Source organism: Camponotus floridanus, unplaced genomic scaffold (genome assembly GCF_003227725.1).
Source record: "Camponotus floridanus strain SB8 unplaced genomic scaffold, Cflo_v7.5 scaffold39, whole genome shotgun sequence".
Classification (NCBI taxonomy): domain Eukaryota; kingdom Metazoa; phylum Arthropoda; class Insecta; order Hymenoptera; family Formicidae; genus Camponotus; species Camponotus floridanus.
In genome coordinates, this window is record NW_020229536.1 from 1,448,286 (window position 1) to 1,592,464 (window position 144,179).

The following is a 144,179-nucleotide window of genomic DNA, read 5'->3' on the forward strand; positions in this document are numbered from 1 at the left end:
CATTTTTTATAGAGTGTTATTCATGCCTTTTATTAATTTTAAGACAAATATAATTTCAGCTATAATTTGTAGAAGCCAGAAAACATTTTCAGGACGTAATGTTTCTCGGAGAGATGCAGCACCGATGTTTCAACACGAATATCATCAGCACAATAGAAGAGCAAAGAACATGATTGTTAATCTTTTTCTATTCTTTTTCTTTGCAATGCAATAAAGAGTGTATATTTGTATGTTTGTTTGTATGAATCATATATAAAGATAGACATATAAAGATAAACTTAGCATGTGCTATATAATAATTGTCTCTCTCCAGAAAGAAAAAGAAAATTGCAGGATAATTTTCTTTCCTTTGTCTGCGCAGATCAGATGCACAATTATCTCTTGTCTGTCATTATAAATGACACGTGATGTGACGTGAATTATAACAATAGCCAGAATAAAATTATTCTTTAATTTGAAAACCAAATTAAAGAATAGTTTTACACATACATAAAATATTTTTTTACTTAATATTTTCATTTAATATTTCATTTAACTTTGACTTTTATATATTTTTATATAAAAAAAAATATTCATGTGACACGTTGATATCGATACCGCAGTTGAAGACAATATTGTAAAGGACAGAAAATATCCTTCCTGTCTCTCTCTTTCTTTCTCTCTCTTTCATGCAAAGTTGATCCAGCATCTACTATAAAATATGCTGGATCTATCTTTATATATCTTTATATATCTATTTGAATAGGAGTGGAGGAAAAATAGCGGATCAATTAAAAGTGGTCCTGATGGCCAGTCTCTTATTAGAAGATTTCTAACATGAACCACAAACTTTTACATATTAAACATACATGTCTAGATGGAGATAAAAAGTTTTATTCTTGGCATTGATTTAATCTTGAGGCTGGAGTTTTGCATTGTTACTTCGCGAAATCTCAAAGATCAATTCGGAGTTTGCACATAATTCTCTCGTGTCGACCCTTAATAAAAATACTTAAAAATAAAAAATCAATTTATCGTTTTTGATCATGTGAAATTCGATGGTTTCTTCTCTTTTTCTCTGTGTAAGTGTGTGTGTGTGTGTGTGCGCGCGTGTGATGTATGTGCGTATGTAATAACAAGATGGCAAAAATGTTTATTCTGATTGTTTGCAGGAGAAATTTTTCATTTCCCTACTCATTCGTCAAAATTACATTATTATTACGCATACGTTGTAATAGTACGTTGTAATAGAGAATGTACGAATGTTGTAGAAAGATTCGCTATATTAATGAAGAAAATCAGAAAACGCGTTTGAATTTTCGCGATTATCCGAGTAAATTATTTATTTATCCGAAGTATTTAATTTTTAATTTCGCAATATATAAACCCACTCGTTGCATTGCGATTTGTGTCTCGCAGTGAATAAGCCCCATTCATCTCGATGGTGTTTACATCATTTCTTTCGTTATGCTGTTCAAGTAACTTGATAAATATATATATATATATATATATATATATATATATATATATATAACATTAATAATGCAAAAGGAGAGAGAGATAGAAAAGAGGAAAGAAAAGAGAGAGATAGAGAGAAAGAGAGAGAAAGAGAGGGAGAAAGAGAGAGAGAGCGAGAGCACGTAAATTATGAATGCATTTTTATCGATTTTTCGAGTTTTTCTCTTTTATCCGTTTTTTTTATTGTTGACTTTGAGAAAAGATTTTATTTTATAGCATTTCATCATTAATCGTGTTATCTACGTATATTTTGAGACGTAGTATCAGATAATAATGTAAAATGACGAGAGATTTGATTAAAAAAAAACAAGGTAAAAAGAATCGATTATATTTATATGATATATGTGTATATGTATTTTTGTGTTCGCCCATCATACGAGCGCTTATTTTTCAACATAGCTAAATGTGTGAATACATCAATCACTAAATTTTTACCAATTTGACAATGAGATAAAAATATTAAACACACGATCGCTCTCTCTAGACAATTGCGCGCTATGTATTTTTGCAATTGATATTAGCGCATCGATATGTGTGTATGTGTGTGTGTCTACGTGTGTGCGTGCGCGCGCGCGTGGCGGAAGAATATTTCCCGCAGCGAGATATACTTTATTATATATCGCATAAATTTATTATTTACGGTTAGTAATGTGGTTAATAATACTCGCTATTCCAAAGCAACATTATGAAAGATTTGATCATATCAAATTGTAGTTACTTGTAATGGTGGTATATATATATATATATATATATATATATAATATCACGAATGTTGCTAATCTCGTGACAAAAATGTAGAATTAATCATAGAAGCTTATATATATCTCAAACTTATACTACATAGATTAAATACGAAGTTCGAAGGTCTCTCTTGCGTATCATTAGGTAAAATTTTCCTATAAGAGATATTAAATTTACTCACGTGGCCGATATTTTTTCTTACTCGCTACATCTTTCCTTTTTTCTCTTTCTGAATTGTGTCGCAACTTCAACATTTTATTATATAAAATGCTTTTGTATTCGAAATATTTGCTTGAAAAGTATAGAAAACATGGAAAGTATATGCCACAGAAACGTAACTGTCGAAAAATTTAACTCAAGTCTTATCGTGTGAAAATTAAAAATTAAATTTTAACGATAAAAACAAGATAACGCCCCAAGATTAATTGATGTTTTCTATCTCGCTGCAGGACCGATGATATTTTTTTCTTGTACGTAAGCATGTGCATAGATGTAACTCGTTGCTCTCGCTATGAAAGACAAAAGTGAAAATTGAAAAAAAAAATTACTTGGAAGAATCTTTTGCTGCGTTGCGTCTACACGTCAACTCAGCGCGGTGCCACGATGACACCTTTATTTCTGCTCGTTTGTCGCGAACTTCTTAACCGCGATTCCATTCTGCTGTCTTTATATACCATGTTTCCCCCCTTTTCCTTTTTCATTTTCTCTTTTGCATCGACACATCGATGCCTTTTCTCTATTTTCCTATCCTTTTCTCATTCTGTCATGGCTGTCGTTAAATTCATCAATATCAATATCGATCCAAATTAATCCTCTCTTTGTTATTTCCTATTTTCTCTTGCTATGCCCTTCGTTTACAATTTATTTCTATAACTTTCCTATTACAGCAATAAATACTGTATGATATTTCATTTTCTTCTGGATAGTCTTTCCGAAAATATTTCCCTTATGACTTGACCACGGAATATATAAACGTGTTCGATGATTTTTTTTCGTTTTAATTTTGCTTATTAAAATAGTGTCACGACTTAATATTACATTTTTCTACGTCAATGTATAATTTCGTGACTTTCATTTCGTGTTTTCATTCTTATATGCATTCCGTTTTGTTAGCTATGTATAGTCGGTCTCTGTCGATTCGATGTACGACGTCGTCATTTGATGTGCATTATCGATGCAAATGCTTGATTGTATTCGTTCTTTCATTACCTCTACATCAGTGGCGTTTTCACACCTCATTTAAAATCTATTTGCTTTTTCAATACTTATCATCGATGTATGTTCAATGACCATCGAATTTTGTTCAATCTCCATAAAACAATCTTCGAGAATTAAAGAAAAATTCGTTGTTACAAAAAAAAAACAGATAATAAGGTGTCGCGATATAAACGATCGGATATACGCACATGTACAACGAAATTTTTTTTTTTCTTTCTTCTCTCTCTCTCTCTTTCTCTTTTTCTCTCTCTCTTTTTCTCTATCTGCCGCGAGTTCTGTTAACCAACAGCCGAAAAGCATGTCTATTTACCTTATGATCTCATTAGATAATCGATCGATTCCGCTCTTTTTCGCGTTTTTTTTTTTTTAATGATCTCACTTTTGCGTGTAGTTTTTCTCAAGGCTTTGAGGCACACGTAGCGCAGTGCACGCATAAATGTAGGTAAGTAGATAATAAGTACGCTGAGCAGGTACTGGAGCGAGTAATACATGTCGGCAGTTACGACATATATTGCGGCTTCGGTTTTCGTCGCGCTTAGTACTACCTTTAAATATGTGTGTATATGTATGTTCTTATATGCATATTATTTCCTTTCCTCAGATGTTACATCGTTGTTTGTTATGTAACTCTCTTCCATATACACGTCTCTCTTTGTGTATACGTATGCACGTGTGTATCTATATGCGTGCGCGCGCGCGCGCGCGTGTTTATATGTGTGTATGAGAACGCTCGAATATGTGTGTGCTCCGTATTCCTAACGTTTAATTTCGCTTTCTATGGTGACAAAAAGCGTCCACCGAGAGCGGCAGCAGGGATAGTTCTCTTAGCCGATTTATTTGTGGTTGAAGGAAAACGGCGATGGACCCGTCACTGCGCTTCGGTGAAAATGCACATTCTGCCACTTGCTGTCTCTCTTGTGCCATACACGACTTTCTTCGCTTTGCTGAGTATGTGCTACACCTTGTCTGCGGGCGAAAGTAGAGAAAATGTGCAAATTAATTATTAGTACAACGCTTCGACCGAATAGTAAAAATATTTTAGAATAATGCGTAGGACATTGCAAGACGTATCGAATGGATAGATTGTTCCAGAGTAAAGAAATGAAATTTTGGTATTGTTTTTTATTTAGAGAAAATTAATTGTAAAAATTTTATATAGCAGTTGAAACTAATACACTAAAAAATGATTTTGTGGAATAGTAAATGAAGAATTCAAAGAAAAAAAGAGCAAATTTATACAAAAAGAGTGTAATATATATATTTATGTTTATGTAACTCACACACACAATGTATATTATATATAAATGTGATAAATATATATACAGAGTACTTCAAAGATATATAATAAATTGTAGAAGCCATGTTAATTAGACTTCTATTTCTTGTTTTGTTATTTTAATATTATCTACTCTCAAAATATGTGATTCCTTTTTTTTTAAATATCTTGCATATATATTAGATTTTTTTATTATTTATGTTCATACGAAAAAACAAGAGTCACATGGCTAAATTTTTTGTTGTCGTGCATCATTTGACATATCCAAAGCACATATCCTCCTCGTGCAAAACACGAACTTATTCGTCAATTCTCTTTAATTAATATTTCAATAATTATTGCGAAAATTGTAAAATGTTACAGGACTTTTTGTTCAGTTTATTGAGTCCTATCCGCTCAGAACCATTAATACAATCTTTATAAAATACTCTGTATAGATACATATTACATTTTTTAATTATTTACATTTTTAAATGCATCTTACTTGGACGCATCATACATTATATAATTATGTTCGTTTTTATAATTTCTACTCACTTATCCATGTATTGCGTCAGCCTGACATATGCGATACAAGCGGCATCTTCGCCCAGTAGATGGACATGAGGATTCAAGATGGTCGTGTTGACAGCTTTACAGTTTTTCCCCAGAACTGCTTAAGATGGTTATAAAAAAAAAATTTAATGTTACTTGAATATTATATAAACTTCATAGAATGTAAGTTTTTTACAATATTTTTTTTAACAATATTAAAAATGTTTGAAAGAAATGAAAGAAAAAGAAAGAGAAAAGAATTTCATTCTCTCTCTTTTTCTTTCTTTCAAAATGATATTGAAAGAGAATGTAGATTAATGATTGGTAAAATTAATATTTTATAAAAAAAATTTATAACATTTCAACAGAAATAATATTTATAATATTGTTTTATATAATTATTTCAAATAGGAGCACAGCAAAGCAGATAGGAGATCATTGAGACACTGCTGACAATCTAAATTGATGAAACAATCTCTGCCAAATTGGATTAAAGAACTTTTGGCAAAAAGCAATGAATAGAAAGATTGAATAAACATCGGTTTCCTTGACACATCTATATAATCTCAAATTGGTTAAGCAGAAAGAATGTTGATGAGAAAAGGACAAAGAAGAATTCAGTACATATGATATATCTCTGTTCGTCCCTTGTTTGCAAAAGATATAAACTCTTGGACCTGGTATTCTCTAAGCCCAGTAATTTGGGAAACATGAGGATAAACAGTCTATCTTTGTTAGATTGTTAAGAATTATAGATTAAGACTGCTATTTTAACTGCAAATTATCAGCAAGAAATTAATAAAATTCAAGGAATATTTTCGATTGGGAACTGTCTTCTTCACTTACTTCTCTTTACTATTCTTACTAAATTATTTATCAAGAAATGTATAATTAAAATTGCACATTTTAGTAAATTAATTAAATCTTTAAAAGGAATTTTTGGAATTTTTTTAACATCAAAATTTTACTAAATATTGATGATATGATTAAGAACATGAAAATTTGTAATAAAATGTAGAAAACAAAGCAAGAAGTTTTCGATCTATATCAATAATTCATTACAAATGTTAGCCTATGAAAATTATAACTAGGAATTCATTTTTATTACATGGTTGAAAAATATATTTTAGTTGCTGAAAATAATTCAAAAAAGAAAACGAAACAATTTGGATAATTAATTAATAAATCTCATTTGAAAGCTGCTATTTAATAAATTGCTTTTGAATAAATTAATTTTCTACTAATTAATTCTCTCATTACTTTGCTTATCTTGTATTTATCTTACCTTAATAAAATTATTGAGGAAAGATAGTCGAAAAATAAATATTTTATAATTTATGTAAAATTATATCAAATTAAAATTTATGTACAAAGTGTCTTAATCGCCATACTTTTCATGTGCAGGAAGAACGGGTTAAATCAAATAGAAAAGTTTTTTATAGTTTTGCGATTTTTACAATAATTAATCAAAAAAATTCGGCCATCCGTGCGGGTACAAGCGCGTAATGAGAGCCGTTAATTTCTCATTAATTATTGTAAAAATCGCACTGTAGAGAATTTTCTTACTCAGTTTAACCTGCACACGAAAAGTTCAGCGATTATTACCGGACACACTATATATATATATACTATACTGATCATACCTTATTATACTGTTATTACTATTATTATATCGTTTAGAAAATACATATGTTGGCATATTAAGTAGGTCATGCAAAGCTATTGTGTGCATTGTGTGTTCAAAACATGTGTTTAAAACATCTTTCATAGTCAATTTAGATAAATTTGCATAATAATAAAAGTACAAATAACATTGCAAATATGTCGAAATATTTTATAAATAATATTCGACTTGTATTCTATGTTATATATTATATATATTTTTATCAGATAATAAAATAAGTTTATAATTTGATCGCGAAGAGATACTCCGTTTATATATTATATGAAATGCACGTAAAACTTTAATACATCCTCGTCGATAAGTTATAAACTGTAACTCAAAGTTACAAAAGTATAAATAAATAACGTTTATTTAATTTTACAAATTTAACTTTATCGACAGAGTAAGATAGTTTCTCTTAACGAACAAAAAGTTAAAAGTTATTTTTTTAAAGCTTGCTTAAGTATAACATGCACAATACTTTTATACCGTTATTGACTGAACAACGTTTTTGGTTCATAAATCAAAAACGTAATTCTCAGCTACTAATATATATCACTATAAAATAAATAATGAGTAATAAATAATGAGTAACAAACGTACGCAATAATGGTGAACAATGTGGTGAAAATAAGTTATAATTACCATTATCAAAATAAAATTTGTGGAAATCCATTCCCTCGACTAAATTACCTAGAGCTTCTGGTTCGAATGCAGTCAGGTGTGGATCACAGATTTTCCTGAAATAATCAAAAAGATTAGCGCGTTCTCTTTGCACGTATAAAGATAATTATATATCCTAATTTCATTATAATTTAACATTAGTTTCCCTCTACTAGCGATAAATAAATTCGAATTGTAAAATTGAATGTTAATTAGGTGTTAAAATTTGGAATTATGTATATGTATATGTAAATTGTTATGTAGAAAATATTAGATTTATTTTGGAGTGGAGAGTGCTGATTTAACATTAAGCTATTTCTTATATAAAAAATCAAATATACAATATGAAGATTAGAAAACGAAGATCTACGAATTAAAATAAAATGAATTAAAATGAATTGAATATTTTAAGAAATATGTATATTGATTACATTATCAACCTCGTTAATCTATAGTCTTGAGTACGCTGAATAATGTTTTTTGTACAATAACTTTTTGGATGGAAGCATGACTTAACGCTATGTTTTGAAAAGATTCTTAAAATACCTAAAAATATTTTTTTAATTTCTAAAGAAATATTTTTAGGAAACCGTAAATAATTTCATAAATCCATATATTATAGTTTATATTTCTGTATTAGTATAAATTGCTAACAGTAGTACTAAAACTAATGCAAGAAGGATAGAATATATCTATCCAGAGAGCAAAATGTCAGTAGCATGTAGGCAACATCTCAGACAGCACATTGATATTCATTCGAAATCTACTCAATAATTCATTATTTATTTTTTCTTAATAGCACTGAAATAATGTTTTATTAACTTTCGTAAGCTTGTAGCTACGAAACGGCTCCATCAACCAATATCGTGCTTTTGATTGAACACTATATAAATTATTTATTTCCAAAATTGAATGAGCTATTTCGGATTAATTGTTAATTATTGTAAATCTAGTTTACAGTACAATATGAATATAATAATAAAAATTTAATAAATAAAACAGACGTTAAATTATCAAATATACTTATGAAAAATTTTATTAAATGATATTCTTTTAACTAAAATTTTGTATAAGATATTCTAAATTTATATTTTTGTATAAGATATTCTAATATCATATTTTTTAAATTTATCATTTTTTTAAATTAATAAGGATATGCATATTTTTAGTTAAATTCTTCTTAGTTAATATAAAAAATATTTGATTATCCTATATATGCTATTAAACAATTCGGCATTTTTTTATATTATTTATCAGCTTGACAAAACAGTTTTTATTTGACAGATATCTCGTTACTTACGTGTACGCTTCGAAATCCCCGGTGTTGATGCTCTCAATTAACTGTTCAGTCATCTTGATGATTTCCTGTCGGCGCGCTGGAATTGTTAACAGATCAATGAATTAATCAATTCGCATCCAAGTGCCCGGTTTCGATTATTGGGCTATATCGACACATTTTACAGCACAAACACATTTGCATGCACTTTTTTTTATCAACTCTACTAAACTCTACACCATTGTAGCCTCCGGTTGTGCAGAGGAGTGATGAGCCAGACTCGCGTGAATAATTAGTTTCCAATATCGGATGCAAGCGCGAGCCAATCTCTTATCCTTATCCTCAAAGATCAATTAAATCTTCATAGATCCTAATATAGAGGACGAATAGTTTTGAACATTTCAGTCGTCAATTAAAGCAACGGAAATTTTTAAAAAATTGAGCATTTGATTAAAATTTCGGTTTATGATAATTAACAATTGTATTTGCTTGACTATGACGTCATATTATACACAAAATATCATATATAAATTTAATAAATAATTAATTCGATCACTATTTTCAGAAAAACAAATAGTCAATATTAAAAAGAAACTTCAAAAATTATTTATATAAATCGATGTTAAATTTTTAGAAAGACATTCTTTATAATAAGATGAAAGAATTGTACAGAAATAAGGAAAAACTTATTCTTGTCCCTTTAATATATGTAGAATAAAAATATATAAAACTTAAAAGTCGTTTGATATGTATGATCCTTTTTCATTTAATTGACATTAATATTTAATAATTTGATAATTATTTGACTCAGCGATTGCTTTAATATCGACTGAATAATAAGATTCGAAAATATAATTCAAATTGCCAATTGGCGACTGAATACTCGCATTTCTTCACGATTATTTTTTTTATTCGCTTACTAAATCATTTCATTCAGTTTGGTGGCGCATTCGCTCATATATTCATTAACGCATGTTTTATACGGCAAACCTGATATTTCGATCACATTTGTGTTTTCTTCAACAAGGTGTTTTATATCATATAAATTATATAGAGAAATGGGTTTGTCTTTATGAATGAACAATTGATCGTTGAATTATCAAATAACTATTTCAATAATTATTAAGACACTTCTTTCTTATATATATATATATATATATATATATATATATATATATACATATATATTATTTTAATATATTTCATTTTATTTATTATAATTTATTTTTTATATTATAATGTTTTGGAGCTGTTCTTTGCTACGTACAAATTATTTTATCTTTAAACAGATTGATATTTGTAACTGTATTGTTTAATTCAACGACCATGACGCGTTTGTCGATATTACTTACGTTATAAGCCAGTAATTGTGTACACGGAAATTGTGATCATTTCCTTCGGACCAAAGTTTCGCGACAAGATTTCGAGAGTGTCTGGATCGCGAAATAATACACTTCATTATTTCGCATCTTTAATTATCGAATTGTATTTGTTGTGTATATATTTTTATTTAGTTGATTAATATTCAAAATATGTTTCTTCGAATAATTCGAAGATCGAGAGTTCGCATCAAAATAAAAAAGAAGGTATCGATATATCCTTCAGATATTTTTAAAATTAGTGCTAAATTAATATAAACTTATTAAAACAATTACGTGCCCAAAACAGCAATAATAAATTCATGAGTAATTTTATAATCGAAATGGTTTGAGAGAAAAAAAATGTCATTTTAGCAATGAATTGCTATGATAACACTACCACTATCACAACCGCCAGCTTTCCTACGCTACTGTATCCATCTTTCCTCTTATTAATTGTTATTATTACTAATTAAATTCCATTGCATTTCTATCACAGAACCAACGATCCCTTCGATCGATTTGTCTCTGAAATATGTTTATGGTTGTTTAAATGTGTAACATTCTCCGCAATTATGTATATTCTTATTATATGACAATTAGAATCATATGATGAAATTACCGCAAACTTTCATTTGACAGATAAATATTTAGACCTTGTAACATAATTATCGGATTGAAATTTACTAAATAGAAATGTGTTAAATATTCCAAAAAGTTTTTCAATTACTATTTTTAATATGTGCATGATAATGTGATTTAATTAATTGAAATAGTCAAATGTGTGATTTAATTAATTTAATTAATTAGAATGTTTTAGTTAATGATTTAGTTAATTAAAATTATGAGAAACTTGTTTAGTAATTGAATATTGAAAAAATAATCATACTAAATTTTCAGAAGAGTAATTACATTGTGCATCATATGTTTAATAATCATTATATATTGATATAATTGTATAAATCATTGCAGTAACTATACACATATACATTAAAGATTGTATTATGTGTGAATTATATACTGCGAATTACGTATAAGAAAAAATGAGATTTTTGGAAAGAAGAAAACAGATTGCGATATAAAAGTTATTATAAAATATCTAGAAGAAACACTATAAAAATTAATAAAATTAAATTTTTGTACATCTTCATTTTATATTGTGAAAATGTATGATACAGAAAAAGTGCCCAAAAATAATTAATTTAATTTGATTTCAGTTCTCTTTCACTCGCAATGTGCTTCCTTTTATGAATTTTGTAAATAAAAAAAATTGCGAATCGAAAATAATATTTTCTCGCTATTTTTTTAAATTTTTCTTCATTCTTTCTCATCGGTTTCCTGCTCTTACTGATGTAATTTCGCACTTTACCTGAGCACTGGGAGTTCGTTGAGAGCTGGCTGCAAGTCTTGATAGGACACACGATTCTTATGTCTACAAGCAATATATATTCCTTTCATATTAAAAAATGAACCAAGACGGAAATAATTTTCAAGGCAATACTCAAGCTGCTATATGAACACAAAGAAGATTAAGCTTTATGTATATTAAATTGCTTCGAAATTTAAAGTGTATCTAAGAAGCGATAATGCAGATAAAAAATTTTTATTAATTAAATGTAAGTATATTTACTTATATCAACGTATAATTTAATGTAACGTATAATTATATTATATGACATAATTATGTTGCATTGTTAGTCATATTATTTATTATCTTCATTACTTTAACTCTAAAAAAAATAAACATTGTAAACACGTAATATAAAAGAAATGAGAATATATATATTAGGCTTTCGATATTATAATATAAAATAAACAGGAAATCGAAGCAATTAAAAGCTAGGTGAAATGATGAAGGCTTCACAGCAATAGTAAAAGTTGTGAAAGTATTATCCTCGTATATTTCGAATGTCATTCACGTTAAGAAGCAAGATAATGAAGAACCAATATCAAAACGCAATCATCACAATAGATCACTAGACCCTTCATTAATTCGTTCCTAAGTTCCTCCTGCGAGAACGTAGAAGTATAGCCATAATGCCATCAGCCGGCAGTGACTGACTGGCATTGACTTATCGATCTAATTATCGATCGCCGCAAAAATACACACTATTTTAAATAAAATATTAAATTTTCTGTATATTAATATCAAAAAGATTAATCTATCTCAACCAGTGTCCTAGTGTAGTCTCATTTTGCATGGTTCCACATGAGTTTGCAATTTTCTTTGCGAAAGAAGATAATATTCTTTTTTTTCTAAATTTCAAGGTTAATTTATAAAAATCAATTGTTGCATTAGAATCCTTGAAGACCACTCTCCCTCTCCCCATTTCCAAGAAATTATTATTATTCCACAAATATTTAAATTCATTTGCTAAAATTCATTTGCAAGCTTAGTACTTGAAACATTTAAAGATAATGTTTTGAAATTTTTCATCATTCAAAAATTTAGAAATTTCATATCTTTTGAATTTTTAAATAATTTTAAGTGGTAACTTCTATTCTTAAATTTATATAATTATAATAATTTTCCAAAAAATAACGCTTTATATAATAAAAATGCATAATAAGAATTATTGAGGACTTATAGATATCGAATTGATTTTCGTGATAAATAATAAGTGATAAATAATTAGAAACATTTTGCTCATTTTCAAAATATAATTTAAAAATGAAATTAATATAAACTCCAAGATATTTCCTTTAATATAAATTCCAAAATATCATTAAAATTGCTTAGAATTTATCATGATTGCATATTAGATCTGCTATTCGGAATTCTAACTTAATATTTAAGTTTAGCATAACTGAAAAAATAAAATATAGCATGATTAAAAATTTTTAGTTATCCTAATTAAAAAAATAATAAAATATTATTAAACATGGGAGATGTTTACATACTAAAAAATCTATTTTCAAAAGAAGATGAAGATTTTTATATTCATATTGAAGAGACGGTTTATTGAAAAAAATGATCTATTGTTATGATCAATCCTTTCCTTATGATCAAGTCCTTTCAGATTTGTAAAAGTTATTTTGAAATATAAACATATATACAATGTTACAAAAATATGCAGGATGAGCAAAATTCATCAAGCTGAATAAAACGCTCTTAATAAACATATATCCATAACTTACTTTCGGCGATTTTTTTAGGTCAAAAGATCTCATTAGCTTTTAAAAAATCACAAGCAGATTAAAGACACAAGCTTATTATATCAGCGAATTGAAAATGCGTGTCATAATTTGGGAAAAGCTGGGAATATTTAGAAAAAGTAAGCAATTCTATTACATAGAGAGGTCAATTATGTATGAAAATACAAAAAGGAATATCTTTTATAATACTTATTTCAACGCGAATCTAACACGATAATAATTTATATTATTATTTTTACGTTGCATGTGATTTAACTGTGTATACGATATTTTATTTTAATCGATTATCCTCAAACATTTTTTTATTTTTGATTTTAGAAAAATGTTCAGACAAAAGTTGCAGAATTTTAAATGGGACATAACGAACAACGGATCAAATAAAATTTTTCTGAATAAAGACGTTTCGCAAATTTGGAGAACAATTAAATTTTTTTAATAAACTTAATCTATCCTACTTGTTTTATGTAAATAGATTCTTTATAACATTCTCTATAGAAAGTTATGAGAATAAAATAGGGAAAAATTAAACGAGATATTTTATATCTTAATCTAACATTTTTTATATAAAATATCAAAATATTAGATTAAAATATAAAATACCTCGTAAAGTAGTGAAGAATAAACAATATGAATAACATATAATAATACGACAAACACGTAATATTCGTGAAAGTAGTCTAGCTTATAATGACTTTTGGTTTCAATTCAATCAAAATGTAAACATTATAGCTTAATCTTCACGTGTGGCATTAAAAGGATTAACCGTCTCTCCAAAGAGTTTTTATTGTCATCTATCTTCTCATCTTGCTTCTGATTTGTTGACTGAATTTTCTGATTTCTATTTACCAAGTTTGTAATATTGTATATGTCTATTTAAATTTTCAGGTCGATGTAGTAGTATTTTTTCATTGCAAACACACACACGCACACACTGCAAACTTTAATCGCTTATAACTCAAAAATTATTATAGTCTCAATATTTTCGTATTAGAATTTTTTCTATTTTATTTCTAGAATCGTTATTAAAATATTATACAAAGGTTGTGAGATATCCTGCATATACAGGGTGTCCGATAACTGTGTCACCTTTCGTGTGCAAGTAGAGTGGGTTAAATTGAGTAGAAAAATCTTCTATTATTTTGCAATTTCTGTAATAATTAATGAGAAATTAATTAAAGAAGATTGATTAAAACTTTTTAGTTTAATCCATTTTATTTGCACACGCGAGGTAATATTATTATTAACAACATATATATATATATATATATATATATATATATATATATATATTGTATAAACGCATGTAAATATGCTTTCTATATTCTAATAATATTTTTATTGTTTTAGATGTGATACAGCATATGAATTCGAATAGATCCTCCTGCCCCCTCCATTATTTTCATCTTGCCATCGGGACATGTTCAATTTAAATGTACACGTATGTGAATGTAAGTTATACAAGAGATCATTATGAAATATTTGCGTTGAAATAGATTAATAAAATTTTCATTGTTTATTATACATGTTAATCGAATGACAAGGGTTCTAATTAGTTTGCGGATTATTTGATATTCATTCAAATTTCTGTGGTACATTAGAGCAGCATTAATTTTACATTTCTTTTATGTTGCTCTTGCTGATGCGCATTTATGAGATCGTCATTATTTCAGATTATGTATTATTTATACAACCATTTTTGATAAGATTATAATCAATAAACAAATATGTAAATATTTTACAGCTTGACTATTGATATAGATAGTGTATATTTATTTAAAATAAAATTTATTTAAAATATTGCGAAAAACACCCAGTAAGAAGATAAGGAATTGATCAAAGTAAAAAAAGGAAGTCAATACTTACTCTTACTTTTCACAAAATTTGTGTCGAATGCAGAGAATATTTTTTAATAGTTGAATTATAATATTATACATACATTATATATACAGGAGGTTTGGTAAAGATTGCACACTCGTGAAAGGGTAGAGAGCAGTAGAGTCACACGACTCGACTCTAAGATGTGTGCTCTAAATATATCAGCAGTGAATATCACATGGCAACAAAAAAAAGTTTGATTATGTATTCTTTGACTCTTGTCTTTTCATTGTCGTGTGACACTCGATATGTCTAATTACAATTAAATTCTAGCACTGCTTTACAAAATTTAATTTTTATAAAACATTTGATTAATGGTTTAGTTATGCTCCTTGCTGTATGTGTGTGCATATACACAGAGAAAAAGAGAAAGAGAGAGGAGAGAGGAAGGGAGGAAAAGGAGAAGAAGAGAGGAGAGGAGAGAGAGAATAGTTATAAATATACCATTTCAAATTTTAATAAATAAACGTATCAATGAATTTGTTAATACTATAATTATTCACGATAATGTACATAATAAACACGCATATAAGAAACGACAAAATAAAATCAGCTGTGCATGTAAAATTAATATCATCTGATATGAAAAAATCAATAACAGATGACAGACATCGGTTACACAGATGTGTAAATGTAGTTACGGACTTGAATGCGCGATATCATTGGAAAATTTTGATCACTTATAACTCAAAAACTATTATAGCATCAACATTTTTGTATTAGAATTTTTGTCTCAGTTTGTTTAGGAATGTGTTAGGAATATCATTAAAATTTTGATTGCGAATGGAATATCCTGTATATGATTAAGCTTACTTACAATTAGATATTTGGTATTGATTTCATTTACATTTTTAAATTTAATTTCTGAATAATGTTTAATAGTTGCTTATCTAGTTTTATTAGATTTTTTTATTTTGTATGAATTGTACACATGTTTGAATATATTTGTATTAATTGTATGCATGTTTGAATATATTTGGCGTTTTTTATCTCTTTTTAAAAAGCGGAAAGATAACGGGATAATAAGAGCCAAGCACAGAAAACAAAGTGCAAATAATTATTTGCATAAAAAATTTTAAACAATTCGGTTTCTTTTCGGATCATCTTCAATAAAGTTTTATACATTGCATCGTTTATTTAAGATTAAATACAGGATTTATTAAAAGTTGTAGATTAAATCATTAAGAATTTGCTAGATAGTTTTTAATTATGTTTATTCAAACTTGAAGATTTTAGATAGCTGAATTGTTAATGTCAAAATTGAGAAATTAAAATGTATAAATTTAAAGAAATTAAGTTGACTTTATCTGAAATATTTCATTTATAAAAATGTAGATGTATTATGTAGTTATTTCCTTGAAATTTGCAACTTTTATATGTAATAATTTTTCATAAAACATTTACAATTTATAAGTTATTTAGATATTCTATTTTAATTAACTTTCCTTGTATATGAAGACCTTTTCATACAATCTATAGAAAACAATTTACTATTTTTATAAGAATTTTAAGTTATATAATTTCTACTACATCATGCAAATTTTAAGCCTGCATAAAACGGATTTAAAGTATAAAAACTTGGCGTCATATGAAGACACATTATTACTTTATACGTATGTATGTATTGCGCCCCTGTATTTTATCTTTTTATTATATACCCTGTATTTTATCTTTTTATTTATTAATACTGTCTTTGCCAATATATTTGAAAATTATCTCCTAACATATTGTCAAAAGAATTTTTTCCGATTCATTTTTATGAATATATGTATAATTCGAGTGCGCAAATTATGATAGATCTTGTGTATGTGTACGTATGTGTATGCGTGCGTTGTGCTTGCGTGCGCGTATCTTTATGTAAAAGATATAATAATATAGATTACTTGGTAATTATCTACATTAACGGATATCTCGCCCTTGACTTTTACATATGTTGTAAGGATGAGGATTAATATGAGGTGATGATTAATTTTTCTCTGTGTTTTATTTGACGATCTCTAATAATTTTTGATAGAGATATTTAACAAAAAAGGTTTAGTGATTAAAATGTAATTTTAACGTAATTTTTTGACACCAGGTGTCCATTAATCTAAATAATTACCAAACTCTTTTTTGAATATAAATTTATGAAAATAAAGAAATTCTAATCTCTTATGCATAAAATATCTAAATATTATATTATTGTGAAGCAGTTGATAAAATATGGCTCTACATAAAAGTACTAATTAATACGAGAATATTTTGTTATAGATATTTTAGTATATTAAAATAAAAGACTATTTTATATACATATATGTTATACTAATTAAATTATATTAATTATAATTTATATGTGATAATTATATGTGATAATTATATATATGATAATTATATATGTTATACTAATGTAATTTATATATGTTATACTAATATAATTTAAAAATTTAAATAATTTAGATAATTTAGAATGAGAGAGGGGGGGGGGAGAGAGAGAGAATGAAAAAAGGACAAGTATATAATATGATATATATAATATGATCTGAATATAAAATATTTCGGCAATGAATAGAGAATAACGTTTAGCCTTGACCCCGTATGACGCGCTGTGTTTACATGGCCTTGATACATGCCGGAATGCCCACGCTAGCAACCGTGAGTAGAGGGGGTAACGAGCGATTCATGTATCCTTCCCCCTTCATTCACAGTTGCGTGTTGTTAGCGTGGGCATTCTAACATCATTGCGTTGATATTATTCGCACGGTAACATTCGAGGAGTAAGTTGCGTAATATTTCGCGTATTGTCAAATTTTCTCTCTAATAATAAAACGTAATCGCAGCAAGTATCCAAACCTAATTCGCTATGATAATTATAATTAACACTTGATAAACTTTTAATTGTAAATATTACGCGATCGGGAGTGTCGTGCTAAGTGTCTCACGATCGTTGCGTATATAATTAATTTAATTAATCTTGTTTTCGAAAGTGAATATGAGTGCAACGAAGAAATAGCAAAGGAGAGGAAAAGCAAATCTGGAAAAGCACTGGGCAATGTACGGAACAACAATATGCGATAAGTAATTTATATATTATTTATCATTTATATTCAGACTATATTATATATGCATATCATTTACATTCAGATCATACTATATATTGCTTGTCCTTTAATCATTTTCTCGATAACGATTCTCTCTCTCTCTCTCTCTTTCATTCTAAATTATCTAAATTATTTAAATTTTTAAATTATATTATAACACATATATAAATTACATTAGTATAACATATATATAAAATAGTCTGAATTTTATTTTAATATACTTAAAATATCAATAACAAAACGTTCTTGTATTAATTAATACTTTTATGCAGATAGTAATATTTTATAAACTGCTTCACAGTAATATATTATTTGGATATTTTATGTATAAAAAATTAAAATTTTTTTATTTTAATAAGTTTAAATTCAAAAAAGAATTTGGTAATTATTTACATTAACGGACATCTGATGTCACAAAATTACCTTTTAATCACTAAAATTACCTTTTAATCACTAAAATTACCTTTTAATCACAAAATTACCTTTTAGTCACTTTTTTGTTAAATATCTCAAAAATTATTAGAGACCCAATAAAAGAGACACCCAATAAAACAAAGAGAAAAATTAATCAGAATCCTCATCCCTACAATATATATATAAAGATCAAGGTTATTGGCGAAGTGTCCGTTAATGTAAATAATTACCGATTATTTTTCTTATTTTAGATAAAATATTTTATTTTAAATGTTAGTATTATTAATATCACCAATAATCATCAGCAGTGTTCGCAAATATATCTCTTATGTATTATTAAAAGAAAAATAAAACTGTTAAAAAATTTTTTAAATATTTTTTCAATGTAAACTTAACAGAATAAAGTAGTAATAAGAGTAGTAATATGAAACAAACATGAAGTTAAAAGCAGAAATCATATTTTTCCGTTATTATAAAGAATATATAGTTTTTTACTATTAAAATAACTTTTTTATCGAAAGATTTTTTTTATCGAATTTGTTTTAAAATTGTTTTAAAAATAAATATAAAAATTGTTTTCAGAAATTACGAAAAATAGCTTACATAATTTAATTCAAATTATGTTGAAGAGCTTCATGAACAAATAAAATTATTAGAATTAACTTTTGATAGCACTGATAATAAGATGAAAATTACAATCAAATTCTTTAGGTAAATAAAAACTAAACACAGATGGTAATGCATAAGTTTCATAGAAAATTAATTTTTTTCTTGAAACTAAATAGGCAAAATTAATTTTCTATAAAATTTACTTATTATCATCTCCTTTTGGCTCTTTTATTCGAAGAATTTACATTGTAATTTGCATTTTAGAATCATATTGTAATTCTATTACTATATAAATTACTATTAAATTCTAATATAAATATATAGTTTTACATTTTTTATTTACAGTTTAAAGAAAAATGTACATTAATATACATATGTAGGCATATTAAAAAGTATTGTGGTGTGAAGTTTGATTAGCTCATTGTCAATAATTTAAAGTGGTCTTACAGAAAATCGAAAAACTTGAGTTGTTTTACCGAGTCAATTGCGAGTTGCGAGTTCTATATTTTTCTATTCTTGCGCATTTTTAAGAATATACGAGGTTTATCAAAGTAAATCTTAAATTGAAGATTATTTTAAATCCTTAATATCAACAAAAAAAATTGTGTTTTGTGCATAACTATTTTAGTTTCAAGAAAAAAAAAATTAATTTTCTTTGAAACTTACGCATTATCATCCGCGTTTGGCTCTTATTTGCCCGGGAAATTTATATTGTAAAAACATCAGGCTCACATCCACTGTAAATAACCATAGTAATATATATTAGTGTATGTATGTACATATATTAGTGTAACCTTATGGTTATAGTTACCGATAGATTGTATCAGATGTTTTAAAAATTATATTGTTCTGTTCCATATTACTACTCTGTTTTATATTTCTCTCTATATGTTTTTTTCATAATATTAAAATTATTTATCTCAACCAAATAATATATAAAAGATAATATACGAATATACAAAAGAGAGATATTTATGATGACTTACTAATCTAAAAAAAAAAATTTCTACATATTAAAATTTAATTTACGCGTAGGTATATATATTTTTATATTGTTATTTATATAACATTTTATTTAAAATATTCACAATTAAGATTTGTTAACTATTATTTGGAAATATCAAAATAATCTAAAGATGTGTAAGTGTCTTTTAATGTGCTTCACTAAATACGCTAAATATTCTGTGTTATGCAATTTATAATTTGCATAATTAATACGTGTTGAACTATAGATTGTATAAAATAGTTCATATGAATAAAAAAGGCCTTAAATTGCTTATAGTGCTAATTATAAATTGAGGCTTAATAATTAAATATTTTCTGTATAATATACTATATGTAGTATAAGTATACTATGCATGGATTTGCGCGATAGTATTCAGAAAAATAATAAATCAAGATTGAGAAATTGACATATATAAGGTTTAATTAAATAAACTAGAATAAAAAGATGTAAATGTATAGACCACTTTTCAACAATTTTAGACCTTGATATATATTGCCAAGATCATAATCCTGAGTAAATTTAAAAAGATTTAGCCCTACTTATTGTTTATTATAAAAAAATTATTAATATTTAAGATATGTGTGTATGCATAAGAATAAGTATTAAAAATAATAATCTGCCCAAGTACGAATTCTATATTAGTTATATTTAATAAATTATTGATTTATATATAATGAATTAGATAGCAATATGTTATCCTTTATAGGGTAAATTTGTTTCACAATTTGAAAAAAAAACGTTTTAATTCTTTTTTCAAAAGAGATTGTTTTTAAACAAGAATTATTTCGTATCAAAATAATCAGGCGATGGGAAAGAGATCTTATATGTGTAGTGTAAGTAGTATCACAGAAACTCTCATATAAACTATGTTTAATATTAAATATTTCGTTGTCAGTCTATACTCAAAATTTTTTTAATGGATTTATAATGTTAATAACATTTTAATAAACGATGGCTAAAATTTTTTGCATATTACTCACAATCAGAATCATGATTTTGACAATATACGTCAAGGTTATTAAAGAAGCTCCATACATTTACATATTTAGCAATATTATTTGAACAAGGTATTATTGTTGCAGATTTAAAAGAATTTGCGAATTTTAATTGTATGATTTATAATTTCAATTGTATAATTAATTTTAGGTATGAAGCCGTTCGCTTTAAGCAAATTCATTACGCAAATTACATAAGAAATTTAATTATAATTTCAGGATAATTATTATTTCAATTATTATTGTGTGTGATGTTGTGTATAATATGTATGCGTGAGTGCGTGTGTGCGTGCATGCGCGCATGCGTGCAGTGCGTATGCGTATGTGTATATGTGTGTGTAATGTGTGCGTCTGTAGCGTTGCTCTCTCTCTTTCATGCTATTAGATTACTATAATGTAGTTGTAATTAATTCAGCGTAGATACTTTATTAAATGATTTCATTATGTGTGTATGTACACATTTGATTATGCAAAGAATTGATTAATATCATAGTTCATTATTTTATTATCTTTGAATTCATTTGCGATTATGAAAATTAACGATATAACGTTCATCACTTCAAGCGAAATTAAGGATATTATCGCTTCTTGTTAAAGAATTAAATGTTTATAGTTCAGAGATGTGTAAAAACAATTCGAATAAAATTTGATATAGATGTCGTATTTTTTAATCTTTTATCTACAAGTTTTTTTATCTTGTATGTATATGGTTTACATAATTTTAAAATTATCAAATTATTATTTTAAAAAATTATTTCTTTAAAGAAAATAATTTTATTCGTTAAATCTAATCATTTTTGAATATTAATTCGTAGAAGATGATATAAGTTAGATGTATTATCCAAGAGCTTTTCAAATTTATGTATAAAAAGTTAACAACTTATTAAAAAGATTAATGGTTTTCATTACCTTCAAAGTAGTCCCTTATGAAATTTATGCAACGATCGGAATGCAATTTTAATATTAAATACTCCTGGAAATTATTCTTTGTCAGTATCTTTATCATATTCTGCAATACGGCCTGGATCTCTTCCATCATATCAAATCTTTTTTAAAATTACATTTTCATTTTTAGAAACATGAAAGAATTGCAGGATATAATGAAGAATATTCATAAATGCCACAGAGATCACTTCGAGAGTTTTTTTAATAAGTTATAATTTTTTCTACATAAATTTCGGATAATTTTGAGTAGCATCTCATATAAGATATTAAAAAAATGATTTCTATTACAATACAAATATTAACTGTCGTGTTAATAATGGAATAAATTAATAGTTATTGCGATTTAATTAGAGAATTTAAATATATAGTAGTTCAAAATCATCCTGATATAATATGGTTAGAAAATTTAAGGGTCAGTTTAATGTCAATCACAATAATTCGTCAGAGAATGTAATATATAGCTGCTTCAAATAGCCGATATTATATTCGTCAGAAAATATAATATCGGCTATTTGATGCGATTTTGCAATCACGCAACGTAGAGAGGGCATAAGAGGATCCTTCTTCCAAGTGGGATTAATATCAAATCGATTCAGAGCAAGATTAACGTACAGAAGAAAAAAGAGAAAGAGAAAAAAAGTGCACAAAGTTCTCTTTGAAATGTTAATCGATGAAATAAGAGGAGAAACGGTAAATCCGTGTAATTTCGCAAAAGCAGCAATAAAAAATCGAAAATTGGCACATAGCCTCTTGCAAAATTGACCTCTCCCATTCGCGACAATCTTTTTTGTGATTATTATTTTATTTTTAATATTAATGTGTCATATGAATAATATCTGAAATTGGATATTTAATTAGGATTGACAAATGATATGTATCGTATACACCTTTCAGATATATTGAAAATGATATCGTATTCCAGATGCACATGAGAAACGGCGAATAACTTACAAAAAAAAATTCGTAAATGCATTAAACAATTTTACAATATTGTACATTTAAGAAGTCGATGTAAATTGTTTTAATTAAAAAATTCGGAGCTATAATGCAATTCTCGTCAAAACTTAACAATCATACTAATCGTTGTTTCTAAATTTTAAAGTTTAATAATTATTCAAAGAATATATTTTTTATAAGTAATTAATCTCATGTTTGATATTTAAATGATGTACATGTGATATATATTGTCTAAATTTCACTCTTTGCAATTTTTTATAATTTTAAAAATTTGCATTAATCGCGGTATATTATCATGACTAGCTCTTGATTGTTTGTGATAAAAAAATGCATTCAATTTATATTAATTAAATATAGTTTCATAAGTCAAATTTATATAATTTTAGGTTTATATGAATTCATTATTAGTTTGCACTCAAGGATAATTTGTTCATATATGGACTTCGGCAAAGTAAACTATATCATTTCGATAATATTTATAAAATATTATGAGAAAACGAATTTAAAAAAGAAATAAGTACAAAGTATACTTATATTTTATTATTTATTACTTATAAATAATTCGTACACTGAATGTGTATTCATATTTTCGATGCATATAATAATAATAAGCTAAATATGTCTAATCTTTATTGTCGTCATTTAATTGCAACTTCTAGCTAGATTTCGTGACTTACTCTCACTATCCCATTCTTACTATCCGGCGATTTGTTATTATCACGCAAACGATAAGAAAAGGAAGAGTGGATGTGAGCAACGATATCAGAGATCTTCTTCTATATACGAATACTTTCATGTGTGATTCATATTTGAATAAATATTATTTTTATTCATAAAATTGTTCGTACATGCTAAAAAATTAAAACTCTAACTGAAAAAAGTTGCGATTAAATCCCAGCACTGTTTTATTTAAAGACATAAAAAGTTATACGTAAAATAATTTTAATGCAAATGATGATAAAATTAAAACGTATTAATAATTATAATTAAATAATAATAATATCAATGATAATTGTGTGTTTAATAAATTTGTAATCACACAAGTATTTTTTTGTACAATTCTATCAAACTTTAAATTTTTGCAAAATAGTTATATTGTCTAGTTTTTTCTTATTATATTATCTAGTTTTTTCACATTTAATGATGTTTAATTAATTTTCTATTTAAATAATTTCCTATTTAAAAGCGCAGATGGGAGAAGTCAGTGCCGATTGCGACACATTCAAAAAGTAATGCAAAATATATACATGTACATATATACATGTTCATGTACATATATATATACACATATACATGCAGGATTTATTATAATTTGCGTCCAGAAAGTAGCGTTACTTCTGAATAAAAAATGAATTGGACAATCCTGAATTATTTTTTTTGTAATGCTTAATAAAAGATAAATTATTAAATAAATTATTAAATAAAGGTTAATGAATTAATGCCGTTTATTTAAATATTTATAAGTCGTGCAAATAGTAGGCGTATCTATATTGAATTTAGCTCGTCATTTATAAACCTACATCTGTATGCAAAACGGCGATGCAATACTATTTTTAAATAATATTTATTTAATAATTTCTCTTTCGCTAAACATTGTAGAAAAAATAGTTCAGGACTTATCAATTAATTTAAAAAAAAAACAACGTTATGTAATTTGTAGACACAGATTATAATATATCTTGTATATTATGTATAGTTATATATATATGTACGTATGTATGTATGTGTATGTGTGTACACACACACACACACATAAATACATGGTGGGCTATGTAAAGTATTATAAACCATTATCTTTAAAAATATGCATTATAACAAAAAATGTTTTGGATGAAAGTTGTTCCAAAAAAAAAGGAAAAAAATAAAGCATGTTAATCTGATTTAGATGTGCCAAGGTTATGTAAAAATTAATTTAGTGCTTTAAATAGAATCACCTTAATTTTTTTACATCAATCGATATCTCGTAATATTTGATATTAAAAAAATTATAAAGATATGACCAAAAATTAAATATTTTATGACATATTTTATGTATGTTTTAATTTTATATAAACTAGAAAATGTATTTTAATACTATTAATTAATTTTACATAAATTATGAATTATTTTTCGATTATCTTATCTCTAATATTTATATGCATAGTAAGAGGAATCAATTAATGTAAAGGAAACAGTTGTTTTAAAAAAAAAAAATGAATTTGCAATGACCAACTCTATTTTTTCTTATATAAACAGCTATGTATTTTCTTTACATCAATTGATTTATTTCATTACTTTGTGCCTAAAATAGTGGAATAAGATAATCGAAACGTGAATATTTTATAAATATTTGGTATCATAAAAACTTATGTAAAAAATTATAAATTATATAAAATTATATAAATTATATAAAATTGAAATATATGTAAAATATCTCATAAACTATTCAATTTTTGACCATATCTTATTGTAAGATATTTTTTTATAATTTATATTTTAAAATTAAATGATCATATAAAAATTATATATATAATATTTCATAAATTATTTATAATGTTTGGCCATCTTTATCTTATAGCTTTTTATACCAAATATTGTGAGGAATCGATTGATATAAAAAAAGGGGCGTTTCCCTAAAAAAAAAGAAGCTTGATTTTATGTGGTACCTGCATCTGAAATCATACAAACTAATATCTCTATCTTTTCTCGTCTCCATTCGTATCAAATAACTTATCTAGAACACTTTTTGTTATAAAGCATATTTTTAACATATTTTCAGGGATAACAGCTTGTAATACTACATTATCATCTTGAATGTATTTACACACATACACACATACATACTCATATTCACGCACGCAAATATACACATACATAGACACGCGCGCGCGCGCGCGTGCTCTAATTACGTATGTAATATACAGAAAAAGAGACGTCGAAACGCCGAAACATTTCTGAGTCTCAAGACTTTACCTTCGGGTTCTTTGGCAATGACCGTGCTGCTCCGGTCGACGCCGCCCTTCTTATCCTCTGTGCAACATACATACATACATCACGTATACGAATATATAATAATATATCATTATATACATGTATATAACGGCCTAGTATAATTATAATAACAAAATATGAATAAAGCTAGGAATGAGAAGCTATGCTTGTTCTCGCCCTATAATACTGATTAGAATAATATTAGTTGAATAATATTAGAAATAATATTAGATATATATTATTGATAATATTTTTGATAATATCGCTGTTTTATCAAAGAAACAGTAAATATTGCAGAAAAGTGCAGTTTCGTGGAACCAAATATCTATCTATAAAGTTTATACAAATTTTATTTGTGAATGTCATAAACCCTACAAATTTCATGATAAATTTCATTTAAAAAATTTTTATCTCTAATTAATATAATATTTGTAATTTTAAGATATATATAATCTATATAGATATATATATGGTTTAGAGATAAGTCATTAAGAGATAAGTCATAATTGATATCAATAACGCATATTAATGAATAAATATTTGACAAATAAAGTTATAACAGATAAATAAACAAATAAATTATGATATAGATATGTACATTGATGAAATAAATTTAATATGTAGATTAACTTTACTCCCACTTTGCTTCGTGACATAAATAAATTTTCCTTTAATAATTTCATTAATTAAATCTGAATTTCGATGTAGTGACGACTGGATTTTGCGATATCGATATACATTCTTCATTCATTATTCATTTAATATTGCTAATAATAAATAATAATGATTAAGCAACATTTAAATAGGTATAAGATAATATTGCTATTTAATATAACATAATCGCAGAATATTAACAATATAATTTCGAATCTTATAATGTTATTTATATTCTATAAATATTTTTTCTTTAATAAAAGTAAGAGTCATTCTCATTGTTAATACAATTGGCAAACGACGTTTCTGAAAATGTTTTTATTCAAGCTTACTTAATTTCTTTTTCTAATAATGTTTTATGTTTTCATAAGATTTTCATCACGAAATGGATATTTTTAGTGCGAATTTAGCTTTACATTTTAACAACATATCTAACATGAATTTAAAGTAGAATATATCACTATTTACTATATTTTTCGTTATTTTTTATAAGCAATATAGAGTGAGAATTATGAAACTAAATAGTTTCATAATTACTTACACGATTATCGATTTACATATTTAATAATTTGCATAAAAAATTGCCATAGAAATGTTGATAGAAAAAGTTTATAAAAATATAAGTTATTGCTTTGTGTAAAATATTAAGATAATTTTGAATTTCAATGTAAAAATCATCTAAATATAACTAAAAAAGTGTCGATATATTATTTTATATTTTTTGACTTATATATGTATCATTTTGAACACCGGAACCGAGGATATATATATGGCTGAGAATAAAGTTTTATTTTCAATGTTTTGAATATAAAATAAAAATATCTCATATAGTTTCATATAATGTTCAGAAAGATGTTAGAATATGTAGATAGATAAACAATATACATAGATACACACACAAAATATATATACCTAGTTATTTATTCGGTTAAGAATTATATATTATAAAAATATTGATTTAATCAAAAGCTTTACTAATATATAAAAAAATTGATACATTTCTTTAATTTACATACATACATAATCCTACACGTATATACTGCATATATATATAATATAAATATTCAATTACTAAAATATGAGGCATTTTTTACGCAGATTTTAAACTTTTATATTATCAAAGATTTAAATCTCTCTAGTTTTGCGAAATACTTTGATAATCACATAAATAAATATGATATATTTCAACGTAAAGATAGATTTTATGTTTTTTTGAAAAAAAGTATTTCTACTAAATATTTTCAAAATCTATATATTTTATAATTATATAAAATTATTTATTAATTATATAATCCTTATTTATAATTATATAAATATTAATAATGAACACAAAGTAAATATATGTTATTTCATCATTTATAACATAAAAATTATCATACAAAATTGTCATACAAGAGTCATACTCTTATTTTTAAATATGAAAATAAACTGCTTAAAATAAGAAAAAAACAATTAAATAAGAAATAGGCTAATAAGAGACAAGCGCAGTAAGTTGGCGCAACTAAGTTATCTAGAAATCTTTCTTATAGTTTGGCAGTCTATAAGTTCAAATTTCCAAGGTTCATAGTTATATTAACAATAATTTCGAATTGATCGAAAAAGAAAGAACGGAATATTAACATGTTTTCCAATATGCCACATGTTTTTTCAGAGCAGTTTAGATATTTATAATTTGTAGCCAAAATATAATGTGATATTTGAGGCTTTCGTAATATATATGAATATTAGAATTAGCTTTCATGTAGGTTTGAGTCGTATGGATTCTTTATTTTATTCCAATGTTTCGTGAACGATTTAGTTGACTTTATCAGAAAATAACATTTCATTAAACAAGATTTTGTCCGCTTTCTAAATTGTGTTCTGCTATAATAGTGCTAATTGTATTTATGTATTTTAGTTTAACTTCATTCTTTTACTGTGTTCTTATTATCCTGTCGATTACTTCTATATAGTTTTTGCCACATAAAAGCAAGGAATCTTGTATATCTCGGAGTGTCTAATGAGGATCTTTTGTCTTTTAGATTGTCTAGATTTTAGTTGAATTTATCAGAAAACAACTTAAGTTGTTTCTATTTTTATTGGTTTGTAGAAGCGTTGAAAACAAATAAAGAACATGTGGCTCAGAGAGAGAAAAGCCAATTCTAATATTTATGGAATAATATTTTACACCGATCTAAATAAATTACGCTTTTTCATTAAAATACAGCAAGATCCTCTTCTGAAAGAAAGTCACATAAAAATCTGGTGTATAAAATATCATGTAAAGATTGTGATGCGTGACAATATTTTCTTTACTAATATAAATTTTTTAAAGATTTTATAATATTTTTCCAGATTTCCTCGATTTTATATTTTTTATTTATTTAGTATCCGACCATATTTCGGAAATGTCATTTCTTAATGGCCACAACTGATAGACTTACCAAAAAAGGAGTAAATTAAGACGCATGAATTTTTTTGTTATTTGGATTTGCTGAAGATGTGTGGCTCAAAGAAAAAAGTGAGATCTTCAATGCAACTTAAGAATATTTCTAGATAATTTAATTGCTCGTACTAATTACGCTTAGCTCATTAGTTTACTTCCTATAATATTTTGTTTTAATATTTAATATGTGTATTAAAATTTTTTCGTTTTGTAATTTAAAATAACAAAATATATGCAAAAGAATTTTTCATCGCGATTATATTTCGTTTATATATTAAAATATGACACTTCTCCTCATTTATTCTTATTATATTGTAATCTCTTTATTTAATGCGTTTAAATCTTTATGAAAGGCGATATATCATAAATCAGCAAATAAGCGTGCAATAGTTTGGGAGATTGCGAGAAGCGCATTATGACAAAATAAAAAACTAACAAGAAAAGACAAGCATGATCTTATCTTCATTTGGTTGTCATAATAATTATTTTGCATAATAATTATTTTTCAGAGAGAGAGAAAAAGAAGGAAAGAGAGAGGGAGGGAGGTAAGGAGGGACTGGGAAACAGGAGAGAGAGAAAGAGAGAGAGAAAAGTAATATTAAAAAAGTGCCATAAAGCAAAAAAAAATTACAATGAGCTGGTGTTCATAAATCCATAACACTGGGTTAAACATCAAGAGTTGAGACTGTAATAAAAACTGAAAGCAATATATATGTGTGTATATATGGTTTGTAATTTTGAATCTGCTAATAATAGTGACCTAAATGTTTAAAGACATGTTCATGCGACAATGCCAGGAAGCTCGAAAAGCTCAAAGAAGATGGAAAAATCGTTTGAGAAATATAATACAGTCACGGCGCGATTGTATTTCTCAAATGGTATACATGAAAGAGTCACGCAGAGAAAAGTACATGATAAGACGATGTCTCAAAATTAATTAATCTTTGTTATTTATTTTGTTACGTAATATCGGCAACTTGAAAAGTGAAATTTATTTCACTCCGACCTATTAAGATCAATAGAATCAGTTTTTCTATGAACGCAACGATGGCAATACGAAGATTTAAATTCTTTAAATTGCTTGGAATAACATAAAGGATAATAGAGGAATTCAGAGCTTTAAGTGAGACACAATGCAATTTATTAATTATATGTAGTAAAAAAAAATTATTAATTATATTATAGAAAAATTTCTCCTTTTTTGTTCATTTATCTTATTTTTTTATACATCCGTAATTTTTATTATTCCATTCATATGCAGCAGTTGTTTTATTTAAGTACTTCTCTCTGTGGAACGCAATATTAGCGATGAAAATAATGACAATTTTTATTATTGTCACTGTCATATAAATTTTTGATAGTATTTTTCGCCATCGATTTTCAGAAATTCCGAAGTTCAAACTTAATGGCACTTATATACAGTGGGACAATAACTATTACTACCTTAAATATCTTGGAATTTATAAGATCCAGAGGAAAATTTGTGCAACCAAAATTGCACGATACAAAAAGGTTATAATATGGATAATAATTTTTTAAGGTATTTAAAGTGGTAATAGTTAATGCCCAATATGTTTTGTCTCTAAATAACACTATTCTTTTTTTTCCATTTACAGTCAAACGTTCAAACAATAAAAAGTAATTAATTTATCAATCTTTTAATTATTTATTTATTATATTTTGTCTCATCGCTCTGGTTCACATAATAAAATTAGGAGAAAAATCAGGCTCAATAAATCAAAGAGTTTTATGTAGCTCAAAAATATGTAGCAGCAAAAAAAAGAGGGATATAAAATATTTAACATTCCAGAAAATCGTGTGCAGGCGTGAAGGAATATAAATATTTATATGAGATAGGATTTAAACATGCGGAACTTAATAAGCATGATATATCTAAGAAGTTTACAGCTTTCAACCAAATTCTTTTCGTTTATTCGATGCTTGGAATAAGTTCACAATTATAAAGTACGCTAAGAATATTGCGCAATTAAAAAATTAAAATACATATACCAATAAAATATATAGATAAATCGAGAAAAACTGTTGAATTCCTAAATAAAGCCGCTTGCATTGTCGATAATATAATCGAACTTGAGGATCTTTCGTTTGGTCGAATCAAAATGCGATTATAAGCCATGAAAAAAATGTAAAGGCAAAAAAGTGAAACTTTTTCCTGTGCTAACTGCAATTTTAAGAAGCAAAAGGTTAATATGTTGAAACAGAAAATGTAAGTAAAAGCAGCGTAATTCAAAGCGACTGCGATTGATTAAAAAATGGATATAAAATAGAAAATTAAAGTAAAGTTGAAGAGAATAAAGAAAATATCAAGATTAATATTAGAAAAGTACATGTGATAATGTACCAGATGATCATTATAATCGTGCGCACATACACAAGCTTAATTTATGAGAAATTACAATCTTTTCAACTCGTCCACAGCATGAAAAAATTCTCTATACAATTCTATCTACATTTTAACTTTCACATAAGATTTAAGACAATAATAATACTAATCATTAATTTCCTACATTTCGTTCTTAATGTTGAAATATTATTACTATTATTTATAATATTAATCTTGAAAGGCTTCTCTCGCAAACGTGTTCTTCTGTGAAATACAATATTTGCATATTTTAAAAATAAAATTTAAATAAGATGTGAAAATAACGCTACGTTGCAGCAGATTACTCGAAAAAGTCGATAAATAAAATTTAGCCATTCAAGATTAATGTATCGCAACTACTTCTACTTGAGAGCTATTCTATGAATCTAATTTTTTCAATATTATTATTATATTAATAACAAGACAAAATACAGAATAAATAGAAAAAATAGAAAATTAGATTTAGATTTGTAAAACTACTCTACTAAATTACATATTCGTAATCGTCAATTATCCCTTTATGTTAGATCGTATTACAAAGCGTTCTCTAATTACAAATCTTACTCATCTTACTTAATGATCAATTATCATTCAATAATCATTAAAAAGGGATGCATTATGTTAATAAGAAAACTATATGATAATGGTTGCAGATAGTGGTAGATTTTTATATCGGGGCACGCTTATGTATACTTATATATTTGATTCATTGCACATCACCAATGAATTACTCTCAAAGAGAAAATGTAAGCAAACAAGAATTACATGGCAATAACAAAAGCTTCAAATCGATGCGAAAGCTCGATGGAAAAGTGATCGTAGATACGTAGAATTCAATGAACTTTAGACTCAGTTTATGAATGAGCGAAAACATAAGATCTGTCATAAACCAGAGCGATTTTTTTCTTCTTTTACAAGGTAATATTTGTATACTCAATATGATAAAATGTATAATGAATAAATGATAAATATAGGCTCTGATAATCTTTATAATATAAATTATATAACACACATCAAATATTTCCATGTAACTTTTTTTGAAGTGTCTATAATAGAATTTTCATCTGATGCACACAACACATAAATTAAAAATGTATATGTGTGTGTACGTATACGTGTACGTATCTTTTAATTTTATTATTCGAAAAACCGACATTAAATTGTGGATCCTATATGTCTGTAGAAAAATTATAAAAAGAGACATATGTATGTGTTTCGCGGATATATGTAGAGGAATTATTCTCTGATAAAAAGTACGGCCTAAAGAGAGATGTATGTATATGTATGTACATATGTATATATGTGTGTATGCATATATATATGCATATGTATATATGTGTGTGTGTGTGTGTGTGTGTGTGTGTGTGTGTGTGTGTGTGTGTGTGTATTTGAAATCTATTTATGTATGTCTATAAATGTATGTATTTTATTCTCAATTTTTCAATTTTTCATTAAATTTTGTTATCAACCTCTTATAGAAAAAAATTGCGGAAAAATTTACATTTATTTTAAGTGGAATGTAAATGAAAGGCAATATATGCTGTGTTCGAGTCATTCAATAAATGAATGTTGATTAATTATCGAATATATTTCAAATGCGCAGTCTTTACATTACAAAGTAATTATTCGTGCTTTATTCATCATTTATTTGTTTATGAAAAATATTTTGTGTATACACATGGGCTTCATTTCTAAATGTTCAAGTATTATATAATTGTTAGTTATTTTAGGAAAGGCAATGCTGTCCAAAATAGAATGAAAATATCAAGAAGATTATTCTCTGTTATTAACTTTTTTATTAATTATTAATTATTAGTATAAATTTATTTTGTGTTTCTCACAAATAACTAACAGTCATGATGTATAAATATTTAGAAGCAAATTATGCGTGCTGAATATATTCCATACGCGTGCAAATTCGTATATTAAGGCATTAGTGACCCCATGTGTATATTTCAAGATTAATCATATAATCAAAAAAATAATTAAACAAAAATAAAAAAGGAAGACCTTTTGCATTTATAATATATATCATCGTCATGAATGTATTTGTATCTGAAAATAGATTACTTTCAGTTGAATGCATTGCGTCTAGATATTCAAGCATCACTATTGGTTTTTTGAGAATTGGCAATGTTATTATCAAATGACAGATAAAAAAATATATTAAATCTTCTTAATTATTGTATATTATAATTTTCTTATATCTTATCATGCAATAAATGAAACAGTTAACAAATTAATGATTAAAAATTGTCAAATTCATAATTATGAATATCTAGACGTGATACATTTGATCTGAAAGTAATTATAATCGAATATAAAGAGGTATTCCTGATGTTGATATATATTATAAACATAAAAGCATTTTTCTCGTAATGATCACATTTCCGGTTGAATAATATGATAAATATGTTTCGAAAAGAATTGTGCACAGTTTATGGTCTGATTATAATTCACTCGTCTTGTTTAATGTCACATTATCCACAATAATGTTTATAGTTTTTATATATGCATATGTGTGTTATGGATTTGTGAGCAACGCTAGAGGGGTACAAAACAACAGTATACTATTATTTCTCACATAATTGTTTAATATATATTTAGTGCTTTGTTTTTACAATATCCGATTATGGAAAACAGATACGAAACAGAGCCAGGCTCTGGTTTTTTTTTAACGAATTAATTTTCCATGAAACTGATGCGCTATCATCTCAGTATTTGATTCTTAATAACTGCAAAATTTAAAATTATGATTTATATAGAGCTATTTAATCTCTTTCTTTTGATAAAAATAAAGTTCAATTAATATATTTTATCTTTATGAAAAAAAACATTATTAATGCAATATCACGTTAGTTACACATATGTGTAAATTATGCATTCGCGTGATGCTGATGCATAAGTTTCTTTATATCATGTAAAATGTTGCATAAAGTATTTTAAATTCGAAAATCAATATTATTCTTGGATTTTCGGTAAATATTATATGTTGTATAAAATATATGTACGTTTAAACGAATGTTTCCATATAAGTACTTGCCTGATAATAAATCCGCCTACTTATAAACTTCAAACATGTGCATATCATTACATAAACGAGAATTAATTACTTGTTTTAATCCGATATTCATATGTCCATACGATATTATACGCTTTATTGTGATATTCGCATATAAAGAAACAACATAATTATGATATAATCAATAAAATTTGGACATTCTTAATATTTTTATTAAGTATAATATGAATAAAAATCTTTAAGATTTTTATTAAAATATGTTAAATTCGATTTTTTATAAAGATAATTGAAAATTTAAATAAAATAAAATATTATTTTCTCATTTTTAATTCTCACAAGCTTTTAAATTTAAAATTATTAAATAAATATAGTAACATTAGGTAATATTATTATAAAGTTTCAAAAATAAATAAAAATTTTAATGTTAAATTGTAAAAATTGATACACAAATACAATATATTGTCAATTGTGTTTGTTAGAAATCAATTATTAACGATTAAATTTTTGCTTGAGAAATATAAACAGATGGGAAAGAAATAACATATAAAAGAGACTGATATATAAATGCACATCTTATCTATTAGGCTAAATCAAAATTAAAAGAACTTTTTTATTTCCTCAAATAGGCTAGCAATACTGACTCTTTTGTATATGATTTATTATAACTTCAAAGTTCATGTCTTCAAAGCAGTAGTTTGTGTTGTATAAGTTTCTTTTATTGTGATTTAAAATTAATTTAAAATAAGCGCTCTGTATTACCTAATTGCATTAAAGAAGAAATGCGAGCAATTACACTTTTTTTTATTTAAAGAGAGGATGAAATCTGCAGAGATTATTCAGAATGCAGCAGCAGTATGGTGAGAATTGTTTATAACAGAATGAATGTATATGAGAATAGAGTGTTTTAAAAATAGTCGGATTTCTCTGTCTATTTGAACGTTCTTCAGACAGAATCTGACTATTTTTAAAATGATCTATTTATTCATTTTGCTATGACAACTCTCACCATACTATTACTTTGCAAATAATCTTTGCAGATTTCACTCTCTCTTTCCTTCTCTTTCTTTCTTCCTCCCATCCTCCTCTCTCTTGTTCTCTGAATAAAGAAAATGTGTCACTGTTTGCATTTCTTCCTTAATTAATTGAACGGAGAACACATTTTGAATTAAGATAAAATTACAATAAAAGGAAATTAAATTATTTTTGAACACATAAAAATACTTTAAAATTATGATAAATCATAAAAGAGTCAATGTTGCTAGCCATGTTCAGAGAAACAAAAATGTTTCTTTTTTACTTGGCTTAACAGAAAAAGATTAAGATAAGATCGATTTTTTTCTAAATCTGAAATTTCATTCAAATTTTGCGACCAAAAGTATATTTCAGAATTTTTACAAATCAAAATATACTTGGTGTTATTCTTACAAATTTAAAGTATCAATTTGAGAAGAAACATTCAATATAAATCTGAGGTAAAATTTTGTAACGAAATAACTAAATATTTTCTATATAATGATATAAATTAATATATTTAATTAGTTATTTTTTTATTTTAAATCAGTTTTTATATCAAGTGAGAATAAATTTTGATTGTTTTTTTGTTGTAGTATGTATTTCGATTAGTATACTAGATTAGTATACTAGATCGGAGGACACACAAATGATAGAACGCAGAATAGAAATAGCAGGATCGGAAAATAAGCAATGATATACTTATATTCTAAATATTAATCAATGATGGACGTGAGATTCAAAGGAATCCTTATAATTTTTATTTAATCTTCATCTCATCTTTAACGAAGAATAAATATGCGCGTGCTTTTTTTATTTATATGCGATAAAAATGAATTTATTTCTTGAAATTGTTGCAATAAATATCTATATGTGGCAATAAATAATATATAAGTTATATTATTTATTGTTTATATAAGTTATAATAAATAAAAAAAATAAAAAAAATAGTTGATTCAGTTGAATCGAGTACTTTTTGTGCAGATATGCAAGAAGCTTGATGCACTATGATTTTTTATATTTAATTAAAATTATGATTCTTAATTTAATTCGTTAATATCAGAATTCGATGTCTTAATATATTTTTTAGTAGTTTTAATTTTGTAAAATTTTAATAAATTAATAAATTAATTATTTTAATACTATCTTATAAAAATTGAATTAAACATTTTACCAAATATAAACAATAACATCTAAAAGTAATCAAACGCAGCTTTATTTTCGCGAAGATTCAACTATGACATAAAGATTCAGATTTAAAAAACTTTATACATTATTTATGCATTATTATGTAGATATCGAGCTGTCTGTTCAGCTACTCGAGTTTCTTATTAAATCTTTTTAACGAATTTGTAGTAAAGAGGCCACAGGTATAGCGAATCGTTAAGAGCTAAGAACTTGTTTCCTAGATTATCATTTTGCGTGGTGATAATTCTGTCGCGGCAGCGACAACATTCATATAATCATTATCATAAATTCAATCTGAATTTTTGAACACGAAGATCACGTATTTTAATAGTAAATGTCTCAGTCTTCTAGACAAGTGCTCGTTACGGCAACCGAAATTGGGAAACGTCAACGATATTATGTAGAAAATAATTCGCCTAATCTGTATAAACGTTTCCAAATATCTCCACGTAAAAAGATTTTATTCATTTATTCGATACGAAAGTCGGCTCATCCGTTTTCTAATAACACTTCAAGTTTGCACGAATGCAATTTTTCGATTAATATATTCATGTTTTCCGCACTGCCAAATTATAATTAATCGATTAATAATTACAGCTGAATAATTATCGCTAAGGAAACTCGGCGCAATTTTTAATCATAAAGACAAAGAGAAGGAGAAAGAAAAAAGAGAAAAATAGAAAATCAAAGAGATACACAAACACGCATAAAAAAGAACGGGATTTCCCTACCTTTAACGTCATCGTCTTCAATCGTTGTACTGCTATCAGTAGATTCCTTTACTTGAGAACCATCGCCTTTCTTCGTGATGATGCTTCGACCTGGAGTGCGCAGAGCGTTTCAGTAAATCAGCATCGGAAAAATAAAAATGAAAGAAAGATGTTGATATATGTGTGTATGTATATATGTATTTTTTTCTTTTTTTTTTCTCTTTAGTACTTACTTTAGCCACCTCTTGGACCATTGTTCTATTATATACACTACGCGTGTGCACACTTTAGTGTATCCGTATAGAACAATGATCAGGTAGGAATTGGAGAGAAAAAAAAGACAAAGCGAGATAAAAAGAAAAAAGAGAGCACAGTGTAAAACAGATTGATTTGAAGGATACGGGTTAAAACGGACGAAAGATGGGTTAGGTAAATCCATACAGATCATTTTTGGATTTTTATTTAAATCCGTTTTTGAATAGCTTTCCATTGAAATGATTTTTAAAATATTTTTTGATTCGGAAGAGCTATCTGCTTATTATCTCTGGTTTAAGTGTTAGGAAAAATATTTTAATCGATATTCCTTTCTTAATGCGATAAAAAGCAAATTCGTAAAAAGTAAAAAGGTAAATTTATTTTAGCTTCCCTCCTGCAAATATTAATTTAAAACTACATAGTTTTTAAAAGAAAAAAAATATAGAAAGAAAAGAAAAATTTGAAAAAGATCTTTTTTACAAAAAAGAGAAAGATAATGAATAAATTAAAGAAAGATAGAAAAAATGAAAAAGAGAAAAAGAAGAAGAAAGAGAAGGAGGGAGGGAGAAGGAGAGGGAAAGAAAGAAGGGGAGAGAGAGAGAGAGAGAGAAAGGAAGGAAAGATAAGGTAAGAGAGGCGAGAAATAGAAATAAAGAGAAATAAGGAAATGGAAAGGAAAACAATAAAAGGAAAAATGTGATTTTTTCGTTACTTTATATATAATCTTGATCGCATGAGATTTTATCGCGTTCAATGGAACTTCAAAATAGTGCATTGTATGACATGCTATAACGAGGTTTATCCTCACTTCCATTTAATTCATATCATATGCACGAACATGTCCTTTCAAGTACACTGAAAGAGAGAACATTATTCCCATAGATCTACTTCGTCTAAGGTAGACTAACATAAATTTTTTAGTAAGAATCCTATACTCCTCTTGCGCACGTGCGATTCAGAGTCCAGGAGTGAAGGTTTTCTCACATAAAAAAAATTGAGGTGTCCAACCAAAGAAACACAAGTAGATCTCGTTAAACTGAACTAAAAAGTCCTATACCATATTGCTTTTTTTAATTAATTTCTCATTAACTACTGTAGAGATCGCAAAATGGTGAAGGACTTTCCTACTCAGTTTAAGCTCTACCTGCACACGAGAGGTTCGGCAATTATTACCGGACACCCTGTATATTTTTAATATATATATTTATATTTATATTTATATTTGATTATGTATGGACTTTCTCTGGAATTTTTTGGATATTATTTAGGATCAATCATGACAACACATATTAAGATCAAGATGCAGAGATGTTATACTAAAATAAATTCACCGAAAAAAGATAGGATCACTATATTAAAAAAAATCTAATAAAAATTAGTTGAAATATAAATAGCATTTTTATCTGACACCGCGCTTCTTTGCCGAAACACAGTTTTATTTTAGTCAGAAAATGTACCACGAATCGATATTTTTTTATAATTAATATCCTCGATTGCATCATGTGTCGTTTCTTGTAATCGAAGCTTTGTGAACACGCGATATATCGTTCATTATACAGCTTCTGCTTTATTATCGAATTGTATAAAAGTGAAAAATCATTGTGGAATGAAGTACGTTAAGTTTGCACCTCCGACCCACTATAAGTGCTGCGGCCTTCCTTTGTCAAAAAAAAGAAAAATTGGTCAGACAGTAGATTAATGTAAAAAAAAGGAATATATATATATATATATATATATATACAAGCGCGCGTGCGCGCACTAGAGGGAGAGAGGAAAGGGAAGAGAAAAAGAGAAAAAGATGGAAAATATGAAAAAGAATGAGATAATATTAAAATGATTGAAATAGGTTAAAAGATAAATAGATAGAAAAAGATTTATTCGTCGATGACAATTGCTCGTGTTCTCTCAAGGGAAAGCATTGGCAGATGGAAATGATGGCTAGCTCAGAATTTATAGATTCATGAATTTCTCGGAAGTCCTCGAAGTTATATATGCGGTTTGGGATTTATAAATCCATAAGTAATTCGCACGATTTAGGATTTATAAGCCCATATGATTCATACGATTCTGTTATTTACAACAGAAATATGCATAGTCTAAAATACATAAATTTATACATTGCTAAGAAGATTCATGGCCGCAAGAAAAATGCAACGCATATAAATTTTGATTTAGGCATTTGTGCAATAGTCCCAAAAAGTATGAAATATAGATTGATAGCATAAACTTGTATTTTTTTTCTTTATCAATATTTCTCAATTATATTCTTGAATAAGAGTCAAAGTAATTTGATGTGATATATTGATACTCAAATTTTTAGTGTTACTTGTTAAAATTTAAACATTTAATTTAATTATTTATTTGTTAACATGTTATTCAATTAAAAATTATGAGAAAGATAATCACATAATTTTTTTATTTTTCCTTTACTTTGAAAAATTACGAGAAAGATAATCACAGAATTTTTAATTTTTCCTTCACTTTGTTAACATTAACATTTAATTTAATTATTTGTTTGTTAACATGTTTTTCAATTAAAAATTACGAGAAAGATAATCATAAAATTTTTTTATTTTTCCTTAACTTTGTGTGTAACTCTACAAAAAAGCATTTCCGGATTTATATTCATAGAAACTTTTGTCTTTAAAGTCGTCCAAGGAATTGCTTCCTGAAGTTGTGGACATCATTTAGGAAACACTCGGTATATCATTTCATAGTATGTTACGAATATAGATAATTATATCGCTATTAAAATATTTCTTTTAAGTTCAAGCAAGAGATATTAACACATGTACCTTGTAATATAGTTTTTGAGAGAACATGAGCAACTAGGATGTATAGATATGTAATCGGATAACAATGAATGAACCTGCGAATTTCTCTAGACTCTAGACGATAGAGATATTACGCATATGTAACATGTAATATGCATCGTTTTCGAGAGAACATGAGCAACTAGGATGTATAGGTATTTAATAATCGGATAATGAATGAACCTGCGATTTTCACTAGATAATCATTTGCGAAGAGGAATTGTAATTTTCGCCTGACTATACGAGATCCAATTATAAAATGTGATTATTGCTAACTATCATAAAACTAATAGTAATATATATCAATGTATGAGCTTATGAGCATAATTTTTAGAAAAAATTATCGATAATTATTAATCTTAATTGATTTTTAAGAATTTCCAGTCAAGCAGAAACAACAGAGCAAACGTGTAATAAATAATTAATATGAATTATAATGAATTTAATCAAAATATAATGATGCAAATAAAATAAAGTCTTTAGACATAAATATTCTGCAAGTAATAAATTAATAAAAATAATAAGAATATAATAAGTAACCCAGTAAACATTGTTATAAAATTACATATTCTTACATTGTCTTTACGATATTATATTGCAACTTGCACACAAAATTATAACACTGCAATAACTAAAATATTCAGTGTTATATGGATAGTTTTACATTATATATGTAATTTGTATAACATTATTACTTCCATGTTATATTATTGCAACAAACAATATTTACTGGGAATTAATACATATCTTAACAGTATAATAAAAAAACTACAAAAGTCGGATTTTATTAAAATTTCATAAACATCTCTGTAGTCTCATACTCTGCAATTTTAGGTATTTCATTACGTGCTTCGCTAGATACTATTATGATGAAAAAATGAGAAAATCTTTTTCAGATTCATGATCACATATGAAGGCGGGAAAATATATCGAATCAATCTGTAATAATTCATTTTGGGAATGTTGTATGTCAGTTTCGTATATATCATATGTTTGTTTTAAATTACAATAGATGTAAGCGTATTACACACATTTTATAGTTCAATATTTTTCTGTTTTTAATTTTATTTAATTTCCAGGTTATTAAAATATAACTGCAAGTTTTTTTATGCCATTATCGTTATTGTTTTATTAACGTAAGGTGGAATATTATTTTTCAAAATATTAAATATTAAATATTTTTGAAAGTTGTTAATTTTTTTGTGAGATTTTTTCAATCAAAATAGAACAAAAATTAAGTCTGGTTAAATAAATCATCAATGTTCTTGATTTTGCTCAAAATCCGTTGCAAGCTTTGAAAAAAATTTTTTCCATAATATAACAATGTACTAATAAATTTCAAAAATATTAACTATTTCCTCGAAAATAAAAAGTGAATTTAAGGCAGAGAGTGGAGTCGTGGCGAGGAAGAAAAGTTGAAAGAGCTTCAAGTTCGAGAGTCAACTGAAGACAATGAAGAAAATCTAATTAAAATCAAAGTCCTCGAGCTTTGACGAAAAAGAGAAAGGAGAAGAGCAGGAAAATATAAGAATGAAAAATTAATTGTTTTTTGATTTTGTTCGAATAAAGGATTCCGACAGAATATACAAAATATGCGAAAAGAAATAGTCGTTATATGAATAAAACCAATTCATCGAGAATAATTTTCTATCGTGAGATTAGAATTGAATATTGAGAAAATTTGATAAAAGCATGATAAAAAGACTTGGAGTATAAAAAAACTATGTATACAAAACGCGAATGATAAAGATTCGTTAAATTGTTATCATGAATATAATTATTTTATATAATTATATAACGCATGCATTAATTAATAATTGAATTATATATATCTTCAAAAAAATTCTGTAAATATTGTTTCTGTTAAGAAGATTAAAAGATACATATGTATAGTGTTGTTAAAAAATAACTGAATCTGAAAATATCAAGGTTTTAATCAATATGAATAAATTTCATAATTAAAGTTTAACAAAAATCAATAAAATGTATACACACTTTCTTTATTTTCAATCGTAACAAAATAAAAAAATATTTTAGAAATATTCTGTAGAGAATAATTGAATTAATTTTATTTTTATCCCGTTTTCAATTCGTTTCTTCGACAAAAACAAAAATCAATTTCCTTTAAAAAGAAATAAGAATTTTACATTTACATTCTTTATGTAGATGTTGCGGCAATAAATCTGTAAATCTATTATTCAGAAATCGCACCAAAATGAATTATTCAAAGTAAGAAACCTTAAAAATGTATGGGTATATTCTTGCGATATAATAAAAATAAATAGAAATATATATAGGTGATTTAACACTGATTATATTAAAAGGTAAAACACACATGTTATATAAATACATATTACATGTGTAGCATTGAATCTACAAAATGCAAGATGCTCTCAGCTATTTGTTAATCTAAACAGGGGAGGGAGCGAAAGACGGAATCAACGTATATATTCTAAACATATCATCTTAGATAATAATATCATATACATATAAAATATATATGTGTAGATGCATATGCCGTACAATGTGGCACATCAACAACACATGTCAAACATCTATTATGAGTGTATTACAAACCCGTATTTACTTTACAAGTCGAGCAAATAAGAGCGAGATGTGTGCACGTGTGTATAATAATTCATATTCGCATTTAGTAAAATGACCATTTTATTTTAAAAGAATTCTAAAATAAATGTGCTGTACAAATTGCTATTCTCTTATTTTATTATTTTATAATAATTTAACAATTCTTTGGTAATAATATATCAAATTTTTTTATATAATAAATAAATTTTTAATGCAATTTTTATAGAATAAATTAAATTTTTATATTTGTTTCGTATAAAAATATAAAATAAATAATATAAGTAATAATTTTATTATTGATATTCTTCTATTAATATTGATATTCTTCTATTAATTTTTATTGATATATTAAGTAATAATTAATTTGTTGAAATATTATATCCTTAGCATGAAAAAGTCAGAAAGTGTAATTTTCTTTAAATTTAGAGTTGCGCTTAATTTGTCAATCGATAATTCTAAACTGTAATATAGCAAAAATATAACTGAATGTTTATTTTAATCTTTTAAAGATTTTCACGTCTTTCTTATTTTAGGATTATTCATTTAATAAATCTAATTTTCGAAAATTAGATTCTTGCATATAACATATTTTTCATGATAATAAAATAAAATATTATAATAATATAAAATATTTATTTTTATACACATAATATGATTCAGAATACTTCCAGTTGATAAAAATATGTAGTCAAGGCCATAATTCTAAGTAATCTTTAAAAGATTGTAATCGTTTATTGTTTATTAAAAAGTGATTGTCAAATTCATGTAGAGTGAGATTCGAAAGTAGACTGATAATAAAAAATTCATAATTAAAACAAAAAGTTTGCTGAAATAATAACAATAATGAAATGGTAAAATTAGTAAATAAGAGCCAAAATTAATGCGCAAGAAAGAGAAACACCTTTTTCCTTTTATTTCCCAATATGTTTCAAAACACTCGCTTTCAATACATGCATTAAATACGAATATTTCATATCAGTTTTTGGTTCATCTTCAGCGTAACATTAATACCGAACGTTAGAGAATATCAAACAATAACACATGAAATTACATTAATTATTCCACAATCAATATGCAGATAAACTGCAATGTTGTATTTCGTAGTATTTCAATCTGGCAAACACATTCTCTCGAATGTTCAATATTAATGTCGCGTTGAAACTGGATTAAAAAAATGGTCTGAAATATTCATATGTAATGAATGCATTTCGTAACGAAAGCGAATATTTTGAAATATACCAATAAATAAAAGATTAAGAAGGTTTTTTTCTTCTTTCTTGCGTCTACTGCGCTCTTACTTGCCAATTTTATTTTTTATTTATGAAAAATTTAATATACAAATTCAAATATTATGAGCTAGCATAGTTGGACATAGATGGTCCTGCGTCAATTTCACAGATAGTAATTTTTTTATGAAATTGCTTAGTGTGCACAAGGCACAAATTTTTCTTGGTTCTATAGCAAGTAAATATATATATTTCAATTTGAGACTCTTAATTTTAATATCCTTTTTATCCCCTCAAAGAAATGTAAGCAAGGAAAATATTGGGATGAGAAAGCTGAATCCGGAATCAAATCCGAAGTTTTTTACCGGGCGACTGCTCTTATTGAGTTATTCAAACATCCCACATCTCAATATTTAAACTACACTTCTTCAAAGGAGCAAGAGGCGTAATAAAATTAAGAGAATCTTGAGTTGCGATTTATTTATTTTATTTTTACTTGGTATACAATCGAGAAAAATTTGTGCCCCGTGAACACTAATCAGTTTTATAGATAAATTAATTTTTCGCATGATTATCTGCGTATGATTTTTGTTAATCCGTGATATTTGATTTTACATGTTTCACATTTACAGTTTTATTAATCTTCTTATAAAATTTAATATCTTGAGCATAGTTTGTGGGTATTGCTATTTATACTGTAGATATACAATTAAACAAATGTACAATTCTTTTTATATACATTTATATATTTAAAACTAAAAAATTATAATAAAATGTGTGTGTGTGTGTGTGTGAATATATGTATATATAGATAAGGAAGAGGATTCACACATAAAGTTGCTATTTTGCGTGCAAAACAAAGTCTATTCCACATCGTCTGATGTGCAATAAAGTGTGTATCGAAGATTATTTATTAAAAAATGAGAGAAATAAAATATACAAGATTTTTAAATTATATCCAATATAATTAAAATTGTGTTAATCGTGAACATACAAATATAAATATGGAGTGTCTTCACATGTTTACGTTTTATTTTTAATAAGTACTTAATGTTCAGTTAAATCATAACTAAATCTATATTATTAGAAACATTTAACTATCCAAACTTTTATTTGCTTTTAAATAAACAATAAGCTACAGCTAAAACCTTTTGAAAATTTTTTTATTATCAGAAATCTCGATAATATATGTTGGTTAAAAGTGTTTTAACTTCCTATGTAAAAATAAGATTTATCTAAATAATTATTATTGTATATGTGTGTCATATTATTGTTTAATTAATTTTTTAAATTCTTGGTGCTTATTTCTTTAATTTTAATTATTGTAAATTTTACATAACATAACAAATAATATAAAAAGATAAATCTATTAATAAAAAATTATTGTTAATTGTTGTAGCGTGTTTTATGATGAGCACATCGAATTGATTAGATTGATTTCTACGCTGGTATTGATAGGTCAAATATATATGTTTCATGAGACTACAAACCATATGATATCCGATGCAATCTATCAACTGTGATTAATTTATAAAAATTTAATTTTTGGGTATTGGTTACAACATATTTATATTTAAGAATAATAATAATAAATTTAAAATTTCTCTCAGAATATTAAAATTCTAATATGTCAATAATCTTGTTTTTTAACTTAATAAATAATCATAAAACCAATTTTTGTTAAAAATAAATATAACATATTTAAATGATATAGAAATTTAATTTATCTGAGATGTTATTATTAAGAGCTTAAAAAATATATATTTATTTATATAATTAAATAAACTTATAAAAAATAAATAATAATTTCTTGAAAAATCAGTAAAATTGATTATTGATAAATATATGTAGATATGTGCACTAATTTCGCAATGATGAATATTATTAAGTTCTCAGAAATTTATCAATATTATTATAATTTTTACAATATCCACGATATGAAGACTAATCATACGGCGATTAAGATAATATTTCGAAGGCGATGATAATTTATCTAATTTGTACCAAATGATTATTTACCTGATTTATATCAAGTGGCATGATAATTAAATGAAAGCAATGATAGTTAAATGAAAGGCAAAACTGTTTGAGTAAAATTTGAATTATCCAGAACCTCCATCTTGCAATAAATATGCAAAGAAAAAATTCCGAAATACTTTTTCTCAATTGCATAATATATTTTTTTATCTTTTCGCTGTTCTAGAATAGAAATATATATAAATTAAGAAGCGAGAATTTATAAAACATTTATTTTCTTATTATTTTGTAATATTGCTATTTTGTACTACTTTACATAAACATAAAAAATATTTGATATGTCATAATTATAACATTACTTTTACTTTATTTATATCAGTAACTTTAAAAGATTTAGTACGATAAAAGGATTCAAAATAACCATTTATCTTTAGCGAGAAACTTACATGTCTATTTAATATAAACTAAAACCCTGTTTTCTGGATAATGTGTGGTCTTTGCAAGACATGAAATGCGTGCCATATGCATCGACTATATGGGGTAGATGGGAGCTACATGAAGTAGATGGGAAACATATCGTGTCATGATAACCAATGTGCCGAATGAGCGAAGATGAAATGCGATTATTGCTTGATAAGCGCCTAATTAATATCAACGATGATTTTCGGAGAATCGATCATTGACGCCCTATTATGATATAATTTTCTGATTTCCTGTTCAACCTCGCTCCTTCGATTATCTAATATAAGAGAATGATTATCAACATAAGAACTCTAATATACCTCTGCATGAGCAAAAATATATACAAGTGCTCCATTCTGCAATCGTTTCACAGAAATATTGATGAGACATAATTTGATATAAAAAATTATTTAATTTTTGTAAAAATCAAAATAAAATAACTTTTTTAATTTTTTATGATGAAATTACAAATTTAACAATAACAATATTGCACATACGATTGCACGAAGGATCTTTTTTTAAAAAAAAAGCGAAAAGGCAGATAAATATATCCTCTACATGACGAAAATGCAAGATGAATTAGGAATAGGAGGAAGTTGCATGACTCGGATTGTTAAAGAAATGAATTCATATATAAATACACAGGGAGACGTCAAGTTTATAGGAGATATAAAAGTACTATCTGTCGTGGACCGTATAGAGCGCTGAAGAGGGCCGGAGGTACTTACCCTGTGCATCATACTTACTGGAAAAATTTCGCGTTGCCAGCATGGTCGTCAATATAGCGCCCTGCAAATGCAAAAGAAATATTATTATTATTAGCCATGCCAAATAAAAAAAGTAATAAGTCCGTTGACGAAATAAACTTGTTTCCTCTTGTCAACAAATATCAAATATTAAAGAAATATAATATATATTAATAATATAAAAAGAATAAATAAATAAATAATAAGAAATATAAAATAAGAGAATTTTTTTTACTGAATTTCTCTCATAATAACATTGTCTCTGAATCATTAAATCTGATAATCTAAAATAAATAATATATGTTATTTTTAATAATTTTCTCTTAATAAATTGCTATTATATGAAACATTTAAAATTTGCTGAATTCATTATTGATTATATATTATACATGCTATTTAACATAGTAAATTTACTATGTATTACACGATGTATTATAAATAATCAATTCCTTAATAATGCCATATAATGGTTAGCGTTTTATAACAGAACAGGAAATGTATTATTAATTGTATTATTAATTTTTCAAATTAATTCCGGTGAGAAATACCGATTGAAAATACGTCTATTAGACGTCTATAGACATCTAATAGCCATTTTTCCGACTTATTATTTCTCACTGGGACGTAAGATATAATACTAAAAATATAGAATATTTCTACTATATCATTACTACTATAAATATATAATTCATGAACTTCTTATATATATATTATCATTGCACAATGTTAGAATGAAAATATATAAGTTATTATTATATATGAACATAATGCATACGTTTTTGAAATTTACTACAATTGTATTAATTTTGAATTTATTACAATAATTATGAGTATTAAAATATTACAAAACTATGTTACGATGATTTTACAACATTGATAAACGTAAATAATTACTGGATTAATTATTGGATCTGTATAAAAATTAAGAAAGTGAGATATTGTTCGGAATAATATCCTATGCAAGGATTCTTGTTGCGATATCTATAGAGCTCTCGTTAAGAACTATAGATAATTACGTTGCGTGACGCACATTCCGTGTACGCGTCATATATATATCCTTTATAAAATACATTATTTATATTTTCTATGGTCACGATGTTTTTACATTATTCGATTATTCCCGCATCTCTCCGCGGCATTTGCGCTTCAAGAGATATTTTTATTATCTATAGAAGAAAATTCTCTACGATATTATTATCATTATCATTATCATTATCATTATCATTATCATTATCATTATCATTATCATTATGTATTATTATTATTAATTATTATTATTATCAAAGAACCTATATTGATTGACGAAATCAATATTATTGATTTTGTCATTTAATATAAGTTCTTTGTTAATCAAAATTAAAAAAATAGATGGATTATTATTAAATTATATTCTATGAATGTGTTCATTATTCTGCTCATAATAAATTAAGCTATAGAAACAAATCAAATTATTTTTAGGATTTGCAAACAATTTCTCGGAGCTTGCTGCCTTCCTGCTCGTTCATCTTATTATCAAAGGGTCGTGTTATAATTAGTATACAATAGTACAGTTGAGTAGACCTCGTACAAAAAACAATATTTAATTTACCTTGTAATACGATATCCCAATAGAAGAACAAATGTCAATTATTCAAATTTCATTGTAATACAAATTACAATTGTGTCGCATTGATAAGCGTGCTTAATTGATTTCGCATATACACTATCATCGAATATTGTTACAATAATTTATCGAGTTGGTTGAGAAAAGCGAATTTCGATGTCAATAATTGATGCAAATTTTGAAACATGACATACATCTTAACTTAAGAATATTACCTATTTAAAACATTATACATCTTTCAACGATGTAACATTAAAGAAATTAATTTTTAATATTAAAAATTTAATTTTTTTTTTTAAATTATGCAGTCTCTGCGTTAATATTTTTTTATTACGCTTATTTAAGAAATCATATTTTCATAACTAATCATACTTTTTTTACACGAAAAAATGTTAACTTTAAATCTTTTAAAATTATATATATATATATATATATATATATATATATATATATTATACTGACATTTCTATAATATTAATATATCAATCTCATTTTTATCTTCTTTGTAATAACAGAAAAGAAAGAGAAAAAAAGAGGAGAAAAAAAGGACTAACTCTCGATGTATTTCAACGACAAATGAATGTATGCACACATGTAGCACCAATAAAATTATAGAAAATAGCACTCTCTGGCTTTCTTATATTGCATACGAGAATAGCGATTGCAACAACAAGTGGAGTCATACTACTTCGATGCTATTGTTTAATCATCGGTGACTCTTGATAGAGTCGTACGTAAAATTATGCCTATAGATAAAGAGACGTTATCGGTCCCTACTAAGGCATTATTACTAACTAAAGTTGTAAAAATTTATTTGCTAGAAAATCGAATTATAATAATTGTTTAAAAACAAATTACTTGATAACTTTTATAAAAATTATTCATATTTTTTCTAAATTTTTCAGAATTTCTGCAATCTTTTAAATAGACAGTAAAGACCCAAAATAAATGTTGATTGCTTAACATTAATATGATCATACTTTTTGACTTGATAAACTTGTACTTATAAACTTAAAAACTTAAACTATTGAACTTAAACTTAAACTATTAAAAATGGCATATTTTCTTTCATAAAAATTATTTAAAAAATTATTAAAATAAATATACACACATTTTTTATTTAAAATATTTTTTTACTTAAACATATTAATGAAAAATGTGGATTTTACATTTCTTTTAAAATATTATATATGTTAATGTGTATATTTTATATATGTATGTTTTATATATATAGAAATTAATTGCTTTTATTCGATAATGACTTTTAAGAAAGAATCGATAAATAAAATTTAATGTAGTTACTGCTAGTTACCACACGTTGTATCGTTCTAATTTTATAGATGTTCGTAACACATGCAGATTACCATACGAACGATATCTAGACCGCAAAGTGAATTAAGTAGTATGTGATAAGAGCGAATAATGTTTTGCATCAGTAAATAGGCAAACATAATATAAAAGATTTTGCGGTCAGAGTTAGCATAAGAATTTGCGATTACAATCATATATTTCTATATAATTGCTCTCTAAAGTTAGCAGTTAATAATGCGATTCATATAAATTCGATTTCTTACTATTCTTATAAAAACTGTATCATGTATTTTTAAAATGAATCTCTCAATATCAAATTCCATTTATGTTGTAATTAAAACCAATGTAAAATGGCAAAAAGTGTTCAGTTCTTGTTGTAAACAGTTTTTAAAATAAATATTCAAAATTATTGTCATTCGCAAATAAACACACACACACACATACAATATTGGCTTCGATATTAAACAATCGCAAGAAGATAAGAATTTTATATTTTGTTTCAAAAGTATTAACTTGTAACACCTCTAGTGATTCATCTTGTATATATTGTATATATATTTTTAGGATTACATAATAGTTATTTATTGTATAGCAATAGGTTTGAATATTAATTATTTAAATAATAAATCGCAAATTTATAATGAGGAATCGGAAAATTTGTAACTGTTAAATAACGTAATTTAAGATAAAAAAAGATATGCAAATGCAAAAGTTATAAACTGATATATAATAGAATAAAATTTTAACAAGAAGAGAAAAACTCACCTTTAACTTGCGCCTTGCATTGAATTTCTTCAAGCAGTCCACGGTCTCTTGTCTGTGTACTACAGATGCAACACGCTCACGTTGCTAAAACACAAAATAAATGGGAAATATATTAAACATTGTTAAAAAATTGGATTAAATCACTTGAAAAAGATCACTAATTGGATTAAATCACTTGAAAAAGATTAGATCTTGTACTTTAAAAATGTTCATTTTATTAAGAATGCAATTTTATTAATTCGAAGAAGATATCATGAAAAAGAGGCAATAAAATTTACATATTAATTCAAGACAAAAGTCAAGCTCTAAATTTGTAAATAAATCAATTATTTAAAACGATAATATGATTCGCTTTCTGATTAACACATATTAATATCCACAGAAATATATAAAAATCGAAATTAAAAAACATTTCATTTTTATTTTTATTTTTGTAATTCAATATAATTCTATAATGTTTCGTTATTTTATGAATTAATATTTATTTTTATTTTATTTGATTTAAAATAACTTATATTTCATTGACATATTTTTGCATATTAAAAATATTACATGTATATATCTATATATACATGTATTATATATATAAATTATATATGTATAATATTTCTAATATATATAAAAATATTAATATTTCTAATATATATAAAATTATGAAATATTTAATCGTTTTAGAATAATTTATATTTATATAAAATGTTCCATTTTAATTGTCCTAGATAAATATCTCGAAAAATATGGAAGATGTGGAAAAATATTTTTTAATTATCCTATCTTTATAACATTTTATGCCGCATATTGTAAAGATTCTGAAATGATTTATTTGAAATGTTTTTCCGGATAGGAGAGAATAACGTTATTTTTAAAATTATTTATCCATATGATATATAAAAATCTATGTTATATTGATTAAAATAGACTTACGCAAATCCATGGATGCTTCAATGCTTCACTGGCAGTAATCCTTTTTCCTGGATTTACTGTCAGCATCTGATTGATGAGATTTTTTGCTTCTGGCGTGACGGTGTCCCATTCTGGACTCGGATACTGTATTAAATAAGCAATAAGTAAAACAATATTAGGAAAGTTTTATATAATTAAACAAATAAAATTACAGGAACACTATTTTATCAATGAATTTCATACATTGGATTTCTTTCAAAGAACATATTCTTTCTATTATTTCTCTTAACTTTTTATTAAGCTTTCAAATAAAATGTTTTAAAAAAATATTTGAAAAAATGATATGTAAAAATAATGAGAAATGATAAAATATAACACATACATCGTAGGATCCGGCCTTGATCTGCCCATAGAGTCGATGCTGGTCTTCGTCCCAGAATGGCGGGTAACCAACAAGAAGAATGTACAGAATAACACCGCACGCCCATATATCGACTGCTTTCCCATATGGTTCCTTCTTTAGCACTTCCGGACTGAGGTAACCAGGTGTTCCAGCAAAACCTTTTTATCAATTGTTCGGATTCATTTACTTTCCGAAAACACACTGCGATTGAAAAGTTCAAGATATATGCACGAGATTACGTTTTGAATATCATTTCTTGTCTGAACTAATACTTTCTTTGAAAGACAAACGTTATAATACCGTCCGAAAATTTTTATCATGTTTAAAATATTTGAAAATTAATAATAAACTTCATTTATTAATAAAATTAATTGTATTGAGAAGTTGATGGAATTGATATTATTGTAATTTTAATTCGAGATAACTTAATTTATAGATAAAATTCGATAAAGCGCGTTGTATTATATTTTTTATTTATTTATTTTTTTATTTAGTTTGATCAAAATATGTATAGTTTAGATTTATAACTGCATTTATGAAAAAATATTATTTTGTCAATTACATCTAATTGATATGTGATAAAAGTCAAATAAATATTATTTTCGCAATTCGCAAAATCTTTATTCCATAATTTTTGTAAATTAACGTACATGAAAAATACACAAATGCGGTAAACTTTAGTATCCATTTTTACTTTTTTAGCGCAGAAAAAACATTAATTATTTTATAATTATTTTATATTTTATTAAAATTAATTGTTTCATAAAAGATGAATAAGTGTTGTCAAAATATGTAAAGTTTCGGAAAAACTGATTTTAATTTTAATTAAATTCTCTCTTTAATCAATTTAAAATAAATTTAGAGTGTTTAAAAAAATATCAAGGAATAATTTGAATGCAATTAATTAATATAATTATTAATATAAACTTAGAGCTTAAATATCTAAAAGATTTAATATTATGAATATATAAGACTAAATATGATAAATCAATCACATTATATTTAAAATTTTAGAAAAAAAAGATTATTTTTAAATTTATCCTAAAAGATCTAAAATTAAGCTCGGAGTTTTTGAGATTTTCTATATGTGTGAAAAATTCGTAACGTTATCAAAACGGATAACTTTCTGCATTTTTGTATAGGAAAACGGAAAAGTTGCCACTAACTGTTCAATATTGTTTCAATGAATTTATCTGCATTCAAATGCCAGTTCATATAAAGTCATCTATAAATGTGAATATACGTGACTTAAGCGAAAAAGACGCAAAATAGAGGGAAAATTTCAAATTCACAGCTTGCATCGCAGATGATATCAGCAACAATAAAATAATTCATATTATAGCAAACTTGTGTGTGTGTGTGTGTGTGTGTGTGTGTGTGTGTGTGTGTGTGTGAGATTTCAAAATAAAATATAGTAAAACTTTATGAAATAATATAAAATTTAAATTTCAAGATAAAGCATTACTTCAATAAATCAATATTATATTTTATTTTAAATATGAACTGGCATATTTGATATGTTTTCTAAATTTAAGATAAAAATATCTTTTTTATATCTTGTCTTTTTTATATTTTCTTTTATTATTTAAAATGTTAAATATTTATTTCATATAATATTTAACATTTTAAATAATAAAAGTTTGTAATTTAAATCATGATATTCTTTTATTTTCATCGATATTAAAAAAATGTCAGTTGCAAATTTAAGTCGTTGAAAGTTTTATAATGTGATATTTTTCATATTTTTATTACAGCTGCATAAAATTGATAATCTTTCACAATTTAATTAATGTCCACATTTCTAAATGGCATTTCTTTAATAAATAATATAAAATTTTCTGCTGCATATAAATTGTTATTAAAAAAAATTCTGTAAATTTAAAAAGTAATATATTAAATATTTTAAGTACGAATATATTTTTAATTATAAAGACAGAATCATTATTTTTATTTTTGAATAATAAATAAATATAATGGTATTAAAGAAAAGAGATTCTTTTTAAATTTAGAATATGTGATTTATAACATATATCATATTCACTGACAAATAAATTTAAGTATATAAAATAATAAAACGTTTTTCATTATATAAAATAAAAAAATTGATATTTTAATATACAAATATCTATGAAAATTTAATTAATTATTAAATTTAACTAATTAATGCAAAGAATTTGAAATATTTGACATTTTTATGTCTTAAGAAATCTCTAACACGAAACACTAACAATTTGAAGTTGATATAGAGATTGTTCAATCATATAAATAGTCAATTGATAACAATAATCAACCATAATAATTAATCCCTCATCCCTCATCCCTCATGCTTCATCAAAAGGGATGATTAAACATTTATAATATCAATTAGGGTTCTTGTATCATGTATCAAAGGACACATATAATGCACGCTCTTTTATTTATAAAAATTATCAGCAATAGCGTTACCATAAAAAAAATTGAAATCTTGACGGATTAATTGATTGGAAAAATCTTATAGTCCTACTTACCATACCATGCTTGTGCTTCACCCTGCACCTCAATCGCCAGACCGAAATCTGCTAATTTCACAGCCGCCCCTTTCGCCTTGCTCGCGAGAAGTAAATTTTCGGGCTGCGATAAAAAATGATAGATTTATCGCCATGTCGAATGCAGTTTTCCTCTCTTTTAATATATATGAGCTTTTTGCATCTCCTCTTACACAGATTAAAATCTCAGTTATAATTAAAATTAAATATGAGATTTTTAGCATCCTACGTGATTTTATTGGCACTAAAATTAAATGTAATGTTTTATGCAACTTTTTTTGCAATTAAAAATGCGACACTTTGAATTATCAAATTATTTAATATCAAAAATAGAGATTATTAATATATTTTAAATTTTGATCGAGAATGCTCGATAAGGAATCGTTTTAGATTATTATTTAAGTTTTTCGAACGTGAAACGCTCTATAAAAATCATACAAAATAAACAAAATATCAGACTATAGTGTGCTATAGAAATGCTACATGGAAATTAGATTACGCGGATATGCTTTTTCGATTTATTTCAACGTTGCAAGCGTACAGTTTGTGCTCAGCAAAAATCCTTTTTCTTTACATACTTTTAGATCTCGGTGCACGACTCCGTGATAATGGCAGTGGTGAACGCTTTCCAAGATTTGTTGAATACAGTGCGAAGCATCGGCCTCGCTGTAGAATTCTCGGGCGACAATGTCCTCGAATAGTTCCCCGCCGGTGACTCTGCAAATGTTTTACGTTTCAAGTCTATTTTGCGAACGTGTCGCGAGATCGCATGGAAATCTGCGAAACAGCAAAACGTTTATAACTTTGGAAATAAAAACAAAATACATAAAACTTTACATAAATAGTGATATAAGTTTGTTTTTAGAAAACCGCTTATATATTCGAGTTTCTTATTTTAAAAAAGTCAAGATCTTTCATAATAATATATGTAAGCAAAAATAGTAATATAGCATCTGATTATGACACACATAAAGATAATTCTTATATTAAAATACGACAGAAATATTATGCAACTAAATTATAAGCAAATATAAAAATATTGCCAATATAGATATAAGTTATAAAGAAAAATGTTTCACGAATTTCTCTCTCTCTTTCTCTCTCTCTTGTAACGATTTTAATATACTTACAGATCAAAGACAAGATAATGGAAATTCTCTTCTTGTATACTATCGTGCAATCTCACTGTAACAGAAAAAATGATAAGACATAAAGTTACTTGTAATAGCTATTGTAAATAATTCTATATTTGGATTTTAAAAAAGACTACATATGTATTATAAAGCATTACATATTACAGTATTACATATCATTAAAAGAATATTGTTTACTATTTCATTTTTTAAATTGTTTTATATTTTATATGTTCTTTAGAAATTCTTTCTTTTCTCCAATAAAATCAAACAATATCCAATGTAGATTTCATACAGAAGTTATTAAGACATAAGATTTATTTAAATCAAATTAAAAAATGTAAAGTAAAGGAATAAATCGGTATTAATATTATTTACAAATATTTTTAAATTAAAAATGACTTTTATTAAATACTGATGTATATATTTATAAGTTTGTATTTATCATTTATTAAAATGTTAATTAATAATTTTGATATTTAATTCATTTTAATGCATGTAATTTAAATAACCTTTATTTTAAACTTCATTCGGTTTATTTCTTAAACTTTATAGATTTTATAATTGTAGTATAGTATTGAGAAAAGAATCATAGAGTCTGTAGAATATAACATATAAGTAATTTCATTGTTAAAATTTACCATACTTTAATTTAATTAATTTACTAACAAATATCTAAAATTTGTTTCTAAAGATAAAATTTTAATTATTATTTTATTATTTTCTTAGTAGAAAATTTCAAGCGGAGTTTCAGAAATCGCAGATGATCGCTAAGCATTCGCGGAATAAATGCATGAAAATACAATTAATTTGCGTTGATTAAGCAAACTAATTTTAATTTTATTTATCATAAACATTACTATTAATAATATTTCTTATAAAATAATAATATTAATATTAATGTTAAAATAACAATGGTAAATACAGAATACAATTTTTCCTTCATTTCGATAGTTGTTCCTCTCCTGAACATCTCCTCTGAGAACTTTTCATTTTAAAGTTTCTGTTATTTCTAAGTAATTCTTCTTTTCTTCGCGAGGTCGCCTTCCACTATTATCTTCAGTTTATCTTCGATTTCTCCCTTCCTTCTCCTTTTCCTCAACTATCTTAAGTTGCACAATCTCGAAGAAAGATTGTACGATTTTGAAAAAGCAATTGCATGACTTCGCGGGATCATACAGTCTCGAAGAAACATTATTTCGAAGAGAGATCGTATAATTTTGAAAGAGGAAGAGATTTCGAAAATAAGTCGAACGAAAAGAAATCTAGCGATCGCGAGAGAGTTAAATGAAGAGTCGCAGGGAACAATCAAATAAAAATCGTTTACTAACAGAAAGAACGATTCTTCCAGTTGTTGACCTGTTTTGGGCTACAGCTGTACTGTTCGACTTCAGTGCACATACCATAAGGCATTTGTTTCGAGACAAATATGTTACGTCCTTCCACTGATCCATTTCTTCAGATCTGATGTAACATATTTTAATATAATCAAATCAACATAATGTATTTTTTAATGAAGAATTTCTTAAAACGTAATATATATAAAAAAATATAATAAAAATTATAAATAATATAATACAATTAAATAAGATGATAATTACTACAATTAAAGTAATTGAAAATTAAAAATTTAATTAAAAAAACTTGCGTAGAGAAGATATAACATTTCGATTGATCTTGATAAAAAATTTTTATTAATATTTTTAAATATATAGAAACAAGATTGAATTCCGAATATCCTAGTTAACTGAACTGAACTCTAATCCTGAATAAATGAACTCCGAAAATATGCAAATAGAAAAAAAGATTAAATAGAAAAAAAATTTTAAATACAAAAGTTGTAAGATTTTAAATGATATTACATAATAATATTAATATAACCTTGTCTTGAAGCTGTCAAGATTACGTGAAGATTAAAGTAGTTTCAATTTAATAACATTATGTAATTAATACTTTGTGAAGTTTCTTTGTAAATCATCAACTAATCAAAGTCATGTATGAAAAGTCGCTGGAAAAAACAACATGCGTAGTCACAATTCAGGGAATCTTAAGTTAATATTAGACTCATCAATTAACGACTATTAAATATTAAAATACATAAAATAAGAGGAAGATAGGAATGTATGTGAGAGAGAAGGTCAGACGTGTCTATGTTTATTCAATCAACAAGCGACAGAATAACAACTCTATCCGCAGCTACGATGTATATCTGTGTGTTCCATTCGCACACTTTTGAACTCGAGCAATAATTGAATTAGAAACAATATTTACGGACTAAAAAAATATGTGAGGCGCAAGTTTCTGAATCGGATAGTCCGCCGAATATAAATATTGGACAGTTCTAATATGTTAAGTTTTGGAATATTCCCTTTAAAAATTGATACAAGAGGGATATAAGAGATGTAACCGAAAAATTTGCAAAGAATAAATATAATAGAGAGAGATTGTTACAGATACAATTAATTATACATTTTTACTGTTATATTTTACTGTATAATCTTCAATATGTAGCTTTTTCTCGCGCTTCATTCTGCTCTGTACAATTCAGTACTCACAGTATCAAAATAGTATTTCATCTTATATGTGTTTGCGCGAATCAAACCAGAACATCTCATCTTACTATATCACCAATATATTAAAAGAATCAACTTAATCCTCTTGTTACTTTTCTTCACTAGAATTAAGTAATTTTTTATAAATTAACGCAGTAATTAATATTCATATCGACTTTTCTGTTTCTTTACTTATTTTTTTAATTCATCTATTTTTTCTATCTATAATAAATAAATCTCTTAATTTTATTCACTTTCCTCGTACATGTACACTCTTATTCATTTGGTTTATTAAATATAACTTTTTTAACTAAAAGAGAAAAGAAAAATTAAAAAACACATAATTGTCAGACAGTTTTAAGATTTAACGTTAGAATTATTCTCATATCTCTTTGCACAAGTGTACTCGTGGAATAAACACATACATGCACATGTTTGTATATGTACTAAGAAATTAATAGCCACTATGTTAAATATGTATATCAATAAATATTTTTATTTTTTTCAAATTAATAAAATTAATAAATAGAATTAAATTTTTTATAAAATTAATATTAACTAATTAATCCGTTTTCTATCCTCCAAAGATTTAAATTGAAGAAATTGTTGTACAAAATAGTTTTGTTTATTTCATCAAAATGTATAAAATTAACATATAAATGCGATAATAAGACAGCTTCTTGTCATCTTTAATATATTATGAAACAGTCACAATATTATTAATATATTATTGAAACAATCAAAATATTATATATAAAAAGTTGATAAAAAATTAACTTACCAATATTTGGATGTTGCAGTTTTCTACATATTCGCGCCTCACGCTCAAGTTTTTGAAAATCTGCACAATAAAAAAACATTTGGTTAAACATTTAAAATAGTATATTAATAATTTAAAGGCAATCGAACATATCTATATATATAGAAAGTACCTTCTTCTTTCTATATGTATAGAAAGATTACAAACATATTGCAGAATATTTTTATTAAGTTAATAAAGGCTTATAGGAAGCTAAATACGATTATCAGTGCGTATAATTTGATAAAAATTAATAAAAAAATTATAATATATAGGATATCCGGTAATAATCCGCCGAATCTCTCGTGTGGCGGTTAAACTGAGTAAGAAAGATTCGGGGATTATTAATTGACGTCCTGTATTCCGCTTCTTATTTATATTCTTCAGTATGGTATGAGATAGAATTAGGAAATTAAAAATTAAACCGAGAAACCAAAAACCTGGATAAGTCATAGGCAGTCGTAGATGATTAGTTGCAGACAATAAATTAGAAGTAGTCCAAGTGAAGGAAATCTTCCTGGTTCGTCATATCAATGTAATATTGATTTCAAAGTTTTTCATCACTACGTTGTTTTTCCAAGAACATGTTGGAAGCAGAGACAGACCTTAGAAGCTTTTCATCTTCGGCCTGTAATATGTACGTTGGTAGAAACGGTAAAAAGATAAAAAAGTAAATGAAAATTATCCAAACTCACCAGCTGGCTCATCAATAAGAAGGGTCAACGCAAATAATTATATTAACAAAAATTTAAATTATGTTTGTTTAATACGATTTTGATGCTGATTACAAGACTCGTTTATGTAATGGAACAATGAGAAATGATGTAACCAAAATATTGGAAGTCATAAATATCAAAATGTAGACAGACTATTCGATAGATACATAGAAAATGCGAATTTGGTATTTACTTTTACATAGTCACATAGCTTCAACGATTTCCGGTTTACTTAGACTAAAGAAAGCCATTGACTTTTTCCAGCGTTCATTGTTTATTAAAATGTTATTAATCAAGAAAGTAAACATAAATAAAATATATCTTTTTGATAGTGAAAACATCAAGGGAAGTGTACGATCGATCTCGCTTTGTATGAAAAATTAAAAATGTAGAATGATATGGTAATAGACCGCATTTCGTACTAAAGGCTCCGAGATGTGGAGTGTATCTCACTTGGTGTGGAAAGTTGAAAATCTATGGGACCGTACGATAATAGACCTCGTTTCACACTGAAAGCGCTGAGAAGTGTAAGGCGAACCTCGATTTGTGTGATAAGTTGGAAACCCATGTGGAATCGTACGATAATGGATCTCTTTTTGCACTGAAAGCACCGAAAGAAGCGGGGTAGTTCTTGTTTTATGCGAAAGTTCATGCATGGAAATCCATGTAAAACCACATTCATCAATTTATTATATTTTCAACTTTCCATGCGAAACGAGGTCCATCTCGTATTTCCCGGTGCTTTCAATGCGAAACAAGGTTTACTATCGTACGATTACATATAGGTTTGCAACTCCACTCAAAGCGAGGTCCATTCCACATCATCCCTGCAGCCAGTGCGAAACGAGGTCTATTATTGTACGGTTCCACATGGATTTGTAACTTTCCAACCGAAGCGAGGTTTAACCCACACCGTTCTGTGCTTTCGGTGTGATAGAAGGTCTATTTTATTGTACATGGTGTCCGCAAATGATGTATAATTCGTAAAAAATTTTTTTGAACTTATCATTTTTTAATAAACGACAAGCAATGGTCAACCGAAAGTCATTTGAGGACTCTGTAAAAGTAAATATTTTTTATTTTTTTAATTTTTTATATAATTTGGTTTGCATTGATTATTGGATTCTGTTCTGACTGTTCTAGAAGATTGAAAGGTTCTAGAAAAATCTTTTTATGGAATAGTATATTTGGATATTATATCATTACTTCTTGGATATTTTCTAGAGTTGAAAGATCTCTTTTATTAGCATTTTTACTTCGAAGAAAAGGAAAAATCTGTAGGTATAAAATCTGACGGAAGGTAATTTTGTGAGACTTTAATTCATTGTTCTTTTTGTTCTAATGTTAAAAAATGTAGAACAAAGCGCTTAAAATTTCATTTTACTTAATGTTTGAATCAGAATTTAATATACACTTGGTTTTGCTATATTCAATTCATCTGCTATCATTTGGCACATTAATCGTCGATCTATTGTAGCAAGAAAACAAATAATACATAGATATAATATCTTTTGATTTCAATGTTAATAGGCATCCATTTCTCGAATTATTTTATAATAATTCTCAATTCTCACTGAGATGTTTAAATTACTCATGAGCAATTATTTGATATAACATACATTGTTTTCATTATTTCAAATATTATTTTCCCTTTTGCAATTTTACTTAAAATAAAATACATAATTATATCAATTGCTTCATTATGAAAAAAATAATGCGTTATAAACAATCGTTTATAAGACAAAACAGAGAGAAGTAAAACAGAAAAATTTCTATCAACTTAATAGTTTATAGTAAATAGTATAATGTTATCCATATAATAATCACTGTCGATATGCATAAAAAATGATTCCGAAAACTTTTCCGACAGATTGTGTAATTCAACTATTTGACTTCAAAAATAAAAAAAATTATGTAAATTGCATATAGCTTAATATATGATTACATATATAATTGATTTATAAGATCAATATATAGTAGCATTAATTAATCATAACCAATTACATTAACAGTGTGGATCAATGCAATAATCTATAATTTGCATGTCAATTCGTCATCTTATATCACATTATCATATATATATATATTTATTTATTTATTTATCCATCTAAAATGTTATAATATAAAAATTGAGAAATATTAATATGTTATTATATGTTATTATATGTTTCCAGCTATATACATGCCATGATTTCATAAAGATAGTGAAAGTATTTACTACAATATAATTATATAATTTCTTATAAATAAACATTAAATGTATGTACATAAAAAATTAATGTACACTTACAATATGTATATATCTATAGCACATTTTTTATTTAATTATATGTAAATACATATATATCTACAGAGCATATACTTTATTACATTATCTATTTTCATTTACAAATTAAAATCGAACTATAAGAAATTATTCATTATTATCAAAAGCCTCTAATAAGTAATCGTAAGCTCGTTATTTGTTATTATTTAAATAAAAATAGCAAGCTTTTTATCTACTTTGTATCATCTCATCTCCTTTCCCTTATTATTTTTTATGATGTGATTCCTGTGGTTTGATTGTGAGATGCGAGTTTTTAAAAATTTGATTGACAAGAAGGCTTAAGCAGTTGCGGCAATTGATTTTATAAATTATTATTTATTTTGAAAAGATAAAGGGTTACTTTATGTATTTTTATAAATTTTAGTTTGTTAATATCAATATGGACCAAACAATAGGTATTCTTGATTAGATTAAATTTATCAGAAATAGATTTAATATAAGAAATTTAAAAAAACACTCACATACACATATATATTTTGAAATTCTAAGAATCGGAAGTCTTAAAAATTTTGAATAAGTGTTCTTATTTTTTTATAATGAAGAAGAACCTTTAATCTTTTGTTAATTGTTTCAAATATTAAATTAAGATATTCATTTTTTAATAAAATATCAATAATGAACTCAAGACTATTTTGATAATATTTTAAGAAACAAGAGAAAGATTCCTCTTCCCGTCAACTAAACGTATGATGATACATTTGTTTTGACAAGTGAAATATTGTTGGAAAAAAAATCAAATATCTGTCGGAAAAAGTTGAGGAAACAAGTGCATAAAAGATTATAGAATTTTAAAATATTACAATTATAAAATATCATAAAAGGTATCAGATTAATATAGTTTAAACAAACCTCATATATATGCAATGTTCTTAATATCAGTCTATAATGCCTAAAGAAAATAAAAATTGTCAAACTTTAACTTGTTAATCTTTTAAATTAATCCCGTCCTCCATTTATTTTCTGCGGGGAATTATTCAGGACAGCCTTTTTCATGACATATTCAAACGGCGATAAAATCGGTGTAATCTTTTATGCATTTTTACCAAAGTTGATTTATGATACCAATCAAATTTTAAATATCCATCTCATGGTATAATAATAAGATCTAAAAACTTTAGATGTTTGTCAGAGCTTATCTCCACCGTGAATTGACCTCTAGGAAAGAATTAAAAATATTCAAGACTAAAGAGAGTATATAGAAGGAGAAGCTACTAAGGCCATATAATATCTGACGTGAAAGGGTGAAAAAGGTAGCCTTTTAATTGTTTTAGAGCGTAAGTCTTGCAGAACGACATCAGCAATAAAAGAGAGGGGTGAACCCAATGAGAGTGTCGAAGGATTGTTTATAAATTTTTTAATTAAAAATTGGAAAGTTCAATTTAAAACTAATTTTATAGTTTCTATAAATTTATCATATAAAATTTTAATGTTTTTTGAGAAATCAAAAATTTATTTTTTATAACTTTGATAGTTATATATATATATATATATATATATATATATATATTAGATCATTGGATAAATATAAGTTAGATATTGGTAAAAAAATGACATCCAAGAAAATTAATTTTAAATGGTCAGCAATGTGCAAATAGTGGATAATTTTTCAATGAGTTAGAAACTATTGAAGCTTGAGAATATAAATATTGTTCATACTTTTGTCGATGATTATATGAAGAAAAATTACTAATTAAAAAGGAAGACGATTTAAAAGGAAAGCTATAATTTTAACAATAAGTTTGATTTATAAATCTTAATGAAGAGAGCCCGTAGGCTTCTGGAAGTATTGGTAAATTAGAAGAAATAATTGTAAGTAGAATTTTTGGAAATAAAATCCTCAAATAAAAATAATTTCATTAAAAAATTGCATATTGCAAATCTATAGTAAAACATTGATACGCTATTGCTGTAAGATTACAGCAATATTAAGACGTTCTCTTTCTCTCTTTCATTGAAATATAATCTATTTTCATGTTATAACATGTGAAATTTATTAACAGCAGATTAATCAAAATACGAAGCAAGTGTTCACGAGAATAATTCGAAAAATTCTCCTGATAAAAAAACACATACACATGATTGGCAAATTTTTTTTAAACATAATGCCCTTTCAGCTCAAACTTCTGTACTTATTAAAATAATTTTTTAGATTTTTTATACCATCTGTATAATATGATTTCTCTAAACTTTTAAAATAAACATTAGTTCCATTAATTACTACAGTATTTAAGTCAAATCTTTTTTCAGCGAACTGTTTCTTCATGTTTGGAAACAGAAAAAATCATTGGTAGCTAAATCTGATGCGGAAGTTAAATCTGAATACGATATGTGCGGAATTAATTTAAAGCACAATTATTCACATGCAATTTTGCGATTGCAATTGAAGAAATGTCAGCGGATGCATTGTTCTAACAGAAAATTTTTTTCCAAATGCCAAATGAGAATGTTTGATCTTAATAGCATCGTCCAATTGATCCAATAATTCTGCATAATAAATCCCTCCGTTAATGGTTTTTCTTTTTGTTTTAAATAATTGATGAGCATAATACCATAAAAATTTTAGAAAACAGTCGCCACTTCGGTTGATGGAGCTGTTTTTAATGTTTTGAAGCATTTCCATCCGTTTCTATCAATTATTTCGATTATTTTGTTTCTAGTGCATAACAGTGTATCCATATTTAATCAACAGTGAGTCAAACACTCCCCAAATTGGTTGGATTGCGTTTAAATATATTCAAACACTTCTTAGAACGTTTATTCGAATGCAGCTTTGATTGACTGTTAGCAAACTCATCGTGCTGAAAGCTTTTTCATATACAAATGCTCATGTAAGATGTTATGAATACGATCATTTCAAATATTTGCAATGTCAGCAAGTTTACGCATTTTCACTTGTCGATCATTCAATGGTATTTCACGGTATTATGAATTTTTTCAATAATTTCTTCAGTTGTAGAGATTTTTGGGTGACTTGAACGTTCATCATCATTTATAGATTATGTTTAAATTCAGCCAATTTTTTAACAGTTGAAATCTTTTATGCATATATGTCCTTTATTTTATTTTGTATTATTTTGTATTAAATGCAATGAATTCTATTAAATAATCTATTGTGAAGCCTTCCACGTATTTATCGAATTTTATTACTTATTGAAATTTGTCATTTTTCGAAATTTACTGCACTAGACATAATATTGCACGCGATACGCGATTTATCCTTCAAAATATTAAATATAATATAAATAAAATAGAAAATGCAATTAATTAAAAAAAATGTTAAGCCTCACATAAAAATCCTTCAATAGCATAAATATAACGGACAACACGAAGAGACAACCAATTAGCATCAGCGAAAAAGAAACAACAATGTCAATATCATGCCTTTTTTAGAGAGTGAAATAAAATTGTATGAAATTTATTTTTAATAAAATTAGTTTTCAATAAATTTCTATGACACTTTTTGTAACAAGTATGAAATTGCAATAAAAAAGGATCAATTGATGAGAATTTTTGTATTATTTTTACAATATTTTTATTATTTTCGCAAAACATTTCGATTAAGGAATGCTTCGTTGTTAGAATAAATTAAGATATTAAGTTTACGAACTAAATTTATTTTACAAGATATCTTTTATAATTGTCACATTTTAAGAATTTTACATTAGTTTTTTCTCTCTTTTGCAAGCAAATATAGATCTAAAATAGAACAATGATATGATTAAAATAGACCACGAAATAAAACAACGAATTATCTTATGCATTTTATAAAGGTGTATTTCTGTAACTGCATTTATCGATAACATCATTAATTTTCACTCATGATAATATATAAAAGATCATTCCAGTTTAATAAATTAATAGAGAACAAATTAATTTATTTTTGCGTATAAATGATTTATGATATTTCCTAAATAGTGGCAGTCGATAAAATCGTGTTGGAATCACAGTTCTTACAAACATCTTTATTCATTTATTAATATTTATAATTATAACGTGATCTGCAAAAATATATATCTATAAAAGGATAAAAATACAAGAGGAAAATTGCATGATACACATACACACACGTGTGTACGCACGCATACGCATACACGTATATGCAGGTATATATGCGTACACGCACATGAATATGTATTCGTGCTGTTCAAGCAGATTATCTCCGATAGATTATGCAGCAAACAGGTTTAGAAAAAAGTATTTTCTTATTTTTATCTCACTATAGAGCACTTTGTAACATGTCTTCAAGCATATGTATTTAAATAATTTTTATAAGAGTTATGCATACAATAATATGTAATTTTTTTATATTTATATTTGACGCGACGTTATTATTCATTTAAAAAATTTGAAAATGTGAGCAATTTATCATCAAATATACATATTATTATAATTGTGAATGTAATAATTAATTATTAATTAGTATTGTAAATCTTATTCACTTTAGCTTGCGTGAAAGAATTTATTACTTAAGAAAAACATATATAATGTTCGAATTATGAGACATTTGTGTGATGTAATATCTTGAAAAAAATCGCATTTCGGCAAAAAGAACGCAATCAATTTCGCTTATCCGGCAAACATATATCAAAGATTCTATCGGAAAAATGAATACCAGGACGCGTCCTTCGAATGCTCGTATAAACGCCTTATCGTCGGAAGGTTGATCTGTTCCGTCGCAAAGTCGATCCTTGGGAAGCGTTCATGCGATGTTACACGCTTCTCATCCGATGAAGCACGAATGTCACGGAAGCGTCAGTAATAAAAATTGCCGTTCGTCGTGCTTGTTAATGCAAGATCCCGATATGGCCGTGCCGTTACGAAGAAAGCGCGAAGCCATCCTTGATTAGTCGTGCATGATAATAGTATCGGGGGGAGTAACAATATATTATTTTATCGAAGACAATAAAGGTATCCTATTTTATTTAAGGTTTCCTTCATAAGCATATGTTTGTTCGTTTCAATTCAAAATATATTCAAAATGTATTCGCAAAAAAATTTATTTTTAAAATAAATTTGTACGTTAAATTCATGAAAAAATAACATATTTAAAAAAAATTTTAAATAAGCTTTGTCACAAATGATATTTGTAAAAGTTAGCAATTAATATTATAAACTAAAAATTAAAAATGATTTGTTATCCATAGTTTGTTAATTATTTTTATTAGTTGTACATTTTTAATTATCTGACATTTTTTCATATTTAATCGTGCATTAATGCTTTATGCACTAATTTATGCATTAATAGATGCTTGATCAAATCAAGCATCTATTGTTCATTATGAAAATAAAACGTTGCGTAAATAAATAAATATAAAAACAAAAAATGATCTTTTTTGTTTTCGCAGAATTATACTTAAATAGTTTGAAAATATGAAGAATGACTCTGAATACATGTGTCATAATTTGGATCACAAAAAAGAAACAAAAAAATTCCAATAGTGAGAGACAACGATCAAGATTATATGTCACATAAGAATGCGCAGTGTCAAAACCGAAAATAAAAAGAAATTATAGTGAAAGGAGCTTGAATCATGAAGAAATCGAAGAATTTTTCCTATTCCCAACTATTGACTTGTTTCATTTATTTATACTTCTCGCTCTATCTTGGATACGAGGTTTATTTGCGCGTACCATATTACAGAGGCTGTGGCCTCCATTAGGTCAAAAGGTCACTGGAGCAAGGTCATAATCTGAATTGAATCACACAAGTGAACGGTTCATAACCGAAAGGGCAAAAGATAATAAAAAAGAAGTGTAAGAGGAAAGGAAGAAGAATCAAGAAGAAAAAAGTAAAATGAAATAGAGAAAAGATTTCTCTCTTATCCTTCTGCTATTTTGTCTTTTGCAACAAACTAGAATCCCGATATGTTACTTTAAGTTTTCACTGTATTTTCGATTTTTTTATGCTAAGAGTTAATTATCTTATCGAGAGTATTAATATCTTTTCTCTAAAAATCTTGAACAAGTTCTAAACATTTTCCTCATTTCTAACGCAGCGTAATTAAAGATGAATTTCATGATGAATTTCTCATCACATACCCAATATATAGGTATAAATTAAATGGAAGAAAGGAAGGAACAGAAGCAAATGCACCTGCTTTGCGGCAGGAAATTATGCAATCCCGAATAATTGGGTTGGTTAATGAAAGGCTAAGATGAGATGCACTTTTTTCTTAATGATATTGTATGCATACATACGCGAAATGTACATAAATTAGATCAGTAAACTCCACATATTGAAAAGAAGGTCTTGCCAAATATTCATGGATTAATAAATAAAAGAATTTTTAACTTGTAACGATCGTTTTTAAAACGGTTGAATGTCAGTTTTACAAGAATATACAATAAAAAATAGGAATGCCATATCTATTTCTTAATAGAATTGAAAGTCACTAAAAAGGGACACCTTATGCATATGTATAAAATTCCAAAACATTTCCTTTGTCATGATTCTATCCAGATAATAAAATGCCAATAGCATATCAGTTGTATGACAGCAAACCCAATTATAATCAAATTTTGCAGCAAATTCTTATTCACTGTGTGCAATCGCTTACTTTTTAGCAGCATAAATTGTGGGCACAGTATGAAAGCAAAAATACAATAAAAATCGACTTGTGACATTATTTGTTAAGATGTAGTAGCAAATATGCAGCAAATATCGAGTAAAATTCTTATTAAGAAACAAATAAATTTTAAATTTAATAAAGTATTTGAAAAAAATGACTTTATATAACTACTTCGCTTACGTTGAAGAATCATTAAAATATGCAAACAAAATAGAGCATTTATTTATTAAGAAAAGTTATTTATCTAATTGTAAAATTAATGAAAGCAAACTAAAATATCATGCAATTTGTTTAAAAAAATTACACTATCTATATATTTTACACTTATGTTTACAATTTATGCATTAGGATAAATAATTATTTGTCTAAAGATTTGCATCTTTAAGTTAATAATTATAAGTATAAAATGAACAAACATAAAGTTAAAGAAAATAAATGGAAGAGAGATAAAAAATTTATTTCTAGTATCAAAATATGTGTATAATTATTTGAGATTTTTGAAATTTAAACTATTACATATCTTTTAATAACCTATTGCCAGAAATAATAGATCTTTAAATAAATTTCGAACAAAATTAAACAAAATGTATGTACAAAATAAAATAAAAAGGCTAAGAAAGCATGGCGCAAGGTGTTAGAGCGAAAAAGTAATAATAAAAGACTCTAAATAAAAGACATGATATATTAAAAATCAGTTAGATGTAAAATACATATGTACGTTTCGATCTATTCAAAATGTATGTATCTTACTAAACACTTGTTGCAGTAATATAATGTGGAAATAACAAATAAAGATGCAAGTTACCTATATGATATAAAATTGCAATATATCATATGTATTATTTTGCAACATTACAACAGTAATGTAGCAGAAAGAGAATTATTGCAATATAATATTGTTATACGTATTTCTCTCTGCACTTGCTGCTATCAGGCAAAATCAGATTTAACTAACTCGTATTTAATTTCTCATCTCGAATTGGATACAAAACGTACAAAGGACGGGTACTAATATATTCAAAATCTCTATCTTTTTTGTCATTATAATACAATCCCAACAAAAGACTCGAAATATAAACAGATTATTTGAAATTGGATAGGTAAATGGGAAATAGTTTTACTACCTATTTAAAATTTTAAAAATCGAAATTTCTACATAAATCCTGAATTTTTTACAAATTAAATACACACATATAATTTATTTTATTTATTCATTTAACAATTCTATATATGATCAATATTTTATATGAATAAATTTTATATGGGGAATACAACTACGATATAATAACACAATATATTATATGTTGTATTTAGGAGTAGGAAATTAACCAAATTTACCGATAATATTTATGATGAAAATATTATTATAATATTTTACTGCTTTTATATAACATTAATATAATAGTGTTTACTGAGTATCTCAAAATTTTGTTTAAAATTAATTCAGAAACTTGTTATGTCTGGAATTCACATTGTTAAAAGATATTTATTTAATAAAATTACGTAACTTTAATAACAAATAAAATGACAATTTGGTAACAGAAATATAACATTTCGGTAATGATTTTATCATGATATAAAATTATAACTTTTTCAATGAGCAGGAAATTGCAACTAATTGCACTTTGCACGTAATGTACATGTTATATTACGTGTTTGTTATATTATAATAATATAATAGTATAATTAGTAAATTATATCTGTATTTGTTGAATAGTTTGCGTGTCACACTTAAGCTGTAAATTCTGAAATTACATATCTCAAGATTTAATATTCCATATATCTAGCCAATATTACATAATATTATGCATAATCATGTGCACATTATATATAATATCCGATAACAATCATCGTACCTGTCGTGTGCAAGTAAAGCAGGTTCGAGTAGGAAAAATCTCTGCCGTTTTATAATCTTAGCAATAATTAATGAGAAATTAATTACAAAAGATTAGCCAATCCTTGCGAGTACAAGCGCGACGAGAAGAGATAGCTTATTATTAAGTCGCTCAGTTACTAGGATCCAGTCTTACGCACAATTCGTATACGTAGTTGTCATTTGTACTCGCGCGGAATGGCTGATTTTCTTTAATTAATTTCTCATTAATTATTGCAAAGATAGGAATGCAATAAAGGACTCTCCTACTCGGTTTAATCTGCTCTGCACGAAAAATGCGGTTACCGAACATCCTGTATACAAATATATATATTATTTCAAAATATCTATCTATATCATATTAACTCGATACGCATTAATGCTGCGAATTTTAGGCTGATTATATTATGGAACATTAAATCATTTCAAAGAAACTAGTAATCGATATTATTAATAAAGCGATCGATATTATTAATAATATGATAAATTGTAACTGCGATATTTGATTCAATTTAAAATGACATCCGATTTAATTGACATTTTTTAGCATTTGATTATCACTTACCTCTGTTCGAGAGCTTTTTAGTGTTTATGATTTTTGCAGCAAATTCTTGACCGGTGCTCTTTTGCACGCATCGTCGAACCACGGAAAAGGCTCCTCTGAAACAGTCGTAAAGATAAACATTCATTATTGTGTTGCAGTATTGTTAATTATTATTTCGAAGAATGAGAGATACAATATACATAGCAATTCAAATATTGAAGTTAAGAATAAGAGAAGAAAGTGAAGAATCGTTTGTACGTAAAAGGAAGGATTGTATATAAAAGAAGACCTAAAAAAAATTTTTTTAAATAACCAAATGGCTGGATGGAGGCGATGAAGAAGTGATAAACGATGATAATAGGGAAGATTTTAATGTCAGAATAAAAAGTTAACTGAAAAAAATTAACTGAGGGAGAGCAATAATTAATTTGCAATCTGAAAATATAAGTACAAGATCTTTTTCTTAGAATTCATAATCATAGAATTCATGTCTGCCTCCAGTTATTCAAAAACCAAATTTTGTCGACTGTTGTCTTCTCTCGATTCCTCTTGTGACACACTCTAGTTATCTCTATATGGAAAACCGCATGTACAGCGTCGGAGAAACTTCGGCCTGTTAAAGTTCCATCAAGAGTATTATACAGCCCCGTCGATCAAAGCTGCAGATCAATGACTACAAATTGCTTATTAAGCGAGCATTTGTTGAGAAATTTAAATTGGCTCTATCAAGCGACGTTCGCAATCCAGATTATCTTATTAAAAAAAGTTAAAAAAGTGCTATTCCCCAAACAATACAAACTACATAAAAAATTATAACAAAATAAATAAAGAAATTATATAAAAAATAAATTATAAAAAAGATATTATTTTAATATACATTTTATGTACAAAAATATTTTATTTAAAAGATGCTGTTTTAATACTTTATTACTTAAAATTATTTGTGCTATAAAAAAAATTGCACTAATTGAGAATAAAAATTATAAACACAATATAAAATGTAATTCTTTTATATGCCATGATCTAGTATATCAAAATTCTTACAATTAATAATATATCTGTAATAATTTATAATATATCTGTGTTACTTAAGCAATTATATACATATATATATATATAGGGTATTCGATAAAGATTAGACTCATAAGGAGATAGAGCGCAGTAAACTGAAGATTTTTTTCCTAGAAAAAAATCCTTGCATTTTGCAATTTATGTAATATTAAAATATTAATTAAAGTTGGTTGGCGAATGAGTACACGTTTCGTACATCGAAACTCGTACATCGAATCACTGTGTGCTCCAGATACATTAACGGTGAGTGTCACAAGACAACGAAAAGTTTGGTCGTGCATTCTCCGACTCTTATCTTTTCATTGTCGTATGACACTCGTTGCTGACGTCTATTAAGCTGACACAACCACTTCAGCACAATCGAATAAAACTTATATATAAATTTAGTACTCTTTTGTTGCTAATTTGTTGCTCTAGCCTATTTGGAGAAAATAGTGAGTTTATTGCCTCACGTTTGCCTTAAAAAAAATCGACCCGAATGACTGTGCCAGCTTAATAAACGGTTCTTTGCCAGATACTGTATTTTTACTTATCTTCTTTATTTTTTTGTCTACTTATGTTGTTACACTCATTTTCTTTTTATTTTTTTTGTCCTGTATTTTTATCCATCTTTTCTATTTCTTTGCCTACAGTTATATTTTTTCCGACTGAATCGGAAAAAAAGAATAAATATCTATAAAATTTATTTTAATAAAATACATATACAAATATATTTAATATCATTTTAAATGCTAATTCCATAATATTATAATATGTATGTACATTTCATTATTTTTGATTGCACATTTACAGACAAATTGGAGTACTTGTTTATACATAAGTAGAAAAAAGATATTAAGAAAAAAAGCTTGAGGAGCTGGCTTCACATTCAAAGATGTTCAAATTTTGCCAAAATTTTTTCGTAAGAAGCTACTCACGAACGCTGACTCAATTTTTTTCAAACATCCTGTATACAAGGTGTTCGCTAATAGTCGTATCATCTTTTATGTGCAAGCAAAATTAAATTGAATAGTAAATTTCTTTTTTCCTACCGTTGCAATTTTTAAAAAGAAATTAATTGAAAAAGATTGATTCACACGAATATTAACGTGCAACGAGAAGAGGCAATTCGCTATTACGTTATTAGGTCGAAAGGATGACGTTAGGAAGAACGCTTTACAAATGATAATGATTACATACGAGTTGTGCTGGATTCTCATGTTTTAGCGATCACTCGAATTGATCGGTCCTTTTTAATTCTCATTAATTATTAGGAAGATTGCAAAACGATAAACTTACTCGATTTAACCGGTTCTAGCTATACATGATAGGTGAAGCGATTATTATACTCTATGTATATGAGTGATCCAAATGCCAAGTGGTACGAGTCCACTCAAATTCGATTTCGAATTATTAATAGATTTGAGGTGCAAATAATGCGATCTATCATTAACTAATATAATCACACTAAAATTATCTGTTTCTAAAATCAATCCTAGTATAATCATTTATATATACTTATAATAAAAGCAAACGCAGAAACCTGTATTTTTCAAACTTTTATTTTTTGGACTTATTTTTCTTGGCATGCGAACTTCTCATTTAGAACACATTAATGAATGATTAATGAATACTTCCATACATGTATATATAGAAATATTCATTATAAAATATATTGTGCGAATGCACTATATATTTTATGGGTTATTTGCTAAAATAAAATAAAAATTATAAAAGAATATTATTAAAATTGGAAAAAACTATACAAAATTGTGCCTTTTAAAGAGGCAAATATTATTATGATGTTCTTTGTATAACTTTTTTAAACATTTGTTAATTTATCATATTTTATTATCTATCTCGTCTTTCTTGTTAGTATTACATATTCGTTTGAGAATATTCGCTTTTGTGAAAATATATTTTCATCTAAAATGATGAATATAATATTTAACTATTCATTTTTATTGTTATTTTCGAGTTGCATTATTTAATGCCAGTCGACGAATATAGTGCATACAATAGAATAGAAAACAACGACGGCTTGCAATATTTTTGCATAGAGTTTCATGATATTCAGCTGCACTATATCGTTTTCGTCTTCTATGGTGTCAGAAAGAAATAAAAATACAGCAAAAAAATGAAGTTTACAGCCTCTGTGTCAGTTTCTCTGTGTGAGATAGACGCAATTTATCTAGAAATGCAATTTATTAACAAAAAAATTTGCAAATTATTTCACTTTAATTTTGATAACTTATAAGAACTTATAGAATCAAAAATTTTATTAAAATTGTATACTAACTTTTAAAAAATTATTTTTTGGGAAAAATTATTTTCGTATAATTTTTATCATTGCATAATTTAAATGTTTCGAGATTAATAATTAATTTTTGAAATCCATTTAACTTAAACATTCCGAGAGTGAGAATTATAGATTTAATTTTATAATCATATGATACTAATATATATTATTAATTTTAAGCATTTCCAAGCATATTGATAAAGTCATTTCTGCTCTATGATCCAACGATATTCCGATTGCTCGGAATATTTTACGAGCTACCTTTGACATCCGACGCGATGAATTTCTGAGCTGATTGACATCGAGATGACGATATTGCGTCAATCCAATAAAAGCATCGTGAAATTCGATGACAAACAGAAATGCATTTTATTCGATGCCTGTGATACAGAACCTTTTTTTGTTCGTCGTTCAAACCTTTTTTTCAAAATATTTTACTATATTTTGATTATATAAATTATATGAGTTTAAAGCGGGATGAATTATAGTTTTCAGATAAATAGAACAAAATATAAATTCATATACATATTTTTTCAACGTTGTTCCAACATAAAAAATTATATCATATTAATTCTTGTAATAATTTTTTTAAATTTTTGGACAATATATACAATTTATATAACTTTTTGTGTTTGTATAATTATATATTTTACATCATAAAGTTATATTTCATTGATGCTCGATTATACACTATTTACATATTATATATTATTCATATTACATATTACATATTACATATTACATATTATATATTATATATTATATATTATATATCTTTATATATTATTTATATTATTAATAAGATGATAAGCTATGACAAACTAACATCTTTTTTGCTGAAATTTTTTAAGATATTGACAGCCTGCTAATTGCTATTGACGTATTATTATTATATTAATAGTTTTATCGTTTGACACGTAACAATCAATAAATTTTTTTATAATATTTGTGTCAAGATAAAGTAATAATTTTCTAAGAGTAGAAAAATTAAATAGCAAATAAGAGTTGTAAATCAATATTTACAATTAGTTTTCTCTAGCTAACGATAGATATTACGTGATTCGTTTGCACAAACTTGTGATTATAGCGAATTAAATAATTGTTTAATAGTTATATATTATTATATATAAATATATTATAATATATATATGATATACATACACATTTATTAGAAACATATTATAGAGGATATATTGTCATAAATAAAAATATTTTATCTTTCATTCAAAAGTTAGATTACAAAGAGTAATTTTCAAAAAATTTTAATATACGATTATTAAAATCGATTACAAAATTAGTCTCTTTAAGAATCTTAACCAAAAACACAGATCTTATATTCACAGATATTATATCGTATTCTTACGACGTTATTTGAAAGGTATTATATTCAACCTCCAAGAAGTAACTTTTGAAAATAATTATTATGCAATAAATTAGAAGTCTTAATTAATAGTCGCATAATATTATGGCGCACCATTTTCAAGATATTAAATTTCACTTTTAAGAGATTTTCCCTTGCTTGATTCTATAATTAATCTCAGTCATATTAAAATAAAATTATTTGCTATTTCTTTTTTCAGGAAATTTTTTATACCAAAGTTGTCGCGAATGTGCGAATGAATACCAAAAATAAGAAGTAAACAGATATCATTCTAATACAATATCGGATTTAGACATTTCTACATGTTTAAATATTTATACCATTTGCATTTAAATATTTATATGATTTGCTAAGCTTTAAAATAGACGGTTTTGTCAACAATAGAATCAATATTCTATTTAATCTTTCGATATAATTTAATCTTTCGGTATTATTTCTGGTAGTATTACAAACAACAATCGCTCAATATTCCCAATTGATAATATTTTTGAAATTCTTTCCATGTGCAATGGGGAGTTTTTCGAAATTATTCTTTTCGAATTTCAGGAGAGATTTTTATAATTGATTTTTTATATTATCCAGAATTTTCACAATGTTAATGATCACATACAATCATGCAAATTAGAAAAAAACGTGATGGCAGAAATTTAAACAGAGCTATACTTCATCGATAGTAATAAATGCAAATAGTCAATATATAAAAAAATATCTAATGATACAAAGAAATCTTCATTTTTTTCTCAAAACTTCAGTTTACAAAGAAAAGAGCGGCCAATAAATTTAATTGTTGATGTTAAGATATGGTCGTGAAAAATAATTTAATAGAATTTGATTAATATCCTAAACTTATCTTTTCAAGGATATTTAAATTATAAATCAAGTCATCAACTATGAGAGGAACAATTATGAATTAGTGGATCATGCTTTTTTATTTTGTTCATTCGAAATTTCACCAAAAAAATATTGAATTAGTAATCAACACCTTTTGGGAAGGATAATAATCCTTTGTCTTATATTTTTAATGTGATACAAGAATGACGTTATTTATCAAACAAAATTAATGACCAATAAGAGCTGTCAAAGGCAGGAAAAAATCTTCTTCATATTTTACAATATCTTACATATTAATCTTTTCAGATTAATTTAAATAAGTCTTCACGATCTTTATTTTATGCTGATCTCAATAAATGTCGTGATATATTTATGTAACACAATTTAATATATAAAATCTGCAAGGAACACCGAAACCATATTCATCGAAATACCTCACAACTTTCGGTCATAACGAATCACAGATTGAAATTTAACCATAAATTTAATTGGGATAAATATGAGATTTTAGACAAGGAATTTTCACTCGGCAAAAAACTCAACTTCGAGGTGTTTTTATTAACATTCAAAATAATTTTAATTTACAGAATGATATGAAAGCCTTGCATCAAACATTTATGATAATAGATCACCGAAAATTTAAATCTGTCGCGTTTATCCTCGTTTGTTTTTACAATTCAGCAGTTAGAACAAATTTATCGATTTATCATTACATCTCAAGTCACCATAGGATGCACATATACATAATGGCATCCCATACTATTACCAATTAATTGTGCGGATCGTGATTCCGGTGAATTGTTTCCTATTATCTCTTGAATTTGATTTCTGTTTAATAACTCTCTGCATCCCTACTTTTTACTCAGACGAATGGATATTGGAGCTTATCATGTTGGAGTATAAATTGGCAATACCGTATAATAATTAGAATGATCGAAGGAATGTGCTTGCCAGATTACCGCATTGTAGTTTCTCTGTTTGACATATCGATTGCGAAATGCTTAATATAATTTTATGCATTATTATATAATAATATTCTTTAACATCAATATTAGAGTTATGCTGAGGATGAGCCAAAAATGATCTGAAACGTATTTGATATATAATGATTTAATAAATAAAGAGAAAAAGAAAAGTTTTTTCTCTTCTTTCTTGTACTCCAATTATCGCGCCTTAGCTTTTACAATTTTACCTCTTTTTCTTTTACTATAATTTAAATATTACTGACATAGTTGATGACTTGAAAGTTTGTTTATAAAGAAATAAAGTTATATAAATTTATTTTAAATATTACTTTCGAATAATTGGATCAAATAATGACTTTATGTTATTTTTTATATTATATCAAAATGATAGTTATTTATATTAAAATAATACTTATCAATAAATTATTAGTTTAGTATTTTTTAGAAGTTCCAAAGATGCAGTACTTCTATTGGAAGTCCCAAAAGATTCCTAGATAATCATGAGTGATTAATCATATTGAGCAAATTGTACATGTGTTATTATATATTTGTTGTATGTTTCCTAACATTAAAAGAGAACGTTACTGAGTACTTATAGACGTAACCAGTTATTGCAATTTTAGAACGCAAACGATCAACGATATTACGTTGAGCTATCAGCAATATGATAACAACTGATGGTTTGTCATTTGGTCTAGAGCATTATGACAGCAACATAACACTAATGTAATGATTTCCATTTATGTCGCTAATATTTCCTCTCGCAATAAAGTTTCGTAATCATGGTTCACGTTGTCAAATTATTAAAAATATGAAATTATATGTTTAAAACAACATATAAAGTAAGAGCTCTGCATTCTTAATCTAAAAATTTCCTAATCCAGTTTAATTCAATTTCAGATTAGATGAAGTATAACTAGTTGAAAACTATTTTGTTGAAGTATATAATCTAAAAATTGATTTAAGTTATGTTGGAAAGTTTGCAAGATGGAACTGCAAAGAGAAGAACAAAACCGTTCTCTTGCCTAGGTGCATCATTTTTGCATGACTTAGTAGTAATTGATAGAATAATGTTTTATTTGGGACCTCCAAAAAGTTATTGCATTTCACATTGATCATATTAATATTCATAATCAATAAATTTTTCATAATGATAGACACAAATAAGAAACGCAAAAGTTTGTGAATCATTTGTTGTATAATATGGACTCTAAAATAACAAATGGATATTCCGCAATCAAAAAATTAAAAGAACTTCGACATAAATACTTTTTTGCAATTATCTTCCGAGAAGAAATTTATTTTTGATTTGAAGTCTCAGAAATAATAATATTTATGAAATGTGAAAGTAAAGGATATTAAAATGATTCGACGACAAACAAGACTGAAAATTGCCTCTAAACAAATTAATTTAAACACGTCATTGTATAAGCTTACGATATTAGATATATAGTAATCGCTGACAAATATCATCTTCTTTATATTATGTCCTTTGAATATGTGATAAACAGTTGTCTTGCATCTACTATACATACTTTTCGATTATTTATATAATTACGTTATATATTATATTTTTAATTTTCAGTTCATGAAATTGCATTATTATATCGATTAATCTGTTGAGCTGTAAACGCTGTGCGCTTAAATAAGCAATTATTTTTTCTTAGAATTGAGAGAGAAAAGAAGGGGAAAGAAGAAGTACTGTAAAAAATAAAAATAAAATATGAAGAATAAAGAGATATAAAAATCTGATTTCATCAGTTTATCAATAAGTATATAAATCAATGCTAAAGAAAAAATGATAAAATTTTACAAAAAGTTACATCTTATTGATCACTTTGATTTTAACATATATTATAATGGATAGATAGTCCTAAGTCATATGCACTTTGAACCATCTTGCGGGCTTTCCTAATTTCTAAAATATACCACTTCAAAATTTTCTACTCTTTAAACTTAAAAATAATATATTTTAAGTGTAATGTATATAAATCACTTGATCATCAACTTTGATAATTTTAACTTTAACATATCATGTTCAAAATGTTAGTATTTTTTCAATATTATAATTGCATAATTTTATATAAGTTTGCAACACTTCATCTGCAAATCACATATAGAGGAAATAAAAATTTTAACTTAAGCAGAAAACGATATATATTACTGTTTTATTTTACTATAAAATATACATGTGTCTCTCTATACTTACAATAAAGTAAAACAGTAAACAGTAAAATTAAGCTTTCCTTTGCTTGAAGAAAGCAGCGTATACAAACAAAAAATATCAATAAAGAGACATAAATTACACATTGTAAGAAAAAAGTGAATATAATCAGGAATAAAAATGCAATATTTCAAAGTATCGTATCTCAGAAATTAGAAGATCTAATTAATTCTAATAAAAATTCGATACAAATAAATATGAAAATCGAGATAATCGATATTAAATCGAGCAATCTGACAACTAAAAATAATGGAGCGAATCTTACATGTGAAAATTAATTTGAGGTGGCCTCGCAAACTATAAGTAGCCGATCTCTCGATTATTTACGCTTTTCGGAAGCAAGTGCTCGTATTAATTGATTATAACTTCAAAACTTTTGATTCAGTATATTTGTGAAAAATTTTGATAACTAGTCAATAAAAGAGTTAGTCGAATCATTACAAGTCTCATCTATTCGTGTTTCTCGATTTTCCGCAGATTGTGTCTAGTCGTGATGGTAAATAATTTTTAATAGCTTTCTTGAATAGTAATAAAAATATTAATAGGAAGAAAAGATTGAACAAAATATTTAATAATAAATATCAGAAATATTTAAATTCAAAATTTATTAAAAAGATAAATACGTTTTTTCTTGTTCAATTAAATAAACTAAAGAAATTTAAAAAAAATGTATATTAAAGAAATTTTACATATAAAAAAAGATTTTTATTAATTATATAAAATAATTTTACAATTATATAAATTTATGAAAATCGTAACGGAAATATTTTTATATATGAACTCTGAAAGCTTATATAAATTAATAAATGAACGTAATAAATACAAAATTAATTTTATTTGGAAAATATTAATAATGGTAATAAATTCAGTCGTCACTTTCATCCGAGCAGTCTAGACTCTGATTAGAGTCTCTATTTATTCAAATATTTGTCATCAACGGAAATAAAATTTGCAAATTCAACTAGTAAGATGAAAAGTGTAGTTCTAATTCTATCAACTTAATTTCTGATATAATCCCAATGAGAAGAGCAGAATATTAAACTTTAGAATATTCAGAATATTAAACTGATCATTTGAATTTCGAAATAATACTTAAAAAATTGTTCATTTATTTCTAATTTGAAATATAAAATAGAAGTCTTATTCTAATATAACTTTTACATTTCTAATGAATTAGATCAACTATTTCAATATAATTATTCAATTGTTTTTTTCAATTACATTGAATTAGATTAACTATTTCAATATAATTATTCAATTGTTTTTTTCAATTACATTGAATTATTATATATATTATATAATATTACAGAATATAACTAAAATATAACTATATATATATATATATATATATATATATATATATATATATATATTACATATTATACTAATGAGTAGAAATTAACAAAAAAAACTAGTAACTTAGAGATACATAAATTTCATGTAATATGTATTATATTCACTTTTATCGTAGTTACATAACATAATTGAGTTCATGGAGAAGCGACAGCTAGAACTATTAAATTATTTAGGGTCATGATTTTAACAATGTGTCAAGGTTACCTACAATTACATAATATATGAAGATACATATATGTATATATTGTTCAATTTTTTAGATAAATTTATGTTTGTTACTTTTTTATATACATTTATGTGTTTCTTACGAAAATAAAATTTCTTTACAATATTATATTTATTTAAAACTTATTAATTATTAATTTTCTTTAATTATTAATTAATTCGCAAGACAGCATTTTAATACAATTTGTTTTGTTGGCTTTATTTTGGTAGATTAGTAATTGCATCATGGACATTAATATTGAATTTTTATATTAATAGCTATCAGATAGAAGCCACATCTTTTTCTTAATTACAAAATTTTATATTATTCGCCAGTATATTTTGCGAATCAATAGTCTGTAATATTTTATTGAAATGCAGATAGACACGATGAATTTACGAATATACGTATAAAATAAACGTGAGAGAGAAAGAAGGAAAGGAAGATTACTAATTGTTAAATGGCTTATTTAATAAAACATTCAATTCTTCAATAAATTCATTGTGTTTTTTATTATTTTGTTTGTTAAATGTATACGATATAAAAATATTGCACAATCTATATTTTCTAATTAAGAGAATTCTAAATTATTAAAGTAATTATGCAAAATAAAAAAATAATATAATAATTATATATTTTCAATATTTTAAGAAAATGTATAAAGCTGAAATATAATTATCTAAAATATTTTTGAAAAATAGCTATGTGTAATTTTTTTACAAAAGTAACGTTTATCTAATAATTATTTTTATCATACAACTATAAAAAAGTAAAATGTGAAAAATGCGATAAAATGTGCAATTATTTTCTTCCTTTTTTTATAGTACAAAATGTTACGTAAATGCACAGCATAAATTGTAGAAATTTATAAAGAATTGCTAGTATCTATTTCATTGAGGTTGATTAATGATACGTAGTTGGAACTTAAAATTTTTTTTTCTAATCCCAAATTTCTTTCCTTTTGATTCTTTTTTAAGTGAAAAACGAAAATTTTTCCTAAAACATTTGGATGATAAAAAAATTATTGATTGTTGGTAACATACTTTGCTTTTCAATCCATAATTTTATTATTATTAATATATCAATTATTTTGTTTTTATTAATTACAATACAAATACATATGAAAATCACTGCACACACGCCAAATCTTTTTGCATTATTAAAGATAAAGCTATTTTCAAAATTTTTAATTAATGTTATTACTCTTTTATTAGCATATACATATGATTTTATCATGTCTTTAAAAATAAGTAATTTTTTAATACATGTTATTGAAAAAATTTGAAGGCTGAAGTTGATGAAAATATATCATAAACTGTTATTAGCGCTGCGTTTACACATCAAAAAAAAGATTTCTTTATATGTATAGAATATTTCTATATATAATATAATAACGTGTAATATAATGTAATTTGAGAACATCATGGATATTAAAATTTAGGATGTTTGACATTTTAAAAATTTAAGCTTCTGTTGATAAAAATTTTCACTTGTTTTTGAAGATACTAATTCAAAATTATCACTCCGATTTTACAATAATTCAAATTTTTTAATCTGTTTTTATGATTTACTTTATCTACTATTGCATAAAAGAAAATTTAAAATAATTAAGTTAAAATAATTCTTACTGTACACAAAAAGTAATAAAGATAAAAAGGCTAATTCAATAAAGTAAGACTAAAATGGCTACTCGCTCTCTTGCAAAAAAAGTATAAGCTAACAATAAGTACAAAATATCTAATAAAATATAAGAATATTCGCGAATATCGACACACTTTTTTTCCTAAAACGATTAGTATGATCAATATGAGCACATAGCCCCTTTCATATTTAAAATAATTTTGATTGAAATATGATTTTAAGACTTCATTCAGTCAATGTGTCTTAAAATTGCACTTAAGATGATCTTGAATATAAATTATAAATACAAGTTTTATAAAAAAAATTATCTGTCAAATATCCATTCAGTTCTCTAGAAAGCGTAAACTGGGTACAAGCAGAGATATTATCAGTATGCATCTGAGTATCGATTTTTTAAAGACTCGTTACTTCTACCTTGTCATCCTTACGTGAAATGAATGTAGAAACAACTTCAATGGTCAGAAGTTATAAAGGAAAAAGTTTAGGTAGATAAATTATTATAAAACATATTATTTTTTATCAGATTTATACAAACAATTACAATCAAAATGTTAGAAAACGATAAAGGATATTTTTTAATAATAACATTAATTACATATATATTTAAAAAAATGTATATATATCATATCTGTCATTAATTACATATAATTACATATAATTTTTATTATTAATTTTTTATTATTAATATAAATATAATTAATTTATATGGTAATTTATTACGCATTCTACAAATAATGTAAACCTTTTTAATCAATGGTTTATATATAATGATAGAAGCGCAATAAAATAGCAGTGGAGAAAAAGATCTAGTAACATTTAAGAATAATAGTATGCAAGACTGCAACCACCTGCGGTCGTTCATGTTACGACGAGAAGAGAAGAAAGAGCAATGGCAGATGAGGGGGAAAAGGAGAATGAAGATAATGAAACGAGCATAGCGAAAAGATACATTAATAGACGAAGTAAAAGAGGAAAGAACGAGAAAGACGGAAAACGTATAAATACGAAAATGGCGAGAGGATGGAAAGAGAACGTAAAGAGGGTGGGAACACGATGGTAAAAGGCAGCGTGACGATATAATATCGATTCGGTAACAAATCCATATGATGTTAATGTCTGCTGTCTATCCTATAACGCAAAGCCAACGTGCGTCGCGAAAAGGCGGCGGAAAATAACAGACGCCCTGACGCTTTATATATAGAGACTGAGCCACACGACAGACGGCCCGTAGTGCTTAAATATAGACAAAATGCAACGGAGTGTCTTTCATATACAAGAGAGAAAGATGGAAAAAGCAGAGAGGGACTCTCGTATATTCGCACGAATATATATGAGAGCTAGACAAAACGCGCGTAACAAACGAGGAGGGAAGACAAAGGGAAATAAAAATAAGAGAATGAACGAGAAAATATAACGGATAGAGGGAGAAGGGAAGAAAAGCGGAAAAAAGACTCCGCATATGCAGGACACCATTATGGCCGATCACACAACATCATCTGCTCCGAATATAATTCACAAAAAATATGATAATCGCGCCAGTCGCAAGAGCTTTTATACATGATTTATGTCTGCGGGTGCAGGAAATATGCGAGCACGCCATTTATCCAGTAAAAAAGAAAATGTTTCGATCGCAGACGCCAGTATGGACGAAGCAAGGCCCTATCTTTCCCTTGCTGCGGAGAGATAATTATTTATTAGTTAAATAATAGGAAAGAGAAATTAATTAGACGACGAGGCGCCTTGGCAGCGAAGACGGAGAAGAATATACAGACATGCGTAAGCGAGCGAACGGTGCCGTAAAACGGAGTAAGAGTACTTCACTTACTTACTCCGACACGCGAATAAGTGCAAAAATTGTCGTACTCACTTGCCAAGTTCCTCCTTCAAATCGTAGTTGTCACTAAATCGCGTACAAGCCGCTGGCACGGCCATACCGAGGCTATTCGCGATTATTTAACCGTATCACCGGACTCAAAAACGTAAACGCAAGAGACTGCCACTATACTGCACACACGCGCTAGGGGAAACTTCGCAGGTCAAATTCGATCAATAGAGGGGAACCGCCGCGGCGCTGCTTGGACACCGGGACGGCGGCGGCGGTGACGACGGCAGCGGCGGCGGCGGCAGCGGCGGCGGTGGCGGCAGCGGCAGCAGCAGCGACAGCGACAGCGGCTGCGGCTGCGGCGGCGACGGCAGCGGCGACGGCGGCGACAGCGACAGCGACAGAGGCAGCAGCAGCAGCGGCAGCGGCGGCGGCGGTGGCGATGCCGGTGGCAACGACGACAAGAGGTGAGGCGAGGTGAAGAGGCAGCGGAATGGTTCGAGCAGAAGAGGACGGGAGGACAGAGTCTCTGTCTGCGGCAGCGGTGGACGTACGCGTTACCGCAGTATCGACAGATAGCGAATGACAAACAACGAATATCAAGGACGATGCGCGAAAGGCAGACTGTCGTATTCCGTATCAAGCGATTATTGCTCCGTTTTTTGCACAAAATCCTACCACAAAAACACGTCTGTACTGTTCGCTAGCAGACCGTCAACTGATTTGCGTAGTGATTGTAGCCGGATTGATGGAGGGAAGATGAAGAGAAGGGGCAGATAAATCAAAATGGTGGATGGACGGATGGGCGGACGAATCATTGACTGTGCTTCGTGTTTACAAAGAAGAGCACAGAAGTGCAGCCAGTTTCGATAGAGTGATCACTTAGGTTTATACGATATTGGGTACTGCGAGTTGAAGAAATGAATGCAAGCAGTGCTGATGGTCATGAGAAATCGTGCTCCTAATCCTAATAAAAATCCCAATAAAAATCATCCCCGTTTGCGTCTACTTTCCTAATGAAAAGTTACATGCGTTTAGAGAAAAATATATATATGAATCCTAATGAATATTATATGCAAAAACTTATATTTTAGTTTTACCTCTTGTTTTATTAAAATTTTAAAACAATTTTTTAATTTTTAGTTCAGGGTTTCCGGGCAAAAAAGAAAATCTCCAAATTTTGAAAGAGAAAATCTCTGAGCCATTAAAGTATTTCATTTTTTACTTTATTCGAGATAACGTGAGAAAGTTCTTTAGTAATTTTCTATCTTTCACGTACTATTCTTTTTTTATTTTTATAATTATTTATATTGTTTTATTGTTGAATTATTTCTTTTAAATTACTTTAAAATTTGAATAAATAACATCTATTTATTTATTATCAATAATATCTATTTCTTTATTTAACGTAAAAATATTTGTATTATTTTTACGCTAGTATAAGTTGATAGCTTTTTTATATATATTAATTATTTTTTATTAATGCACTGTTTTATTTAAAAAAATAATAACATATATGCATATATGCATTTCTGAAATTTTAATTAATTTTATGTTTTGATAAACTTGACATTTATAGCATTGATTTTGACATCGTTTCGCGTAGACTTTTATATTATTATATATATCATATTTATATTATTTCATAAATCTCCATCATTTCAAATAATAAATATAATTATGATAAAGAAATTATATATATTTTATAGAAAACAGATTTTTAAGTAATTAACTTAAAAATCAATTAAAAGTAATTAATTTAAAAATTAATTATTACGTATATCGAAAAATTAATTATCATGACAGATACCTAGATATTATTCAAAAGATAGTTAGATATTATTCAAAATAAGGAAAAATATTTTATTCTATTTGTTAAAATTAATTTAAAAGAGCTAAAGAAGAATTTTCTTTTCTTAATTTTTAATGAACTAAATATATGTGCTAAAAATCCATTTATAAAACTATGTAAAGTCTATGTAAAAATTTATCTATATATGAATAATATCTAAGTTGGTAACAGCCATATGTAATTTTAATTCTATATTTTTTAAGTAATTTTAAGTAATTATTTAAGTATTTTATTTTAAAATAAAATTTTATTTGATTGCATATTAAAAATGTTATTTATTTTAAACAGATTAAATATATTTATAAAATTAATAAATAAAAAGCAATGGCTTCTCCTTAACTAAAAAAGAAAAAATTGAGAAATAACTAACAAAAGATTTTAAGATAATTGGTTTAATCAAGCTTAATTATCATTATAGTTATTTAAATATGAAATGCGAAATAAAATTAAATAATGAAATTTTTAGGATTTGACTATATGTTCAACTGAATAAAAATTTTTTCTGAAAGAACGAAAGTGCAATATATTGGAGAAAATATGCTTTACTCTAAGTCTATTAAACTGATGTTGGAGGAAATGTAAAATTTGTCATTTTCTATTTCAGTAGATGCGAATAATAAAGGAAATAAAAAATTCTTTTCGCTTGGCAATTTATTATTTCCACAAGAAAAAAAGCTGATATAAAGCTGATATAAAATTATAGATTTTTATGAAAATGTACTAATGAAAATGGCAATATCTAAAAAATAAAATTATCTTCTCAAACTATTGAATGATTGTTTTCTCCCTAGCTTGTGATAGAAAAGTATATTTTAGATTAGGCAAAAAAGATTATTATAAACTAGTTTGATCAGTAGAAAAGAACATGAAATAAAGTATACTCTGCAATCTATTTTATACCCAGAATTGTATTTATATTTTATTAACAAATTATTGTATTTATATATTGTATTTATATTTTATACAATTTTTATGAATCTAATAACAAAATTATTATCAATTGAAAGTAACAATTTAATATGTATTGAATTAAATACAATAATGAGATTGTTAAAAGAAAAATTCGAGTAAAAGATAAATTTTTTTTGGATCTGTCGTAAATTCTGTACTACTAAATACATAGCAAACAAGACTTATTTATTAATAAAACATTATTTGTTTATCGAAAAAAGTTAAATTATCTCGGAAAATGATATAACTATGACATATTGACTTATGAAAAATTAAAAGCTTTTAATAATTTAAAAAATAATTTTAAATATTGAAAATAAAAATGTTTTCAATACGATAACTTGTTTAAATATGATTATTAATCAAGATAAATTATACGATGAAATAATACGTTACAAAGAACCTATTATCTTCTATAAATGATGTTAATAACACACTGAATGAGATATGAAGAAAAATCTTTGTAAATGATAAAAATAATAATTTAATTGAGTTACTTAAAATGATACAATGTATTTTATCGATATCATTGAACAATAGTTATGCAGAAGAAATCTTTTCAATAGTGAATAATATATTGAATAACGAACGAAACCGCTTGAAAATGAAATTGGAAAAAACTGAAACTTTTAATAAATGAATTATGATATAAAATGTAAAGAGAGAGAGGAGGAAGAGAGAGGAAGAGAGGAGGAAAAGAGGGAAAGAGAGAAAGAAAGTTTTATGAATATACAAGGAAGCCTGAATAAATTAGAATTATTAAAGAATACCTTCAGTAATAAGAAGTATCAAAATGAAAATGTAATTATAGAAGTATGGTATGGCATGATAAAATAAATGTGGAAGTGTCTTTTCTTGCGTCGCAATCTTTAAATATGTATTTATTTTTAATTCCAAATTGAAAATTAGTTATAAATCGTAAAGATACTACTTAAATTAAAACTACCAAAAATATTTATACAATATGATATATATAATAAATAATATAATTAGCTTGTAGCACAATTGTGCTAGCAACTCTATTTCCGGTTTTTTACGTGATCGATCTCAAAGATAGTTTAGATGTGGAGATGTTGTACGTAAGTCAGACAAAACATTAATTGATTTTCTAAGACTTCAGATTCATCTTTGGAGTCCTCCTCAAGTTACTTTATGGAATTCAAAATAATTCCCCTCATTTCCTGCTAACTTAATGTTTGTCTGAAGCTATTCTATTTTCTTATTTATCTTTCTAGATCTTATCTGCTTTCTGTTCTATTGGTCATTTTTTTCATTCGTATTTCTCTATCAATAATAGATATCTAGTTCCATCTTTTATACCTATAACTCTTCTATATAATAATAATAGGTACTATTTATGAAATTGTTATTTTCATAACCGAAAATTGTTTAAGAATATTTGCAACAATGATATAGAAGATACTATCTAACTAAACCATAAAACTCTTTTTCTGCATGGGCCTTAAAAACTGAATTATAAGCAGTTAAAGAGTCTTCCCATAATATAATATTTTAGCCATCGTTAATATTAAGCAGTCGTAGTTCAGCGATTCGAGCATTGAGATTGATGAATATTTCATAAGGCGCTGCTTCGCGTGATTAATACTGGAATCTTCTCATATTTTCGTTTTTCTATTTATAATTAATGAGAAACTAAATGATTGAATAAACAAAAAATAAATGTAAATAATAAAATCTAAGTAAAGACAACAAATTAATTAATTAATATATAAAATAAATATATAAAATAAAACACCAAAAAATGGAAGAGAAAAAGAAAAATAACCGTTTCTGAGATTTTATAATATAAGATACTTATGAAACTAAGCAGCTATTCGTCTTGCTATTATTCATCTTGTTCATTTTGTCTCTATAAATAATAATTTTTTTTATGATTCTAATAATCTAATTTGTCTATGATTCTAATATTAGAACAACACAAAAGTTTTGTTCAAAATTATTAATCAATATCTTTTATCTACCTTTTATTACCTTTAAAGAAATTACAGAATTTTGAAATTGTAAAATTTATGGTTAGTTGTTTTGAGAAAATACTAAAAAAAGAATTGCATAAAATTAAATTAAATTTTAATTGTATATATATTTTAATTAATTTTAGCATGTGATACATTTTGAAAAATACATTAACTTAATTACATATTTGCGTATAATGCAATGATTACCATTCAAAGATTAAACAAGATAACAATTCTTTCAGTGTATCATGGTTGTCTTGAATGTATAAAATTGAAAATCACGTCATATAAAAATGTTTTGCCAAATTCGTATTTATTTATTATGCATTACTATGTATTTATATGTATATAGGATTTATATGTAGTTTGATAAAAGATTGAATCAACGCTCATGTGAGAGAGTAAACTAAACAGAAAAATCCTTTACCAATTTGCAATTTTTGCAACAATTATTGACTTAAAAGGACTGGCGAATAAACATGCGTTTTGCCTAGATTGTGGGCTATATACTTTAAGTATGTCAGCAGCGAGTCACATGGCAACGAAAAGTTTGTTTCCCTCTTTTTTTCGTTGCGGTATTTGTCGCTGACATACTTAATAACCATATCATTTTTCGTATGCAGATAGAACGAGTTAAACGCTTAAATAGAAAAGTCCTTTACTGTTTAATTTTCATAGTAAATAATGAGAAATTAATTAAAAATGATCGACCAATTTGCGCGAATATTAGTGAAAAGACACAGCCCGCTGTTTTGCAGTTGATAAGACACGTTATCCAACGTTATGCACAATTTATATGTAATTGTCATTATTTGTAGAGCGCTTCTCTAAATGTTTCGCCACGTGTCTAATTATGCTGCATGCTAATATATTTTCTATTCAGCTAAATTTTTCTACTCAGTTTAATCCGCTTTACCTACACACGAGAGGAGATATAATTATTAACGGACATCCAGTACATGTGTGTGTGTATTTTTATCTTTTCCTTGTAAAATACTTAATATGGACATATTTTATAAAGAAAAGAAATATATTAACACACACATACACATATTTTATATCTAATTATATATATTTATTTATTTATATTTATATTTATATTTATATTTGATTATATATGGATTATTCTTTCCATGGAGGATATTTTGAAGGATATTTTCCATGTTATATTTTATTAAATTTATCAAAAGATTAATTTTTTGATTTAATTATGTTTATATAAAAGAGTCATATTAAAAAATTAAACATCTATTACACTAACGTATGTTATAGGAGTTAAAATACAATATTAAATGCAATAAAATCATATACATTTAGAAATTCTTTCATATAATATCGTGTAAAAAAAAGAATATTATATTAATATGAGACATACTAATGTAAGTACTTACATTAGTATGTCTTTCACTAATAATTCGAATGTTGAGATATATTACTAAACTCATAACTCGGATTGTGAGTAACGAGTTTTAGCTATTGCTTTATTATTATTATTATTATTCAAAATTTAGCTATTGCTTATTATTTAAAAGTTATTAAAAATTATTAAAAAGTGTATATACACACTTGCATATGGATGTCGTATCACCAATATAAGTAGAGCAGATTAAACTGAATAGAAAAGTCCTATCTGTTACGATTTTCGTAATAATTAATAAGAAATTAATTAAAAATGATCGATCCATTAATGCGAATATTAATTTACGGCTAAAAAAGACAGCTCTGTCATGTAGTTGCTAAGATACGAGAACTCACGTACAACTCGCATGTAGTTATTACTTGTTAAAGCGCTCTCAATACTTCATCGTATGCTTTAGTAACCATGTAACAGTGGGCTGCCTTGTAGTGTGCTACAATGTCATTAAATGAAAATTTTTGTTTTTGGCCTGTTTAATGGCCTCTAACATTTTTGGCCAAATTATGATTATAATAATCAAATTTAGACGACAGATTTGTGTACAGCAAGTAAAAATATATCAAAAATAACTTTTCATAATGTACTCGTATTATGAAAATGGTATTAAACAGTGTAATTATATAAAAATAACATATGGTACATGTCACAAATTATTGTCAACAAAATTACAATTTTAATACAAGAGTTGTTATTCCGGATTAAGTCGGCAGGTGGACGATAAAAACTCACAATAGGCTTTATTAACATTAGCAGTAGAAATCGAGAAAGATCTGCATTTCTCAATTATTTGAATGAAATAGATTCTTGTATTTAAAAGCTTTTAATATTTTGTTGAATAGTTTCATTGCATATTGATATGCTTATTATATATCTTTTCGCATTTAAAAATTTCTGTTAGAATAGATATAAAGTCTATAAAGCGTGATTAGTAATATAAAATCGAAAATATAGTATAATTGTTTCTATCAGTTTAATTTCTGACAATTTAATTAGTTTAATTTCATACAATTTATGGCCGTTTCTACCAACGTCGCTTAACTTTAATCTTAGCTTAATTCTAATATTCTTTGTCTTTTTCTAAAGAAACAGTCAGAAGAAGACGAAGAGCGAGTTAAACTAAGATTAAAATTAAACGACGTTAGTAGAAACAGACATTAGAACATTAAACTAATTGAAGTCGACAGGATGAATGGGTTACTGAAATTATTCATTTGCTGCCTATTTTTAAAACACAAAGTAGAAGTTTAATTTTCATATAATACACAGATAGCATTTATATTTATACACAGATATATAATACAGATACATTCCATATATTTATATATAGATAGCACATATTTAATTTAGAAATGTTTTAAAATTTTAATTTAAGAAATATCTTTTTCTAAAAAAAGTCAAATTTGAAAAAATAAAAAATTGCCCACATACATATATAAATTTGTATATAACTATTGTATATAGACTATTTTTTATCATTAATTTTAAATTAAAAATAATTTTTTTATCGTAAAAATATAAAAATGTTTCTTAAATTATGCTTTCAAGCAGAGTATGGTTTTTGTTGAGATGTTTCTTATTGGTGTTTAACGTTTATAATATATTAGATACGTTTATGCAACCAACATAGGCTACCTAATTATATTTCATGTCTTATAAATTAAATTATTTTTGTAATTTATTTTATTATTTATTTAATTATTAAATTAAGCTGAAGACTCAAGATAGAGTTTGGAAACGGAATGTTGAATTTCTGATTTGGGCAACTATTTTGCAGTAAAATATATTAACATTTTAATGAATTCACGTTAGCTTTGAATATTAAATTAGATAACAATTTATATGTTATTATTCTCTTGTATTTAAACGGCTAGGAATTGCAGATCTTAATCAATTTCTGTCGCCAATTTAACATTAAGTTGCGTTAGCAGATTTTACTCAGTTTTTATCGTTAATTTATTATCAAATTCTTTGTCGACAGATCGCAAGTCTAACTTTAGACCAATTTGCTAGCATCTTTTGAGTGAATTTGTTACGAATTTGCTAACATATTAACAATTGATAATATATATATATATATATATATATCGAAGTTAAGATGATTGGCGGAGGACACACTAATGTAAATATGTACTAATATTTACTCCCGATACCCATACAGCACAAAACATTGCAGCAATATTATTAATATTGCAATATTGCTGCAATTTTCTATGTTGCATGGGTAATAATGTTTTCTTCTTTTTTTATCTTCTTATTTTTGTTATAATTTTCTCATCTTCATATAGCTTAAAAAATTTAATAGCAATATAAAGTCGTAGTAAATTCATATTTCAAGAGAATTCATGGATCCATTTGATCTTTATTCGACCGTGACTGATTTCGCCAAGTTTCGTGGACAGTCGACGTTACAACCACGCAAAACCGCAATATGGAATGACAATAATTGCATGGGAATAACAGTGAGAATTCCTTGCAAACAATCGACTGTTTTGGGTATCTCGAGAGCCCTATCGGCAAAAGCTTTCGTTTCCTCATCTCCTTCCTCGCAAACAACGATCGGTTTACCATCCCGCGCGGTAACTTGTTGCAGTGCGTTCATGCATTTCTGTAAAATAAATCCATAATAATCAGACGATAATAAAACAATTGATATATTTATATCTCTTTTAAATTCGTCTTGCATGTAATAATCCAAAATTAAATTCACAGATGTTTTAGATAGATTAATATTTTAATTTTTAAAATTACTTGAAATTTAGAAAATCAAAATTTTTATATAAATTTAATCAAGAACCTTATAAATTAAATAAAACTTGACCGATATTCTACATGGATCCTTCTAAAAATTTTTATAATATAAAAAAGAAAAAGTTAAGAATAATTAAAGAGTATTCGTAAATCTTACGTTTTTTATATAATATTACTAAACTGATTCTATTAAATACTCGAAATCTTAAGAAATTTAATTAAGCATATTTATTAAAAGTTTTAAATTTATTCATCAATCTCTTAGAAATAAGAAAGAATTGGGACAATTTTAATCAAAATAGATAGCTTGAAAGAGTTTTATATATAGAATTCTTTTTTTAGATTACTTAGTCTCGTTTGTACGAAAGATTACAAACGGAAGAAAGAGAAAAAGAGAGTGCTTATATAAAAAAGTAAAAACATTTCTATAATAAAATATCTGGAAAAATGTTTAACGTAAAAATTTTATAGAAAATTTATTATTCATGTTATTGAAAATAGATCTTGAATATATGCATGTTCTTATTTTTTCTAAATTTTCTAAAAAATCTAATCTATCTATCTTCAAATTATATATTTTATATACAAATTCAAAAAATATGTAATAAAAATTATCTATGTATTGTAAATAAAAACAAAACGAAGGAATATTAATGAACGAAATTATAATGATTGAAACTAATAATATTTATTTTTTTTGTAGTGAATATAAATGAATATTTTGATGATAAAGATAGAAAGAAATAAAAAAGTATACGAAAATTTTTTTGCATGATGTAATTCTCATTCAATTCATACTTTAAGTGATAAGTCGTCTAGCTTTGTGAATGTTTTTTCTAAAATAATGTATCATGAAAGAACTAAGAGAGCTAAACCGTTTAAGAAAAAGTATGATAAATATATTTTTATAACATGATTGATTATTAAACATAATTATTTAATAGACTTACCATGTATACCGGGTCTCTCATCACGATCATAATTACCGGCATGGAATCATCAACAAGAGCTAATGGACCATGCTTTAATTCACCAGCCATAATTCCTTCGCTGTGCATATATGTCAATTCCTTCACTTTCTGCAAGTACAAAAGAATTATTCATAGTAACATCAATTGCAAGGAAATATATTTTTGCTTCTTAAAGAAACATATATTTGCTTGTGAACTTACAAGTGCGCCCTCCATACATGTAGCAAAATTATATCCACGACCCATAATCAGTAGAGATTTATGTTGGAACAAGGATTTCGCCAGTTCTTTTACTTTATCATCAAGCTTTAATACTTCACGAATGAGGTTATCAAGATTTTTTAAGCCTTCGATAATCTGAAAAAAATATGCGTATGATTAAATCAGATTCTAATTTAGCAAAGATAAATATTAAACACAAATAAACGTACCTGTAGGCGTCTTGCACGAAGAGAGATTCTATCTTCACTCATCACTAGTGCAAACATCACTAGAGAAATAAATTGTGAAGTATAAGCCTTAGTACTTGCCACACCAATCTCGGGACCGGCATTTATATGCACACCACAATGGGACTCACGACAAATGCTACTACCGACCGTATTAGTAATACCCACAATAAGAGCCCCGCGACTTTTACAATAACGCAATGCCATTAATGTATCAGCTGTCTCGCCTATCATTTATAAAAAGAAATTATTAATTATAATTTCTAATTTTATCTACTTATTATCAATTATTAGAAACATATAAAGTTAACTCGTTAATTTATTATTATCTTATTATTATCTTATTTATTATTATCTTACCCGATTGAGAAATAAAAAAACAAACGTCGTCTCTAAAAACTGGAGTATTACGATCCAAAAAATCGGATGCAAGTTCGACCATCACCGGTAATTCTGTCAATTCTTCGAGAAGCTGTCGCGTAGCTATAGCAGAATGGTAGCTTGTACCACAGCCAATCAACATAAGACGTCTGCATCTTTTAATCTCGGGGATATAATCCTAAAAAGATTAAAAGTATTACTATTCTTTGCTTAATAAGAATAAAACTAAATGTATAAAAATATTTTTTCTCGCAAAAATTACTTTAATTCCACCCAAAGTGACAGAATTATCTTGAAAATTCAAACGTCCTCTCATGGTATTCACAACTGACTCCGATTGCTCGAAAATTTCTTTCTGCATGAAGTAATCGTAATTGCCTTTCATGATCTGCTGAATCTCCATCTTTAATGTCGTTATTTCACGAGCATGTGGATCGTCCATGCAGCGACGAAGACGATGAATGCTCAATGCGCCTTCTCTAACAGCCGCTACATCATCGTCCTAATTGATAAAAAGTATATCAGAATATATTGGATAAAACTGGGATAATATATAACATTAATTCTCGCACTTCCAGAAATATCACACGATTTGTGTGCTCGATTATGGCACTCGCATCAGAAGCGAAAAAATATTCAACTTCCTTGTCCTCAAGAGGTTGAAATTCGGACGTGCTCTCACTACGCGGCATAATCGGAAGTTCCGGATTTCTGCCATGTGGACGATGATCTGCACAAAGTGAAAATTTTAGCAATGTATTCTATTTTGCGGAAATATATAAAGATTTATTTTTTTTTAAATATCCTTGTAATTACAATTTTAAGCAAAATTATAAAACAATAAAATATTGTACATTCTAGTACAAAAGTTTTATTTTATTAACTTTTTAAATTTCTTAAAGTAATAAAAATATATGACAAATACATTATATTAATAAGAATTGCTTGTAATACAATATTATAAAAATATAATATTTATATATATGCAGTAAAAAATGTTTCAGAAATAAATAATCAAATTTTAGAAACATACTGTAATGATGAAAAAGATCCATATAGTTGTAAAAATGTTTTCTTTTCAATTTATAAACATTTTTTATGTACGACAAACTTTGACAAGTACATCTGTCAAAAAAGCTTCAAATAAACAAAATATATATATATATATATATATATATATATATATATCGATTTTTTGAATTATAAATTCTTTTGTTTATATATGTTTTTACAATTTATTACCTATTTTTAGAACATTACAAAATTCACATTAGCATTCAAAATTCACTATAGCATTGTATTATGGTAATAGAAAAATACTCTTTCATTTTTTACACTATGTTAGTGATAACAAAAAATTAGCTAAAATATTTAATTAATAAAATTATTATATTGAACCTCTCAAGGATAAATCGCGAAAAGATACATTACATCCCTTTCATGCATTAACCTACTTTCATGTATTAAGCCACTCCCGGATAATATGAGGGATAACGGTCTAACTGCGCAACAATGCACAGCTGTGGGCGCAATACTCTCTCCTGGCGACATAAAAAGTTTATGTTCATGCAAGTTTTGTGAGTAATTGTTGTGTAAAATGATAAATTTTATAACTCTAAATATATATATAAAACAGAAGTGAGGGTAGTCTTGTTATAGTATACCAGAGTTCCGTTCTATTTCTTGAGAGGTTTTCATATAATTAAAATTTTTTTCTGATTATTCTTTATTACATAGACAAGTTAAATAAAATTAAATTGCTATGTTTTTTTCCTATTTTCTTCTAAACCCCACACCAAATTGGCATAAAATGTAATATCTAATAATAATAATTCTAATGTATAATAATAAGTCTAATGTAATAATATCATTAGAAAGAGATAATAGCGATTATTATTTAAAAAATTCAGATTTTTATATCTTATAATACCTAGAAATATTAACAATACCCAAATGTTAATGTCCAGCTCGCTGTAAAATAATGATAATATCACCGTAATAAGAAAATTAATATAAATAATGCCGATGTCATAATGTAGTACCAATGATCAAGATGCACAATCAATAAGACTATTAATAGAATATATATTTTTATAAATAAACTTCAATAGATATTACATGATTTCTTACACGGATGATATTTTCAATATGGATAGGTGAAAAGTGTGTACTATACGTGACAGAGAATATATATGATTATACATGTAAAAAGACGATTATGATGCACATATTTGAAGCATGATATGATTGCCCATAATCCATTCTTAGCTTTATAAATCGTAAAGGTCGGCAAGACATCCAGGCGCTTATCCAAGTTAGAAATGAATGATTATGTTTATTTCTCATAAGTAAATCATAATTCATTCATAAGATAACACAAGCAGGGAAGCTTAAACTTAATATGAAATATTACCTTGAGACGGTGCTTCACCTTCTGCACAGAATGGGACGCGGGAGGAGAAAAACGAGAAAGAAAACAAAAACAATTAGCGCACAAATAATGCCGCAATAGTAACAGCGTAACAAAATCAATATAAATTCAATATAATGAGTAAATATTGTATAGCATAAAGAACGAGCATTAAGCATACGATGAGTATTAAAACAATATAATAAAAGTTTGAAAAAAGATATTATTTTCTTCTTAAAGCCTCTTAATTTTTTAAATATTTTTTTTATTTTCCAAAATATTTACTAATTAATAATCATTAAATTATCAATTAATAATCCATTAAATTACCGATAACCATTTAATTTATCAACTTTTTAAGCATATCTTTTTACAAACTTCAAAATTCAAATATCATCACAAAGACACATATACTATATCATGTAAAAGCTGCAAATACATAAAGCCAAGTAAATACAAGAAAACATTATATTTTTTTTGTAAATACAAGAAAACAATATATTTTTTTGTTTTTATTGTTTTACAAAAGCTATACTTTTGCACTAGTACTTAGTACTTAATAATATTTCAAACTTTCACATATAATGATTAAGTAGTATTTATCTCTGTTGTAATAGTCTTGTATTTTTTAATATACTTTATCGTAATTATTAAAATTTATTTATTATATCTGTATATATTTATTCATTATATCTGTTTGTTCATGTTAAAAAAATATTTTATTTACATCAATATATTTTATTTATGTTTTAGAAAAATTGTTTGATAAATATTCATAAAAAGAGATACTTTTCCTGATGGAAATATCATGTTGAAATTAGAATCATTGAAAATGAAAATTACTGAATATTTATTAAATCTATTTCAATATAAATCAGAATTTTTACATATAAGAATATAATTCAATACTATGAATTTTAAAGAAAATTAGAGGGAGTAAATATTTTTTTGAAAATTAATAATGATAAAAATGCAGGGTTAAATAAAAGGTACACATCACCGATTTTATTGTCGCTTAAATATAGAAGAAATTGAGTAATTCCCTAAAATCTTGAGTAATTCGCCGCAAAAATAAGTGGAGAATGCCATTGATTTAGAAAATATAACAAGTTAAATTTTGACAAATAACGCTTTTTTTAGACATTACATAACTAATGTTAAAAACATTGTAAGTATATGAGATTTGTTTACACCCATCCCTCGAATTACGCGGATTATTTATTTCACACGTTTTGCGGAAAAAACCGTAAAAATGGTAAGAGCAGCAAGTAAGAACCAACGCAAAAAATTAAGCGCATATTTAAATGTTTATAATTTATATTAAAATATCATTGTATAATACCAGCTCAACATAAAGCGTATGTTTCATCTTATTTTTAAACCATTTTCCACGTAAAAGAACTCAACGAAAAGTATAAAATTATAACGTAAAGTGGTCAAAAAAGAAAATAAAAAGTTAAATTTTAAACACAATTATCAATAATAATAAATTAAGAGATATAGCATATTTGCATACACATATGCACACATATTAAGCAAGAACCACATTAACGAGTAGCATTTCGATTTACATACCACATAGAGATACCGTACTCTTTTTTCATGCTCTCATTATAGTGAGAGATCCAGTGGCGAAGATAATAATCAAGATAAATTTATATAGTAGTGTATGTACCTTTGTTTGTGCAGTGAAGATCATCTGATGGCGTAAAAGTAGTAGAACATAACCGCAAGGTGATCATGCAAAAGAAATACTTATATAGTTATCCACATTAAATTCGCACGGAAAGAATGTAGCACTAGAGTTATCACATTCTAAAAAAAGAGGCAATAAGAATATAAATTAATAATCATGCAACTCTATCCAAACTTTCTAGCAATTAAGATATAAAAAAATAAAAGTGTGAAACAAAATTGCAAGCAAAAAAATATTAATTATAAACAAGATTTTATATTTATATCTATTATTATATTTAGCACTATTTAATAATATAAAATACAATTCAATAAGAGATAGAGAACTATTTTTTTAGTTTCGTAAAATATTTTTACTTGAATAAACACATGATTCGCAAAACTTTAATACGAATATCAGCAGATACCTTTCTGATAAAAATATCAGATAATATTTTAAGAATATTTCAATGATCGCCTCCAATATAATATTTCTAATCTATTTCAGTGTACATGATTAAAATGCTAGATGACATAACAATATAAATAATAAAGCAGAATATTATTTAATTACATGAGCACTAATTTCTTTCCATATCGAATAATTAACAGTTCGGGATTAGTAGAAAAAGCACATGCTTAGTTAGTCATATCAGCTGCCTTTATCTCGAATGTATAATCGCGTGAGACATGGGATCGATATTAAAGTTAAATTGATTAGATAAGGGAAATCTTAAGGCATTACTACTTCCGCACAATTAATTATTACACAAGATGTATACTTAATGTTCTTCATTTCTAAAGATGCTTGACCTTTTTATACTGATATGGCCGATGTTGAAACATCGACAGACTAAGTTAGATACTTGATGTTTAGCATCGACCAAGGATTATTTTTTTATCTCTTCATGATGCCCACCATACTATAGTATAAACCAAAATTGGATTCGTGATGTTTTAAACTTACCTTTCCCATAAAGAATAGGCACATGATCAGTAGCCAATCTCGTTTTTGTTTTGATACCAACAAGAAGCGGTGATCCTCGTCTCGTAGCTACGCATTCATCCGGGAAATACTTGCTTTTGAAGCAAAGAGCAAAAGCTCCTTCCTAAAATATTTTTTTAATTATTATCTCTCTTTCTTATCTTTCATAAATTTATGAAAAAATAATAGAGAGAACGCTTTTTTTTATTTTAATTTAATTTACTTTATCTTTCTATAGAAGAAATTTTTCTTTTTTATCTCTTCTTTATAATTCTTACCAATTGTTGGACAACTTGCTCAACGAGTTCACGAAATGAGTACGTGGGATGCTGTACCCAGAGATGATGAATCAACTTGGCAATAACCTCAGTATCAGTATCGCTTTCAAATACGTATCCTCTCTGTTGCAGCAGAGTTTTAACTTCCTTATAATTTGTCACAATACCTGTTCACAAAATAATTATATATTACAAAAAGAAATCGAGTAACATCGATTTAATCTTATCTACGGTTTTTAAATCACATTAAAAACTTGATTTTTTTTAATTGAAACTTGTTCTTTTCATGTGTTACATCCTGTTGACTTCACGATTCCTTTTGAAGTTGCGGCAACAATCATTCGATTAGTGATAAAGAAAAATCATTCGATAAATAGAGCCTACGATACATATAATTTCCTTGATATTTTATTACTTGTTTACAATCCTTCAAGCAAATAAAGCAATAATATAAAGAAATAATATTATAGTAGGTATTTCCTACAGTTATATCTTTCGGCAGAAGAATAAGAAAATATCGATGACAAAACTAACTAATAAAACAGTAAAAACAAATACAGCATTTAATTGCAGTAATTTAATAAAAGAAATCAAGGAAAATAGAAATTTCATTGACATTCTTCAGGAGATTAACTGAGTCGTAAATTAACTAGATTCACATTCAAAAAACGTTTCGTTGGAAAAGATAACTTACTACATAATTCAGAGGATTTTCAGCTGATATCAGACTTACTAATCAACGATCATTAGAACTACAAAAAGTGGAAGAAACATCCCAATAAATAAACACACTTGAATTCTAATTCTTACAAATCTAATTCTAAAACATTCGCATCTCTAAAATTTTAAAATACATCCTCGAAAAGGGAAATATTTCGAATTGTACACAACAAAATCGACTTTGAAATTATAGTTGTTACAATATCCCTCATCCTTTGCCTGGTCTAAATGTAACACATGAAATTGTTAATCAAAATAAACATTTGTAGTTTATAAATATTTTCTTTAAAATTTATAAATAAATTTCAATTTATTTAGATAAAACAAAAATCATAATCAATTCTTAATTTTAAGGAACATTTTTAGCTCTTTATCCAATAAAGATATAATTTTAAGAAAATGTAAATTTATATCTTTTCTTTGAAAATTTTTACCATAGGTTGCATAATTCTAAATAAAATATTCTGTTCTATTTGCAATTTTGCTCCATAAGATTCTTTTATTTGTTGCAATATTTTATTTAGAAAAAAAATTTTATATTGTAGAAATTACCATTATGAACAACGACAAAAGTATGTTCACTATCGGAGCGTTGAGGATGAGCATTCACCTCCGATGGCACACCATGAGTCGCCCATCGCGTGTGAGCGATACCAACGTGACTCTGAATTTGGGATTCGAAATCAAGATTGGTACCTGCGAGGAAACATAATAAAAGATTTTATATGGGATATATATTTTTTTCAATGACAATAGCAAAAACAAATAGTCTCACAGTTTACAGCCAACACTTACGGCAAAATATCTCTTCCTCGAGAGCCTTAACTTTTCCTTGTTTCTTGATAATCGACATGTCCTTACCATCCGCACTATCGAGAGCGACGCCTGAAAACAAAAGAACACTTCGTGAAAAATATTTTTACGACCAAGATATCGCAACTTTATTTATTTATTTATGCGAGAACACGAAATAGCTTTTCCTTTTTCTTTCAGAAACAAGTTTGCTAATCAGAACGAGGTTTGAAAAAAAACAATATACTCGAATCGAATATAGTCTAATACTAGTTCTTTATTTTACAGTAGATATATTCAAAGCAATTTTACAAACGACATATAAGTCATTTAGTAATAAAATTATTCAGAACAATATTATTTTAAATGACTTATGTCATTTAAAATTGCTTTTCGTACTCGAAATACTTTTTTATGTATATTTCTAAGAATAAAACATAGCAAGAGCATTATACTTTTTTCATAAAATTTAAAGTAAAAAAAAGATCATAAACAATATTATTTTTCAAATATGATTACCTTTAAATATATTTTTAACTTTATAATTTATAATTTATATGAATATTTATCCTCTAGTATAAGATAAATTGTATCAAAATACTTTTCCTACTTCGAAACGTTTTATATTTTCCTTCGTTCTTTTCTACAAATATGCGTGTATAATTTTAGACAGGAAAAAATTTTTGCAACTAAAGATGTCATCTTACCTGCAGAATCATATCCGCGATATTCTAATCTTTTCAAGCCAACAACCAGCAACTCCAAGATTTCCTTTCTGCTCTTTGGCGTCAAATAATTCAAATAAGCAAAAATCCCTGGAGATTCAAAGGTACATAATTATTACTCGAATTGTTGATATATAATATATATAATAAAAATACGATTCAATTATCATTGAGATATCATTGATAGTAAAAGATATTACAATCCTTTTCCTAATAACGCTATAAATTATTTAAATAACAGTATGTATGTACGTATGTATGTGTATAAAATTTCATATTATTGAATGCGCATGATGCAAACAAAATCTTGGCAATGATATTAGTATAACTTACATTATAAAATACATTAAACTTATACTTGTGTACTTTTACTGCTTTACATGCAAATCATTCAGAAAAATATACTAAAACATTCACGCCATTAAATAAAAACAGATCATCTATTAATTTTACTGAACTTTACTTTCGTTTTTGAAGATTGTATTCCTGATGGAACACAAAAAAAATACGAAATTTGATTTATTTAAAGGCACAAAAAAGAGAAATCATAAACAAAATTTTTTATTTTATTTTCATCAACATGCTAATTTATCAAATAAGATACGTAGACGTAAAAGTATAAATATATATCAAGAATATGCAAGCTGCAGAAAGTTACAAGTTTATATTTAAAAATAAATTATATATTCATGTAAAATATATAACACCATTCGATTAATTTAAAGAATGACGTCTACTTTAGCCTAAATTTTGGCTTTCGAATTTTGGAGTAAGCGAGGTATTGTCAAAGTTTGAAAGCATATCAATCTGCGCAAGTTATAAATGCAACTTTTGTACTGTTCCAGAGAAATTTCCAAAAGCTTATCATCGATAGATGGCAACCTATCAAAATCAGTTGTAAACTATTTAATCATGATAAAGCTTCATAGTTATTGATTAATCTAAAATCATTTTCTGTATATATATGCTACTTTATGTTATTTGAACATTATATATAGTGATTGTTAGTATGATTGATTATGATGGCAATAGTAGCAGTGATGATGTTGGAAAAAAATGATTGTCGATGAGGATTAAATTATATTAAATTAGATTACTGCTCCCGGATGGTGCACCTTGTCATAATAGCCTTCGAGCAATCGCTAAGAGCGCACACAAGAGGAAGGAAAACTTCGATAAATAATCCGGCTGAGCAGCCGTAAGCTTCTGGACGATTTAAAGGACTACGTTCTAAAGAAAGGAAAACCTTGAGAGAAAACCAATTTTGGTGCAACATGAAAGGCATACGTGATCGATATTAATGTGGTTAATATCAATATCAACATGGTCAATTGGTGATCAATATTATAACGTGGTCAAACGAGTGTCACTCGCAGGAAGGTCATTTAAAGCTTTCTAGAATCCTGCTGAGCCCCTCCTTCTTTTGTGGTAAAAGAAAGAAATCAAGTACGTCGGAATGGGCAGTAATGCTCAACCGATCCGGAGCTTGATAATATGTGCAAACGGTGTCCAGGATCCAGATAAAACGACCGAAAACAAACTACAAAAGAAAGATTTTTAGTGGATATACTTGGCATTGCACCCATCGCTGGGAAGTCCCACATTCCTCATCGGACCGGGAGTGCATAATGCATTTTCTCTCTTCTTGCAAAAAAAAATGATTAGGAGGATTAGGTATTGGCGATGACGATGAATATAATGAATATAATGTAATGAATATAATCTGATCATAAAATAAAGATTTGATAATCATAAGAATAACAATACAAAATAGAATCAAATGGAATGGCGATTCCAACAAGCAATTTGTGCTTCTATTAGCAATCGATACATGTGTAGAAATGAGAATGTTCCCTGCAGCATTTAGATTAGGTTACCTATAGCTTATCTATATGAAAAATATAATTATTCGATTAATTTATATTTATTTTTTCGGATGGATGTCACAATATATATAGGATTATGTCCAGAATTTATTCTACAAATTTATTTACAAGTTTATTTTTACTTATAAACGAATATTAAAGAAGTAATTTAGTTTAAACAACAATCTATTCCATAAAATTTAAATAAATTTTCCGCGCAGATATACACACACATAAACACATATATATACATTTGCAACTAAATTATATTATAATATAATATTGATTTTTAATAAATATTATATTATATTGATTTTACGATGATTTTTAATAAATAAGATCAGATTTTTTACATATGTAATACAAGTATACTATAGTTAAAAAAATTTTTTTAAATGTTTCATCGAAACTTTTCTTATATTAAATTCCAATAAAAATTTTGTAATAAAAATTAACACAATTATATTGTAAAACTTCTTCTATTTTTGACATTACAAACAAAACTATTAGCTTGCAATTGCAAATGAAGTGTAATATCCGAATATATTTTTTGCACGATCTATTATTCTCATTGCATTGTAGATGACTGTCCCACTTTTAGTCTCAACAATCAGTTGATTTCACTCTGAAAGTCTACCACTTAATTCTCCTTCTCTTTCCTTTTTTCCTTCTCTTTCCTTTTTCTTTTCTTTTTATTTTGTTCTTATGTTCCTTATTTTTTCCTTAAGCGAATACAGTTTTACCGATTATGGTACACAGCACAATATTGCCTATTTCTTTTTTATCACATATTTATTTATTAAAAAAATGTTATTAATTTAAAAGTAGAGAATTATTGAATATTTTCATATAAAACATCTATATCATCAACAATGAAAATAGTGACTTCATTAAGCACAGATACCAATATCGGTATACATTCAATAATGATTTGAATATTCAAATTCTTTGAAAATATTTAAAACTCGAATATCTGAAAATTGAATTTGAATCTGAATTAGTTAAATCTCGCGCGACAAATGAAATGAAAGGATTGATCGAAAAGAAAGAAATCGTGTCTAAAGGTGAACATTTCTGCTAAATGTCATATGCTAACTATCTTATGTTTCTGCATTCTCCCAGGTTTGCCGACCACGAAAAGACTTTCACTTGACCGGACTGATCGTCGTCGACATTTCCTTATATTAAACCAGAAACCTTCTCACCAACAAATATATTAATAAGTAGTTGTAATACAAGAGCACACTTACAAGTCCACTTTTTAATATCTCTTCTGTAGAGATTAAATGAGTAATTGAATTGGATGTTTCGTTTGCGAAGATTTACAGAATTTAAATTTAAGTCTAAACTATCTGCAAACATATTGCAGAGCATTAGATATTTATTTAAGATAAAATTGTTTAAACAAATGCAATAAGAGTTATACGTTTTATATTCTAAGTATATAAAAACATATAAATATATGTGTTATCGCGATAAAAAGAGAAATTACAAATTATAAATATTTTATACATATTTTATATATATTAAAAGAATGTTTCTTAAGAAAGTAAGAGAAATAAATTAATTTCGCAATGTTATTACATAAGACATTTCGAGATTTTGGAAACTGGAATTATCAATGCTAATTTTGATAAACATATAATTTTTTTAACCAATATATAAACAATAATATTTTCTTTATCTAAATAGAACTGATAATTAATAACAGAATATATTTAATAATATTCAAATTAATAATAATGTGTGTGTGTGTATATATATATATATATATATATATATATAAACACCCACACACACACACACACACACATATACACATGTATGTTTGGTGTATTTAATCTATATAAATTATCGAATATGAATGCAACATTCAAGAAAACTTATTTATTTTAATGTTTCTTATTTTAATTTTTTTAATATTTCGCAAAAAAATTATATGATTTCTCGCTTCTAATATTATTTCAATCAATATGAATTCAATAAAAAATCCAAAATCCTAAAAGAATTTTAGAGAAGGAAGAATTTCAGAAAAGGATAAAAAAGAAATTGTATTAAGAAACATTTTTCTTTCTTCATTGATCTTTATATAAATTACAAAACATTATAGAAAATTTAATATCAGCTTTCTAAAATGTACAATTCTATGTTCCAAATATTAATAATTTTTCATTAATTTATTAACAGTATTTGTCAAAAAAATATTTGAGTCTAAAATTAAAACGTATGTGCATAACGTATCGTTATGTGCTTTATGATAAATGGTCACTCGATATGTGCTATTCCCGTTCATATCATGCCCTTGATATATTAAATGTTATCATTATCTTTCCTACGTCTTATCCTTTCTACTTTGTCCTTTCAAAAGAAAATCATTTATCCGATTTATGCATATAAAATAATAGAACCGGTAGTTGTAGTTGAAAGTGCATCAAAGTATTCTCTTGGAAATCCAACAACTTTTAAATGAAAAATTTTTTTGTTTAACAAATTTCTTAGAATTTAAATAAAAATGGCGATTTCTAATGTATGATTTTCTCTTTATATCAAAATTCTTTTTTTTGTTATAGATAATAGAATTTAAATATTTATTGAGGAAATATATTAGAAAATATCTTAGATTAAACAAAAGTTTACAAAGCAATAATTATTTTAATTTAGATTAAATGGAAATATATTTCACGATTACAAATATATATATTTCATATGAAAATATAACAGAAAATAAAATAACATAATGTAACATAATGATATTTAATCCTTTTCTAAAATTTAGCTTTGAAATTTTTAAATTTATTCTTTATAATACAAGAAGTATTATGCTTAAGAAAATTTTTTAAGATTTTTATATAATTTTGTTCATTTCTATTTTTCTGTTCATTTCTATTTTTCTTTATTATGCCAATTGATAATATAATAATATATCGACATATGCATTCAAACAACAATCCATTTTACACTAGTGTCATCACAAAAAACTTCATCGCAAATATACATACTATAGATTTCTAAACATGATTAAATACAATGTGTTAATTTTCGAGTGGTCAAATAGAATCTATGAGTAAGTGATATCTATATAACGAATTGAATTCGCCATTTATTAACTGCGATGTCAAGCCGGTGGTGAAAGTCACGGCGGTATTTATGCATGATATGTGCAAAAAATTCAATACTTACCACACATGTTATCAAAATTGTTTTATCTGCCACGTAAACACAAGAATATAATGAATAAAAAGACGAATAGCAGTGAAAAATTAACAGAAGTAAGAGGCCCGTCACTCGTAGAGAAATGTCACTCGTTTAACATCTGGCGCGTGCTGCTCCGAAAGACAATCTGAACTGTGCGGCAGCGTGTTTGCGACTCTTATGACGTGTGAGCAGCAGTACTGTCAATTCGTAGGACATGGGACGTGGAACCCCCACCGCCCATTTGACACAGAACATCACTACCACTAATGTAGTACGTATGGCAACCGAAATTTGTGCAGCTTTGGACAACACCGAGCATAAATTATTTAAATCGAGCCTTTATTTGACAAGTAGAAGTAAAAGTATACGTAGAAAAAGGCTTATTCTATTCCGTACTCCTCGCATTCTCTCTCGCTCATGCGCATAACGTTTTCTCTCGTTATGCTATGCAAATGAGAAAGAAGGAGCACAAAACAGAGGGCATCCTTTTCTACGTACACCTTGATCCCCACTCCTCAACATTTGGTCTAGATGTAGTCATGACATAGATAGAAAGGTATACCGTATCTTGTGAATTCGAAGTCGTCCACAAAATAGCCAATCAGAAATAGCCAAGAATGCTAGATTCAATGTGACTACAATAAATAATTATAATAAAAAGATTAATAAAAAAATTTTAATATAGATTAAAAGCAGTACAAAATAAAAATTGAATAATAAAATTATTTATTATATAGAAAGATATTCGAATTTAGACTGTGGAACTTGTATATATTGTATATATTTTCGTGTAAAGCCAGCGACACACGATTGCTACTTTATTTGGATTGCTTGCGCCAGTGATGGCAATTTTACTGTCTGCTAGGCTGATGAAGATCGTGTCTCCGTTGGCGTCGATGCTGCTGGTTACGTTGCTGACTGATCTGCTGGATTTCTGATAAACCAGGTGCTATTTTCTTGTATAATTCTGTGTTCGCTCATTGGGAGAGCAAATCAGACAGCTTTAATTTTTAGATTAGGTTATGTAAAAAAGTTGTATTTTCTCAGTATTGTCAAATGGAAAAGAGTATGATCATCACAAGTAAAGAAAACGAAGAGGAAAACTGGTCTAAAGAAGCTATTTTGTCTTTAATAAAAGCTTATAAAGAAGAACCATGTTTATGTCCGGAGGACGCGACTCATTATATTCATAAATATCTTCAAAATAAAGCATTAAAAAAGGTGTGTGCCACTGTCAATTTTTAAACCTGGAATTACAGAAAGCATGTGTGCCGCAAAGTTTCAAAATTTACGAAACCAATTTTATCAATACAATATTAAAAATGCTAAAATGAAAGCGTCGAAAAAATCTGAAACTAGTACTGACGATGTAAGTATGAAAATCTAATCTCTTTCAATTCTAATATTTTGTATAATGTTTTCTATAATAATTTTTATATAAATATGTGTCGTATTTTCATTTTCACGAAATTTTCTTTTAAAATTTTTACAGGTGTACAAATCGAAAATCTCTGGTATTTTTACTTTAATCATTTGAAATATTTAGACACTTGTCTTATACCTTACCTTCTCGAGTATGAGAAAGAAGAAGTTAAAATAACAGTGCTATATGAGAAAAAAGAATTTAAAAAAACAGTGCTAGAATATAGATGTAACTTTGCACTATTACTATTCTTAAGTATATGTATTATCATACATATTATTTGTCTTACTTATTTTGATTATTTTTACTAAATATATTTTACTAATATTTTACTAATTATTTTACTAAATATTTTTATTATTATGTATTATTATTATATCATAAAAATAAATTTCTGTTTTAATGAGATATACAATGTCTATGGCATCAACCTTTAACAAATGTCAATACATATGACTGGACAAGATAGAGGCAGAAGCACAGATTTCTATATTTTATAGAAACTGCTAATACGGCTTAAGGCTTAAGGTCCATAAATGAAGAAATTGGACAAAATAAGATTTTTGCATCCGCTTCATATAATTTGGTACAAAAATGGCGGCAATCATGGCTCAGCTGATTAACCAAAAAAACATTAATTCAAATGTAGATTATTTTCGTTTCATACATAGATTAGATTTGTAAGAATATTGCAGGAATTTTTTTATAAAAAAAATTTAACAATGACAATAATTTTAAATAGTTTGAATAATATAAAAAACTAATGCTAAGTAATTGAATAGAAGATTATGTAGAAAAGATGATGTATTTTATACATGTATATTTTTGTAAATAGAAATATATATACTATTGAAAAGTTGTATATACTATATAAATATATATATATATATATATATATATATATATATATTTACATTTACGAATATACAAGAAAATAATTGGTAATAATTCCAAAATAAAATAAATTATTTTGGAATTATTACCAGTTGAATCTAAATCATTTAATATATTTCCGGAATTAATTATTTCGCTTTCGAAAATAGTTGGAATACCATTGGATTTCAGTTTCCGCGATTCATCTTGTCATCGATTTTTGAAATGCGAATCATTAAAATGATACTGTAAAAACAAGAGAAAGCATTATAATTTTTTAAATAATATATTCTAATAATTATGCAATTTTTAATTGGATGAAAATAATTATATATTTTCACACCTCACATAACCTAGCACTGTGTTGAATTTTTATCACATTTCTCAGCCCATAAATGTTTTTGTTTCTCATCCTGAGGAAATAAAAACATTCGAAAACCATGTTCAATTTTTGCAATTTTTTACAACATGACATCGTAACTTTTTTCTTATAAAAATTCTCATTCTTTTTTGGATTTAAATGCACAACGTATATATACGAGTGTAAACTGTTCATTATGCATTCATTCATACAACTAATAGCTATAATACTATGTATAATATAGGCTGGCTGTCTCGAAAATGGTAACTATGCAAAGACCTTTCCTTGTCCAGTTCCTCCATGGCTGCGTTCCGTTTCACGCATATGCGCGCATTATTTATAGTATGCGTTACATATACTATAGATAAATGCGCGCATATGCGTGAAACGGAACACAGCCCATCTATGAGCCCATATCTCATATGGAAAGATGCGGAACAAAGGCAGCCATTTATAATTGGGCAGAATTTATGTGCGAATTTCTGTGTGCTTTTCGATTTATTTTAATCATTTTTTGATTATTAGATCGGCATTCTGTTCGATTTTATCATAAATATTTTTACGATTTTATTATACTTTCAATAGAATTGATATATGGTATTCTCCACATTCCATTTTGCATTTTATACTCGAATTAACAAACCTTTTAATATAATTCTATACCTAAAATTGAAGAATAAAAATTATAAAGATTACAAATGCATTATTTGAGCATTTTTGCAAGTCTTGCTATTTGTTCGAATTATTATTTAAGTTTAGCCATAAGGATATTGTACATAAAAAGATAAATGATGAAGATGTATGAATAAAAAACTGTATTTATTCAAGAAAAATTTAGAGTTAATTTTTTTAACAAATATAATAGAGTTAATTTTTATAGAGTTAATTTTTTTAGCAAATATAATTTAATATTTGTTTGCTATTTTTTATCATATCATTAATTTTTGTGTGTGTGTGTGTGTGTGTGTGTGTGTGTGTGTGTACGTGCGTGCGTGCATAGGAAAGAGAAATACAAAAATAATAGGTTATACAACAATGAAAGTCTTTTTTAATATAAAAAATGTAAGTCATAACAATGCTTTGAATTGATTCTATTGAATACATAATATTTTCTTTTTATTCCCTTTTTCTTTTTTTCTCGAGAAGAACTTTAAAGATAAAAGTAAATCGTAATTTGCATGTAACTGCTAATTTCTTAATCATGTTTTTCTTATTTTTCAGAGCATCTTGGACACATCTGGAATTAGACGACATAGCGTTCTTGGTTTCTATTTGCGCCCATAAGTAAGCATTTTTCAGACATTTTTTGGCTTGTAGAATTACAGAATCTGATATGGGTGAGGCAATTGTCCTGAGATATTTTACGTTTTCCTTAAAGTTTTTCACATCATTGTTGATTGTTCCCAATTCAGTTAGAATACAGGCTTGCATTTTAGTATTATCACTGTCATGACAGTTTAGGAAGAGGTCATTCAATTCCGTTATTAATGTTTCCCCAAACTGTGAAGGCGAGAAATTAAAATGATTAGAATTTAGTCTGTGTTAGGCTCAGTTGCATCAACGTTATTTTAGCTTTAAGCGAGCCTTAAATATATGTCTATCTTTATCTTTTTTTCTAAATAAAAAAAGACAAACATATATTTAAGTTTCGCTTAAAGCTAAAATAATGTTGGTGCAACCGGACCTTAGTGTTTCGTTCAGGACTCCCTTTTTCGCATATGTACGACATATATATTCAAACGATTTATTATTTAGGAATGTACCCTCTAAAAATTATTCGTGCTGTGTAACTTAAACATTTGCCAATTATGTAAACTTTTTCAAAAATATGTGTATTGCACATTCATATGTATTGATTTTCTTTTCGAAATTTTCTTGCGCAATATTTTGTCGTCTATAATATTTCTATTACAATATTTCTATTATAATTGTCTATTATATTTTGTGTTTTTTTGTCGCACGAACATGCATGTGCAAAAAAGGAATCGGAACATTGCTTTATAATTATTATTTAGATAAAAATATTTTAAATAAAAATTATTCAGGTAAAATATATGTATGATAACAAGTGAGAATTTACCGAGATATAAGAACTGACAAACTCGAGATTCTTTTTAGTGGAATTTGTAGCTGAATCTTCGCATTTTGTTGCAGCTTCATATGCAATATTACTGTGTTCGGTTATGGCACAAAAATTAGCATCGTAGCAATATTGCGCATCTTTACCCTGCATCTTAGCAGTATTCACTTCTCTCTAAAAATGAATAATTTGATAGAACAATACAATAATATGTTTTAATATATTATTAGAATAATCAAATGCATTCTGTACATTTATGAGTTTTATTGAATGTCGCGCTTTGCAATTATCAAATGTATCATATATCGCGTTTTATGAAGTAATGATCTTTATTCAACAGATTTATAGAAACTCCTTGATGATTAGAATTTTGTTTTGACTTATAAAAACGAAACAATATTATAATAAAATTAAAAATTATAGTATTCTCTATTATTTCTTATTATCAATATAATATCCTTTCTTTAGCGCTTATTTCATTATCAATACAAAATCAATAAGTTAACAATATCAAAATATTATCTTATCTATATTTTATTATCTTTAATTCGAATTATTACTCACCTGCATCGAAACGACCACTAGATTTACATAATCTTTAAAGTTATCCATTTGATCCCACCATTTTTGTAAGACTGTTCTATAAGTATCTTCTTCTATTTCTGTACGAACACGTTTAAATTGTTGTATGATATCTTCTACGTTGTTTATCGCATTTTGCACTTGAAGTCTTAAATTGTTCAAATCCTTCAATGATGGATAGCGTAGATGATTAAAAGATAAATATTGTATTAATTAGTATATTATTTTAAGTAAGTGTAACATTTTTGTCAATTGTTTAAACTTAAATATCTAAGTTTAGTTAATGAAAGTAAAATAATGAAAGCTTTTATTTTTTAAATGAAGGAATATATTTAAAAAAATTTTTTAAACATGTGGCATGAATAGGTAGATTATTAATCACATTAAAAATGATATATTAAACACTTACATTTACAAAAATGCCGCTTGGTTCCACGATATAATTGGATATTTTAGATATTAATTGTTGATTATTAGGCTTCGAATGAACATTCTACGAAAAAACAAAAAAAGTATCATGCATCATTTTCTAAAACAAAGAGAAAAAGAACTTACAGATAAAAATATGGCAAAAAGATGTAATGTTATATAAATATTCATGCTTGCTCGCTGATATCACTTGGAAATGGCTGTTAACCCGATAAATCGATTATTAATTGTGAGAAGTATAATATTAATTGCGTCTTTTTATTATAGGGTGATAAAAAATATTTTGACAAGCTTTGAGAGATAGTAAAGGAAGGAGAGGGAATTAAGATAAGCAATTATATTGCTTAATAATATTCAGAATCAGTGTCTGATTTCGCAGATATCAAATGAAAAAAAATGTATATATATATATATATATACGTGAAATATTTATGCAAATGTGTATTGAATAGTTGAATTACTTTCATAAATAATAATCTTATTCAATTTTGCAATTATATTTGTTTGATCACTATGTAATTATAAAATGTTTCTTGTTCATTGACATATGAATAAAAGTTTGTTATAACGAAATATCAGAATAACTTTTTATCAAAATGTCTTTTTATCTCCCTCTGTATCACATTTTAATGAACTACCGATAATACTTACTTATATAAGTAGCATGAATAAGTAAATACCTTTAATTATAGATTTTAGTCATAGATTATTAATCAATAGATTAGATAGTTGTATTTCACGAAAGAGATAGCGCATATATTAAAATCTATAAAGATAAGCTATAACTTATCCTAATTTCATCTTGCGTGAAATGAATAATAAAGATTAATCGCAAGCAATATAAAGAATCATATTGACACAAATAATTCTTATTTTATAATTATTTTTTTATTTCTTTCTCTTAGTCATATTACATAAAATCTATCTCTTATAATATTACTTTTATACTATTATTCTTATATAAGTTATTTTTCGTTTAAATTTTAAAATAGAGAATATACATAATCAGAACGATGCTTTTTTTTAATTAACAGTCTAAAGTATATTTCCTTTCAAAAGTAATTATAACTAAAGATTAGTTACGGTTGAAAATACGAAATATAGTTGAAAATAGTTTCTTAAAAATCTTATAATTTTACTGCTGTTGTAGATTTTATCGGAGCTTTTGTCGTAGTAGTTAAACTTTCAGTCACCTCGTTCTGTTCAATGCACTGAGAGAGTCTGTTCTTAATTGTGATGCCCGCCGAATATATGAATGAATAAGCCTTTTTTAGGCAGTTGGTAGCTTGTAGAATAACATTGTCGGACACATGCACGACAGTAATCTCAGCAGAATTAGCATCGTTATTTAAAGTTTTTATGTCATTTTTTATATCCGCCAACTCAGATACGATGCAACTCCGCTTCTTTGATTCATCACTATCGTGACAATCGAGAAAAATACCGTCCAATTCTGATGACAGCTCATTTCCAGTCTATGAAGAAGAAGTTAACATGATTAGAATCTTAGTTCAATATTAATTATTCAAAACATGCAAGATCAATTTTGATTGTAATATGCAATAATAATTGTGAAAACATACCGAAATGAGATTGTCGAGAAAGCCAAGATTCTTCTCAATCGAATTTGAAGCTTCATCAATACATGTTTTAGCAGCTCCATTTGCTGCATCTTCACTATCTTGAATGCCTTTAATAGCTTCATTGTAACATGCCTCTGCATTCTTGCTCTTACTAGCGTTTACTTCTTTCTAAAAGTATATAAACATAATAAACAAATGACATAGCAAATTAACTAATGTATATTTACGTGTTTATTTATTTTATTCAATATTGATTAATATAGATTCACATATTTTTTCAATAAACTTGAGCTCGACTTTGAAGAATATTAAGATACTAAAGAATATTATTTAAATAATAAAATTTTACATTATAATTACGTTTCATTTTTTAATATAAAAATATTTTATGATTTTAACATAATGTCATAATAATATTGTCATCCCTGATAACAAACACGCATTATTTTGATGATATTTTTGATTTGTTAACATTTGACGTGAAACATGATCATTTAAATTTCTGTACACAAATTGGTATTATTATGCATAATTGACTTTATGATTTTTTCTTTTACAGATTTTTATAAAACATTCAAATATATTAAAATATAAAAATAAATTAAAATATATTAATATGTATTCTGTGTAAAAAATAAAATATTAATATATAACTAATATCATTATTATAATTTAATTATATGATTACATGATTTGTGTGAGATTAAAAAATTGTATTAAGAAATTGCATGAATCATAAATTATAGTTTCTAATTTATGTTATCAAAAAAATTTCGTTTTACCTAATATATACATTTTTTTAGAAATTTCAATAATCAAGATAAATTTATCAAAAGATTTGTGTTTACCTTTAACAATTTATTAAATAAATAATAATTATTGTAAACTATCAGAAAAATGTTACATTACTCGATTACGAATTAATTAAATGATTACCCTGATCGCTGTGAGCAATTGATTTTTGTATGATCTGTAACTGTCCTGTTCTTCATCCCATTTGTCTGTAACTTTTCTGTTAGTATCTTCTTCGGTCTGGGAACGAAGAAGTTGAAGTCGACGTATAATATCCTCTACGTTCCATTTTGCATCTCTTACTTGAGTTCTTAAATCTTCCAAATCATCCGAAAGTCGTATTAAATTAGCATCAACCTGAGATCCACAAATAAACGTAATAATAAGTATTTTGAGCAAATGCATATTTTTGCAATTTTTTATTAATTCGTAGAATTAATTGTTGTATAATTAATGTTTGTATGTTTTTCGACAAGATTATTATACTAAGTTTTAAAATCAGAATTTTAAAAAATATTCAATAATTTAAAAAAAAAGAGAGAAAAAGAAAGATAAAGAATGAGGAAATGAAGAAATACACTTAAAGTTTTTCTTTAACAAATGTTTTAGTTTATAATTTCATAAATTTTTTTCACAATAATTTAAATTTCCGATATTAAATCTTTATAAGTATGTTTGACATATTCTGTCAAAAAATAAAATCTAAAAATGTATTATATTTTTAATTTTTTACAGGGAACTTACGGTCCAAAGTGCAACCAAAAAGCATAATGCTACGGCGAATCTCATGTTTGCTATTAATATTTGGACGTCACTTGATTTCGTACCAAAATTCGGATGACTGACAAATAATATTAGTTACATCGTTTTATATATACAATGTCTTTTAATCAAATACCAGTAATGATTATTCTGATAACGATTATTGAGATAATGAATACAGAGAATTTGTTTCAATATTTATTAGCAATAACGTATTTTATTGCTCTTTATCGACTTTAATCCTATTCTATCAGGATTTTGATGTATGAACCACTTTATTTTAACTAATTTAATTGCATTCCAAAGGAGTTGCGATAATTTCACAAAAATAGCGATGACTTTTAATTTCTAGACTAATATGATTAATTTTATATAACAATCGTAAGTATATTTAATCCCTTACCGAGATTCTTTATCGAGCACTTCATTTTAACTAATTTATCTTTATTGTAAATAAGTTATGGTAATTTCGCGAAAGTATTAATGAAACATATGAAATTTCTAGAATTATTAAATTAATGCTATTATATTTATACAATTTCTATTTTTTTCTTTTATTAAATTAATGTTATATTTATGACAAAATAACGATATAAACAAATAATTCTATTCAAGCTCTAAATCGAATGTCAAAAAGTAAACAGCTATATTTCAAAATTTACAAATATTTTATTCTTTTATAGAAAATTTATCGCATAACATAGATTCTTTCAAATAACAGAAAAAGAAGAGAGAAATAAAAGGAAACAGAAAGAAAGCAGCAGAGAAAAGAAAAACATGGACATGCATATTGTTTAGATATGTAAATATTCGGTAGACATCTTAAATATTTTTTCCTGTATCGGCAGATTCTGTGTTTCATACAAATTAATTAAATTACTGCGATATACAACATTATAGTCTGCATATCGATTGTGAAACGTTTTATATATCTTCATATTATTATCTACAACTTTTTAACACGTCATACAATGACGCACCGTTAAATTCCTTTTCTAAACGCGATCGTGATCAATATCAAAAAATTGTTTGCTATAATAATAAGCATATTTAACTTTTATAAATAATATGTAACTATCTATAGATTGCGATAAAAGTTCTTGAAACGCACTTCGCGGAATTTATTCATTTAATCAAGTAACGGAAATCCAAAGTAATAAATTATTGTTTTGTTGAGAAATCAATCTTTAGCAAAGCATTATTTCTTAAATGATATTTCAAATCATATATAATTTGATCGCAATTTATTCTATTTTCTTAAAAAAAAACTAGTATATCGAAACAGTTTTACCAGTTACTGATACGAAAACTGGTTAATTGACCAATATATTGATCAATCATTAAAATAATCAGTCGATATACTGATTATTGTAAGAACGCGTAATAAAACAATCGAATTACAAATCTAAGTAATTAACATAATAAAAGGCTTCGTGATGCATTAATTAATTAATCGATATAATCTTTACAAATACTTCTATACGTTAATATTCGCATTTGTATGTATTAAAGTATGTAAAATATTTCGAAATGACGGACGGACAATAACACACGGTATTCGGTCTTGACAGCATAAACAATGCTTATATGCCATAGCCTTGGTCTCATTCGTAATCACAACACTCGAGCAATAAGATAATGATGTGAAATATTTCGTACACAATATGATTGAATTAACGATTAAAATATATCATGATTTCTTCAATTACATTAATCTTATTAATGCGAGTTAATATACATATATTATACATAAATCAACAATGAAAATTTACTCGACAACGAATAGTATTGAATTTGACCTCGTATAAATATCGAACAAATCTTATATACTTTTCTCGTGTTCTATCTCTTACAATACAATAAAGTATGTTTCTCATATAATTATTCTGCGATCGGAAATGACGTGAAAATGTCTCGTGATCGTTCCATGTATGATTAATTATTATTAATCATATATTCGAGAGTGAGTGCTACGAAGAAATAGCAAAGAACGAACAATATTTTTATATATAAATATTTAACAAATTAATCGAACGAATACATTCCGATTCATCTTTTCGTTTGGTATATATAAATATTTAATTCACTATTTGACTGATTGCGTTCCGACTCGCTTTTTTATTCGATATATATAAATATGAGTCCAAGAAGCAGATTTCGGATATTCACTGTAAGTCAGCCGCTCCTCGGGCGATCGGGACGAGATTTAAACGGTAATGCCGCGAAATGGTGTAGAATTTTATGCAAAAAGAACGAAATCGCTATCGCGTCCGGAAGTCGAGATATAAATTGGCCGTTTTTCGTCTGCGCGCGGAAGGTCGAAATCGTGCACGACGCCATGTTGTCGGCCTCTCTCGCGCGATTCACTGTAACGCGGCGAGTAAAATGGCAAGCCGAATGTAATCGTTCGATTAATTGATTAAATACTTATATATACCGAACGAAAAGATGAATCGGAATGCAATCGTTCGATTAATTAATTAAATATAGATACTACGATCGCGGCGAATCGGTGGGCGGATCGCTCTCCGAAACATGATGATGGTTTGCGATATATCGCGATTGTTCCGTGATACATCAATCGTTCATAATTAATTAATTTAAAATAAAATATACTTCTATAAATTAAAATGTCGCGTGTATATATAGTACGCAAAATATTTCGGCAGAGAATTATCAATTAATATCATATGTTTGGCCTCGACGACGTATAGCAAGCGGCTATACATGTGATAGCTTTGCCATTTGTCACACGGTGACACTCGAATATAGAAAAATATTTAACAACATGATAATTAAGTAAAGAGCATTAAGAGCCCACAAACCAATTCGTTTCTTATAATTTATATTATCAGGAGAATATATTTTGCGAGGAGGTCGATGATGCGTTGATGACCTCTTTACAAATCATGTTCTCCTAATAACGCAAACGTGAAAATTTTCGAAAATTCGTTTCTTATAATTTATATTATCAGGAGAATATATTTTGCGAGGAGGTCGATGATGCGTTGATGACCTCTTTACAAATCATGTTCTCCTAATAACGCAAACGTGAAAATTTTCGAAAATTCGTTTCTTATAATTTATATTATCAGGAGAATATATTTTGCGAAGAGGTCGATAATGCGTTGATGACCTCTTTACAAATCATGTTCTCCTAATAACGCAAGCGTGAAAATTTTCGAAAATTCGTTTCTTATTATTTTATATTATCAGGAGAATATATTTTGCGAGGAGGTCGATGATGCGTTGATGACCTCGTAACAAATCATGTTCTCCTAATAACGCAAGCGTGAAAATTTTCGAAAATTCGTTTCTTATTATTTTATATTATCAGGAGAATATATTTTGCGAGGAGGTCGATGATGCGTTGATGACCTCTTTACAAATCATGTTCTCCTAATAACGCAAGCGTGAAAATTTTCGAAAATTCGTTTCTTATTATTTTATATTATCAGGAGAATATATTTTGCGAGGAGGTCGATGATACGTTGATGACCTCTTTACAAATCATGTTCTCCTAATAACGCAAACGTGAAAATTTTCGAAAATTCGTTTCTTATAATTTATATTATCAGGAGAATATATTTTGCGAGGAGGTCGATGATGCGTTGATGATCTCTTTACAAATCATGTTCTCCTAATAACGCAAGCGCGAAAATTTTCGAAAATTCGTTTCTTATAATTTATATTATCAGGAGAATATATTGTGCGAGGAGGTCGATGATGTGTTGATGACCTCTTTACAAATCATGGTCTCCTAATAACGCAAACGTGAAAATTTTCGAAAATTCGTTTCTTATAATTTATATTATCAGGAGAATATATTTTGCGAGGAGGTCGATGATGCGTTGATGACCTCTTTACAAATCATGTTCTCCTAATAACGCAAGCGTGAAAATTTTCGAAAATTCGTTTCTTATAATTTATATTATCAGGAGAATATATTTTGCGAGGAGGTCGATGATGCGTTGATGATCTCTTTACAAATCATGTTCTCCTAATAACGCAAACGTGAAAATTTTCGAAAATTCGTTTCTTATAATTTATATTATCAGGAGAATATATTTTGCGAGGAGGTCGATGATGCGTTGATGACCTCTTTACAAATCATGTTCTCCTAATAACGCAAGTGTGAAAATTTTCGAAAATTCGTTTCTTATTATTTTATATTATCAGGAGAATATATTTTGCGAGGAGGTCGATGATGCGTTGATGACCTCTTCACAAATTATGTTCTCCTAATAACGCAAGCGTGAAAATTTTCGAAAATTCGTTTCTTATAATTTATATGATCAGGAGAATATATTGTGCGAGGAGGTCGATGATGCGTTGATGACTTCTTTACAAATCATGTTCTCCTAATAATGCAAACGTGAAAATTTTCGAAAATTCGTTTCTTATAATTTATATTATCAGGAGAATATATTTTGCGAGGAGGTCGATGATGCGTTGATGACCTCTTTACAAATTATGTTCTCCTAATAACGCAAACGTGAAAATTTTCGAAAATTCGTTTCTTATAATTTATATGATCAGGAGAATATATTGTGCGAAGAGGTCGATGATGCGTTGATGACTTCTTTACAAATCATGTTCTCCTAATAACGCAAACGTGAAAATTTTCGAAAATTCGTTTCTTATAATTTATATGATCAGGAGAATATATTGTGCGAAGAGGTCGATGATGCGTTGATGACTTCTTTACAAATCATGTTCTCCTAATAACGCAAGCGTGAAAATTTTCGAAAATTCGTTTCTTATTATTTTATATTATCAGGAGAATATATTTTGCGAGGAGGTCGATGATGCGTTGATGACCTCTTTACAAATCATGTTCTCCTAATAACGCAAGCGTGAACATTTTCGAAAATTCGTTTCTTATTATTTTATATTATCAGGAGAATATATTTTGCGAGGAGGTCGAAGATGCGTTGATGACCTCTTTACAAATCATGTTCTCCTAATAACGCAAGCGTGAAAATTTTCGAAAATTCGTTTCTTATTATTTTATATTATCAGGAGAATATATTTTGCGAGGAAGTCGATGATGCGTTGATGATCTCCTTACAAATCATGTTCTCCTAATAACGCAAACGTGAAAATTTTCGAAAATTCGTTTCTTATAATTTATATGATCAGGAGAATATATTGTGCGAAGAGGTCGATGATGCGTTGATGACTTCTTTACAAATCATGTTCTCCTAATAACGCAAGCGTGAAAATTTTCGAAAATTCGTTTCTTATTATTTTATATTATCAGGAGAATATATTTTGCGAGGAGGTCGATGATGCATTGATGACCTCTTTACAAATCATGTTCTCCTAATAACGCAAGCGTGAACATTTTCGAAAATTCGTTTCTTATTATTTTATATTATCAGGAGAATATATTTTGCGAGGAGGTCGAAGATGCGTTGATGACCTCTTTACAAATCATGTTCTCCTAATAACGCAAGCGTGAAAATTTTCGAAAATTCGTTTCTTATTATTTTATATTATCAGGAGAATATATTTTGCGAGGAGGTCGATGATGCGTTGATGACCTCTTTACAAATCATGTTCTCCTAATAACGCAAGCGTGAACATTTTCGAAAATTTGTTTCTTATTATTTTATATTATCAGGAGAATATATTTTGCGAGGAGGTCGAAGATGCGTTGATGACCTCTTTACAAATCATGTTCTCCTAATAACGCAAGCGTGAAAATTTTCGAAAATTCGTTTCTTATTATTTTATATTATCAGGAGAATATATTTTGCGAGGAAGTCGATGATGCGTTGATGATCTCCTTACAAATCATGTTCTCCTAATAACGCAAACGCGAAAATTTTCGAAAATTCGTTTCTTATAATTTATATTATCAGGAGAATATATTTTGCGAGGAGGTCGATGATGCGTTGATGACCTCTTTACAAATAATGTTCTCCTAATAACGCAAACGTGAAAATTTACGAAAATTCGTTTCTTATTATTTTATATTATCAGGAGAATATATTTTGCGAGGAGGTCGATGATGCGTTGATGACCTCTTTACAAATCATGTTCTCCTAATAACGCAAACGTGAAAATTTTCGAAAATTCGTTTCTTATAATTTATATGATCAGGAGAATATATTGTGCGAAGAGGTCGATGATGCGTTGATGACCTCTTTACAAATTATGTTCTCCTAATAACGCAAGCGTGAAAATTTTCGAAAATTCGTTTCTTATAATTTATATGATCAGGAGAATATATTGTGCGAGGAGGTCGATGATGCGTTGATGACTTCTTTACAAATCATGTTCTCCTAATAATGCAAACGTGAAAATTTTCGAAAATTCGTTTCTTATAATTTATATTATCAGGAGAATATATTTTGCGAGGAGGTCGATGATGCGTTGATGACCTCTTTACAAATTATGTTCTCCTAATAACGCAAACGTGAAAATTTTCGAAAATTCGTTTCTTATAATTTATATGATCAGGAGAATATATTGTGCGAAGAGGTCGATGATGCGTTGATGACTTCTTTACAAATCATGTTCTCCTAATAACGCAAACGTGAAAATTTTCGAAAATTCGTTTCTTATAATTTATATTATCAGGAGAATATATTTTGCGAGGAGGTCGATGATGCGTTGATGACCTCTTTACAAATCATGTTCTCCTAATAACGCAAGCGTGAACATTTTCGAAAATTCGTTTCTTATTATTTTATATTATCAGGAGAATATATTTTGCGAGGAGGTCGAAGATGCGTTGATGACCTCTTTACAAATCATGTTCTCCTAATAACGCAAGCGTGAAAATTTTCGAAAATTCGTTTCTTATTATTTTATATTATCAGGAGAATATATTTTGCGAGGAAGTCGATGATGCGTTGATGATCTCCTTACAAATCATGTTCTCCTAATAACGCAAACGTGAAAATTTTCGAAAATTCGTTTCTTATAATTTATATGATCAGGAGAATATATTGTGCGAAGAGGTCGATGATGCGTTGATGACTTCTTTACAAATCATGTTCTCCTAATAACGCAAGCGTGAAAATTTTCGAAAATTCGTTTCTTATTATTTTATATTATCAGGAGAATATATTTTGCGAGGAGGTCGATGATGCATTGATGACCTCTTTACAAATCATGTTCTCCTAATAACGCAAGCGTGAACATTTTCGAAAATTCGTTTCTTATTATTTTATATTATCAGGAGAATATATTTTGCGAGGAGGTCGAAGATGCGTTGATGACCTCTTTACAAATCATGTTCTCCTAATAACGCAAGCGTGAAAATTTTCGAAAATTCGTTTCTTATTATTTTATATTATCAGGAGAATATATTTTGCGAGGAGGTCGATGATGCGTTGATGACCTCTTTACAAATCATGTTCTCCTAATAACGCAAGCGTGAACATTTTCGAAAATTCGTTTCTTATTATTTTATATTATCAGGAGAATATATTTTGCGAGGAGGTCGAAGATGCGTTGATGACCTCTTTACAAATCATGTTCTCCTAATAACGCAAGCGTGAAAATTTTCGAAAATTCGTTTCTTATTATTTTATATTATCAGGAGAATATATTTTGCGAGGAGGTCGATGATGCGTTGATGACCTCTTTACAAATCATGTTCTCCTAATAACGCAAGCGTGAACATTTTCGAAAATTCGTTTCTTATTATTTTATATTATCAGGAGAATATATTTTGCGAGGAGGTCGAAGATGCGTTGATGACCTCTTTACAAATCATGTTCTCCTAATAACGCAAGCGTGAAAATTTTCGAAAATTCGTTTCTTATTATTTTATATTATCAGGAGAATATATTTTGCGAGGAAGTCGATGATGCGTTGATGATCTCCTTACAAATCATGTTCTCCTAATAACGCAAACGCGAAAATTTTCGAAAATTCGTTTCTTATAATTTATATTATCAGGAGAATATATTTTGCGAGGAGGTCGATGATGCGTTGATGACCTCTTTACAAATAATGTTCTCCTAATAACGCAAACGTGAAAATTTACGAAAATTCGTTTCTTATTATTTTATATTATCAGGAGAATATATTTTGCGAGGAGGTCGATGATGCGTTGATGACCTCTTTACAAATCATGTTCTCCTAATAACGCAAACGTGAAAATTTTCGAAAATTCGTTTCTTATAATTTATATGATCAGGAGAATATATTGTGCGAAGAGGTCGATGATGCGTTGATGACCTCTTTACAAATCATGTTCTCCTAATAACGCAAACGTGAAAATTTTCGAAAATTCGTTTCTTATTATTTTATATTATCAGGAGAATATATTTTGCGAGGAGGTCGAAGATGCGTTGATGACCTCTTTACAAATCATGTTCTCCTAATAACGCAAGCGTGAACATTTTCGAAAATTCGTTTCTTATTATTTTATATTATCAGGAGAATATATTTTGCGAGGAGGTCGAAGATGCGTTGATGACCTCTTTACAAATCATGTTCTCCTAATAACGCAAGCGTGAAAATTTTCGAAAATTCGTTTCTTATTATTTTATATTATCAGGAGAATATATTTTGCGAGGAGGTCGATAATGCGTTGATGACCTCTTTACAAATCATGTTCTCCTAATAACGCATTTAAAAAAAAAAAAAAAAAAAAAAAATTTCGCGAACAATTAATGTTCGAAATAATTTACGCATTGCCATCCGCGTTTTGTGGGCTCTTAATGCTCTTTACTTAATTATCATGTTGATAAATACATAGAGCCGTATTATTTACCAATTTATTTTGAAAAATATTTATTTCATCTTTGAATATTACAGTATCTGTCGCGATTGAATAATTTATTTATTATCAATTTACACACATAAGTATTTAATTGTTATATAGCACTGGTGCTACCGGCATTTCGTGGACATAGCACGGAACAAAACCAGGAATTGTGTAATTATATATTACCCTCTGAGAACATTCATGGACCTTGACTTTGTAGTTCATGTCCATGTTTTGAATGTCCATAGAGGGAGTATCACTTTTGGGGTCACCTAAAAGCAAGCCGTGACATCTCTCAGTCTTCTCTCTGCACCGCATATGTTTATATTTGTCATCTGAGATTTCTGCTGACTATTGACAGAGAGAAACCTCATTTATATAAAAAAAAATTTGTTTTAATATTCAAAAGCGTCACAGCACTCGTGTTATCGGCATTTCGCGCATGTAGCCCGGAACAGAACCAAAAATTGTGCATTATATATTACCCTTTGAGAAGATTCATAGTCGTTGGCTTTGTAGTCCACAGAGGGCGCATTGCCCAGAATTACCTAACCTAAAAGCGAGCCATGCCATGACAGATGACAGCTAACAGCTGACAGATGACAGCTGATAGCATGATATCTTTCACAATCAGTCTTCTCTCTACTGTTTATATTATAAAATACACTTATTTTGTATTTATTTTTTTATCTACGTGCGTTCTTAGTTAATCAAATACATCTATCAAATACAAAATTTATTTCGCACTGTCGCGTCCACAGAATCATCTAAAACGAGTTGAGACGTCTTTTAGGCTTCTCTTCGCTAGTACTCCGACCTCATATATTTATATTTATATACAATTATAAATTAAAGTTAAAATGTTCTGCAGTTGCATAAAGATATTTTTCAATTTTTTTTGTAATTAAATTTTTTAGTTGATAAATATATACTATTGGAGAAATATAATTTACAATAGATTTTTTATTTGTTTATATTATGTCTTACATACCAAGAAATACACGAAGCATGTAAAAAATGTGATCACTGCCATCGTAAAGATACATGCCATGACGATTCGTACATCGAATAAAATCAGGATGAATTGATGATACGTGATGCGCAAAATATAGACATAAATAAATTATTAAAGTCACAGTATATAAACATCAAAATAAAGTATATATCACGTGTATATACTAATAAACTTAATTGCCTATTTACTAGAATCACAGTTACATTCATAATATGTGTAAGTTATTATACATCTCTTGTTATGGCTTTTTACTCGTCGAGCACATGTTGAGCCATTTTATTCGCGCACATGTTGAAATAAATGAATCTAAATATAGATATTCATCTATAAACTAAATATAATATTCGAATCTATGACATGTAATATCATATAATATCCTGATGTTCTCGATAGCGTTGCTAACAATAATACTATTAATCTAATAATACATTTCGATAGAAACGAAGTAATCTTGGTTAAATCTCGATTAAAAATAACTTTACAAGCGCGTGATAATTTATATGACTGTATAGCTTAAAATTTAATACACTGTACATCACTGTTATATCGTGCAGAAATTAATTTGAACTTTTCAACTTGCTCTCGCAACTTTCTCTGTTATTTTTACTTTGCTTCAAGAATGACATTGCGAGTGTTGAGCCAGTCCATGGTTATGATTATGATAGTGAAATGTTATTGAGAAGAGGACCTAAGTTTGAATGCTGCGCACACATGCTCGTGGCACCAAACCTCTTCGATCGCCTTTCATACATAGCAACCATTTATTATCCACCTCTAATATTACTTTCAATTTCTCCCCTTCTGCAAACGAGAGCTGACCAGTATCCGATGGTATCCTGTGAGTGAGAGTGCGAACTTCTCTGCAATCGAGACGCAGAATCATTCGGATATCGTACGGATATTATTCGGATATCGTATGGATCTAAAGAAAGAGAAAAAGAAAAACGAGCTAATACAAAACAAAAAAGATATGAAATATAACAAAGTTACAGTACAGTCCAACTCATATAAACAAAGAATATTTGCAATATAAAACTGGATGCAAAAGATAGATTCTAAAGAATATTAAATATTCACATAAAGCATCAATACTTACTTATGTGAAGATTTTGGAGCTGGCGTTTTCGAAATGGCGGTGAAGGCTGGACGCGGTAAAGAGGTCGAAGCAGCTCGTCTGTGAGGCGATATTACATTCTTATCATTTGTTATTCCATGTGATTTGTAGGGTAACGAACTTGGACGTGCAGTTCGCGTGACGCCTAAGATGTCCTGATCAACGCGACTGGTACGTCGCGTCGTGTTTTTCGTTTTCGTGTCCATAGATCTCTTTGGTGTCGTTTTCGTTGTAGGAAGTGTAGTGGGTTTCTTTAACGAAGGGATTCCTGATATGGGTGACTTAAGTTTCGCAGGAACATTTGCCGCAATATTAAACTGTTTTATTGGTGATGTAAGCAATCTAGGTATCTTCGACTTCCCTAATACTCCAAAAGTTCGAACTGGCGATGAAGGAGTTGTTACTGCAGATTGAATCTTATTGCCTTCCTTGCCAATCATGAATTCCCATTTTTCCTGAAGTTTTTTGAATTTTGTTTCGTTAGAAAGAACATCATCGTCACTTGGTTTAAAATCGGGATTTAATAGCTTCGGTTGTTGTAACTGCTTGTTTGCTTTTCTGTTTAGAGAAGAATGTTCCAGGCTGTCTGTATAATCTTCAGAATCTTCGGAAGTAAATTTATCTAATGTGTAAAATGTTTTCGGACTTAAGGCGCTGAAATGCTTTTTTGGGTTCTGAAAGTCATCTTTATGCGCAACATATTTGTCATCTATGTTGTAAGCAATGCGAGACTTTGGCCGTGTTTTTTTCGGACTGAAAGCCATTCCGCAGAATTCCGGTTTCTCATCCTTGAAGTCTTTCGAAGTTAAATCGGCATTTCTAAAGCTCATGGCCTAATAAAATTATATCATATGAGTGCACGCAATATCAAATAAAAAAAACCTTGGTGATAAGTTTTCTCAAATATACGTACATTCATGGTATAATTATTCATATTTCCAAAACTATTCTGCAATTGACGATATTGATAAAGAAGATCCAAATGGAATGGACAAAATGCAAGTGGATTTAAAATATATAACAATGAATCGACAATTTCTCGGACATTAGCATTCACTAAAGCCGCAACGAATAAACTATTGTTAGTGTAATGTTTCCGTAGAATTGATTCACGTGTACATAGATATGCAAACCACGCATCTAGAGCTCTTAGACTGAAAGAAAAACAAATATAAATATTAATATAAAAATTTCTCATGTTTTAATCAAATTAAAAATAATATAATATATGTAAATGAGTTACATGACGATTTATATTATGAATAAAATTATTTAAATACGGAAATATGTAAAAAAAAACACTGTAAATTTTAACTTACTTCAACAAACCAAATACAAATGCATGAAATTTTAACATTCCTTCTGTAATAATATCTTCACCATTAATTTTTTGTACCAATTCATTCAAGGTTTTCGTAAGAGGTCCTTGTTGAGAACTAGCTTCCACAATCTGCCAAACACTATTAGTAATTGGTCCAAATGTGGAGTTTAAATAGGGTTTTAAACCATCTGACATTATAGTGTATAAAGCTGGACACAAGGTACTCAAACAGATTTGTGCACACTCATTTCTTTCGTTATAATTGGGACGACTGTGATTAGAATCGGCATTCCAATATTTTAATAAAAGATCTACTGCTCTATTTACAGACGATACCATTTCTAGAAAAAAAATAAGTTATATTTATGAAATCTAAAATATTTTTACTTAATTATATTGAATAAAATATAGGCCCGTACTTCTCTTTTCCTCAAATTCTACCAATTTATTTTCAACAGCTTGATCCTGGTTTTGATCATTTACAATATTGAAATTATTTAGCTGAAATTAATAAAAAGTTTTTATATAATAATTATACATATATAAATACATATATAAATTAGAAGAAAAATAGCTGTTTGTGCTAATATTAGCTTAGTATTTTACCTCTGCATCTAGATGCTTTTTTTTTTGGTTTACGGCAAAACTGACAGTTTTTCTCTGTGATTCTCCTACGTCGACATCTCTAACGAGTGGATCTTTATTCATTTTCAAAGCTAAAAATTTCCTTACATGCGATCTCACTTTAACTTCAGCATTGTCGATATCTCCCTCGCTTTGTGACGAAATTGCACTATGTTTTAGATATTCTTCCAATTGCTTGATATCATCATCATTATGCTGAGAAATTTCCGATTCCATGTTCGTATTATTTGTAATCTCATTTAATTTCTCTGCAATAATCATTATCAAATATTAAACAAATTTTAATTAAATATAAAGTTAAATATGTTTTTAAATAAATATAACAATATATCATCAAAATTAAGAAAAATGCCGCGCGATTTTTTTCTAGTCTTACCTTTAAAACATCTCTCCGCTTCTGTCTCGTCGACATCCTTCTCGGAATCTATCGCTCTTCCGCAGTATAATAATTGTAAATCATTGTTCATATAGTATGGCTCTTGTAAAGACATCCTCTTGTTTACCTCTGTGGATAGTTCCTCCGATTGCTCGCCTACATCACCCATCTCAAACATGCTATATCGTTTATTCGCAAGCATTTTATTTTTCCGTAAAATACTTCTAGGCAACGGCGGTCGTGGTGGTACTCTACCGTTATTAAAACCAGGTTCGCCTTCACCCTGCAACAACGATGCTGATCGCTTCGGAAGAGATGGGCAAGTTTGTCTCGTTTGATTGAGCATATGCATCTTCTTGTCATTATTCACCAGACTAGTTTCTGAACTAATACTATCATATCGATATAAATACAATGGATTGACTGCGTTGTTCAATAACGGTGGCTGATTTGTCGAAGAATCGGTTAAAATCGTCGATGATCCTCTATATCCGGAAGATGGTTGCGTCGCGGTACTGCTCGTTGACGAAGTATTAGTCGGTACAATTTCGCTGATAGGTCCAATTTTGTGACGCATTGGAGGAGATAAACAGAACAAGGGTCGCTTAACTTCTTCGTTGATATTAATATACTTTGATACTTCTGGTACATCGTGCAAGATCTTTTTGTATTCATATGGCAAGAGAAACGTCAACGACTCCCAATCCTTTATATGTGCGAACCCACGTTGTCGCAACGCGTCAATATCGTTGCATGAAAATGGCTTACTCGAATGAATGGTACGTTTCCATTCCATGTTGTTTTTGTCGAATGTGTGTGGCTTCAATGCTAAATTATTGATTTCAATATCCTTAAGTTTAAGAAACGACAAATCAGGTAATGTGTAATTAGGATACACAATATAAACTGGTTTCTTATTTACTATTGTTTCTTGCAAAAATGGTTCATTTTTATCCTTGACTGTGGTGAAAATTAAGGAGGTTTGAATAGCATTGTCTTCCATGTCTGCGTTTGCTTGTATACCCGTTGTTCGAAGTATCGGTTGCTTTTTGTCAATTAAACCGATGTTCTGTTGATGTTCAGAAGACTCGTTAATTATATCAATACTTTGTTGACCACTTGTGCAGGCTGATTTGGATGTACTTTCCGAAAACTCTTCGATTGATGTGGATGACATCATTTCAATTTTATCATTTTTGCACCGCGATGCACATTTTAGAGTGTTCAAAATTTCTTTCTGGTTTTCCATATCACGATTATTAGTGATATCGCGTCTGATCCAATTGATAGAAAAATCATTTTCAGACACGCGATGATCACAAACATTATCTTGCCGTTGTATTTGAGTATTCGTATTGGTTGCGCTGTCGTTACTATCATTGTTGCAGCTAGCGGAATCTGACTGATCTAAAGTAAAACTCATTCCTTCCACACTCATGCTTTTTTGCTTCATGAAGAGCCTGACAAGGCTTAAATTTTGTAGTTTTTTCGTACCAGCATTCTCCGCATTGTCGAAGCTTTCCGCATTTGTCGAACAATTTACAGATCCAGAATTATGCAGTCTTTGCATATGATTGTTTGATTCGGTGGAATCAACCTGCATTGAGGCAACACTTGTAATCATTTACAAAATTACATAAAATATAATGATTAAAAATAGATATTTGTACTTACGTGGAAGTTAACGGGTATATTAGCATGCTGAAACTTTTGAATGCGAGAAAAATCCGGTAAACTTCGACTTCGTTTACTCATTCCACCAAGTGTCAAATTAACAGCATTCTGTGCGATATCTGGTATCATGTTATTGTTACCAGAAGGATGTCGAGTTATTGCTTTATTCATGGAGGAATGTTTCAAATTACTCCATGTCGTGTATATCTTTGAGTCTGAGCATGCCATTGATAAGTCCAATATAGTTTTCATATCTTTCTGTTTATCATAGAATACATCTGATGATTCATACGTTTTATGTTTATCTAGAAATAATAATATAGATTGATTAATTAAGAACTAATTAAATAATAGGTTGACTAATTAAGAAAATAATTAAAAGAAAATTAAGTAAAAAGAAATTTCTTAATGAGTTAAATTATATTCTAGATTTTCAAAATTAATTTATATCAGCCTTTATGCAGTGCACATTACCATGACTTTCAAAATCTTGGGATCCATCCGAATACATAGTAATGCTACCCTCAAAAGCGATAGTATAATTATTTTTATTATTTGTTTGACAAGTAAGCAACATGTCTTCGCAGTCCAGTGAATCCACGCTGTAACTACCACCTGATGGTAGCATTGATGTTTCCTTTACTGGGGAAAATAGCAACGACGACTTGCATATGGATATTGTATCAGTGGTAGAACATGCGGAATCCTCTCCCTTTTAAATATATAATAGTATGTCATTTCAATACATATTAATTAAATGTTAATTATAAATAAAATTTCCTTTTATAGGTCTTGTAAAAATGATTAATAAATTACTTTAATTAATATTATATTTATTAGTTAGTTTTCTAACATTAGAAATTAATAAAATTTTGATTCAAATTTGTTAATTTTAATATTATGTTTGTATCCATATAAGAAAAAGTAAGCAATCTGATATTAGATTATATTAAATATTATTTTAAATGTTATGTATATTAAATTGTTTATGCAGAGTATCTACTCAAATTTTGTAAAAAAATATCCTAAAAATTTCTCAATCTTCCAGATATTTTTGTTCAAAATTCTAAGTAAAGACAAAAATAAGATTTTAAAGATTTCTCTGTGACTTTCTAATATAAGTTTTTTTAATGCATTTTCTAATGCTTTTCATTCATACAAAAGAAAAAAAGGCACTTAAATTTCAAGTAATTTACAAATACTCAGAAAAAAAATGAATAGATTTCATAAAATATTTTTTACTCATATAACATTTTTATTTTTTATCACTAAAATCACAATGTATTGCATATTGAATATTTTGTCCAAATATTGATGTAAACAGAAATAGATATATATTTATAATATATTTCAAATATATAATTCACAACTGTGTTTATCGGTAAAATTCTCGATTGTTTAATATAAGAGCAAAATTATCAGAAATTTTTTAAAAATTCCATTAAAATCTTACGCGATTTCTTCAATTTTTTCAGAATTTTTCACAAAAGAAATTCTTGAAAATTCAAATTTGTCTTTTTCCACAAAAGAAATTCTTGAAAATTTCAGGTTTTCCATATTTTTCCAGAGAGTAGACACTATGTTAAATTAAAAATTATCAACATGGAAAAAGTTTTTCACATTGATTGGATTTCTATTTTTGATAGCCATTATCATACCTGGCTACTAGTATGTGGACTGATAGAAGAACCAACGTCAAGCTTTTCCATGACAGATCCAGATATACTGGCATATTGTTCCCTTTGATAGTTAAACTGTAATGATAATGAAACACATTCCAGATTAAAAATATTATTTAAAAAATTTATAAATAAAACAAGACACAAATTACACAAAACTATATTCTTATTCTTATCATATAATGTAAAAGTTTGCATAAACTGTCATAAATTTATAATGCAGGAATGAGATAATTAACTTTACAATTTGCATAATACATATTCCTACATCTCACATCAATATCAGCTTATGCTTATCGTTAGCTTAAGTGGTAAGTTTGTAATAATTATAATTAACTAAATTTATTCTATATTAAATTGTTACTTCAGAATGTTGAGCTGGTTCTGTACACATGACAGGTAGAGCTGTAAGCAAAGTATGTATGTCTGCTGTTCGAAAACTCTCCATATCAATTTCTGCCAGATTAGCGTCCAAATTACGAGCAAGATCATCATAATAACCTAGATCCTTAGAGGAGTAAGACACAGAAAGTGATGAAATAACACTAGGATGGATATGTAGTCCTCCACCATCTCTATATCTAGAAATTATACAAACATATAAATATATTTTAAGCATACGATGATATCAAGATAAATACAAGAATCTTAAATTAATTACCCATAATCGATAAACCATTGATATTCAACATTATCCTGAACAAATTCCGAGCCAACCAAATCCTGTTGGATGGAATCAGTTGCTGGATTAGAGTTACAATCAGACCCTGGAGTTTGTGGCTCTTCCATTATTGCTGTGCCTTCTTGTGCAACTGAAAAAAATAAGAAAAATATGAAAAAAATTTGTACTTATATAAACATACATGAATAAGTATTAATATCATTTTTATATTTGTATAATAAAATATCATAGGGATGTAATTAATATGTATAAAAGTCATTTCCTATATAAAATGCTTGATTAAATTGTCGAAATTACGATTAAAAAAATATAAAATGACGAAAGTATTCGTCAAATATGCAAGAAAAGTCATTTGAGAACTTACAGAAAATTGTTTATATTTTGCAATTTTCATCAACAACGTAATAATGCGACGAAAACTTGCCAAGAAACCCACATCGTAATAAAATAAATCTCGACAGCTCGTTTCGTGTCATAAAAGTAGTAGAAAAATATGAAAAATCGCACATCACAATTTCATAATACTCACGAAATGCTAGTTTTCTTTCTCTTTTCTCTGAGTCAGATCAGAAATCTGACTCATAGGATAGAATAGCATTGAATTGACCAATCAGGATAAAGAAATCTTTGCTCCTTTTGTCCTGATTGGTCAATTAATTAAACATTATTTTACTCCAAAGAATATCTCCGAACGCATTCTTTTTTATTAATTTCGAAAAAATAAATCGATTATTGTAAGTTGTTGTCTGACAAACTTTATTGAATAATATAATGGATAGTTACTGTAGCAAAAATTTTCTAAATCTTATAAATTTTCTAATCAATCGATACATTTGACAACTCGTCATATGACAAATGTAATGACATTCTAAGGTGATATTCATAGTTTGTTCTTATTTCAAGATCATCTTAAGTAATGTTTTAAGATACTGACCTGTGATTGGTTTATAATATCTTAAGATATTATAAACCAATCACAGATCAGTATCTTAAGATATTATAAACCAATCTTAAGATATTATAAACCAATCACAAATCAGTATTTTAAAACCAATCACAGTACTTAAAACGATTTTAAATATAAGAACGATCTTTGAATATCAGTTTAAAAAATCAATATTAGTAATATCGACCTAAGACCAGGAGGATAGACTTTTGCATGGAGCACTTTGCATTAAGCAGAGGAAAATTGATTGGTTCATTTTGTTTCTTGTACATATACTTATGAACTAATCAATTTCCTCATGTTTATGATTATGCATTCATGCAAAATCTGTGCCAAAGAAAACAGACGAATATAAAAGCATAGTTCTATATATTTGAATGTCATACGAGCTTACTTAGTAGTAAGTATCCCAGCTACTTGATTTACTAAAGAGCACTGACTCATACATTAATAAATATATGATACATGCAGATACACAAATTGCATCTGACATATCATATTTATTATTATTAACGTAAGTTTAAAAAAAATATATAATTTCTTTAATGTGATGTAATTAGTGACTATTATCAAATAATTGGTCTAAAACCGATATGAAAGAATTTTTAGATTTGATTCAATTCACATTTTACAAAAAAAAGTACACTTAGAGAATATATTTTAAATTATTATTTAAAATTATTATTAAAATATATTAATTATTAAATATATATTGTTAAATATATTATTAAAATATTATTTAAAAATCATGCATGCAAAGCTAAACATGAAAAATCGAAAATGAGTAAAACATAGTTTTGGAATGTAATTCTTGATTTGTTCAAGTCTTTCTTTATAAGGATTTGTTCAAGTCTTTCTTTATAAGGATTTGTTAAGTTTTGCATGCATGCTGCTCATTTAGGAAATATATGTATAATTCTATAAAATTTGTCAAGTTTAGAGAATGATAAAAATATTTCACTTGTGCATATAAATATTTTACATTTTCTTTCAATTCAAAATTATTTCACTTATGTATGTACATTAATGTAAAATCTAAATTTTTGTTAAATTAAAAAATACATAGATTATTCCGCTCACATCAGAAAAAAAAATATAATTTACAATCACAATATAATTATTTAATTGTAAAATTATATTACACAGATGCATACATGCACAGATAAAATATTTACGCTTCCTAAACTGAATAAATTTAATTGTATAATTATAGCATTTGCGAGCAACAAATATTATATTAATTTAATTATGTAATTATAGCATTTGCGTGCACTCCATCAGCATCCTATGGCATTCTTACGTTTTCGCGAGATACATTTATCTTCGCAGGATTGCCAACAGTGCTTATGCCTGGGTATAGAACTCCTGTGTTGCTTGCATCGTTTACACTGCCTGTTGCAAGTAGGAGGCAATGGCCACGTCAGCGGTGGTGAGCACATTCGGCCCACGGAAAACTCTGCTATCTTCATGATGATGCACAATAACAGCACTAACATTATTCGTTGACAAAATACGTCAGAATTCGCACAGCTGAATGCCGTTTATTATAATAGCATTTCTGTCCATGTGTATATCGAATCACTGAATGGAGTAATATATGTTACATGTGATGATAGAGTCTATGATAACGTCGATAACGATGATTTGTTATCGCAATTTCGGAGCACAATGATGCATCATGTAACTTTTATACTTCTTCAATGTGCTGCGATTTTTAATGTTTGACGTAAAACGTTTTTTTTTCATTTACGTAATTCTAGATTTTATTATTGTTTATTATGTATACTCTTTTCGCGATATATATTTCGAAAAAGGTAATTTGAACAATCATTTATTAAAAAGAATAATCAACAAATTTGATCTGATAAACAAAATACGTAATAAAATTTAAAGAATAAATCTATATAAATTTAAAGAATAAATTTATATAAATTTAAAGGATAACTCTATATAAATTTCAAGAATATAATCTAATTATATAGAATATGATTGTAAATTAATGAAATGTAATTTTAAAAATAACTATTTAGCAACAGAACTAGTGTAGTGTAGCTTAATTTTTTATAAATTTACGTATCATTTTTCCGTAATTAAACATATGCATATTTATTGTTGATAAACATTGCCAAAAGCATTGAGGAAATGTCTAAAACAATTATTTTTACGAGAAAAAAATGTTTCTGTGCATGTACAAAAAATGTTTCTACTGTAGGTATGTAGATATTTATTTTATCTCTACTGTGTAGGTATGCAGATATTTATTTTTTATATTATCGATAAAATAATCATTTGGGACAAGAAACATTTATATTTATTATTCTTGAAACATAAAATCTGTATATTTTCAATAATAAAACAATAATTGAACAAATGAAACAATAATTGAACAATAATTGAACAAATTAAAAAGTATTATTAAGATATTTCGTTCAATTATACCTGATAGAAACTAAAACTGCTGAAAACATCAGTATTCTTTAATTACTTTTAGACTCATATTAAACCCATTTAATCCATTTAAGTTTTAGTCACGAAAATTTATTTCACTCGGTTGATTATTTTTATAGTCATCTCAATAATTTTATTTATATATATTTAAAAAACAGATTATACATCAAATAATACGAATCTCTAAAAATAACTATGAAGTACAAAAGACTTTGCAATTTTAGGAACATTATAAAAGTGCTTTAAATATTTTTTTATATATTTTATATTGTTCAGGAAACAAAAGGTTTTTTCAGATTAAAATTAAATAGTTCTCGTGACTAATCGACAGGCGAGATTATCATGTATAAAACCGCACAATATAAAAACACACACACGTACCAATCGTTGTAAAACGTTATTCACGCACATACGTACATTCACAGTTTTTGCACAGTTATTTAAAAGAGAACCTAATTTTTAGAACTATTTATCCGATTAATTAAAGCACGAAAAACTTGGAAAATTCATGTTAAACGCATACTCCTCCCTGCATAAAGCACAGAGAGCAATCGGTAATTTCACCGATTAAACCGATGCAATTCAATAGTTGTCGATTTTTCATTGCCGGTTTTTCATCAAGCACGCTTGAGAGTCATGTCTTTAAAAAAAAATCCCACGTGCAATCGAGCAAAATTATTTTTCTTCGATGAAAATTCTAAATTAGACTGCTCTCTTACACGATCTGCATCTTACTGGAGGATGCTTGCACACGGCACCACACGACGCGAAGTTTGATCTCTATTAATAAATGGTCGTACTGCCTCGTATAGAGCAGAGAAAAGAGAGAGATAGAGAGAGAGAAATAATAGAAAAAGACAGAAAAAGAATGCAGAGAGAGAGAACATCGTACACACAAGAGAACGATGCCTGATGCTTCGATTTCATGCACGCGTAAATGTTTGCGTGAATCAAATCTGCAGCAGATTACAAATGCTTTGATGACGCTTGATAACATCTGCTCCGTGTCAAAAAATGCTGATCAATACATCAATTCATTCATTGAAAGTGCATAAAAATCAGAAACAGAACGCGAATTCCAGAACTTTTTATTTCAATGAAGAAAGATCGACGTAGCATTTTCATGCGAGGTCATTTTTGACATATAAGAAAGAATCTTACACCAAGAATGTAAAAAGTATTTTTATTAAAAAGCTGAGATGAAAAATATATGAATATATGAATAATAATTGTAAATAAAATAATTTTTGATAACGCGAGTTTCGATTTTTTCGAATAAATCTTAAGCTTAATTCTTGCACGCGATATCACATTTAAACTCTTATATAGTTTATTGCAATAAAATTATGTGATTCGAAAAGATGCAAAAAAATGCAAGAAAAGATGTAAGAAAATTTCTTTTTTATAAAATATTTTTTAAATTAAATATACAATTCTAAAAAATTTTTAACTTCTATCATTATAACTTCTTTATCAAATTTATAACGAATTTTTTTGTTATACAAACGCTTGATTCTTTCTCTAGTCCAATACATAATTCCTAATTATCGTATTCAGTTGGGTTGTACTATTATGTAGTGTTTTATGTCGTGTCCAATGAACAAGAATTGCCTTGGTCTAATTTTATATTCGAAGGAATAAAATGAATGAGATCAAACTTTAGTACACTGAAATTTTGTAACAATGTGTTTTAACAGATAATAATTATGAGATCCGAAACAATAGGCCGAAAAATATTTATTATTGTAAATAATTTATTAGAATTTATTAGAAATAATAGCAATGAAATGAAGAATATGTTTTATATAAGCCAAATAAAAGAAAAGCTAAAAGTTAAAAATTATATTATTATCGTAAATGAATAATCAATAAATAAAGCTATAACTCAGGTAGCAAATACATATCACTTTGACGTCAAAATTTGGTCATTTTAGATAAAAAATAATGTGATATAATGATGTAAAAATGACGGACTAATTGATAATATTTCAAGATTTTTAAAAAATGTGATTTTATGATCATTTTTTATCTATTAGTGACATTTTAATGACGCCTCAGGTAGCAAGATGACGTCAGATGATGTATTAATAATGTTTTAATGACGTCTCTAACGTCAATACATCATTAAAATGTCTTTAGACGTCATCTGCTATCTCGATCATGAATCTTTTCCTCTAGTGTAAACTCGTGAAAAATTTCATTATCGAATATTGGAAAATTTAATGAAACTTTTCACAAGTTTACGCTAGGGCAAAAGATAAAGCTCTGAGATAAAGCCCTGAGATAATTGTGAAAAGAACATCAAAATTATACAGAAAATTATTTATTTGACAAACAAGGGTTATTATAAATACATTTATGTTTTGTATTTGTTTATCAATCTTCAAAGAAAAGTACATATAATATAATAAATATGTAAGTATTATTTTATTAAATATTTTATATTTTTATTAAATCAAATTATATATATTTTTTTCTTAAAAACTATATGTTTTCTCATCAATTGATCCTCATTACTGTGTATAAAATTATTGAGTAAAATGATCAAAAATGAATATTTTGTGGAATATTTTATAGTTTTTTCATATAAAATTATTTCAAGTTTCATAATAAAAGAACTCGAAAGTACTTAATAGAAAAATGCTTTATTATTGAAAATCTCTCGAGGTAAGCTGAAAATAGCCACAAAAAAGCCATAAAATATGGATGTCTTCATTTAAAAAATCCAGGATGAATTTCCTATAATCTCAACGGACACCATCCAAAATCTAATTAATATTCTCTTATTTTCTTTTCCTCTTAGAACCAAACAAATTTATTTAAAATGTTTTCTTCTAAAACATACGGTTTTTGAGATATTTGAGCGGATAAATTAAAATGAACTATACAACTCTCCAATTATATACATCATATATAAAATAATAATATAATTTTCATATTGCAAATTTATCATACTTGAACTTTGAGATACCTTGCAATACATGCAAACACACACATACACAGTTTTTTTTCGAGTTATGCAAGAAAACCAATAAAGAAAATTTTTCACTTACCAATTTTATTTTCGTTACCATAAACGGTATCCGTGGCGATATTTAAAACACCTAAAAATAAAATATTTATCATATAAATATTTATTATACGTAACATTAAACTTCTGCATTAAAACTATTTATTATTTAGATAATTTCACCTACATATATCCAAATTATTTGTATTTTTCTTCGATATATAATAAAATTATTAAAAAAGTAGAGAAAAATCAGTAGTTAAAAATTAAAATAAATAATGTATTAAATATTATGAAAAAAAAAATAAATCTATACGGATTGATAAGATTAAAATTGTTTGAGTTTTGACGACAATAATTTTCAGATAACATGATTCAATGATAATCAGTATGAAATATTTTCCATCTCACAAAGTTTTCATAATTAATATATTATACTTAATACATTAATTATGAATAAATTAGATGTGATTCTATAAGTTAAAATAAGAAATTATCGAAATATGGAAAATTGTGATTAAAAGTTCAAAACGATGTATCTTTCTTTCATTTTGATCCTTAATATTATTCGATCACATAAAAATATAGCTCGTGTATCGTTAATATTGACTTTCAAGTATAAAAGTCAAGTATAAAAATTTATTGTGTATAAAAGTATAAAAATTTATTGTGTACAGACATACACACACTCAATTTTTGATATAAATAAAATATATGGAAGTAAATATGTACATGTGCGTGCGTTTATCTTTACATCAATTGATTCCGCTCAGCATTCTGTGTATAAAAGTATTGAAGTTACGATAATCTAAAAATATTCCTATCTTTTTTCCTCTTTCAAATCCTACAACTTTTGTTCGGAATATTCTTCTTTAAAAATGCATTCCTATCTTCTTTTTAATATAGAATATCTTGTAAATTAATGAAATATCTCATAAAAAATATTCACATTTTTCAATTATTCTGTCTTAATACTTTTACACAAAATAATGAAAAAAATCAATTGGCGTAAAGAAAATACATAGTTGTTCTTAAGAGGAAATATGAATTTTTGCAAAGAAGAACTACATATTTTTTCTTAAGAATAATTATATGTTTTCTTTATATCAATTGATTCTTCTTATTATTTTGTGCATAAAATTAATCATAGAAATATAAAATAACCGAAAAATATGAATATTTTATTAAATAGTTCCATAATTTATGTGAAATTATTAACTTCAAACGTAAAATACTTCATAAGTTATATTCAATTTCTGACTATTTTACTTTTACAACTTTTACGCAGAACGTTGTGTTAATAGTATATACTTTAATTTATTAAATATATACTTTTATATATTTTTAGGGAAAAATTTTATTGGCTGTTTCGTATTCGATTGTCATTAACGTAATAGACACACTTTGTTTTTTCTCATATCATGAACTAATGTAGATAATTGATCATTTTCATTATCTGTAAACTGAGCGTGAAAACTGAATGTGATTTCATTTATTAATCATTAATACACCGTTAAAAAGTATATTCAATTCGATATTTTAAAATGTGTGCATGCATTTATTATATATCGCAATTAACGTTTGATCTAAATTTTGCATGGTCAAAATGTTCAAAATTAATGAGCATTACGAATGCATAATGTGCAACCAGCTGTCATCATGTAATCAAATGAAAAAATGAATAATAGAGAATTCGAATTTGGAAATTACGCTACAACTAAAATTTTAAAAACAAACACACATTTTACCATTTCTTTAAATTGATCTAGCTTATTATACGCTCAAAAAAAATATTTTGCTACTGCAAGTAGGTTTCTAGGTGTCACGACAAAAATTTGTCACTATTTTTTGTATCTGCTAAAGAATATTATGTTTAACATGTAAAATTATAGCAGCAAATTCTAGTAATACTTTTAAATAAATTTAAGCTAGATTGCCACATATTTAATCATTGCATTGGATAAATATGATTTTCTCTATAGAATGATGTAAGAAATAACCAGAACGATGTAAGAAACACTTTGTTTACATATTGTCAAACTTTGTTTGACAATATGACAAATGTAACAAATACAAATAGCGTGAATAGTGTGAATAGGCGTCAGAAAGATTTTTTTTTAATTTCACCATCAGTTTTAAATTCTATCTCTGTTATTTAGATTAATTAAGTACAAAACATATGCGATATCATAGTATTTGCTAGTCATTTATGTATCTCAATTAATATTTCGCACCTAAAAATTGCTATAATTGTAAGACTATTTTTTTTAAGTATATGAAACGCAATTTAAGGAAAAATCTTCTGTGAAGTAAAAGAAATTTTTAACAAATTTAAGAATACTTTATTCTCATTCACAGAAATTTTGAATGTATGTGTGTGTATCCGCAACATAATTTGATAAAATTATCTTCTAAAAAATTTAAAGCACATTAAAAATACAAAAAGATAAAATATAATTTAGAAGCAAAATTTACAATTATTAAAAATTAAATATTATATTAAGTTAAAATTTGCGTACAAAAATTTTCTATGTAAATTTAGAATTCCTTTCCTACTAAAAGAATTAACATATGTAATTTCTTATTTTTATATCTTTTTGTTTTATATATTTTTAAACACAATTTGTTAAATTGAATAATATTATGGAATTGAATTGTTGCAAATATTTTCATATGCCATATATTACAAAATATTTCGTTGCATTTCTTGATTGCAGTATTTCGCAGTTTCTCAAAAGTACAACGAACTACTGGAGAACGAACGATTCTAAAGGGTATCT

At 26.8% G+C, this 144,179-nt stretch overlaps 5 protein-coding genes across 29 annotated transcripts in view; all 5 read right to left on the reverse strand.

Annotated features, from left to right (window-relative positions):
• Positions 1 to 2,927: 2,927 nt before the first annotated feature.
• LOC105254953 (calcium/calmodulin-dependent protein kinase type II alpha chain) lies at positions 2,928 to 85,764 on the reverse strand. Of its 14 annotated transcripts, none has more exons than XM_025411338.1 (17): positions 85,530 to 85,764; positions 71,732 to 71,826; positions 59,665 to 59,724; positions 56,329 to 56,383; positions 55,777 to 55,915; positions 55,181 to 55,283; positions 52,653 to 52,831; positions 52,292 to 52,414; positions 51,368 to 51,451; positions 47,671 to 47,731; positions 37,645 to 37,734; positions 26,213 to 26,269; positions 11,596 to 11,658; positions 8,893 to 8,968; positions 7,575 to 7,669; positions 5,270 to 5,387; positions 2,928 to 4,422 (listed from the first exon to the last, which is right to left on the reverse strand). In XM_025411338.1, the coding sequence occupies exons 1-17, from the start codon at positions 85,592 to 85,594 to the stop codon at positions 4,290 to 4,292; spliced, it is 1,596 nt and encodes a 531-aa protein (XP_025267123.1). In that variant the 5' UTR covers positions 85,595 to 85,764; the 3' UTR covers positions 2,928 to 4,289. The 14 variants fall into 14 exon arrangements, with proteins under 14 accessions (XP_025267123.1, XP_025267125.1, XP_025267124.1 ...); XM_025411340.1 differs by having other exon boundaries at positions 5,270 to 5,384; positions 47,689 to 47,731; positions 85,530 to 85,763; XM_025411339.1 differs by having other exon boundaries at positions 47,689 to 47,731; positions 85,530 to 85,763.
• Positions 85,765 to 93,193: 7,429 nt separating this feature from the next.
• On the reverse strand, positions 93,194 to 109,296 carry LOC105254951 (glutamine--fructose-6-phosphate aminotransferase [isomerizing] 2). 8 transcript variants are annotated; one of them, XM_011263942.3, is made up of 15 exons: positions 108,859 to 109,296; positions 103,796 to 103,903; positions 103,092 to 103,181; positions 102,849 to 102,992; positions 101,577 to 101,743; positions 101,281 to 101,422; positions 100,315 to 100,338; positions 97,684 to 97,770; positions 96,802 to 96,959; positions 96,492 to 96,731; positions 96,209 to 96,407; positions 95,831 to 96,075; positions 95,601 to 95,756; positions 95,379 to 95,507; positions 93,194 to 94,285 (listed from the first exon to the last, which is right to left on the reverse strand). In XM_011263942.3, exons 1-15 carry the CDS (start codon positions 108,863 to 108,865, stop codon positions 94,040 to 94,042), a joined length of 2,142 nt encoding a protein of 713 aa, XP_011262244.1. In that variant the 5' UTR covers positions 108,866 to 109,296; the 3' UTR covers positions 93,194 to 94,039. The 8 variants fall into 8 exon arrangements, with proteins under 8 accessions (XP_011262244.1, XP_011262247.1, XP_011262246.1 ...); XM_011263945.3 differs by lacking the exon at positions 97,684 to 97,770 and adding an exon at positions 98,643 to 98,660 and having other exon boundaries at positions 94,040 to 94,285; XM_011263944.3 differs by lacking the exon at positions 97,684 to 97,770 and adding an exon at positions 98,643 to 98,663 and having other exon boundaries at positions 94,040 to 94,285.
• Positions 109,297 to 112,563: 3,267 nt separating this feature from the next.
• On the reverse strand, positions 112,564 to 114,856 carry LOC105254949. Its single transcript, XM_011263941.3, has 5 exons — positions 114,748 to 114,856; positions 114,602 to 114,685; positions 114,175 to 114,357; positions 113,611 to 113,784; positions 112,564 to 113,030 (listed from the first exon to the last, which is right to left on the reverse strand). The coding sequence occupies exons 1-5, from the start codon at positions 114,790 to 114,792 to the stop codon at positions 112,647 to 112,649; spliced, it is 870 nt and encodes a 289-aa protein (XP_011262243.1). The 5' UTR covers positions 114,793 to 114,856; the 3' UTR covers positions 112,564 to 112,646.
• Positions 114,857 to 115,615: 759 nt separating this feature from the next.
• On the reverse strand, positions 115,616 to 117,912 carry LOC105254948. Its single transcript, XM_011263939.3, has 4 exons — positions 117,741 to 117,912; positions 117,141 to 117,353; positions 116,205 to 116,372; positions 115,616 to 116,096 (listed from the first exon to the last, which is right to left on the reverse strand). Exons 1-4 carry the CDS (start codon positions 117,783 to 117,785, stop codon positions 115,749 to 115,751), a joined length of 774 nt encoding a protein of 257 aa, XP_011262241.1. The 5' UTR covers positions 117,786 to 117,912; the 3' UTR covers positions 115,616 to 115,748.
• Positions 117,913 to 127,445: 9,533 nt separating this feature from the next.
• Positions 127,446 to 144,179, reverse strand: part of LOC105254946 — a 17,168-nt gene continuing 434 nt past the window's right edge. The window contains exons 1-14 of one of the 5 annotated variants that reach the window (XM_025411280.1): positions 138,771 to 139,152; positions 137,242 to 137,522; positions 134,975 to 135,125; positions 134,678 to 134,894; positions 134,293 to 134,388; positions 133,109 to 133,346; positions 132,635 to 132,939; positions 130,961 to 132,557; positions 130,546 to 130,832; positions 130,359 to 130,440; positions 129,938 to 130,280; positions 129,532 to 129,772; positions 128,601 to 129,451; positions 128,193 to 128,364 (exon numbers count right to left, since the gene is read on the reverse strand). In XM_025411280.1, coding sequence (XP_025267065.1) covers positions 128,193 to 128,364; positions 128,601 to 129,451; positions 129,532 to 129,772; positions 129,938 to 130,280; positions 130,359 to 130,440; positions 130,546 to 130,832; positions 130,961 to 132,557; positions 132,635 to 132,939; positions 133,109 to 133,346; positions 134,293 to 134,388; positions 134,678 to 134,894; positions 134,975 to 135,125; positions 137,242 to 137,437 — 4,776 coding nt within the window. In that variant the 5' untranslated portion in view covers positions 137,438 to 137,522; positions 138,771 to 139,152. Of the gene's footprint in view, positions 128,427 to 128,600; positions 129,452 to 129,531; positions 129,773 to 129,937; positions 130,281 to 130,358; positions 130,441 to 130,545; positions 130,833 to 130,960; positions 132,558 to 132,634; positions 132,940 to 133,108; positions 133,347 to 134,292; positions 134,389 to 134,677; positions 134,895 to 134,974; positions 135,126 to 135,359; positions 135,535 to 137,241; positions 137,541 to 138,770; positions 139,153 to 141,442; positions 141,494 to 144,179 lie in introns of those variants that run through there. The other 4 variants (XM_020028665.2, XM_011263936.3, XM_011263937.3 and 1 more) reach the window with 4 other exon arrangements.

Excerpts from the sequence above, each read along its gene's own strand:
- LOC105254953 (XM_025411338.1), bottom strand. The coding sequence starts at position 85,594 with ATGGCCGTGCCAGCGGCTTGTACGCGATTTAGTGACAACTACGATTTG. Across the intron at positions 56,384-59,664 it reads ACTGCAACATCCAAATATTG|TGAGATTGCACGATAGTATA; the intron begins GTAAGTTAATTT and ends TTTCTGTTACAG. Across the intron at positions 55,916-56,328 it reads CATTATCTTGTCTTTGATCT|AGTCACCGGCGGGGAACTAT; the intron begins GTAAGTATATTA and ends AAACATTTGCAG.
- LOC105254951 (XM_011263942.3), bottom strand. Across the intron at positions 96,960-97,683 it reads GAGTGGCTTAATACATGAAA|ATCATCGTCCACATGGCAGA; the intron begins GTAGGTTAATGC and ends CACTTTGTGCAG. Across the intron at positions 95,757-95,830 it reads TTCGTGCAAGACGCCTACAG|ATTATCGAAGGCTTAAAAAA; the intron begins GTACGTTTATTT and ends TATTTTTTTCAG.
- LOC105254949 (XM_011263941.3), bottom strand. The coding sequence starts at position 114,792 with ATGAATATTTATATAACATTACATCTTTTTGCCATATTTTTATCT. Across the intron at positions 114,358-114,601 it reads CAAGCGGCATTTTTGTAAAT|GATTTGAACAATTTAAGACT; the intron begins GTAAGTGTTTAA and ends CCATCATTGAAG. Across the intron at positions 113,785-114,174 it reads TAGTGGTCGTTTCGATGCAG|AGAGAAGTGAATACTGCTAA; the intron begins GTGAGTAATAAT and ends ATTCATTTTTAG.
- LOC105254948 (XM_011263939.3), bottom strand. The coding sequence starts at position 117,785 with ATGAGATTCGCCGTAGCATTATGCTTTTTGGTTGCACTTTGGACC. Across the intron at positions 117,354-117,740 it reads TTTTGGTTGCACTTTGGACC|GTTGATGCTAATTTAATACG; the intron begins GTAAGTTCCCTG and ends TGTGGATCTCAG. Across the intron at positions 116,097-116,204 it reads TTCTCGACAATCTCATTTCG|ACTGGAAATGAGCTGTCATC; the intron begins GTATGTTTTCAC and ends TCTTCTTCATAG.